We start from the raw sequence: 144179 nt of genomic DNA, 5'->3' as shown, positions 1-144179 counted from the left end.
ATGTATAAACTAAAATTTAAGCCTCCTGTTGAATGTGTGTGAGAGAGTAATCAGGCTATGAAGCCCTTTTAAGAAGAGTAGAAAAACACACTTTTGCAACTTAGGAATTAGGCAATTACACCTCCTGTCCCTGTTTATATGCAGTCTGCTGACCTTTTCCGTATTTGCCCCCAATGCTAAGAATAAACCACACTTTTTAGTAAAAATAAAAAGGTTTACTCACATTCAATGCAGGCAGCAAACATATCAAAAGAGTATGCAGGCAAAAATACTTATTAGTTACAAAATTAAACCAAATTAGTTTCCAAAATGGAGTCTGGGCTCTAAACAAAGCCCAACCAGGGGTGTTTGCCTACATCACTAGTTTGAAAGGAAAGGAGAGACCTATCTTCTGTGAGAATGCAGGGACTCTGTGAGCCTTAACTCCTTCATATGCTTATTTAGCAAATATAATTGTCATTTTGACTGCAGATTTCCCCACACATTAGCAGGTTCAAGTTGACAAGTGGACCACTGGCGATTTCCAATCTCCTTCGAAGAAAGGCAGGAAAACAACAATCAAACAATGAAAAGCACCAATGACCCATGGAAAAGCATGTCTGAACAAGTCATTCTCTACCGCGCAGGGATGTCTTCACAGTTTTTTTTAAAAAAACCTTTCTCAGCCCAAGGGCTACATCTGGGGGACCACATACCTGTGAAGAACAGGGACAGGGGCAAAACTGGGTCAAACAACAGACGCCAACTTGCCTTTGTACAGTAGACTAGTACGTTTCCAAATACGTTTCCGAGCACAATTCAAAGTGTTGGTGCTGACTTTTAAAGCCCTTAACAGCCTCGGTCCTGTATACCTGAAGGAGCATCTCTACCCCCATCGTTCACCCCGGACACTAAGCTCCAGCGCCGAGGGCCTTCTGGCGGTTTCCTCATTGCAAGAAGTGAGGTTACAGGGAAGCAGGCAGAGGGCCTTCTCAGTAGTGGCACCCACCCTGCGGAACACCCTCCCATCAGATGTCAAGGAAATAAACAACTACAGTGGTACCTCTGGTTACAGATGCTTCAGGATACAGACTCCGCTAACCCAGAAATAGTACCTCAGGTTAAGAACTTTGCTTCAGGATGAGAACAGAAATGGTGCGGTGGAGTCACAGCGGCGGCGGGAGGCCCCATTAGTTAAAGTGGTACCTCAGGTTAAGAACAGTTTCAAGTTAAAAATGGACCTCCAGAATGAATTAAGTTCTTAACCCGAGGTACCACTGTATCTGACTTTTAGGGAAGTTTTAAATGTTTGATGTTTTATTCTGTTTTTAATCTGTTGGAAGCTGGAAACCCAGCCAGATAGGTGGGGTAGAAATAAATTATTATTATTATTATTATTATTATTATTATTATTATTATTATTATTATGCACACCCCTTTCTATCCTCTATCCATGGCGTAGCATGAGGGGCTGGGGGGACCATGGCCCCAGGCACATATTTTTTAGGGGTACAACCAGGTCCCCTACGCCAGACTCTCTCATTGGAGCCTGGCTCTGATAGCACAAGGCAGCTCCAGAGACAGCTTCCACACACGATGGCCCGATGCCACCAGCTGCAGTTCCACCCCAGGTCAAGCCTGACCTGGGGCAGGGGTGGAGAGAGGGGAATCGGCAGCAACATTGCTGTCTACTCTCCTGGGCCATGGCGCATGAGGAACCTGCTGAGGCAGCTTTCTTGCGCCAGACTGCAACTCCACTCCTGGGTCAGTTTTGACCCAGGGGCACAGCGGGCTCCCTGCATGCCTCGCTGTGATGGCCTGGGAATCCGATTCAGAGGCTGAACTGGAGGAATCCCAGCCTGCACAGGAGTTCCTGCCTCCAGGGCCGGCTGAACTGGGGCAGGGCCTTGATTCTGAAGCACCTGCACCTGTGCGGGCTCCTCAGGAGCAGGCACCAGGTGAATCCACTCTGGCTCCAGAGGTGGTTGAGGACTCAGTGCCTACAGGTGAGTCTCCCCCTGGGCCCAGTAACCCTTCAGCCTCTCTTGAACTGCAGAGGCTCAGGGCAGAGAGGCAAAGGGAACTGGTTTCTCCCAGGAGGAGTGCTCGCCTTAAGGCCAGGAGAGGCGGGTCTCCTGGGGGCCGGGACCGCCCCTGGCCTCAGAGAAGATAAAGGCCAGTCAGCCCGGTCCCAGGTTGCGGGAGCAACGTCGTTGTTGAGTACCTGTCCCTGCCCAGACCCAGACCTGACCCTCCAGTGTTCCTGTCCCCGCCCGGCTTCCGGCTTCGGACCTCGCCCCGCTCCTTGTGAACTGTTTCCAGGCTAGTGACCCAGGACCGGACTTTGACTATGCCAACGGTACCCTTCCCCCCGGGACCAGCACACTCGCCACCCAAAAACACGTCCTGGGTGGCGGTAGCATACCCTCTGTCGCTGTCTCCATCCAGGCAAGCAAGAGTCATTATCGGGGAACAATTACATATTTAAGCCAGGTAAAAACACCTTTTAGAGGGTTGGTAGCAGCTGTGGCTCAGAGGGTGGTATTTGGCCTGCAGTTCCCCTCCTTCTGCTCTGAAGTTGCCATTTTGTTTTGGTTCAGTTTCTCCCGATTTTGCAGCAGAGCTTCTTCTATTTCGGTCTCCAGGGTACGAGGCTCTCGAGACACGTTCCTGGCCCATACTTCATTCTCTTCCAGAGCCCACTAGCCATGCCTACCAGCATTAGGAGTCACACAACCGAGCTCCTTGCTCATGAAGACAGATGCTGTAGCAGGCCTGCAGTACACCATCATATATTCATAAGAGAGGAAAGGAGTATATACCATGACCTTCCTTGAAATATTGGGTCTATTTACACGGGGGTTGTGTGGACCACATTACTTATGAGTCGCCAAGGGAAGGGGGGAGGGAAACAGAGCTATGGGTAGATAAAGTGATCAGTGCATCCTACTGTAAATAAGTCTGAAATTTCTCTGAAGGTCGACCCATTCTTGATTTATATCCTGGCATCTTATGAAATAATGTTGACCAGGTAAGTGCTTTTTCATCCTCCATTCCCCTTCCTTCCCTCTCCCCCCACACCACCCCCAACCTTTGTTCACATAAGAGATTTTTTAGTTGTTAAGTTACTTGGTTTTGAAAGCATTTTGAGGTGGGAGGCTGGATACGCATCTAGAGCTTCAGACAGTGTTGTATTTATGGAGTAAAAGGCTGAGGAGGATCAGATTCCAAATAATGTTCGGAACCTCTGTGGTCCTTTGGGAGAAGGTGATGTACGGCCTGATCTACAATCTATCTGAGTCAATATATTGGGATGAGGGAATACACTGTATACCTGCAAGTGCATCTCTACCCCCTATTGTCCAGTTCCAAGAGCCTTCTGTAGGTTCCCTCACGGTGAGAAGTGAAGTTACAGGAGATCAGGCAGAGGGTCTTCTCAGCACACCCTGTGGAACACCCTCCTGTCAGGTGTCAAAGAGATAAAGATTCAACTTTTGGAAGTCACGTGAAGGAGTCCTCTATCTTGAAGCTTTTAATGTTTGGTATTTCTTTATGCTTTAATATTTGTTGGAAGCTGCCCAGAGTGGCTGGGACAACCCAGTCAGATGGGTGGGGATCAAATAATAAAATCATCATCATCATCAATCATCATCGAATTGTGGAGTTGGAAAGGACCCTGATGCCCATCTAGTCCAACCCCCGCAATGCAGGAAAATGCAGCTGTGCCGTACATGGATCAAACCTGCAACCTTGGCATTATCACCACCATGCTCAAGTCTAACCAACTGGGGGTCAGACTGTGATTTACCCAAATGGACCAGACTCCGCTGCTTTAATTGCCCTGAGTAATAATTCATGGTGGGAAGCCACCTCGAAAACAAATTGTTCATTCTCTGTGCGCTCCCCAAACGTGATACCAACTCAGTGGGGGGGAAACAAGATTGGGAAAAATCTTGAGATTGCACTGGGGCGCCATGCAAATCTATCTCTTCCACTCTTCTGCACGCTCAGGTCTTATCACCTGCCTTGCCTGTTTATTTCTTCTTCTTCTTCTTCCTTTCTTAGCCACTGGCATTTCAAGTGTGTTAAAATGTGGTTATTATCACGCACAAACTCTTGTTCACATGGGCAATTAATTAAAAACCCAAATATTGTTACCTGAAATCCGAAGCAAATGCTGTTGGTTATTATCCACCTGCACCACAATAGCAGCAGGTGCAGCAGGCGACGGAAAGTCTTCTTTTCTGTGCGTCTGTGCCAGTGGCCCAGGAAGTGAAATCCCAGAGCCTTAAAGTCAGCTGGTTGAGATAAATTGAAGGGGACCTCATTGCTCCCAAACACTCTCCTGGAAATAATGGCATCTTGACATTTTATCAAGCACTCATGCAGTCATTCTCCATGGTATCAGACGGAGCTTGAAGGATAGAGCCGTAAAGAAAGGATTGTCAGTCATAAACATTCTTCAAAACCATGGAAGCCACAAATGAAAGTTTAAGTAATGGAGGACGCAATACCCTTGATATTTCAACAATTACCTGCAACAACTGCCTTCCTTCAAAGGCCAAGCTATTCCCTCTACCTCTCTCGCCCAAGACTATCACTGTTGCGGCAGGAGGGGAATAAACAATGCAATAATGTAAAATCTAACAAACAAAACACAACGGGAAAACAAAGGGTCGTTTTTTAAGCTTCAATTCCCATCACTGGATATTTGGGGAAATTTCACAGACCTACATAAAATAAAGCTTTGACCGTCAGCTTAGGCTCATGATACTAGCAGCCACGAAACTAGAGCAACCATCAATAGTTCGTTGTGAGGCTGAGCTGTGAAACCAGGGGAAGTATCTAGTTTCTCAGAGTACCGCGGTTAGAAATGTAGTGCTAGTTTTATAATTAGTTATATTGCATTCAGATATGGGGCATATTGCATTAGCTTTCCTGATTATACACTAGCATTTCTGCCCTGTTTTCTAATGTTCCTTTTGTACCGTGGTACCTGCTGTCCTATGGAACTGTGGTTTTCTTTGACTGATATGCTGACATTTGTGCTAAATTTCATTCGCACCAGTGGGTGTGGTGCGACACAACAACAGATGTCATTTGAGGACATTGCAATGGCCTCACACTTTCTGAACATTCATGTTTCTGTGATTCACCCATGAAAAGGACAGGAAATAACTGCATGGCAGTATACCAACCCCAAATTCACTACTGCTCTGCTCTCCCAGTTAAGGAGATTCCCCCCCCCCCCCCCGGAAGCAATTAACACAGAAATGAGCACTAGACTCCCACTTTATTCCACCAGATTTCTGGAAGTGGGTTTTACGTAACATGGAAGCTCAGATATTAACAGATATTAACAGTTAGGGACATGTCAGCAAAATGGAACAAACTGTCATGTAAATGTAGCCCAAGTGGTGTATTTCATCAGTGATGCCACAACTGGGGCTCAAGCCTATTTACCTCTCACTCTCTTGAAAATCTGCTGCCGGGCTCCTCTTCCTCCTATAAGAGGTGGCTATCAATTCCTTGTAAAATATTATGTGGCCTCCACACAGAAGAAAAAGAGGAGGAGGAGGAGGAGGAGGAGTTTGGATTTGATATCCCGCTTTATCACTAACTTAAGGAGTCTCAAAGCGGCTCATAATCTCCTTTCCCTTCCTCCCCCACAACAAACACTCTGTGAGGTGAGTGAGGCTGAGAGACTTCAAAGAAGTGTGACTAGCCCAAGGTCACCAGCAGCTGCATGTGGAGGAGCGGAGACGCGGACCCGGTTCACCAGATTACGAGTCCACCGCTCTTAACCACTACACCACACTGGCTCACTGAAACACTTGGTGCTTTAAAGCAAGGTCTGGTCCACCCATGAGGAAGGTGAGGCGACCGCTTCGGGTGGCAGGATCCACAGGAGCTGCGGATCCAGCCTCCAAGGAATGCAACAGTAGTGGCACACTGCTCAGAGGCTTGGATCTGCTACCTTCTCAGCTGCCCGACTAATGCCGCCTCTACAGTAGCTTCTTGGCAAATCGGAGACACTTGTGGTCTTCTCTCATCCCTAGAGAGGAAATGGAAAGTGCTGTCCTATGGGGTTTCCTGCACCTGCCCAGTGTGATTCAGAATGGGTCACGTGCCTCCCAACCACCACCACAGCCTTTGATTCCCACTTCAACCAGTGGGTAAGGTTGATTGGATTCTCCGTTTGTTTCCAATCAGTTTTGGGGTGCTGAAGTTTGAACTGTTACAGGGATCCCTTCGCAACCAGCAACAAGGTCTGGGTAACCACTGTTATTTTCCTCAGCTAGGTTGTTTAGAACATCTGTGCTACTGACTCTCAAACTCTTGGGATTATTGAAATATATACAGCAACGCAGGTGGCACTGTGGGTTAAACCACAGAGCCTAGGACTTGCCAATCAGAAGGTCGGTGGTTTGAATCAGTCCCTGCTCCTGCCAACTTAGCAGTTGGAAAGCACACCTGTGCAAGTAGATAAATAGGTATCACTCCGGCTGGAAGGTAAACGGCATTTCCGTGCGCTGCTCTGGTTCGCCAGAAGCGGCTTAGTCATGCTGGCCACATGACCCGGAAGCTGTACACCTGCTCCCTCGGCCAATTAAGCGAGATGAGCGCCGCAACCCCAGAGTCGGTCACGACTGGACCTAATGGTCAGGGGTCCCTTTACCTTTACCTATACAGCAACAAAATGGATCAATTTGAGTCGTGCAGTTTTGAGTCAACCCATTTTCTATTATTATTAAATAAAGCAGTGTGGGCTAAAGTGACTTCAGGGGCCCTGAAGCCAAAGCTTAATCATCTTCCATCCTGTTCCCAATGTAGATCTTCACCCACTTCTTCTTCCCTAGTCCAGCAGGCGGCGGGCACCATTTTGTGGGTCGCTTCAGGTGCCCAAATGACTTGGGCCAGCCCTGTTCAAAGCACACCTGGGAGTCTGCTTTGATGTCTGATATTGAGCAAGCTGCGTGGCACAACGCTGGGGGCCAGAAGCCTGTACTTTCTGTTTCTGCTAGAATAAAAGAAAACACCTTTAAGCTATTGAGTCAGTGGTATCCAGCTCTGCAGAAAAGTAATGGAATCAGTTCTCAAATGACACCTTACTGCTAAATAGGTATTGACACAATATGCCACACAGGGTGGGCCTGCAATGCAATTAAGCCTTATTGGGGACAGTGGCATTTGTTGTTTTTTATGAAATCAGTCTTACGGCGCAGCTGTACCATGCAGAATACTCCATCCTTGGCTTTACTGATAGTATTCCAGGGGGAGCAGAAAGACCTTCAACATAAAGAATTAACAACACCGCTCCTAGTCTCTGCAAAGCAGCTAATAGCTCATAATTGGAAAAGACTAGAACATCTTCATATTCCTGAATGGCGACAAAAGGTGTAGACCATAGCTGTTAGAGAGAAACTCACAAAAAAGAAATGAGATCACTAAGGGGACAAGAACTTGAAGCTGATTTTATGGGAATATACAGGACCTTCCTTCTATAAGCAAATACTATTTGATCTGACATCCTACATCAACACATGGACAGTTGTGGTGCAATGCATTCTATTATTATTATTATTTTATTTCTACACCACTTTATATTTTTAAAGAAAAATCTCAACTTGGTTTGCAACACATTAAAACATCAAACAAAACAGTCTGGATTGGGCTGAGGACCCTGAATAACATCTGAAACTCTTGCTGTCTCACTTTGCCACTTTCAGCCTAAGAAATGGAATGGGAGATGGGACATTAAGCATCACTGTCCTCTGGGGCCTCCCTCAAAACGTCAGCAGGGGTAGCAGGAACACTAGCTGCACTCTTATACAGGAAGGAAATTCTCCTAAGCATCCAGGTACTTGAGGTGAGAGGGCTGAGAATGTCCTCACTATTTTGCAAGAGGGATTCAGGATTTTGGTTTGTGTATTTCAAGGGGACTGAAGTGCTCTGTCACACTCATGCAACAAATCCATTTAGAAATACTTTTTTTGCACTTTTGAAAAGCAATGGGGAAACACACTGAAAAGTTTGGAATGACCATAGCCCCATCCGAGTCCTGTTGCTGAGCTAGCAGAGCCTTGTAGTCTTGCCTAATCTACATGGGAAGTCAAGACAGTCCAGAGGTTAAGGAATCTAGATGATCACACAACCAAGGCTCCAATCCAGAGGTCAGGGAATCCAGACAGAGAACAGGAAGCAGCAAGGTAGGGCCAGGAACTACAGGTGTTGATTTCAGCATCTGACTGCTGCTGAGATCTCTGTTTAAGAAGCCCAGAGCCAGCTGGTTCTCATCAGTGCTTGCTTGATCTCATCAGTGCCTTCTTCTCTGTGAAGGAGTCACTCTGTGGAGTCAGTCCCCCTTCTCCCCCTTCAGGCTGCTGTTCAGCAGGTGAAGCTGACTCCTGACCCATGACAAGGATGAAGAAATGAAGAGGAAAAGGTGGTGCTTGGGAGCTTGACAGGAAACCACAAAGTGTATTTCCCCCCGATTATCTGTTATTCTGAACCCTGCCCTCTACAGACTAGAGGCATGCAAGGTTGCATGTACCCAACATAACCTCCACATAAGCTTTGTGCATGCAAAGCAAGATGAATAGTCAGTAGACAGGTTGCCTGGAGGAGCTCAATGTGACTGGACTTGTTGAGCTAATCTTCTATGAAATGGCGCCATTTCTTGCAACCGACATAAGACGGCAATCCAAAACCACTGGTTCGAAATCTGCTGATATTGTTCTCTTAGCCTAGTCTCCTCCACAGGGGTGTTGTGAGGAAGTGGGAAGTGAGGAAGGCCTTGGAGGAAGAAAAGTTGAATCATGACAATGATGGTGATGATGGAGAAGCAGTTTTTAAAGAACTAGGTAAAGGTAAAGGGACCCTTGACCGTTCGGTCCAGTCACGGGCAACTCTGGGGTTGTGGCGCTCATCTTGCTTTATTGGCCGAGGGAGCCGGCGTACAGCTTCCAGGCCAAGTGGCCAGCATGACTAAGCCACTTCTGGTGAACCAGAGCAGTGCATGGAAACACCATTTACCTTACCACCAGACTGGTACCTATTTATCTACTTGCACTTTGACGTGCTTTCAAACTGCTAGGTTGGCAGGAGCAGGGACTGAGCAACGGGAGCTCACCCCGTCGCGGGGATTCAAACTGCTGACCTTCTGATCGGCAAGTCCTAGGCTCTGTGGTTTAACCCACAGCACCACCCACGTCCCATTTTAAAGAGCTACCCTGGAGTAAATAGGGATATTGCCTATACAGCTACTCATTTCTTTTTTTAAGGACCACAATAGCCTGCATTCTGAAAACGCTGATGTTGGAGAGCTGTCAGTGCCTTACTTTGGATTCATTTATGCATTCCATTTCCATGACAAAACAGGTGATTTTTGTGCAAATGTGGCACATCTTTAAAAGTGGAAGAGCACACTCACTGAGAGGTGAAAAGGTTCCTGTGCTGTGTTAGCAGAAGGGGAAGTTCCAAGGAACAATGATATTAAATCCCCCGTGCTCCCCCTTACCCCCTCTGCAATAAAACATTCATTCTGTTTTGTCTGACGCCTCGTCTTTCCCTAAACCATTGTCAGCAGGATCCATCAACATAATAGCATTTAAGTGGTGCAGTTCAGCCAGCTTGTAAAATAGGTCCTGTTAAGCACTCCTCCAGAACGCCATTAAGACCCAGAAATGCATACGTTGACCACAGAGGCTGTGTTGGTACATTTGCAGAAGTACAGATGACACGGCTGCGTCTTAGGTTTGGCAAGATCTCCAGCTGTCCAAACTCAGCCCCTCTCGGGGGACCCAAACCCTGCCCTCAACATCCGACACAGTTACAGCGGCCATGTGTCTTGCTCAAGGCTCACCCAATACATTTTGTTGCCTGCGGAAAAGGTAAAATGGTCAACCTTGTACAGAAGTTGATCAGATGGGCAGCTGAATCTGATTCCTACACTGACGATGGAACAACATCCATTGCTGCTCAGAATGGAATGTGGTCTTCAGGCTGAAAACATTTCCCCAGAATCATAGAATTGTAGAGTTGGAAGGGACACCAAGTGTTGTTTAGTCGAACCCCCTGCAATGCAGGAATCTCAGCATCCATGACAGATGGCCATCCAACCTCTGCTTAAAAACCTCCAATGAAGGAGAGTCCACAACCTCATGAGGGAGACTGTTCCACTGTCAAACAGCTCTTACTGCCAGAGAGTTTTTCCCATATGCTTAGTCCGAAGTCCAAGTTAGTTCTTGTAAGTTGAAGCCATTGGTTTGAGTCCTACTCTCTAGAACAGAGCAGGAGAAAACAACATTGCTCCATCTTCCATGGGATAGCCCTTGAGATATTTGAAGATAAGAGTTTGGATTTGATATCCCGCTTTATCACTACCCTAAAGAGTCTCAAAGAGGCCAGCAATCTCCTTTCCCTTCGTCCCCTGCAACAAACATTCTGTGAGGTGAGTGAGACTGAGAGACTTCAGAGAAGTGTGACTGGCCCAAGGTCACCCAGCAGCTGCATGTGAAGGAGCAGGGAAGTGAACCCAGTTCACCAGATTACAAGTCCACTGCTCTTAACCACTACACCACACTTTTTTCCAGGCTAAACATACCCAGCAATTTCAACCGTTCCTCATAAGGCTTGGTCTCCAGAACCTTGATCATCTCGGGACACAAGAAGAGTCTTCTGGATCAGGCCAATGGCCCACCTAGTCCAGCATCCTCTTCTCACAGTGGCCAGCTGGATGGCTTTGGGAAACGTGAAAGCACAAGAACACTCCCTTCACTTGTGGGTTCCAGCAAATAGCATTCAGAACGTTGCTGCCTCTGACTGTGGAGGCAGAGAATGGCTAGAAGCCATTGATAGCCTTCATCTCCATGAATTTGTCTAATCCTCTTTTAAAGCCATTCAAGTTGGTGCCCACTACTGCTTCCCAGAGGAGCAAATTCCATAGTTCAAGACAGCATCATAGTGAAATGCAATGCAGGATCCCTCCATCTAGGTTAATACATCTTCCACTCAGGTAGGGTTCCATCTCTCTCACTGAATGGTGCATATATTTGTTTTCTGTCCGTCTCAGCCAGGCAATTAATGTAAAAAAATGTACCCAACCCAGTTTGATTTGGAGATATTGGAAATAGCTTTCTTTCTTTTTTTAGGTGGAGGGGGCGAAAGGTTATGCTCCATTTTCACACAAGCACCCCCAAAAGAAATTCTCATTGTGCTGAGTCCGAAAGCTTTGGCTTTTGATCAGGAGTTATTGGATAGTGAGCTGCCATTCATCTGCGGCTGGAAAACTACGGGCCTGAACAAAAAGAGAATAGAATTGGCCAGCAACCCCCTGAGGGAGAGCTCTTTTTGCAAACCTTCTCCATCCTCTAAATCAAGACCCTGGATTGCAATTGCCATTTGTCAGGCATTTGTCAAGGTTGACAATCTCTGCAGAGCCAGGCTGGAAAAGCAGAGCCTCTTGTCGCTATGAGATGATTGACAGTGTGGGTGCAGCCAGCGCCAGTATTCACAGCAAGTGTGTGTTGGAGAGCCGGATCCCTCTTTTCACTCTCAATGGTAGCACCAGGCAGAACCATACTTTGCGTGGCGATTCCCGCCCCCCACCAGTTGGAATAAATAAAGACACAGGACACCAAGATTTTAGGTGAAAAATGGCCACAACTTTATTGGTTACAGGTAAGAGCAGTATTGGCTTTAGGCATTGGTCCTAACAGACTATCCGGTATGAGAACCGGAATGGGTTAACTCCAGCAGGGGGAGCCCCTGAGATGCACATCCCTAGGCACTCCCCGAGGGGTCACCGCTCGGGGGGGGGCGCTTTAGGCCCTAGCCTCCATAGGTTTTGGACGAGGCAACGCCCCCTGGAATCCTTTACCAGACTACCCTTAAATATTTGGGGGAGGTGATGGCGCTCCTCCCCCCGACTTATCTGCATAACAATGCCCCTACCAATGCCTAACTGCCAAAGCAAAGGCACTGTGACGATTTGCTTTTTAGGCGAAAAAACCAAATGGCTTTAAATCAATGCCAATTAGCCAAGTGGAAATATTCCTACCAGGCCCCTTGCGGTGACCAACCGAGGTCCATAGCAAAATCCGAGGGAAAACCTAGCGGGAGGGTGGGTGGAAACCACAGCTGGGGTGAAGAAGGAAAAGTGGCGATTCCAGGCCGTGCCAACCTTAAGTGGCCCAAGCCCCACCCCTGCAGCCAGCCGATTGGCTGGCCCTGGGGCTGACGCGGCCCAAGGATTCCCCAGGTCCCGCATGGCAGCAGCCAGCCCCGCGCTCATTTTGGTGGGCGTGAGCCCGCAAACCCTCCGCTGCTTATGTCAGGAGTGGCTTTGTGAAATGCACACAGGTCCTGTACTACAAATGCTCATTATATGTAAAACTACTTATCCAACATGACAAATTAGTACCCAAAACCTTCCTATACATACCACAGGTCTCCTGCTTTGGAGGATAGGACTCGAACCAGTAGCTTCAAGTTACAAGAAAGGAGATTCTGACTAAACATCAGGAACAACTTTCTGAGGCGACTATGGGGTGAGGCTCTCATCTCGCGTTCAGCTTTCAGGCTGAGGGAGCCGGCGTTTGTCTGCAGACAACTTTCCGGGTCATGTGGCCAGCATGACTAAAGCACTTCTGGTGCAATGGGACACCGTGACGGAAGCCAGAGTGCACGGAAATGCCATTTACCTTCCCACCACAGAGGTACCTATTTACCTACTTGCACTGGTATGCTCTCAAACTGTTAGGTTGGCAGGAGCTGGGACAGAGCAACAGGAGCTCACCCAGTCATGCAGATGTGAACTGCTGACCTTCTGAGCAGCAAGCCCAAGAGGCTCAGTGGTCTAGACCAGTGTTCCCCAACCTTGGGCCTCCAGCTGTTTTTGGACTACAACTCCCATCATCCCTCGCTAGCAAGACCAGTGGTCAAGGATGATGGTAATTGTATTCCAAAAACAGCTGGAGGCCCAAGGTTGGGGAACACTGGTCTAGACCACCCATTGTTCAACAGTGGAATGGGCTTTGTTAGGAGGTTGTGGACTTTCCTTCTTTGGAGGTTTTTAAGCAGAGGTTGGAAGGCCATCAGCTTTAGCTAAGATTCCTTAACCACCACCATCATCTTACTTATACCCCACCCACTTTGGGAAGCTTCCAGCAAAATATAAATACAGCAAAATATAAAAACATAATATAACATCAAACATTAAAAACTGCACAATACAGGACTGCCTTCAGATGTCTTCTAAAAGTTGTGTATCACCAGAGGGAATTCCAAGAAGGAATTGCAGAGGGTTGGACTAGATGATCCCAAGGGTCCCTTCCAGCTCTACAGTTCTATGATTCTCTATGCAAACAGCCAGACCTGTGCGTAGTACAAATAAACAATATTAAACAAGTTTTACTTTGTGTGTTTTGTTGGTCCATGGCAGCAGTTTCACCAAAAACTATGTGAGGAGTGGGTAGGAAGGGGAATGACTGGACAAAAAAGAGACATGTTTTTTTCTTCTTGTTTGTCTTTTGCAAGGTTTCAGAAGGTTTTCCTGGATTTCCCCATCATTGTGTTCAAAGTTCTGTGGTCGGGAATGAATTAGAACTTTCCCCATAGGACTCAATGGAAATCTTCAACTCTTTATGCAAATGCTTGCCTAACTTATAGTTTCCTGAGAATGCATAGTGTTTGGATAGCGAGACCCGTGTTTACACAACATTGAACAGTGAGCCTGGTGAGTCTGGTGAGGTGTAAGGCAGGAGGCCAGCAGTAGATGGCGCCAGAGCCAATGACAGGCAGAGCCTCCCTGTGTACTTCTATGAATGGAACACCGAAACACAGGAGAGGGAAAGTGATAGATACTGTCAACTCCTGCACTGCTTGTAACCAAAATTGGAAAGGTTCAGCCTGCCATCTTGATTCAAGATGGCGTCAAATGGTATCCAAACATAGATGAAAAGCTCTTCCTTGATCTCAGGAAATGTCAGGCCACATTGGGTGGTGACATTTTTGCCTGACTCTCTCTTCATCCCAAAGAAGAGCAAAGTAGCAACAATAAAGAATACGGTGAAATTAAAAGCACCTAAAAACAAACGAAGGAACCTCTCAAGGATTCTCAGTGTTGAGTGCTCCGGTGAGTAGTGATTTGTCCCACCCCTGTGCCCAAATGCACACTCCCTTTTAGCAACGAAAAAATAAATATTAATCAAGATTTGTGTGTTTGTTTACCTGGAAAATAATAAGCAGAGTGGCAAGGAATCGAGCTTTTGAAGTAAACAGGATAGCGCAGGGAGAAAAACATTGGCGGAGGCATAAAGCTAACTTAAAATAAAGCAATTGACCCTCAAGGCAAAATATTAAAATGCTGTTTTGGCAGCCAGAACGGATAGCCGAGTTGCTGAAAGAGTACCAGCTTTTTTTATATATAATAAAAATAATAATAATAAAGGTAGACAAATACCAGCCCTAATCCCAATTCTCCCACCGCGTTCTGCAAGCTGAGTGAAACTCGAGGGGGAAATTCTTATTACAGCAAATAGGTGTGAGTCTAGAGGAAAAAATTAAGTCAACCTGACAATTTACAAATTCCTTTTCAAGCATGAAAGGTGGGCGAAAACACTGGGTTATTTTTAAATCGGAGCTGCCGAGGTGTGTTTTGTAGCTGTTAATAGCACTGTCAGAGAATGAGGGACACAGCGAGAAGAGGTCTCATTATCAGACAGAGCTTCATCTCCATGGAGTGGAGACGAGGAGAGACAGGGCTTTTTGTCAAGCCACCAATATTGGAAGGGTGGGGGAAGGGAAGCTCATGTCCGGGAGAGGTTTCTCAAGTTATGGTGAGGCCATCTGATGCAAAGCAAAGATGGAAGCTCACCTCTGCTCTGGGGAATTTTGTCTTTTGTTATTTGCAGAACCTTTTTTTTGTTTTCCCCCAATCCTAACCTGACAATGGCCAGACACCCACTCTTGCTGGGGAAAACAAATATCCAGTGTGAGTGGAGAAGCAGATAATAATAATAATAATAATAATAATAATAATAATAATAATAATAATAATAATAATTTATTTATACCCTGCCCATCTGGCTGAGTCTCCCCAGACACACTGGGCGGCTCCCAATCAAATGTTAAACACAATACAGCATTAAATTTTAAAAACTTCCCTAAACAGGGCTGCCTTCAGATGTCTTTTAAAGATAGGATAACTGCTTATTTCCTTCACATCTGAAGGGAGTGTGTTCCACAGGGTGGGCGCCACTACCGAGAAGGCCCTCTGTCTGGTTCCCTGTAAGAGAAGGTGAAAGAAGTCAAGAGGAAAGGAATGTCTGCCAAGAACTGAAAATCTTCTTAGGCCAGGATGGAGATGCACATGGAAGATGGAGCAAGCTTATTTTCTGCTGCTCCAGAGGATAGGACCTGAATCAATTGATCCAAATGACTAGTGTAATAAACAAAATCTGCCCTTATTCCCTTATGGGGTACACAAGAGCCCTTGTAGAGTCTTATGTAGGTTCTCCATCGATAGGAGAAAATAACAGAGGCCAACCAGAGAATACTGAGAAGCAAAGCAGCTGGTAAGCTTGATCTTTATTCAACTATTGCAACAGGGTGCCCCCTCACAGACAGGAGAAAGGAGGAGGAACCCCTAACAAAAGCGTGCCTGCCCTTATATAGACATTTAAAATTGCCCACCCTCTAATCCAAGACCACCCCCAGAAGCATCATGCATACATCACAGAAGGGGTATAGCCCAAGATCACCCCCCAGATACATCATACCTACATCACAGAAAAGGCGGTCTACAACAGAAATCTGAGTGCATTGTTTATTTCCTGTCTGGCAGGTTACCTGTTTAATGGTCACTTGATTGGATTGCCTGGGGAGCCTGGCCAGCTCAGGAACTAAATACTTAGTTCCTGAGCTAGGTCACAGGCTCACACCCTATTCATATCTGAAATGTGCCCTTAACACAGGATTTGTGAGGGAAGAAACAATGGGGAGGTTTCCCACTTTGACCTTGCAGATAAATATTTGAGGTCAATTTGTTCAGGACTTTTTTTCTGTGGGGTTTCAGACATGTGGTTTATCTCTTTATGTATGTGTTTGCTTGGTACATTTATGAACATTTATTACATATCTAAGACCTTAAAATTCTTATAACACTAGAAAGGAGATTCTGATGCAACCTTAGGAAGAACTTTTCTCTTTTTTCTTAGAGGTTTTTAAACAGAAGTTGTGTTGCCATGTCTCTGGGATTATTTAGCAGTATTAGAAAGTGAATTATGAAAGCTAGAAGCTAAATGGCACCTTTAACCTCAGTTATGAGCACAACAAAAGAATGTCTAGGTATACTTTTTAATAAGAAGAATACAAAGCTGAAGATGAATGAACTGCAGCTAAAAAATTATGTTCATTTTCACATAGTCTAGTCATTTCCCTGCCCATTTCCCTAATATTCTTAAGAGGGTCTCTTCTCCAGTCTTCAGAGAGTAGCTGGAAGTGGGGAGGCTGAAAAAGGTCTTCCTTTCCTTCCACCCTGCAGTTTTGATCTGAAATCTTATGCGCAACAGCCCAGAAACTGCTCGCGCTAATGAAATTCCCTGTCGCAAAACGTGCCTAGAACAATGGGAGTTTCGAACACTGTTCTTTAGCTATGACTCCTGCATTGCAGATGGTTGGACTAGATGATTCTCAGAGTCCCATTCAACTCTCCAATTCCATGATGAACTAAGTAATTAAATAAGTAGCACACACGCACACACATTACCAACTAATTTTTCAAAACAGGCAAGGGAATCGGAAGCTATGTTTAAAAATTAGGCCCAGAGAAATCTGTTCAGGTCGCCTTTGAAGCATGATTCAAACACTTGGTCATTGGTGCCAAACTCCTGAGTATTTTGCCAGAGCAGAAGGCTCTTAGCTCCCCTAAGAGAGAAAGTTCAGTTTGTTTTAAACCAATCAAGCTGGTCTATTCCCGGCAGCTGCATCATCACCTCTCTGAAGCAGAGCGAGAACTTGAGGATTGAAATTGGCCCAGCTTTCCGAGTCGACACAGATCAGATAAACAACACATTCATTTATTTCTCCAAGGAGCCGGGAATGATAAACAAAAGGGTAACGTCTCCCCGCTTTAAGAACATAGCTGACACATCGTCTTACATTTGTGTAATGGTATTCAATTAACACGTTGCTGTTGTTGGTTGATTAAAAATTAACTGTGAACACTTATTTAACATTTACCCACTTGCAGATGCTCCCTTGACTTATGAGGATTGTCAGGAGTTTAAAAATATTGGGGGGAGCGCAGAGAAGGGGCCGCTTCTGCCTCCCCTCATCACTTTAATGAAGTGAGATGACTTTTTGTAGGGGATCTTGAAGCCATATTGCTGAAAATATCTCCCCCACATATAGAGAATTTGCCTATATATTATGTTCCTCATATGTCTACCTCTGCATCTGTGTCTCAGCTTTCTCCCTTGAACTGGTTTCCCATGATGGCCATGCTCTGCCTCAACATTAAATTGCAGCAATGCTTCTGAATGCCGCTGGCTGGAAAGCACAGAGGTGTGGGGCAGGGAGAGTACTGTTGCACTCATGTCTAGCTTGCAGGCCTCGTACAGCAGACCCTCCAAGTGTCCGTATTTTCCAGGGACAATCCCATACCATCCCAACATTTCTCTGATGCAAATAGGAGTGTCCTATTCAACAACAAGAAGAGTACTTCACCCATCTGACTGGGTTGCCCCAGCCACTCTGGGCAGCTTCAAACATATCTAAAACTGTCCCTGGAAAATATGGACACTTGGAGTCTCTGCAGTCCTGGATTTACAGAAGAAGAAGAGTTTGGATTTGATATCCCACTTTATCACTACCCGAAGGAGTCTCTAAGCGGCTGACATTCTCCTTTCCCTTCCTCCCCCACAACAAACACTCTGTAAGGTGAGTGAGGGACTTCAGAGAAGTGTGACTAGCCCAAGGTCACCCAGCAGCTGCATGTGGAGGAGCAGGGACATGAACCTAGTTCACCAGATTACGAGACTACCGCTCTTAACCACTACACCACACTGGCTCTCAGAAGCCCTCCAAGTTTCTAATTCGATCCCAGAATCTCCTGGTTTTCCTTAGGACGTCTCTATTTTCATTGGAACAATGTTGGGGGATTTGGAGTTATGCAGCCCCCGAGCCAAGGAGATAAATAACCTTTAGAAGACACCTGAAGGCAGCTCTGTATAGGGAAGTTTTTTAAATGTTTAATGGTTTAATATGTTTTTATATATGTTGGAAGCAGTTCAGAGTGTGGAGCAACCCAGTTAGGTTGGGATATATGAAGAAGAGGAGGAGGAGGAGGTGGTGGAGGAGGAGGTGGAGGAGGAGGAGGAAGAAGAAGAAGGAGGAGGAGGAGGAGGAGGAGGAGGAGGAGGGATCTATCCCTCTTTTCAGTGGAGAAATGTTGGAGGGCATCCTGTTGGTCACTGTGAGAAAAAGATGATGGACCTGAATGGGCTATTGGCTTGATCCGGCAGGCTTGGTTTATGTTCTTAAGTATATGTGCAATGATGTCAAACACACTCTCCCCCTGCTGTGGAAGACTTTGGGTGCTAAGAAACCCCACAGAAACAGAAGATCAGATCTCAAGAGGAAATAGTGGGTGAGAGACTTGATGTGTTTGTGTGTGCAATGAGGGAGGGGAGCCGAGCGCCTAGTTTTGCTTATGTTGTTAAAAGAACATCTGAACCGCAGTTCTGGAAGAGGTCTCCTCTTCTTTTGAAAGCCTGCTGTTTGATAGAGTGTCACCCGTCCCCTCCTTTCAGAAGAACCAGCTGGCAGCTAAGTGCTAAAGCCACTGACTCGCATGTGTTTTTCTGACATTTAACAAATGGGAACAGCTTGCAGATCTGCGTTAAGTCACTCTGTCTGGCAAATAATCATCGGCTATGCGGCGTCGATGTTCAGAACATTAGCGCAAACACAAAAAAGGAGGGGAGGGGGGAGGGGAGGAAGGGAACAAATAAATTGTGCCATTGGAAACCCTTTGCAGGAGGACATATCCGCATGGGTGGGGAGACTTTGGGGAAAGAAGGGAATGCATTCGTATATAAGGACATCAGAGGAGGCCTGGTGGATTGGGTCAAAGGCTCATTTAGTCCCAACTCTACTTCCAACTAGATGCTAGTGGGAAAGCTGCAAAAAGGACCTGAATTCAACAGCACTTTCCCCTCCTCTGGTTTCCGGCAACTGACATTCACACTTCTGGTATGCAGGCTGAGACCCTACCTGCCCACAGACTGTCTCACCAGGGTGGTGCATGCTCTAGTTATCTCTCGCTTGGACTACTGCAATGCCCTCTATGTGGGGCTACCTTTGAAGGTGACCCGGAAACTACAACTAATCCAGAATGCGGCAGCTAGACTGGTGACTGGGAGTGGCTGCCGAGACCATATAACACTGGTCTTGGAAGACCTACACTGGCTCCCAGTATGTTTCTGAGCACAATTCAAAGGTTTGGTGCTGACCTTTAAAGTATACTGAAGGAGTGTCTCCACCCCCATTGTTCTGCCCGGACACTGAGGTCCAGCGCCAAGGGCCTTCTGGTGGTTCACTCCCTGTGAAAAACCAAGTTACAGGGAACCAGGCAGAGGGCTTCTCAGTAGTGGCACCCGCCCTGTGGAACGCCCTCCCACCAGATGTCAAAGAGAAAAACAACTACCAGACTTTTAGAAGACATCTTCCCTGTTTAGGGAAACTTCTAATGTTTAATAGGTTATTGTATTTTGGTATTCTCTTGGAATTCACCCAGAGTGGCTGGAGAAACCCAGCCAAATGGGCAGGGTATAAATAATAAATTATTATTATTATTATTATTATTATTATTATTATTATTATTATTATTATTATTATTTAGATGGTACACAAAGCCATGATGGATAGCAACCAACAATGACCTTATCCTCCATGAATTTGTCTAAACCGCTTTTAAAGCTATCCAAATTGGGAGCCATGACTACCTTCCAAGGGAGTCCATTCCACTGTCAAACAGTTCCTACTGTTTCGTCTTGTAATCTTTTCTCACAGGGGAGCTTCTCCAGCCCTACAATCACTTTGGTGGCCACTTTTCCAGCTCTACAATACCCTCTTCATATTAGGAAGCCAGAACTCTATGCAATATCAAATGCAATCACTCCATAAATTTACTCAGCAGCAATAAGTTACTGCACTTCTGTCATTCTGGCTTTAGATCCATTTCAGTCCAGTTTCCGTCCTGGTTTTGGGACCGAGACGGCTCTGGTTGCCCTAACAGATGATCTCCATAGACAACTGGATTGAGGCGGGTCAGGACTGCTGATCCTTTTAGATTTGTCAGCGGCCTTTGACATGGTCGATCATGATCTTCTGGACCACCGCCTCGCAGACGTGGGGATACAGGGCATAGCCCGTAACTGGCTGTGCTCTTTTATCTCTGGTCGGGGACAGAGGGTGGCACTAGGGAGGGAAATGTTGTCACGCCATTCCTTGGTGTGTGGAGTGCCGCAGGGCGCAATTCTCTCCCCGATGCTTTTTAACATCTTTATGCACCCCCTTGCCCAGATTATCCGGAGCTTTGGGCTGGGCTGTCACCAATATGCTGATGACACTCAGCTCTATCTGCTGATGGATGGCCACACTGACTCGGCCCAGAACACATTGACCAGATGCTTGGAAGCTGTGGCTAGATGGTTTCATGGGAGCCGATTGAAACTAAATCCTTCAAAGACAGAGGTCCTATGGCTGGGTCGGGATGGCATGGGGATGAAAGAAGGCTGGGTCGGGATGGCATGGGACCAACTCCCTTCTCTTGCGGGGGCCCAATTAGTGCCATTGCCTTCCGTTAAGAGTTTGGGTGTAATCCTTGATGCCTCCCTTTCCATGGAGGCGCAAGTTACAGCAACAGCCAAGGCGACATTTTTCCACCTTCGCTGCATCAAGCAGTTGGTCCCTTACCTTTCCCGCCCCAACCTGGCCACAGTGATCCATGTGACGGTCATCTCCAGGCTTGAATACTGTAATTCGCTCTACGCGGGGCTGCCCTTGAAGCTGTCCCAGAAACTCCAGCGGGTGCAGAATGCTGCAGCGAGGCTCCTCACGGGGTCTCTGCCATGGGAGCATATTCACCCAGTGCTTTTCAAACTGCACTGGTTCCCGGTAGAGTACAGGGTCAGATTTAAGGTGCTGCTTTTGAACTTTAAAGCCCTTCACAGCCTAGGACCCTCGTACCTACGAGACCGCCTCTCCCGGTATGCCCCACGGAGAGCCTCAAGGTCCATAAATAGCAACACCCTATAGTCCCGGGCCCTAAGGAAGTTAGATTGGCTTCAACCAGAGCCAGGACCTTTTCAACTCTGGCTCCGGCCTGCTGGAACGCTCTGCCTCATGAGACCAGGGCCCTGCAGGATCTGATTTCTTTCCACAGGGCCAGTAAGACAGAGTTGTTCCGCCTGGCTTTGGCTTGGAGCCAATTTGATTCCTTCCCTCCCTCTTCTTTTTTTCTTTCCTTCTCCTTCTGCATTGAGGCTACATTTTATTTTAATGTTGCAATATTTTAATGTTGTATTTTAATTTTGTTTTTAAGTTGTAATCATTCAACTTGTTTTTATTATTGCTTGTAAGCCACTCTGAGCCCGGCCTTGGCTGGGGAGGGCGGGGTATAAATAAAAAATTATTATTATTATTATTATTATTATTATTATTATTCACATTCATACTGCCTCCAGCCTTGCTGGTCCATCACGTTTCCGACAGTGTCAAATTTTAGGGCTGTGGCCTGCTCATGAGGCAAGGTGAGGCAGTCACCTCAGGTGGCAGGTCCAGCTACCTTTGCCGTGCTCTTGGCAGCCCCTGCCACTCCACCTCCATTACAGCAGGCAGATACCACCACACCTGCCTCCTTCAAAGTCATGTGTGTTTGTTGAAGCATTTTTCGTTTTGCCTGAAGTGGCACAAATTCCTAAGACAGCCCTGGTAATTTGATACCTCTGGGAAGCTTGCAAGCAGAGCAAGAGAGGGTCACAGGATGGTAACCAGGCCATGTGGACCAGTCTTGCCAGCCTGGTGGCCCATCCTTAGGTGTATGTGTGAAGTCACCCTTCACCGGTGTCCAACTGTCATAACCTACGACCTGACCTGGGGAAAGAGTACCTAGAAATAGAGGATACAGAAGAGAATGAGGCTTTGGTTCCATCCTTGGGGGAAGAACTAGCAGGACATTCAACATGGACCTTCCTGGCTAGAGAAAAGAGCCCTCCCTCCATCCACTGATTCAGAAGAGGCGTCTCCCACAGGACCCTTCTTTTCACAAGATGTTAAGGTGGGATCCTTTCAACAGACCGGGGAGGAGCTAAGCTACAGATCCAGTTAACATACTGGATTCATATGGATCTTTGTACTTGCAAGGACAATAGCTTTTATTGCTGCCTCAGTAGGACTTTGGGAGCTCTCCGTGGTGCTGAAAGTGATCTGGGTACCCTTAGGTTCCCGACTTTGCTTCTTGCTCCATTTTCAGTGTCAAGGAACATTTAACTGTTGGTCTAGTAGGTTCATCTTGACCTAGGCAACAGGGCTGCACCCTATTAAAAAGATGCAATATTATGATTTCAGAACATCCTTCTATCAGAATGGCCCTTCTATCTTTGATTGCTTTGTGGCAGTGCAAAGTCTCAGATAGAGCTCTTTGAGAACTGAAGAGCCTTCTGGGTCAGACCAATGACCTCACTAGTCCAGCATCCTGTTCTCACAGTGGCCAACAACATGCCCATATTGGAAACTCACAAGCAGTACCCAAGCGCAAGAGCAATGTGATTTCTCAGTAACTGGTATTTGCAAGAACCACAGCTTCCAACTATGGAGGCAGACCATAGTCATTGTCTTTTAAAGACCTTCAAGTTGGTGGTCATCAGTTGGTGGCTTTTGCCACCCTGCAATCTTAGATCTTTCACATGCAATTTCACCACATGTGATTTTATTAAATTTGGACATTACAGATTCTGTAAGGTTTATGTTACCTAGTTTTTAATGTTTGCATATGTTTCTACACCCTCCTCTGTAAAACACTTTGAGGTGGTTACATGCAGTTAGGTAAATAGGAATAAATAAATAAATGAAATGAACTAAATGTTAATTTTGGGACTTTGTCCTTCTAAGGCTTGTGTCTGGCCAGAGCTATGGGGCCACCCATTGAATGCAATCTACTTTTATCTCCTCAGGCAGCAAAACGGTCCACCTCTGATTTTGGTAGCAGTAGACCTATCCTCATGTTCGCCATCCCAAAAATGGATTATTCTGCCACAAGGAGTTGCACTAATGTGTCTGCATTTCAAAGTGAGAGATCGGTAGTGTGGGGTGGGGGGGCTTTATCCCCAAGAGATGAGATTAAAACCAGAGACAGTTGATAAAGAATCTATTGTAGCCCCGCGTATTAGAAGGGAGAGTTATTGTATCTTCCGGATCCATCAAGGTGATAAAGTAACAGATCACGCCGGAGGAAAGGCTGGAAACTGAGCCCAGTTTTCCCATATGAGTAAACAGAGTCTTGTGGCTCTCAGAAGGCACTATAAATCCAAGCTAAGCATTTCAGGTCTATATCAGGGTGACAGAAAGCTTCGCGCCTTGTAATTCATCCTGAACGGATGCATCATCTTTTTGTTCCAATCTAATCAGGAACATTTTTGAAATGCCCATTTTTCTTTCGAAGTCAAAAAAAGGCAGGGAAGAGATTTAGTTAGGGTTGTTTTTCTTCCTTCCTGCCTTCTTCTTCTTCCCCCATTTGATGTGAAGTTTGAAAAACGTCTATCTATCTATCTATGAATGCCTTGCCTTCTTAGCAGAGGACCCTTCTGGTGGAGGAAGGTCCCAACTCTTGTGTTTTACCCCCATCTAGTGGTATCTATGTAATTTTGCATTCTAGGCTGGTGATATTATGCCGGTTAGTAAGACAGTACGAGCTGACAGTAAGAGCTGTTCGACAGTGGAATTTGCTGCCAAGGAGTGTGGTGGAGTCTCCTTCGTTGGAGGTCTTTAAGCAGAGGCTTGACAACAATATGTCAGGAGTGCTCTGATGGTGTTTCCTGCTTGGCAGGGGGTTGGACTCGATGGCCCTTGTGGTCTCTTCCAACTCTCTGATTCTATGGTGCCATTAAAAAAAAAAATGATTTCACCATTTCATTGTTACGACTTGTGGACTGATAGGGGAATCCTTAGTCAATTTATTGCAAAACTTTTTTTAATTAGCAGCCATAGCTAAGTGATAGAACACAGCAGAATATTTCAGTTGGTTAGAGGGTGGTGCTGAGAAGGACAGGGTTGCAGGTCCGATCCCCGCACGGGACAGCTGCATATTCCTGCATTTCAGGGGGTTGGACTTAAATCAGCCTTTCTCAACCTGTGGGACCCCAGGTGTTATTGAACTACAACTCCCATCACCCCTAGCTAGCAAGGCCAGAGCTCAGGGATGATGGGAGTTGTAGTCCAACAACATCTGGGGACCCACAGGTTGAGAACCGCTAGAAGGGTCCCTTCCAACTCTACAATTCTACAATTTTATATGAGCAACTGGGGAGATTTTGTAGACTTTTGGACACCATATTTGTATTGCATTGCTGCTGTATTGTTGTTTGGCGGCATCCACAAAGACATCTGTCCCCAGCCTGGTGCCCTAGAGATGTTTCAAACTACAACTCCTACCAGTCTAAAACATCTCAAGAATGCCCTCCCCTCTTTTAGTGAGTAGGCTGAACTCTCAAACTGGCCATCTGTCCTGCTTCTCCATCTGTATTTCTGTGAGGAAAACAACATCTTGTTTGTGTGTCCCGCTCCCCTCCCAATATTCTGATAAGGATGCTGTTGCTTAGTCATGTCTGACTCTTCGTGACCCCATGGACCAGAGCATGCCAGGCACTCCTGCCTTCCAGCGCCTCCCGCTGTTTGGTCAACTCATGCTGGTAACTTCAAGAACACTGTCCAAACATCTTGTCCTCTGTCATCCCCTTCTCCTTGTGCCCTCCATCTTTCCCAACATCAGGGTCTTTTTCAGGGAGTCTTCTCTTCTCATGAGGTGGCCAAAGTCTTGGAGCCTCAGCTTCAGGATCTGTCCTTCCAGTGAGTACTCAGGGCTGATTTCCTTCAGAATGGATCGGTTTGAACTTCTTGCAGTCCATGGGACTTTCAAGAGTCTCCTCCACCACCATAATTCAAAAGCATAGTTCAAAACATGGAGAAGGAACTGGCAAGCCACTCCAGTATCCCTGCCAAGAAAACTCCAATGGCATAGCCACTCTTTGCCACTTTGCAAAGAGTCTCCCCCAGTACCATAATTCATAAGCATCAATTCTTCGGTGATCATAGAATCATAGAGTTGGAAGAGACCACAAGGGCCATCGAGTCCAACCCCCTGCCAAGCAGGAAACACCATCAGAGCACTCCTCACATATGGCTGTCAAGCCTCTGCTTAAAGACCTCCAAAGAAGGAGACTCCACCACACTCCTTGGCAGCCTTCTTTATTGTCCAGCTCTCACTTCCATACATACTGGGAAAACCATAGCTTTAACTATATGGACCTTTGTTGTCAAGGTGACATCTCTGCTTTTTAAGATGCTGTCTAGGTTTATCATTGCCCTGATAAGGAAAGAGAGTGTTTTTTTCTGGGGGAACGCAGGGGTATGCATACCGCTAAACATTTTGTGAATCTTTTTACTTTTGTCCATTTACTGTATTTACTTTTCCCAATCCGAACTATAAAAAGGTGATTTTCTTGAGTCAAAATGAGAGTACCCCTAAACATTTTTTTTATATAAAAAGAGCACTGAGGATAGATATTTTCACTACATTATATATAAAAAAGGGGGACGGGGGAGAAGCAGCACGTGAACAAAGAGATAGCAAGCCTTGCCAGAAATGCCAAGACGTTAAACACGCAATTATATTTTTTAAAAATTTGAGATCTTAACTTTTCTATGCCACAGTGGCGCTTTGGAGCTTGCAAAGCACAGGAGTGTACTGTGAATATTTAACTTGCTAAATATTCAGTTTTCCCATGCACATAAAAACTAGCATTATGTATGTATATATATGTATATATATTATTATTTAATTATGTTTAAACATTTTACTTACATTATCTATTTTAAAACTACTACTACTAATAATTTTATCATTTATACCCCGCCACTCTGGGCGTCTTCCAATGCATATAAACACATTTACTGGGATGGAATGGGTGCGCGGCATAATTTAACACAATATAGTAAAAAGAACAGCAACGATAATACCCATTCTGCTTCATGTACTCCGACGAAAGCTAAGCCCCTCCCACCCAAGTCCCTCACCTTCAACTTTCCCCCTTTTGAGCAGCACGGAAAAGCTTCCCCCATAGGGCGCCGCCATCTTTGCCCCGCCCCGTTCCTCCCTTGGGCGCGGCCATTCTTATCATTCTCCTCGTCGTTTTCCGTACGCGGCGGCGCCATCTTTGTGCCGGGCTTTACTGCCCAGCCGCGAAGGGAGCAGGAAACTTCCGGGCAGGCTTCGCCGTGCCCTTTTGGAACGCCGGCGGAGGAAGCTCCTGCTCCAATCAGACGGCCGCTCCGAGGCTGGGCGGCTTCTGATTGGAGGAGCGCGGGGGCGGGTTGTAGGCGGGGCTTCCGAGGAGCCACCAGCTGCTTGGAAAGGAGCAGAAGGGCGAGCGAGGAGGGAGGGATCCCGGAGCAGCCGCCATGGGGGAGGCAGAGAAGTTCTATTATGTTTACAGCTGCGACCTGGACATCAATGTGCAGCTCAAGATGTGAGTGGAAGGGAGGAATGCATGGCATGCATGCATGCATCAATCAATCAATCAATCAATGCACATTGATCTGCATGCCTAGAGGCTTGCTTTTTTGGGGGTGGGCAAGATATATGGGGGCTGGTGGGGGGGGGTGAAGCCCCATAGGGCAGGCAGTGGCAGCATCGGCCCTCCAGACGTTTTGGGACTACAATTCCCATCATCCCTGACCACTGGTCCTGTTAGCTAGGGATCTTGGAAGTTGTAGTCCCTAAACATCTGGAGGGCCCATGTTGCCTCTGCCTGCCATAGGGGCAAGGGGTCATCATCTCAGTATCAGAGCCCCTGCTTTAGGGAAGCCTTTAATATCTGATGAATTATTGTGTTTTAATATTTTGCTGGAGGCCGCCCAGAGTGGCTGGGGAAACCCAGCCAGATGGGTGGGGTATAAATAATAGATTATTATTATTATTATTATGCAGAAAGCATCAGGTTCAATCCCCAGTGGCGCCTGCAGGAAGCGCTGGGAACGTCGCCTGCCCAGGAGAGGTGCTGCTGCCAGTCCGTGTGGGCAATGCTGAAGTGGACAGACCAATAATCCGACTCAGTACAATGCTCCTTTCTGATGTAGGGAAAGGGACTTTTGTTTGTTTGTTGTTGTTTTTTGGAAAGGGACGTTTTTGAAGTGAAGATTGCTAATGTTCTGCAATGCATTTTTTAATTTTTTTGCTAGTCTGTTTTATTATTGTCATTACATTCAGTTAATCGTTGCAATTAATTCGGTATTTGCTCAAAGACTCCAAAGGTAAAGGGACCCCTGACCGTTAGGTCCAGTTGCGGATGACTCCGGGGTTGCGGCCCTCATCTTGCTTTATTGGCCGAGGGAGCTGGCGTACAGCTTCCGGGTCATGTGGCCAGCATGACAAAGCCGCTCACCCAAGCAGGTGCTCACCCAAGATTTGACGATACATGGTCCCATCCATCGTCCCTTCAATATGATACAATACGTTGTTATTCTGTCTACAATAAACCTACCATTAAAATAATGGACTGGTCATTTCTTCATCAGAGGGCAAACGGGCAAATTTAGCAGGGGACCAAATACTCCCCCCCCCTCACTGTATTTACCTCTGGCTGTATGAAAATCTTGTTGCTGTGATCTTTTTCTTTGTGCATTGTTTCCTTAGAGGAAGCTTGGAGGGGAAAAGAGAGCAGAAGAGCTACAAAGCGGTTTTGGAAAATCCCATGCTGAGGTTTTCGGGCTTGTACCAGGAGACCTGTTCCGACTTGTATGTCACCTGCCAGGTCTTTGCAGAGGGCAAACCTCTTGCCCTTCCGGTTCGGACATCCTACAAAGCTTTTAGCACCAGGTGGAAGTAAGTGCCTTTCATCTTTCATTTTGGACAGCTGGCTGCCATACCTCTTTGTGAGACTTAACTGACCCTGGGGTAAGCAATGACTGTTAGCCATGATCTCCACTCTCATAATGAACATAAGGAAGCCTTGCTGGATCAGTCCAGTGGCCCATTTAGTCCAACTTCCTGTTCTCACAGTGGCCGACCGGATGCCTGTAAGAAACCCACAAGCAAGATTTGAGTGAAGGAGCCCTCTCCCCTCCTGTGGTTTCCAGCAACTGGTATCCAGAAGCATGAATATCCATGGTTAAGAGGTCCCAGGCCCTAGGGAAGTCAGATTATCCTCCACCAGGGCCAGGGCCTTCTCAGTGATGGCTCTGGCCTGGTGGAGTGCTCTGTCCCATGAGACTAGGGCCCTTCAAGATTTAACCTCTTTCCATCAGGTCTGTAAGACAGAGCTATTCCGCCTGGCCTTTAATTTGAATTCAGCCTGATCTTTTATTTCCCTTCTCTTCCCTCCCTCTCCCCTTTTATGAAGATCACCCACTCTGGGATCCCGCAGCTAATTCTCTCCTGGTCTCCTCGCTGGCCCAAATAGGACCAATTTAGCCAGCTAGCCCTGGTGATCATCTAATGTTTATTGGATGGATTCCCCCCCCCCCCAAATTAATTTTTGAATTCTGAATTTATTGTTATTTACATTTTATACTGTATTTTATGCTGTTTTTTCTTGCATCAATTAAGTGTTTTCAATTTGTTGTTAGCCACCCTGAGCCTGGTTTTTTGAACTGGGAAGGGCGGGGTATAATTATTATTATTATTATTATTATTATTATTATTATTATTATTATTGCCTCTGACCATGGAAACAGAAGCATAGCCATCGTTGCTAGTAGCCAGTGATGATAGCCCTCTCCTCTGAATTAGTCTAATCCTCTTTTAAAGTCATTCAAGTTGGTGGCCCTCTGACAGTAAGAGCTGTTTGACAGTAGAACAGACCCCTCCCCCCCGTTCAGTCAGCCTTTATTGGCATAATTTAGCCAATAAGATCATAGACGAGAAAGAGAAAAGTCTTCCATGAAACATTAGTAATCCAGACATATTAAACACATAAAACTTACAAAAGACTCAGTAGCTACCATTAAGTAAAACTAAGTAGCTTTAGATTTGACTTTAAAAAAATCTCAGCTAAATATCCTGAAACAATCTCAGTAGTTTCAGGAGTATCATCCCTCAGCAGATACTGGATTACAGATTCTTTGCAAGAAGGTACATTGAGCTTCAAGGGAGTTGCCAGTAGGTCTCTCTCTGAAGAATGTCAAAGACAGTGCATTCCAAAAAATAAATTAAAAAAGAAGATACATTTTATCTGGTGCATTCATGCCACAAGAGCAAAGTCTACTCTCGAAGGGTATTTTTGGGAGCCTAAAAAAATCTATGACCTGAAAAAGCGCTTTTGAATCAACCTAGGGGGCTATTATGGGAGAAACAACACTATGGGGTTATAGCACTGGTTGCTTTTTTTGATTTAAAAACAAACAACAACAACAGACCACCTTGAACAGGGCTGGATTTAGGTTTGATGAGGCCTTAAGCTACTGAAGATAATGGAGCCCTTTATATGTCCAGCTGTCCTTTGTCAACAGCTGGACAACAAGTCGTCACTGTTGCTATATGGTATATGGTAATTTGTGGACCTTATAGGTATGTAAAGCCATTTGCACATGTTGCCATGCGACCAGTCCATGCAAAGTGTAGGCACCCTATATACAGAAATGAGCAAACCAGTGATATTTTATGGAGCAGTCTAGCAGGCGGGGCCCATGACTTACATCATAGGAGCCTACACAACACAAAACACTGTTGCTGTATGTAGGTTTTATTTTATTTTATTTTTATCTTATATTTTGGAAATGTACATCCAGGGTTTTTTCTCCTTTAATTTTTTTTTTTTGGGGGGGGGTCAAGAGAGTAGAGCCCTAAGCTATAGCTTATTTAGCTTATACATAAATCCGGCACTGATGAAAGGTGGTTGGCTTTCCCACATTGGAGGTCTCTAAACCGAGTTTGGATGGCTTTAATCTGCCATCGGTGCTTTAGCTGTGATTCCTGCATTTTAGGGGGTTGGACTAGATGGCACTTGAGGGCCCTTCCAGATCCATAATTGTATGGTTTTGTAAGTCCAAACTAATACCCACAATCTCTCCTCAGCTGGAACGAGTGGTTAAAACTGCCGGTCAAGTATCCAGACTTGCCACGCAATGCCCAAGTGGCCTTGACAATTTGGGATGTCTACGGACCTGGCAAAGCCATCCCTGTCGGGGGAACGACTGTCTCTCTCTTCGGAAAGTATGGGTATGTGGCTCTGCATTCACGTGTTCTGTGCCTTGCAGATTTAAACACTGAAACACATCAAACATTAAAAACTTCCCTAAACAGGGCTGCCTTCAGGTGTCTTCTAAAAGTCAGATACAGTCGTACCTTGGATCTCAAATGCCTTGGCTCCTGAACAAATTGACTCCTGAACAATCGAAACCCTGAAGTGAATGTTTTGGTATTCAAACAATTTTCAGAAGCCGAATGTCCGACGCGGCTTCTGATAAGCTGCAGGAGCTTCCTGCAGCCAATCAGAAGCCGTGCTTTGGTTTTTGAAAGTTTTGGAAGTCTAATGGAAGTTCAACTTCCAAGGTACGACTGTAGTTGTTTATTTCCTTGACATCTGATGGTGGGGTGTTCCACAGGGCGGGTGCCACTACCAAGAAGGCTCTCTGCCTGGTTCCCTGTAACCTCTCTTCTCGTAGTGAGGGAACCACCAGAAGGCCCTCGGCGCTGGGCCTAGGTGCTGAACGATGAGTGTGGAGACGCTCCTTCAGGTATTCTGGTCCAAGGCTGTTTAGGGCTTTAAAGGTCAGCACCAACACTTTGAATTGTGGGAGCCAATGTAGGTCTTTCAGGGCTGGTGTTATATGGTCTCGGTGGCCACTCCCAGTCACCAGTCTAGCTGCCGCATTCTCTATGAAGCTCACTGGGTGACCTTGGGCCAGTCAAATACAAATACTATTCGATAATATTTGTTGTCATTGTCCCATACAGAACAATGAAATTGAAAAATCTACATAAGACATTCAAAAACCAACAAGCCTGCTATCCCAACCTGGTTAGCCCCCGAAAAACTCTGATACCCCATTTTAAATACAATATACTCCCATAGAGACTCCTTACACTGTGCTTTAAACCAAAATTGCATCTGGATAGAAACTGTTTCTCAGGCGGCTAGTCCTAGACTTTATAACCCTGTACCTTCTTCTAGGTTACCTTTATTGGCATTATGAGTTAAAACATTTCAAAACACTAGGATAAATTTAAAAGGGACAGGAGTGAGGCTGTCGAAGATCACAATATATTCAATTGTTCTGTTTCACCCTGTCTATTCCCTAGAGGGATGATTCATTAAGAACCCTTCCGGGTAAGATGGAGGTTAGAAAGGAAGCCGCTGGGGCAGTAATGTCCTTGTCCCTATCCGCTAGGAGGAACCTCATTTGGTTTTCTCTCGGAGCCGTGGGTCGCAGGTCCGACATCTTGCTCAGCATCTGTTTGCGGAGTCTGCTGTGCAAAGGGCAGTCCAAAAAGAATATGGTCCAGTGAATCTGATACTCCCTGATTGCAGGCACACACACGGGCTTGATAAGGAATTTGCAAGTATCTACCTGTGGTCACTGCGGAGGGCATTTAGTCCTGCGAGCATAAAAGCTATTCATTGGGAAGGTAGTAGTAGTAGTGATAATAATAATAATAATAATAATAATAATAATAATAATAATAATAATAATATTTATACCCTGCCCTCCCCAGCCAGAGCCGGGCTCAGGGCAACTAACACCAATAAAATCACAGTAAAAACATAATGGGGGGGATAGAGAGGGGGGGGAAACAATTTAAAATACAGGTTAAAATGCAATTTAAAACGCAGCCAAAGGCCAGGCAGAACAGCTCTGTCTTGCAGGCCCTGCAGAAAGATGTCAAGTCCCACAGGGCCCTAGTCTCTTGTGACAGAGCGTTCCACCACGTTGGGGCCAGTGCTGAAAAGGCCCTGGCCCTAGTTGTGACCAATCTAACCACCTTGTGACTTGGGACCTCCAAAATGTTGTCATTTGTGGACCTTAAGGTCCTCCGTGGGGCATAGGTCTTTTAGGTAATTGGCACAATCCGTAAGAAGGAGTTGAGCCAGTCACTGCCTCTCAGCCTAGCCTACTTCACATGGTTGTTGTGGGCTTTGAATTAGGAGTGCAGACAACCGTGCTTCAGCTCCTTGTATGAAAGGTTGAATGTAAATATGATGAATGGTGAGGAAATAACGCATGTGATGAGCTACTGCTGCCTTACCAATCCTTCGGTGATCTTTCTGCATGTGGGTGTTCTGTCTGTGCTCGTGTGGTAAGGTAAAGGGACCCCTGACCATTAGGTCCAGTCGTGACCGACTCTGGGGTTGTGGTGCTCATCTCGCTCTATAGGCCGAGGGAGCCGGCGTACAGCTTCCGGGTCATGTGGCCAGCATGACTAAGCCGCTTCTGGCGAACCAGAGCAGTGCACGAAAGCGCCGTTTACCTTCCCGCTTGAGTGGTACCTATTTATCTACTTGCACTTTGATGTGCTTCCGAACTGCTAGGTTGGCAGGAGCAGGGACCGAGCAATGGGAGCTCATCCAGTCGCGGGGATTCGAACCACCGACCTGATTAGCAAGTCCTAGGCTCTGTGGTTGAACCCACAGCACCACCCACGTCCCTTTGCTCACTGTCTGTGCTTGTGTGGGCGTTGTCCTAAATCTCCACTTTTCTCACAGGATGTTCCGCCAGGGAATGCACGATCTGAAGGTCTGGCCCAACGTGGAGGCAGACGGTTCGGAGCCCACCAAGACCCCTGGGAGGACCAGTAGCACGCTTTCGGAGGATCAAATGAGTCGACTTGCAAAGGTGAGGGGAAGTTCTTGGCTTTTGCTTTTGTGGCGCTAATCCTCAGTGTCCTGCCATGCTGCAGTGCACTCCCTCCGTGTGTGAAAGTACAATTTTAGTGTGATGCACCCTGTATGCCCGATTGGGGGAAGGACAGTACAGACAAAAATAGTCCTTGTTTCTAATGGGATATCTAAGAAAAACAAATTCATGCCCTTAATAAGCAAGATGATAGGATTCTTTTGTCGTTGATTGGTGTCTTAATACTTTCATCTTTCAATTACCAGCAATTGTCTCAAACTTTCCTTGAGAGTCTTCTTTGTCATTCCGGTTAAATACGTACTGTGATTATCATTAAGTCCCATTATAATGTGATACAGTGCTACATCTTTCCTATCATGTTTCAGTTTCTGTATTTATTTTACGCTCCCCTTCTTTCCTTTAAAAACAGTTTCTTTTTCAATTTTAATAAAAGTAGGTGAGGTTAGGGGAGCCTAGCTTCCATGGGAAGTGTTTAATGCCTCCCTCCCTCATTTAATGTTACACGAGAGAGATCTGGGGTTAGCAACCACCCAGACCATATGTTGTTTTGTAGCTCTGGCTGGAGAGTGTGTGTGTTTGTTGGTCAGGAAGCTCTGAGCTGTAGTAACACTAGTCATTCACTTTCCACCCTAGATAAGAAGCTTTGGACTGAAGTAACTCTCATTTTTCACCTTCCATCCCGAATCAGAAGTTATGAGCTCCCTTGTCTCTTACACTCTACCCTGGACAGGAAACTCTGAGCTGTAGTAACTCTCAAGCCACTAGATAAGAAACTTTGAGCTGTAGGAACTCTCCTTATTCCCCTTCCAGTCTGTACAGGAAGTTCTGAGCTGTAGCAATTCCCTTGTCTCTTACGTTTTACCCTGGACAGGAAGCTCTGAGCTGTAGTAACTCTCTAGCCACTCACTTTCTACCCTAGATAAGAAAGTTTGAGCTGTGGGAATTCTCCTTATTCCCCTTCCAGTCTGGAAAGGAAGTTCTGAGCTGTAGTAACACCTTCCACTCTGCACGTTGGGTCTGAGGTCTTAGATCTGGTGCAATGTTTTCCCCTTGCACTCTGGGAGGTGTCGATTCCTGCTTTTGTGACAGTTTGATATCGTTCACTTTTGGCATCAAGTTCAATAGACCTTGTTAAATCTTTCTTTCCCCCTTCTTTTTTCCTTTTTACAAAATATGGATGTCAGATTTCATGGTTTCAAGGCAACTCTCCATGGCTTTGTGCAAATTGAAGTGAATATCTGGAACGGGGCTATAAATATGTCAGTTTGATCTTTTGGAGATTTACCATGGCAATAAACTAACTTGCATTAAAGTTGCACATACCTCTTATAAAGCTAGTTTACCTTGGGATTCTAATACCAAAAAAAAAGCATTATAATCCACACATTTCCAGTCGGTAGGTCACTGCGACATTGCCGAGGTTGAACTCAAGAGGGAAATGTTTGCAGCATCAGCCAGCCAATCCCTGTTACCACTCTGTGCTGGCAGATAGTATTGGAGGAACTGTAAGATCTAGTAAAAGTATTTTAAGCTGGTTAGGGTGTCTAGCAAAAGTCGATTTTTAAAAAGTAAGTGGCTAGTCCCTTTGTCTTCTTGCAGAGGTGGACTTCAAAGCATTTGGGCAATCTCTTGTAGAGGATTGGGGCGAATCAGGGCTCTTACAAACTGATTTGACTTGTGGAGATCCTTCGCTCTCCTTTCCATGCCAGCATAAATCACGCAACACAAATGCAAAGTTGTGTGATTCTTAATCCAGATTTTGGCAAACTACGACTCCCATTATCCTGGCCATCGGTCCTCTGGAGGGCCTCGGATTCCCCATTCCTGTCAGGTGAGGGGTGCCTTTGGAGCACCAAACTGAGTACCACTGCACTTTATGTCTGCCTTGGGTGACATTCTTAGCAGGGTATAAGATTTATAGTTTCAGCAGCTGGTGCATTCCTGCGGAGGAAGGTCCATTCCCTAAAGCAGAGTAGAAGTTTTTTTTGCTTTGAAAGCGAACCATTTTGCAATGAAAGGCCATCTGGGCAGCTAGAGAGAACGATGTTGTCAAAAGGAGACGTATGTGACCTTCGGTGTTGACATTCAGACTTTTTAAAAGAATAAGCAACTGGACCAGAACTGGTGACAAGGACTTTGCTTCCTGGAGGACGTTTTCTCTGTCCCGCCCAGTAGATGACTCCTAGTCACAGAAGCAAGTGAGATTTTGGGATTCTCCTTAAGATGTCACCACAGTCCCATTTTATGAGAATGTGCAGTCTCTGTGCAGCTGTGTCAGTTGGTTTATGAACAGGAGAGGGAGACAGCTGTCTAGTTACTCTTACATGGTACCAAACTCAGACAGGGTTTGTTTCTGAACTGAGCTAGATGGGCAAGTGGTCTGACATAGGCCACAACCACAACGCCATCCATTTATGATCCTCATCATCATCATCTGATGCAATTTTTTAATTACATTTTCTGTTTTATAATTTAAAGTACTCATTTTTACATCCTTAAAATATCAGTGACTTCCCTTCTTCTCTTTCCATGGTTCATTTTGCATATCATAAATCCCTGCATATTTTGCAGAAACTATGCCATTCAGCATTCCATTATTGCATCTATCATAACTTACCGTATTTTTTGCTCTATAAGACTCACTTTTTCCCTCCTAAAAGGTAAGGGGAAATGTGTGTGCGTCTTATGGAGTGAATGCAGGCTGTGCAGCTATCCCAGAAGCCAGAACAGCAAGAGGGATTGCTGTTTTCACTGCGCAGCGATCCCTCTTGCTGTTCTGGCTTCTGAGATTCAGAATATATTTTTTCTTGTTTTCCTCCTCCAAAAACTAGGTGCGTCTTGTGGTCTGGTGCATCTTATAGAGCGAAAAATTTACACTGCTGGATTTATCTTAATGCTGCCAGCATTTTCAGCTGTTCACAGTTATTTCCCATACATTCAATAAACGTTTTCCAATCTTCTCTAAGCATATGTTCTTCTTGTTCTGTATTCTAAGTCTGCAAGCTGCGCATATTCTGTCAACTTAAGTTGGGACCTCTTTGGTTGGGACCTCATCATCATCTATTTTCTATGATTCTATGATTCTATTCAGTGTTAGAAACTCAGATATATAAGCTAGGCACGAAATGGCTCCTTAGACCAAGGTTGCAGTCGCCAAAATGGAATGTTTAGTTGCCACTTAGGGGCAAGACAGACAGCTCTAAAGACTTATTCTTCAAATGATGGACAGACTGTGGTTGATTCTCAGTTAAACATCTGGCTAGTTCAGATGACTTTGAGCAAGGTTAAGAATTCTGAGACCTTTGATAAGAAAAGTCACCCCCTCCCCTATTTTAGTGTATTTTAAAAGGGGGTTTTAGAGTTTTTAGGGTTTTTTTTAGTGTTTTATGTAGTTTTGCAGTAGTTTTTATGTAGTTTTGTGGTAGTTTAGTTTTATGTAGTTTTTCAATTTCATTGTTTCGCATAGGACAATGACAATAAAGATATTGTTATCGTTATTGTTATCATTATCGTTATTGGCCTGTCCCTACCTCTTTTTCTTAATGGTGACATGGACCATTCATAACATAGGGATATTCTTCACAGCTGTGAGCAGGGCAGTGGGTTGGAGTAAGTGAAGACGAGCAAAAACAGTTGACTAGGACATCGTTCACTGCTCCTGCTCAGGCTGCAGAGGAAAAGCATTTTGGTTCCTCAAGGTTCTGCAATATTAAAACACTATGATACCATATTGAACAGATGTGGCTTTCTCCAAAGAATTCTGGGGGCTGTAGTTTGGGTGGTGAGACATGTTTGGACACTCATCTCTGTTCCCCGCACAGATAAACAGTTTCCAGAGCAGTTTAGCAATCAGAGTTCCTGGAGAAGAAATATTGATTGTTAAACCACTCTGGGAATTGCAGCTGTGGGACAGGAATGGGGGTTTTCTAATAACTCTCAGCACCCTTAACAAACTACACTTCCCATAATTCTTTGGGGAAGCCATGACTTTATACCACATTTTTCCATGTATAAGACACCCCCGTGTATAAGACACTTCCTATTTTGGGGGTCTCCAAATTAAGAAAATAGGGGGAGGATATAACCGTGTATAAGACAACCCCCAATTTTAAACATTATTTTTTAATAAAAAAACACCCTAGTCTTATACACGAGAAAATACAGTAATTTTTTTAATGGATGTTTGTGAATGTACAACAGCATCCAATTTTCTCACACTTTCGACTCCCTTCATATCTGGTTGAGCTCTGTTAATTCTGCATTAAGACGGAATTCCCTTTTGCCAATTAGGCTGTGATGCAAAATTTCTGAGAAAGCAGAATATTAGATTCCGGTTAATGGTCTAGAGATGGCTGCCCCTTCACGGCTCACAACTAATGAATGGGTCTCTTCAATGTAGGCCTCTGGCAAGGAACATTTGGAGGAAGTAAGTAGCAACACCAAGAAGCCACGGTTTGCTGGCGCCTGTCTTTGGAGAAAAAAAATGCATGTTGCAACTTCCGGGTGACTAACGTCTTAATCACTGGAAAGCTTTCTCTGTTCTGCATATATTATCCTACAAAGCACTGCTCTGAAGCTGCCTTAGTGCGTATTAACCCTTCTGTGCTTCTAAATGAACTTTATGAATTGCTATTACGGGTCAGACAGGCCTGAATTTAACCACAGGGCATTTCGTTTTCCTTCCGAAATGTATTTATTTGCCAATTTATATACGGTTGAGTCATAAGGAACCTAATGTAAATGATAAGAACAGTGTGAATTGCTGTGGAAAGTGTTGAGGCTGTTTTTCATAAAAACATACGGCTGTGTGCAGGGGAGAGCTTGCATCCTTCAAAAGAACCTGAAATGTATGAAATAATAATAATAATAATAATAATAATAATAATAATAATGGTAATTTATTATTTATACCCCGCCCTCTGGCTGAGTTTCCCCAGCCACTCTGGGCAGCTCCCAATCAAGTGTTAAAAATAATACAGCATTAAACATTAAAAACTTCCCTAAACAGGGCTGCCTTCAAATGTCTTTTAAAAATAAGATAGCTGCTTATTTCCTTGACATCTGGTGGGAGGGCTTTCCGCAGCGCGGGCACCACTACTGAGAAGTCCCTTTGTCTGGTTCCCTGTAACCTCACTTCTTGCAATGAGGGAACCGCCAGAAGGCCCTCGGCACTGGCTCTTGATGGGGGTGGAGACGCACCTTCAGGTATACAGGACCAAGGCCGTTTAGGGCTTTAAAGGTCAGCACCAACACTTTGAATTGTGCTTGGAAACGTACTGGGAGCCAATACAGATCTCTCAGGACCGGTGTTATATGGTCTTAGCCGCCACTCCCAGTTACCAGTCTAGCTGCCTCATTCTGGATTAATTGCAGTTTCCAGGTTACCTTCAAAGGTAGCCCCACGTAGAGCGCATTGCAGTAGTCCAAGCGGGAGATAACCAGAGCATGCACCACTCTGGAGAGACAGTCTGCGGGCAGGTAGGGTCTTAGGTGGGCAGGTGGGTGGAGCTGGTAGACAGCCGCCCTGGACACAGCATTAACCTGCGCCTCCATGGACAGCTGTGAGTCCAAAATGATTCCCAGGCTGTGCACCTAGTCCTTCAGGGGCCCAGTTACCTCATTCAGGACCAGGGAGTCCCCCACACCCGTCCAACCCCTGTCTCCCCAAAACAGTACTTTTGTCTTATCAGGATTCAGCCGCCATCCATCCTCCAACCGCCTCCAGGCACTCACACAGGACATTCACCACCTTCACTGGTTTTTATCCACGGGCAAGCAGTTCCATAGATTGGTATTTCCACATGAAAATGCCATGCTCTTCATTGTCACAGAACTGACACGATGTGGTGTTGTTTAAAGCAGTGTGCTGTGGCACCCTGGGGTGCCTTGAATGATGGTCATGGGTGCCACGGGCAATACTGGCCTCTCTCCCTCTTTCCTTCCCTCCCTCCTCTAATGCCTTCTTATGTCTCTGCCTCCCAAAGGCTTGCACAGCTGTTTGTTGCAGCAGCCCTGGCTACAAACTCCTCAGGCGAATGGTGGCTCTGAGGCTGGCCAGGGGGTGCTTCCCACGCCCCTGTGGGGCAGTTTGAGGAGGCACCTATCTTTGGGGCGGGGGGCAGCTGAGACCAGGGGCGCAGCTGCCCAGAGGACTCCCAAGTAGAGGGGAGAGGAGACTGAGGGAATACTCCACAAGGAAGGGTGTTGGAAAAAGGGTGAGAGACTGCTAGCTCTGCAGGGAAGGGGGGGCATAACTGGGCTCCTGAGCCCCACAGGGGTGCCACAAAAAGAATATAGTTGGTCAAGGGAGCCATGGACCCGAAAAGGTTGAAAACCTCTGGTATAAAGCATAGTGCATTGGACAGTGATTCCAATTTTCTATGTACAGTCATACCTCGAGTTGAATGTCCTTTGGGTTGTGCACGTTCGAGTTGTGCTCCGTGGCAACCCAGAAGTAACGGAGCGTGTTACTTCCGGGTTTCACCGCTCGCGCATGCGCAGACGCTCAAAATGACGTCGTGCGCATGCGTGGAAGCAGCGAAACGCGACCCGTGCAGATGTGCCGTCGCATCTTGTGTTCCGTTCGGGATGCGAATGGGGCTCCGGAACAGATCCCGTTCGCATCCCGAGGTACCACTGTATAGTGGTACCTTGGGTTACAGATACTTCAGGTTACAGAAGTTTCAGGTTACAGACTGCGCTAACCCAGAAATAGTACCTCGGGTTAAGAACTTTGCTTCAGGATGAGAACAGAAATCGTGCGGCAGCAGCGAGAGGCCCCATTAGCTGAAGTGGTGTTTCAGGTTAAGAATAGTTTCAGGTTAAGAACGGACCTCCAGAACGAATTAAATTCTTAACCAGAGGTACCACTGTATATACGAAAAGATTAAGATATATTGTATGGGTAATTGTGGTCAGAAAGGTTTAACACTACAGAGGGATGCCGTTGGTCTGTAATTGCCCTAATTTCTGTAGGGTCTCTTAGATTACTTATGCATCTTCTCCTTTAACTTAGATGGCTAGGGGATGTTAAGTAAAATGCAGCACTCCCAACATCCTAACTACGGTGTCGACGTGAAATAGCGATTGGAGTCATTCAGATCCCGTCCGCCTTTGATGTCCAATACCGCACCTTCCCGAATTCCGTTTAGCTGAGGTCTGATTGGCCTGAATCTAATTTTCACGACATGGGAAATGGGAGCGGTGCCTGAAACCACGGAGAACGGTCAACCCAATGCGTCAACTCAATGCGTGTGGCACAGGTGGCAGCAGTGCAGTTTTGGTCTACGCTTTGGTGGGTCAGTTGTGACCTCCCCACCCCCCCCCCAAAAAAAACATAGGAGAGTTAAACGAAGTTGTCCCCTTGTCATTGTTCACCTGCCATTGGGCTTGTTGCCTTTTTAATAATACGGACTAAAAACTCACACCAGAAGTGGCATGCATGGTTTCTTGACCTGTATGGATTTATGTTTGCTTCGAGCCTCCTATCCCCAAGTGTGTCTTGTTTCGAGCGATATTATGCTAATGTGTTTCGGCTGTGTGTCCGGGACTGCAAAATCCAGTGGTTGTCAAGCATAATACGTGGTCGCTGGGTCCGAGTTCACCAGGGGGTGGGAGTGGGGCATGTGTGTTTCTGTCTCGCACGTTTTGTTGAAATCCTCTGTAGACCGCCTTTGGGTCCGAAGCTACCAAGGGAGGGTCCTCTTGTGAGCCGCAGGCACAGTGGGGGTTTCTTGAGGCTGTTTTGCCCAATTCTCTGAGGCCTTTGGAAGTGTGTATTACTCTTGATTGAGCAAGTGCACTCTCTGGCCTAGCTGATTCTTGCAGATGAGCTGCATTGTGCAAATTGAACCATCTCATTATATGCCGTTTCCCCCTAATTCGGTAAATTTTGAGTATTGTTCTACGTTAACGAAGCTCTTGAAAACGTAAATGATAAATATTAAAGGTCCAGCCACTGTGCTTAGCTATGAGGACGGTTGAGGTGAAGGTTATTTTGCAGCACAGAATTTACTTCCACAAATTATAGATCTGCAAATCTTCATACAGGGTCGATCTCAAGCTTTTGTTTTAGACTTGGTGTCTGGGTTATTGGGTGTTTTTTGTTTTGCAGAAGGAAAACCTTCACTCTTTAATATTTTTTATTACATTTTCTGTTTTACAATTTCAAATAAACATTTTGCAAACTTTAAAATACCCAATGACTTCCGTTCTTCTCTTTCCATGGGTCATTTTACATATCTTACATCCCTGCATAACCGTTCAAATCAATTTCCCACTTTTGCATCCATCAAAAATTATTTACTCGGTTGAATTTATCTTAATGCTGCCAGCGTTTTCAGCTGCATACAGTTATTTTCCATGTATTCAATAAATGTTTTCCAATCTTCTGCAAAAGGAAAATCTTTAGGTAGGTTGCAATCCAAACCCTCTTTGTGGACTGAGCAGATGTATAAGTTAAATAAGCTATAGCTGAGGGCCCCACTCTCTTGGGGGGCCCCCCAAAAAATGTAAGGAGAAAAAAACCCTGGATGTACATTTCCAAAATATAAGATAAAAAATAAGATATATTCTACGTACAGCAACAACGTTTTGTGTTGTGTAGGCTCCTATGATGTAAGTAATGGGCCCTGCCTGCTAGCCTGCTCCCTAAAATATCACTGGTTAGATACTTTTTAGGTCCATAAATTACCATATAGCATATATTAAACTCAAAAAAACAGCAATAATTTGTTGTTGACAAAAGACAGCTGGACATATAAAGGGCCCCTTTACCTTCAGTAGCTTAGGATCCCATCAAACCTAAATCCGGTCCTGCACGCATCTTGCAACCACCAGGTATTGCACCGACACAACACATCATTCACCTTTGAAGCTAACTTAGCTGCCTTTAAAATGTCAATAAGGGCAGTAAGTGTGTCAAAGCCCACTCTTTGTGAGAGTTAAAGGAAGCCTCAGATTCAGAGATTGTAGACACAGTGTGGGTTTACTTCTCTGAATCTTGCAAAAGGATATTGTATCCAGCTGCTGGAGAAGACCCATGGATGTGGCTCAACTGAGATGGTTGCGGCTCACATTCCCTGCCATTTTAATTTATGTCCAGAGACTGGTTCACTGCAAGTAATATTGGGCTTTATCCAACATAGTGCTCAGGTGAATGTTCCATCAGCACAAAGATTTATCCATGCACAACACAATGTTTTCCTCCATTCCCCCCCCCCATGCACCCCCAAAATCTGTGCTGGGAGTTCCTGCAGATCTGGAGAAGGCATGGAGCATGCACAGGGGCAGGAGGGAGAAAAATCCTCTTGCACTCGTGCTAATCTATGCAATGATTTAATTGAAGACTATCCATGTGACTCCTGACATCACCAATGTTGGCTGCGTCCACACATTGGAAATTCCATTTCCTCCAGCTGCTGATTTCAGCGTTGTATTTGAGGTTTCACACCGCACAGGAGCTACTCCTTGGAATACGTTCCACAAGTTTAGCACTCATTTCTGTTTGCAAATTTGCAAGCAGGTTGTTTCCTGGAAGTGCTCAACTTTTCTTTTGCGTTCTGCCATATTTGCAGGAGTTGGCTTGTGAGTTGTGTGAAAGCTCAACTGAGATGCGGAAATCGACAGAGAAATGTCAAGAGTAGTGGAACGAACTGCCATCTCAACGCAGCCTTGGTTCTCTGTAATGAACAATTTGGGAATGCTTCCCAATTTGGGATGCGGGTGGCATTGTGGGTTAAATGACAGAGCCTAGGGCTTGCCGATCAGAAGGTCAGCGGTTTGAATCCCCGCGACTGGGTGAGCTCCCATTCCTCAGTCCCTGCTCCTGCCAACATAGCAGTTCGAAAGCCCGTCAAAGTGCAAATAGATAAATAGGTACCACTCCAGCAGAAATGTAAACGGTGTTTCCATGCGCTGCTCTGGTTCGCCAGAAGCGGCTTAGTCATGCTGGCCACATGACCCAGAAGCTGTACGCCGGCTCCCTCGGCCAATAAAGCGAGATGAGCGTCGCAACCTCAGAGTTGGCCACGACTGGAACTAATGGTCAGGGGTCCCTTTACCTTTACCTTTACCCCCACCTCCAGTCTCGTGGATTCCAGAAAGTGGTCTCCCATCCAAGTTCTAACCAGGCCTGACCCTGCTTAGCTTCTGAGATCCGACGAGATCAGGCGTGTTCAGGGTAGTATGGCCGTAGACTAGTATGGCCGTAGAAAGAGGGTCGAGCATGCAAAGTTGCAATGCTAAGCACACTTTCTGTGCGGTAATTAATTCTTGGGGAAGCATGCTTGGAATTCCACTGAGCACCTCTCCCATCAAAACCCTTGGGACTGAACACTGTTTTTTAAGGTGGATTGTGACCTTTCTGAATAGGTTAACTATCTCCCCCCCACACCCAGTTCCTTTGATTAACATGAATTTTGGGAACACGCTGGCTGTTATAAAGGCAGCTGAACTGTTTTGCCGAGGCTTGAAATACATGTCATGTATATTTAGTTTAAAGCAGTTTTCGGTTGTCTTCAAAACAACCAGTTCCTGCGTTGCAGGGAGTTGGACTGGATGACCTTTGGAAATCCCTTCCAACTCTACGATTCTGTGATCAGAATTCAGAATGACGCCCCTCTCTTTCTCTTTCCACCCATGGCAGCTCACCAAATCTCACCGACAAGGCCACATGGTCAAAGTCGACTGGCTGGACAGACTGACCTTTCGGGAGATCGAGATGATCAATGAGGTAGGTCATAGGGGGCACTGAGTTTCTAATGAGCTTTTGAGCCTTGCTGATGCAAAAACCTCAGTGCACCAGGATGTCTGTAATTCAGGGGGCGCACCCAGTCTCCACCCACACTCCATGCAAATGTTTAGGGTGTTTCTCTTCCTTAATTTATAGCTTGTATCTAATAAAGTTTGACACAACCTTTCGTGTGGCAGTGCCTGGCAAGGTGCTTAGCTCAGCCCAGCTTCTTGCAACCTCGCAACATGGGGGAGTTAGAGCAATAAAATAACGAGATAAAACAATATTAAAACAACAGGACGCAGCGCTAGAGGAAGCCCTAAAAAAAGTTAAAAAGTAAAACGGAAGAGAGGGATAAAAACAAGGGCTGGGGGTTGATTATAGAGCCAAAAACTGCAACTCTGATGATTAGGGTGTTAAATTAAAGACTTGCTCCTCTGGGCTCTGAGTTTTCTCAGTTCAAAGGCTGGAAATGGATCAGTTTCTGTGCACAAATATAAGATGGGGGACACCTGGCTTACCAGCAGTACATGTGAAAAGGACCTAGGGGTCTTGGTGGACCACAAGCTTAACATGAGTCAACTATGTGATGCAGCAGCAAAAAAAGCTAATGCGATTCTAGGCTGCATCAATAGAAGTCTAGTGTCCAGATCAAGGGATGTGATAGTACCACTCTATTCTGTCCAGTTCTGAGTGCCATAATTTAAGAAGGATATTGACAAACTGGAACGTGTGCAGAGGAGGTCAACCAAGATGATGAAGGTTCTGGAAACCGAGCTTGATGAGGAAAGGTTGAAGGAGCTGGGTATGTTTAGCCTGGAAAAGAGGAGACTGAGACCCTAGTCTCTTGTGACAGAGCGTTCCACCAGATCAGAGCCACAGCCGAAAAAGCCCTGGCCCGGGACCTCCAGGATGTTTTTGTTTGAAGACCAGGAGAGGCTGTCCCATAGGTATGAGGGTCCTAGGCTGTATAGGGTTTTAAAGGTTAAAACCACACCTTAGTGCAGTAGTCTCCAGTCTTTTCTGACCAGGGGCCCATCTTTAATCCACACATGAATTTAGAGACCCACCTCTTCCCCTTTCTTACCATATATTTGCATTGTAGTGCTTCTCCTGCAACCCACCTTCGATCCGGCTGTGACCTGATGGTGGGTTCCCAATACCCAACGGATAAGTGCAGTGTTTCTCAGACTTGTCGTCCACCAGCTCCTGGAGACCCGACTCCCATCACCTGTAGCCAGCAGGACCAGTGGTCAGGGATGATGGGCATTGCAGTCCAGCAATAACTGGAGAACAAAGTTCGTAAAACATGGGATTAGTGGGATTAGTGGGTCTACAGAGAAGCAGAGACCCCAAACCTCCATGCTTTATAACATCTACAGCCTGCTATCATGGTGCTTCTCTCCCTTGTAGCAACTTTGGAAGTTTCAGTCGGTTTAGCTGTCCCAGTTTTGGGTTACCACAAACCAAGGTTCTGCATCAGCATGGAGAACTGATCTATAAGTTGCCCGCGCAGGAGATAATTCATTCTTTCCCCCTTCCACAAGCAACGGGTGTTTCTTTCTCAGCGCAGTTTATTCTGGCATTAAATCTCTTTCTCCCCTTTCTCTCTTTGCTTTCAGAGTGAGAAGCGCAGTTCCAACTTTATGTATCTGATGATTGAATTCCGCTGCGCAAAATGCGATGACAAAGAATACGGGATAGTTTATTACGAGAAGGTACGCATCTTTCACGAGCTTTTACGTTTTTGTTTATTTTTGTATCTCAAGCACCAGGCAAACAAATTTGCATGTTTCCCCTCATGGTGGCTGGCGGTGGAATACTTATTCCCTCGCCCCCCCAGGACAGTCTAGCAGACACAGCTGCCAGCTGACACTTATGTGAGCATGCAAATCAAAGCTGTCTTGTGATTGTGTGTTCCAGTCATTCATGTAATGCACTTCAGGTTTATCGAATTTTGATAAGTGCAAGTAATTTTAAGAATCTTCAGATTCACCGGCCCAGCTTTCCTCCTGCCCTCAACCCCCTTCCCTCCCCCACAAAAAAATCCCTTCTAATAAACACCCCCGCCATCACAACTTTAAAACTTGTGTAGATAAGTCTTGCAGGACTCTTTTATTTCAAATGATTAGAGGGTTGGAGAGGATTTTTACAAAAATGCATGGGCTATGTTCAAGGTCCATGTTACATGGTTGTGCTCTTATACATTTTTTAAAGTAATTAATTATTTCATTAATCAATTGATGTACGCTTATTTGGGTCTCTATTCAAGGTTTGACTTTGCTCATTTGCAAACCCAGAGTGGCAGGGCATGGGGCATAACTATAACCACAGGTGCAAAATTGTAAGGCATGTTCATCATCATAATATGAAATTTAAAGAGTGGGGAAAACAACTTAAAGCATTGTAATATAACATTATAATGCCTTTGGAAAAAAACATAGCTTAGAAATGGCATTTGTTTCTGTGTGTGGTTGCACTGATAGTTTTTTTTTCCTAGTAGATATATCAACAAGCAATTAAATCAAGTGCTTGCTGTTTCCCACCCTAACTGAAGATCTGGCCTCTTCCTAACTTCCTCCAGCCCTTAACAAAATCTAGTATCCTAGTATTTTGGTAGGATTGTTGATTGTTGCCCAGTCCGTAACTGCTTTCCAGAATCCTGTTGTTTTCAGCTGGGTAGGAGTGTGTGAAGAAGGGTTGGATACGAAATAAATAAGCAGTAAGCAAGCAGACAAGAAGAAAAATGATTGTATAAACCTTATATTGATCAGGAACTGGACTAAAGGGATGCAGTTTTCATTTATGCTATTTTCACTACTTGTGTAGGCAAAGCTGCATAAGATGCAGACGATGGATGCCCTTAAACTATCTGGGGGTGCAGAATGTATTTGAGACCCTGCTCTTCTTAATATTTCTTCATTCTGGTCCCTTTTACACACTCCAGGATTTGTGTTCCAAAACAGTCCGGTAATTTTATAATACTCACATTGGCTAAAGAGCCATTGCTGTTTTCTTCTTTGAGTAATTTATAGCATGTGATGTAATTTATAGCATGCGATGTTTCCTTTAATCTCATCATCCAAAGGTCTCAGGTATGGTTGGCATTCGTCTCTCTCAGGAGACAACAGAAGTATGCGCTGTGGTCTAAACCACTGAGCCTCTTGGGCTTGCTGATCAGAAGGTTGGCAGTTCGAATCCCCATGACGGGGTGAGCTCCCATTGCTCTGTCCCAGCTCCTGCCAACCTAGAAGTTTGAAAGCACACCAGTGCAAGTAGATAAATAGGTACCGCTGCGGCGGGAAGGTAAACAGCATTCCGGTGCTCTGGATTCCGTCACGGTGTCCAGTTTAGTCCTGCTGGCCACATGACCTGGAAAGCTATCTGTGAACAAATGCCAGCTCCCTCAGCCTGAAAGGGAGATGAGTGCTGCAACCCCATAGTCACCTTTGACTGGACTTAACCATCCAGGGGTCCTTTACCTTTTTTAATTTTATATATGTACTTCTATTGGTCTCATGTAACAATCACAAAAATTCCATACAAAGTTCCAGGCAGGCGGCACAAGATGACAGAGGGTTGTAGTTTACATCTGTTTTTGGTTTATTGTGACTCCTGAACTGCTTTCTGAAGCTGATGGTTTTGTGGTCCTAAAGGTAAAGGTACAGGGACCCCTGACCGTTAGGTCCAGTTGCGGACGACTGGGGTTGCGGCGCTCATCTCGCTTTACTGACCAAGGGAACCAGCGTACAACTTCCAGGTCATGTGGCCAGCATGACTAAGCCGCTTCTGGCAAACCAGAGCAGCGCACGGAAACACCGTTTACCTTCCCACTGGAGTGGTACCTATTTATCTATTTGCACTTTGACGTGCTTTCGAACTGCTAGGTTGGCAGAAGCAGGGACCGAGCAACGGGAGCTCACCCCGTTGCGGGGATTCGAACCGTCGACCTTATGATTGGCAAGCCCCCGGCTCTGTGGTTTAACCCACAGCGCCACTTGCGTCCCCCTGTTTTTGGTTTATTGTGACTCCTGAACTGCTTGCTGAAGCTGATGGTTTTGTGGTCCTAGCAGGGCCCAAATGAACACATGAGTTTGAATCTCCTGTCAAGCAGTGAAGCAAATCGGGCAGGCCTCGGATGACCCAGTCTCTCTCGCTCTCTCAGACTAGCCTATCTTACAGGGCTGATGCAACTGGGAATGGACTGGGATCACCTTCTGTATGGCGCTCCCCTATGGACCTCGTTCGGAGGAAGGCCAGAATGCAGACTGTATGCTCTGCTATAGTCCTGCTCTCTGTGTCATGAAAGTGGAGAGGGAACGTGTGGTTTCTGTTCTGATGGCATTCTCATGAATGTGCAACAAGATGTGCCTGAGCTGGGGATTTGTTCTTCAAAACAGAAGGGAAGGGAGATATCTTGAAATAGCCTTGACTTTGGGTGTGTACTGATGAACCTGCTAGATTATTCGAAAACAAATCCTAGCCATTCCGTATTTCAAAATGTGTTTCCATTCCATTGCTTTGTTGTGTTGTCTCTTTCCCCACAAGGTCAGATTTCCATGTTCCCCCTCACTTCCACCTATGCTGTGGCTTTCTTTAAGGTACTGTGGCTCAAGAGCTGAGTTTCCAAATCTTGTCTCTGGAACACATTAAGTCCCTTTGACAAGCCTTGTTGATCTTTATCAGCTGAGAGATTTAATGTTCCTTTCTCTGAATGGCTTTGTCACCTAGGACGGCGATGAGTCATCGCCCATTTTAACGAGCTCTGAGATCGTCAAGGTTCCGGATCCACAGATGTCTATGGTGAGTCCTTTTCTGCACAACGTAGTCCGTGGAACGGCAAGGGTATGCTGAAATGGGGACTGTGTATTCATGCACCTTAATGTACAAATGAGGATGCCTCAGTTTCCCATAAGTAATCATAATCTTCTTATTTATATGGCACCCATCTGACTGGATTGCTCCAGCCACTCTGGACGGCTCCCAACAAAATATTAAAAACACAGTAGAACATAAACCATTAAAAAACTTCCCTGTACAGGGGGGTGTCTTCAGATAGCTTCTAAAGGTGGCTTTTAAGTCATGCAAACACTCAGATATAATGCAGAAGTTAATAATAGGAGAACGTTGAGGAAGCGGAATGAACTGTTGTGTGTATCCAAGGTTATTTCCCTGCTCTCTCAACTAACTTTTGTTTACTGAAGGAAAACCTAGTGGAGAGGAAACACCACAAGCTTGCTCGGAGTTTAAGAAGCGGACCTTCTGACCACGATCTCAAGCCCAACGCTGCTACCCGAGATCAGCTCAACGTATGTTGCTGTTCTCCCACACCTTTGAACGGATGTTGGGTTTTGTTGACCGGCAGCTCCTGAAATGCAAACTCAAGACATTGTGTGTGCTAACTGTACCCTGATTTTCAGCTTCACCCTCTCAAACTGACCAGATTGAGGCACCGCACACTGATTTATGGCTAGCGCTGACCACAGTTTGCAAACCTAAAGCTTGGTTAAGACTTCCAAACAGTGCAGGCAAGCTGTAGTTTAGAGCACCTTATCTGTTTGCATTTCCCAGCCTCTCAGCACTCCTGCAGGAGGTTAGCCTCCAGAGGGCATAGCAATGGTTTGTTTGTTCTGACTTCAAAGTTAGCCCAAACTATGGTTTGCAATCATTGCATCAAACCACGTTGTTCTTCAGCCACATTTTGCTGGCTGATTGCAAATCCAGCACCAGCTTTTCTCTGCTGTCTCAGTAGCCTGGATATCGGAGATGTTGGAGCTGTGACTTCAGTTTATTTGGATGTAGAATACAATTGATCTGAAGTATCAGCTTCAAGAGGCCACCTGGGATAAGCCCCTGATGATAGGACTAAGGAGCAGCCTGAAAGCAGTTGTGGGTTGGCAAGAATGCTCAAGATAGTCTTCCGCCTCTTGTCCAGATCAAGTGTTTGTAAGAAGTGGGGCTAATTGGTGCAAAGAGAACCGATAGCAGAAGCAAGTAGCTGCCAATGCAGATTTTGTTCGGCTGAAGAACAGAAGGTTCCAGGTTCTTATACCGTGTTACCTTCGTTAATCTGTTCCGAAGTCCGTTCCAAAACCAAAGCGTTCCAAAACCAAGGCGTGCTTTCCCATAGAAAGTAATGCAAAATGGATTAATCCATTCCAGACTTTTAAAAACAACCCCTAAAACAACAATTTAGCATGAATTTTACTATCTAACGAGACCATGGATCCAAAAAATGAAAGCAATAAATAGTGTACTGCCATCATACAATCAATCAATTCATAGCTGAACTGGGTTCCACACAGTCACAAAAACAAAACAAAAAGAGCCACAAGAATGCAAAATAAATAGCAAAAACAGACAGACCTCAGCGTAACACTCAAAATGGAAATGTGGCACTCAAATCAGAAGCATGACACTCAAAAGGGAGCATGTTCAGCTTCGGAAAAAAGTTTGCAAACCAGAACACTTCCTCCCAGGTTTGCGGTGTTTGGGTTCCAAGTTGTTTGAGTACCAAGGTGTTTGAGAACCAAGGTACCGCTGTAAACTGAAAGTGCAGTTCTCAACTTTTCTTTTTTTGTCTGGCTTATATGGGCAAGTTAAGAATACATCGTTCCACAATAGTAAAATCTGGTTTCTGATTTTAACCTTTCATTTTTTTTATTGTATGGGTTTTGTACTGCATTGATATTTTATTTAGGAATTTATATAAATAAATACAAATGAGGCAGAAGATGAGGAGGCACTTCTGACCTCCTCCATGTTATTAATAGGTATCATTTTAGAGGTTTGGTGTTTGTGTGCTTAAGATGTGATGCACAACACCCCACCCCTTTGGTCCAAATAAAAGAAACCCACAAGTGCCTCTTTATTTAGATCATCGTGAGCTATCCTCCGACGAAGCAGCTGACTTATGAAGAGCAGGACCTCGTCTGGAAATTCCGATATTATCTCACTCATCAGGAAAAGGTGAGTGCCCAAATTAAATTTATATTCTTATAATTACAGTCATAACTCGTGTTGCGTTGGGTTCATGTGTCTTTTCAGCTTGCAAACGCATGTGCAGAAGCTCTGTATCATGCCGCATGGGAACACAGAAGCGGTACTCTAGTTATGGACTTTTCAGGGTGTGAACGGCACCCCGGAATGGATTGAGTCTAGAGGTACCACTGTGTGTTTTAATGCTGCAGGCATCAAAAAATAGAAACATGTGTCTGGGTGTGAGTGGGTGTTTTTAAAAATCCTTCCTTCCTTCCTCTGGATGTGTGCAGTTTGAAATATTTTTAAATATTCTGTTGTTCTGCGCATTCTGCTATCCTGCAACCATGTGAAAGGCTGAATATCCTACCACGGCCCCTGTAGTCTGTAGGCTTTCCACCTCGGGATTGAAGCTGGGTAGCACTTCCATTATTATTTTTTTATAATAATTTTTATTGGTTTTTTAACAAAAAGACAAACAAAACACAAAACAAAAACATATAAAAACATTTAAAACATGACTTCCCCATACCTCCCTTTCACTGCATCCTTGTTTTACAACTCTTTAGCAACCCTTCAGTCAATTTCTCTAGTAGTTTTCTTTAAATTTCCTTAATGTTAATGTTTACAGCTGTAATTCTCTATTTCTTACCCCTAGACATCTTGTCAGTCCTCAATTTTACAACAATTTTTAAGATATATTTTAAATTTCTTCCAGTCCTCTTCCACTGTCTCTTTCCCCTGGTCACGGATTCTGCCGGTCATCTCTGCCAGTCCCATAAAGTCAATCACATTTGTCTGCCATTCTTCCAGAGTAGGTAGTTCTTGCATCTTCCAATACTTTGCCAACAGGATCCTTGCTGCTGTGGTCGCATACATAAAAAAAGTCCTATCCTTCCTTGGCACCAACTGGCCAACCATGCCCAAGAGAAAAGCCTCCGGTTTCTTTATAAATGTCCACTTAAGGACTTTTTAAATTTCATTATAGATCATTTCCCAAAAGGCTTTGATCTTTGGGCAGGTCCACCAAAGATGATAGAAGGTACCTTCAGACTCATTACATTTCCAACATTTATTATTGGGCAAATGGTAGATTTTTGCAAGCTTGACTGGGGTCATGTACCACCTATAGATCATTTTCAGCTGGGTAGCGCTTCCAGAGACCACCTTCTGCACAGGAACAGGTCAAAGTGCTGTGGACTCACAGCTTAGAGTTGTGAGCACCGGATTCACTCCAACAAGAAGACAGTCGTCGCACAGCAGAGTCTAGCAGAGTCTAGCAGAGCATAAACGACTTGGAGAGCAGCTCTGTAGAATACAGTGGTGCCTTGCAAGACGAAATTAATTCGTTCCGCAAGTCTTTTCGTCTTGCGAGTTTTTCGTCTTGCGAAGCACGGTTTCCCATAGGAATGCATTAAAAATCAATTAATGCGTTCCTATGGAAACCGCCTTCAGACCAGGTCCGGGGACAGTCTGTCCCCCGACCTCTTCTGAAGGCCGGCGGGGGGCGAAAGTCTTTGCTTCCTCCCCGCCTGCCTTCCCGGGAGAGCGGAGAAACGCACCGCTGCCTTCCCGCTCTCCTGGGAAGGCAGGCAGGGGGGATCAAAGACTTTTGCCCCCCGCCGGACCTCTTCTGAAGGCTGGCGGGGGGCAAAAGTCTTTGCTCCCCCCGCCTGCCTTCAAAAGCCCTCTGAGACAGCGGAGAAACGCAGCGCGTCCCGGGAAGGCAGGCGGGGGGGAGCAAAGACTTTTGCCCCCCCACCGGCCTTCAGAAGAGGTCCAGGACCTCTTCTGAAGGCGGGCGGGGGGCAAAAGTCTTTGCTCCCCCCCGCCAGCCTTCAGAAGCCATCCGGGATAGCGGGAAGCGCTTCCCAGCTATCCCGGACTGCTTTTAAAATGCTGGCGGTGGGGAGCAAAGCCTTTCGGCCCCCGCCGGCCTTCCTGGACCTCTTCTGAAGGCCAGAGGGGGGGGGGAAAGGCTTTGCTCCCCACCGCTAGCATTTAAAAGAGGTCCCCAGAGATTTCCCTATGGGCTTTCTTCTTGCGAAGCAAGCCCATAGGGAAATTCGTTTTGCGAAGCGCCTCCAAAACGGAAAACCCTTTCGTCTAGCGGGTTTTTCGTCTTGTGAGGCGTTCGTCTTGCGGGGCACCTCTGTATCTTCTTTATTCTATCTACAACTATGATACACAACTATATACAGAGCTAAATGAGGTCTAAACGAAAGATGCTGAACTACACCGAGTGTCTGCAGCTGCTCTTAGCAGCAACCTTATCTATACACACAATCTCTCTCTAACACTCAGTCTCTCTCCGACACTTTGATGTGAGGCTGGAGCAGAATAAGTAGAGAGCAGAAACCGCCCCTCCTCTCTGAAGAATCAGCAGAGAACATCAGCAGATTCTTGGATATGGGAGGGGTGAAATCTCCTCAAAGCATAGTGAGGAAAAAGAACGGCAGCAAGACAAGAAAAGAAACAAAACGACAACGACTCTTAGACCGTTGCATGAGATTGCAGCTAAGCCAATAAAAAAGCCTTTGATCCTGCTGTGATTTGGATCCTGTTCATGGGCCTTTATGGTTGCCATTGCTGTGTTGCTTCTGTTGTTTTAAAGGCAGGGATGAAGTTGCAAATGGCCATGCCTAGTTCAGTAGGAGGCCCTGTGTGATTGCAGCTTTTGTCTTCCAGGCATTGACAAAGTTCTTGAAGTGCGTCAACTGGTACCTCCCGCAGGAAGCGAAGCAGGCGCTGGAGCTCCTGGGGAAGTGGAAGCCGATGGATGTGGAGGACTCCCTGGAGCTCTTGTCCTCGCACTTCACCAACACCACAGTCCGGCGTTACGCCGTCGCTAGGTTGCAGCAGGCAGACGACGAGGTGTGGGAATGCCCCGCTGTCACTTGTCCTGCGTTCCGGTTAAATTCAACCAGACATGTGTGACTGACTTTTTCCATAGATTGGCATGTAGAATCGAAGTTGAAATTGAAATTGAAATACTTTTTGAAATTGAAATACTTTATTGTCACTTGTACAACTTGTATACAGTGAGATTACACAAGCACCCCCCACTCAGCTCTTAGTCTTAATTCCCCTCGTTTACTGACACACACACACCAAACCTGAAAGTCAGTTGCCCTGTTGATATATTTTCATTCAGCAGCCTAACAGCCCATGGATAGAAGCTGTTCTTTAACCTGTTGGTGTGACTAATCATGCTTCTATATCTTCTGCCTGAGGGCAGGAGATCAAGAAAGTGCTAGCCAGGGTGTGAATCATCTCTGAGAATTTCCCTCACTCTCTGGATTCACGGGACAGCCCATAATATCTTGTGTTGTATTCACCACCCTCTGTAGGCACTTCCTATCAGTTGATGTCAAACTAGCGTACCACACCTGAATCATAGAATTGTAGAGTTGGAGACGACCACATGGATCATTTTGTTTGTTTCTTTGTACCTTGCCCATCTGACTCCAGGCAGCTTACCAACAGTTATAAGGACATAATAAAACACCAGACATTAAAAACTTCCCTATGCAGCGCTGCCTTCAGATGTCTGCTGAAAGTTGTGCAGTTATTTATCTCCTTGACATCTGATGGGCGGGGGTGGAATCCCCTACAAGGCAGGTATCTTTCACCCAACGTGGGGCTCAAACACACAACCCTGAGAGTCAGAGTCTCATGCTCTACCAACTGAGCTATCCCAGTACAGTCGTACCTTGGTTTTCAAACAGCTTAGTTCTCTAACGCTTTGGCTCCCAGACACCGCAAACCCAGAAGTGAGTGTTCTGGTTTGCAGGCTATTTTTGGAAGCCAAATGGCCGACTGGGCTTCCACAGCTTCCGATTGGCTGCAGGAGCTTCCTGTAGCCAATCAGAAGCCATGCTTTGGTTTCTGAACATTTTGGAAGTCAAATGGACTTCCAGAATGGATTCTGTTTGACTTCTAAGGTACGACTATGTGTTTTCTCCCTTCCCCCTCTCCTTCCTTCCCACCCTCTTGCTTCCCTTTTTCATCTCTGGCACTGCATCCATTCCCTTTCATCCACCCCTTTCCTAATTTTCAGTATTTATGGAATTTAATTCCAGGGAAGTCAGGTGAGCTACATTGCTGCCCTCTGTGGAATGAGCTCTAAAGACATACTTCAGAGTGGTGTTCAGACATTAAAATGTGAGCTGTTGGGTTAGGACAGTTGGGCCATGTGTCCAACGATTGGGCCGTGTGCCCAATGCTGGTTTTAAAATGCCCTAACCCTATGTCTGAGTGCAATGGGGTTTGATCGTTTTGATGTTGCACTCCATTGATTGTAGTTGGTGTAGTTGCCTAATGGAAGGGTGGCTTAAAAGGTTCCCTTCATATGATGCAAATTCATATGATGTAATTCACACCAGCTCCCATCAGCATGGATAGCGGTCAGGAATGATGGGAGTTGTAGTCCAACAGCATTTGGGGCCCTGCTGGATCACACCAACGTCCCATCTAGACCAGCATGCTGTTCTCACAGTGGCCAACCGAAGGCGCCATTGGGAAACCCAACTGCACAAGCACTTTTTACCTAAACTCACTGAGAAAGAAGCAAGTAAATAAGCAAGATAGGTTAGCTTCCAAAAATCCTGGGATCCCGGCAGCTTAACAGACCGCTGTTGTCCTCTTCCTTATTCAGGATCTCCTGATGTATCTGCTCCAGCTGGTCCAGGCCTTGAAGTACGAAAACTTCGACGACATCAAGAATGGGTTGGAACCTACGAAGAAAGACAGTCAGGGATCCATGACGGAAAGCATGGCGGCGTCTGGGGCCAATCCTGCAGAAATAGACAGGTAGGCGAGAGACTACTGGAGGTCCATAGGGGAGTAGGGAGTCTTGCCTACTCAACTTTCTAGACTGCATAGTTTTGCATTCTGTCTTCCTGGGGAGAGCAGGTGTGACTGAGAAGGAGCATGTTCAGCCTGAGAAGATTCCCAGGAGCCTGATAGAGGGGGCTGGGGATCCTCATGTGGCCCCTTGGGACCTGAGGTTCTCCCCAAAAAAATAATAAAAAGAAAAATATATACTAGACTGCATGGACTCAAGGGTCTGCCTTGGGTTAAGACAGCCTCCCATGAGAAAGAGGCCTTAAAATTCCATTTATTTCCATTCTCCTGTCAGCTCTCAGATCATCACAAGCCCCTTGCCTCTCATCTCCTCCCCACCTTCTGCAGCAAAATCAAAGGAGCCTGCTGACAGCGAAAACCTTGAGGTGAGTAAAATACTGACAGGAACCCTTAAGTTTTAAGAGAATGGGCTCTGTTGGAGCTGGGGAGGTTCCAGTTTTCAATTCTGAGCTCAACCACGATTTCTCAGAGCAGCCTCTTGTGAGATATGTTGGCCTCAACCCCACCTGAATTATACTGTGACCTACTTTGGAGGAGTCTTGGGTTTCAGAGGGCAATCTCCAACAAAGTAGTTCTACTAGTTGCAAGGATTTCCATTTCTGTGACGGAAGTTCCCTGCCCTCTCCTCTCCCCATGTACCCCAAATCTGCCCCCAAAGGTTGGGGAAAGCCATAGAAGAGATTTAGAGGGCAGGTGCGGAGAGGGAGGGAAAATTCTGTTGACCTATGCAATAAAGAAAACATGCATAAAAAACCAGAATCTTGAGAGCCAGTGTGGTGTAGTGGTTAAGAGCGGTAGTCTCATAATCTGGGGAACCGGGTTCGCGTCTCCGCTCCTCCACATGCAGCTGCTGGGTGACCTTGGGCCAGTCACACTTCTTTGAAGTCTCTCAGCCCCACTCACCTCACAGAGTGTTTGTTGTGGGGGAGGAAGGGAAAGGAGAATGTTAGCCGCTTGGAGACTCCTGAAGAGGAGCGAAAGGCGGGATATCAAATCCAAACTCCTCCTCCTCCTCCTCCTCCTCTTCTTCTTCTTCTTCTTCTTCTTCTTCTTAAATAACGAGGGAAACCTAAGTTGAGCAACCTGCACTCTGAATATTAGACATCGCAAACCTGTCCGAACCAGACAGCAGATATTTAATCCTATCCTTATTGTTGAGCTACCACTGCTAACTTTCTCTCTAAATATTTTTCCTAGGTGTTTCATACAGTTTGCAGTATAGCGTATAAGGCAATAGGTATCCCTTATCCAGGGAGTTTGAGCACAACATTGCTTTCTTTAGTGCCAAACTGTGACCGGTGTTATGTTTGAACCTCACCTGTGTGTTTGTGTGTGTGTGTGACTTTTTCCCCTCCAGCTTTCTCTACCTAGGAGAAAGCAGAGTGGTACATATCCATCACATAAATATCCCAAAGAGCTGTTTGTGTGTTTCAAGAACGTAAAGGTCCTTCTCCGTTTCACAACCTTTAAGCGACGTTTCCCTGTACTTTCAGCAAGACCTTTGCACGTTCTTGATCTCGCGAGCCTGCAAGAATTCCACGCTGGCAAACTACTTGTATTGGTAAGTCCAGAAAAGGGGATTGATGCCTCATGCACCAGAAACAGTTGCTGCTGTAGCTTCCTGGCAAGTGGGACGCAGTGCGTTACCAGCAAGACGATGGAGAGCAAAATCTTGTCCGTTTTCACCCCTGCTTAGTATTCCTCGCCCTTATCCCGCACCCAGCCCAGACATTGACCAAACCTAGACCCCTCGACCTCAGGAAAGCTGAGTGTTTGCATCATGTTTCTTATACCATAGTTTGCCACTTCTGAATTCCCTAAACACAGACCTTTAGGGGGGGTCAGAAAGGTGCTATAGACCTGCTGTTTCTCCCTCAGACTTGGTCTGGGTGCTCAGTCTGCCCCCAGGAAAGATTTCTGACCACTTTTCTTTAAAAAAAAATGTGTTTTATTGATTTTCAGTTACAAATGAATTAGAGTGGGGCGGGGGGATAATACCAGTAATGTTGATGATTTTAAAAATTACTTGTACCCCACCCATCTGACTGGGTTGCACCAGTAAATATAAAAAATAATAATAAAACACCAACAAGTCAGAGTACAGGGCCGTCACAACAAAGGGAAAATATAACAGGAACAATCCCATTTGTGGTCCATTGAATGCACAGTAGTCAAATGAAGGTGTCATTCCACAATGTACCTCATGCTGTATTTTTTTATTTTTTTAAAGCGTTGGTTCTTGCGTGGAAATATCAGTCTATAAACAGGGGCTTTCCATCCCCCATATTCATGGCTCCCTACCCCAAACACTTTCTGCTTCCTTTATCGGTGACAGAATTGGCCAGTTTATTATTATACTCCCCCCCCCCCAAATACACACTTTCCTCTATCCAGACTCCTCCATTTCTCAGTGCCAAAATCTGAATGTCAACAGCTACAGTTCTGGCAGGCTTAGCTATAAATCCTCGCGTCTGCTGATCAATGGTGTGTTTTGCCCGACCAGCCTCAGCAGGAGTTGGAAATAATCAAAGGGGTGTTTGGATGTACTAACCCTTGATGAAAACCTGGAGTTTGATTTGTAATCTGTGGCTGGGATACAGGGAAGGGCGAAAGGAGCTAGAGATACAAAAAGCCTTATTTTGAAAGGCTCTGGAGAAGAGAGGAGCTCAGTCTGGAGAGTGAGGATACACGGAGGCCCCATCTAAAACATGATCTTCTTTGGCAATCACTCTTAGCCGAGTAAGATTGTCTTCCATAAACGCGGTTTTAAAAGTGAGTCCGTAAGTGACTGTCAAGGCCAATTCTGGATCCACACGTCCTTCCACAGTGAAGACATAGGCTAGGTTTCTGGGTGGGAGTTGATCATGGTGAGGGTTTGCCAAGTGTCCCTTCCTCTTAGCTCATTTCTCCCTTTCGTCCTGTGTTTGAGTGTCTTCAAAGCCCATGACACCTTTCATGAAGGCTGGAGCGCATGCAGGCCAGTGTTCCCCAGTTGTCGGTGCTTATACTACATTTTTTTAGATTTGCCTTGAGACTGTCTTTGTACCTCCATCTCTCACTCTCTCTCTCTCTCTCTCTCTCTCCATCTCTCTCCATCTCATAGAATCATAGAATCATAGAATTCTTATACTACATTTTTTTAGATTTGCCTTGAGACAGTCTTTGTACCTCCATCTCTCACTCTCTCTCTTTTGACCACCAGCATTACGCTTACCATTTTTTAAGTTCACACCACTTTAAACAGCCATGGTTTCCCCCAGAGAATCCTGGGAAGTGTAGTTTGTTAAGGGGGTTGAGAGCTGCTAGCAGACCCCTGTTCCCCTCACAAACCACAAGTCCCAGAGTTCCCTGTGAGGAGGGACGATTTCTGAACCACTCTGAGAATTGTAGCTCTGCAAAGGAAACAACTCTCAGCACTGTTAACAACCTACAGTTCCCATGGTTCCTTGGGGGAAAGGCATGGCTGTTTAAAGTGCTATGGTACTGCTTTAAATCACAGAATCTTAGAGTTGGAAGGGACCCAAGGGTCATCTAGTCTGACCCCCTACAATGCAGGAATCTCAGCTAAAGCATCCATGACAGATGGCCATCCAACCTCTGCTTAAAAACCGCCAAGGAAGGAGAGTCCACCACCGCTTGTGGGAGACCGTTCCACTATCAAACAGCTCTTATCGTCAGAAAGCTTTTTCAAATATTTAGCTGGAATCTTCCCTCTTGTAACTTGACTCCATTGGTTCTAGTCCTACCCTTCAGAGCAGGAGAAAACAAGCTTGCTCCCTCTTCCCCTTGAGGGACAGCCCTTGAGATATAGGATACCTAGGTGGCTATCATATAGGATACTGATGGGGCACAGAGAAGGCAGAATCCTGCCACTATTTCACGGAAGGGCCTTGTTCTCTAGACAGTATTAACTTTGCTCCAAGCCTCACTTTTATGAGCATGCAGAGCTGGAAAATTGTTAATTCCCCACAGTGCTAGAGCCCGTTTCTGCTCTCTGTGCATGCTTATGTGTCACAGAGGCACCTGTGACATCCATATTTTTTAGAAAGAAGCAATCCTGTATAGATTGTGAGGTGAATGTCTTTTATTGGCTTCAGTTTCCCTCACCAGAGCTTCAATTCTTAGGGTGGTTTGACATTCAAGCCCTCTTCCCAGGAAAGAAACTGGAAGAGGCAGCTCTGTGAAGGGAACAGGGGTATCTTTTTTCCTTTCCTTTCCTTTTTTTTTAAATAAAAATATTTTAATTGAATTTTACATTTTTATCTTCATCACAGTAATATATCACATGCAAAGAAAAAAACCAAATTCCACCCCCTCAACTCAAAGTTGACTTCCCTCAACTTTGCATATTGACTTGTCCTGCCTGTTTTGTTATGCCTTAACATTGTATTTTCTGAATTAAATATTATTATGTTCTTATCATTCTGACACCATGTTTGTAGTTTCTGTTTTTGTTTTGTAAATTGTGTTTACTCTAATCCTGCTAGCGATTCCATTTCTTTACAACGTTTCTGTAGATACAACATAAATGGTTCCCAGCCTTTTAAAAAGTCTCTATTGTCCTTGTCTCTTCAGTTAGCTTTGCCATTTCAGCATATTCCATCAGTTTTTCTTGCCATTCTTCTTTCGTTGGTATCTCGTCATTTTTCCATTTGGGGGCTAGCAATATCCTAGCCGCCATTGTGGCATACATGAAAAGTTTATTCTCTTTTGGCAAGTCTATGTCAAAGTCTATGCCTGTAATGCCTAGTAAAATAAGAAAGCTTCTGGTCTTTTAACAAAGGTTATCTTAAACATTCTTTTCATTTCACTATAAATCATTTCCCAATAATTTTTAATTATTTTACTGTTCCACCACATATGAAAAAAGTGCCCTCTTTTTCTTTACACTTCCAAAACTTATTGGAGCCTGTTCTGGGAACAGGGGCTTCTAAACCACTCTCCGCACCCTTTGCAACAGTGCCCAGGATTCTTCGTGACAAGCCACAACTGCTTCAGATATACCGTGTAGATGGGCCCACAGATATCTATAACTCGGGCATTAAAAGCCCAGGGCAAAAAGGTGTTCCTTTTAGTCTAAGCTCTGACTCGTTCTCATCTTCCATGCAAGGTACGTGATTGTGGAGTGTGAAGACCAGGACACCCAGCAAAGAGACCCCAGAACTCACGAGATGTACTTGAATGTCATGAGGAGGTTCAGCCAAGCTCTGCTAAAGGTGAAATTGACTGTTTTGTGCCGTGTGGAGGCTGGCGGGTATTGGAGCATAATTATAAAGGTTGTATGCGCACCTCATAATAAAACAGGCAACTCCAAAGGCCAGGGGGATGGATTAACGTCCGTATGAGTCAACATTACAACATTTGGGCCTTTTTTCATGTAGAGAAAGGGTGGGTAAGTGAGGACACGATCAGTGCTGGATTTACGTATGAGCTAAACAAGTTATAGCTTAGGGCCCCACTCTCTTAGGGCCCCCCAAAAAATTAAAGGAAAAAACCCTGGATGTATATTTCCAAAATATAAGATAAAAAATAAATAAAATAAAACCTACCTACAGCAACAGTGTTTTGTAGGCTAGGCTGATTTGTCCAATTAGAAATTCTGTGAATGGCGCTCTTAAAAGTACAGTGGTACCTTGGTTCTCAAACTTCCGTTCCGGAAGTCGTTCCTAAACCAAAGCGTTCCAAAACCGAGGTGCGCTTTCCCATAGAAAGTAATGCAAAACGGATTAATCCATTCCAGACTTTTAAAAATAACCCCCAAAACAGCAATTTAACATTCTTTACTCTCTAACGTGACCATTGAGCCATGAAATGAAAGTAATAAACAGCGTACTGCCGTCACGCAATCAATCAATCAGTAGCTGAACTGGGTTCCACACTGTCACAAAAACAAAAGAAAAAAGAGCCGCAAAAAAGCAAAATAAATAGCAAAAGCAGACAGACCTCAGCGTAACACTCAAAACCGAAGTGTGGCACTCAAATCGGAAGCGTGACAGTCACAAACCGGAACATTTACTTGCAGGTTTGCAGTGTTTGGGTTCCAAGTTGTTTGAGTACCAAGGCATTTGAGAACCAAGGTACCACTGTAAACTGAAAGTGCAGTTCTCATTTTGTATTTTTTGTGTTCTGAACCACCCTATGGTCTTTGGTTGAAAGGTGATACCATCATCATAACATCCTTATCATCATCCCTGAAAAGAGCCTTGGGCTTGTTTGTGACTCATGTCACATAAGTCCTCACCTCCAGAATGATTGTTGTTGGCGCAGTTGTACAAAAAACAAAAACAAAATAGCCCTGAAAGGTCATGGAACCAACTACCTGCTACAGAGAACTTTGATTGCATTTCATGGAGGGCTGGGGAGGGGGTGGGATTGCCCGGGAGAAACTTCCTTTTTTTTTTTTTTTTTTTGAGCAAACGTCGGTGTTTATTGTCCGCTCGCTCCGAGAGCTCCACTCAAGGCAAAATAATTACAGCAGAGAGAACTAATTCTTTTCTCCTTCTCCTTCTTTTTTCTGCCTTCTAATTTAACGCAGGGTGATAAGTCTGTCAGAGTGATGCGGTCTTTGCTGGCGGCCCAGCAGACGTTTGTAGATCGGCTCGTTCATCTCATGAAAGCAGTGCAGCGTGAAAGTGGCAATCGTAAAAAAAAGGTAAAATGGCAGAATTGTATAGGGATACATACAGATATACATGCGGATAGATAGATGATAGATAGATAGGTAGATAGATGGATAGGTAGATAGATAGATAGATAGATAGATAGATAGATAGATAGATAGATATAGATAGATAGATAGATAGATGATAGATAGATAGATAGATAGATAGATAGATAGATTAGATAGATAGATGATAGATAGAAGATGATAGATAGATAGATAGATAGATAGATAGATAGATAGATGATAGATAGATAGATGATAGATAGATGATAGATGATAGATGATAGATGATAGATAGATGATAGATAGAAGATGATAGATAGATAGATGATAGATAGATATATAGATAGATGATAGATAGATGATAGATAGAAGATGATAGATAGATAGATAGATAGATAGATAGATAGATAGATGATAGATAGATAGATAGATGATAGATAGATGATAGATAGATAGATAGAGAGATAGAGAGATAGATAGATGATAGATAGATGATAGATAGATAGATGATAGATAGATATATAGATAGATGATAGATAGATAGATGAGATAGATGAGATAGATAGATAGATAGATATAGATAGGTAGATAGATACACACACATATATATATTGCTCCGTCCCAGCTCCTGCAAACCCAGCAGTTCAAAAGCACGCCAAAAAAGTGCAAGTAGATAAATAGGTACCGCTCTGGCGGGAAGGTAAACAGCGTTTCCATGCACTGCTCTGGTTTCGCCAGAAGCGGCTTAGTCATGCTGGCCACATGACCTGGAAAAACTGTCTGTGGACAAACGTTGGCTCCCTCGGCCTGTAAAGCGAGATGAGCGTCGCAACCCCAGAGTCGTCTGCAACTGGACTTAACTGTCAGGGGTCCTTTACCTTTTTTTTTACTTATATACATATATATCTATATTCCCTCACCACCGCCAAAAAAAATCATTTTGTCCATACTTGTATTTCTCATTGAAAATATGTTCCTCTTTTAATGAGAGTTCCTTGTGACAGAATGTGTAGTTTGGAACTCGGAGCCATAGGCTACATTTACACGGCTGTTTATTCTGTTTCCGTTGCTGTTAATTTCCACATTTTATTTGTGCTGCCACATGACTGCACCAAATACCCAGGGTGGGGAACTTTGCACCTTCCCCAGCCTTGGAACAACCAATCTGAATTCTGATTTTTAGCATAGACTGCCTTCTCCGCCAGTAAACAATAAGAACGACAGAAATGCTAACAAAAAAATATTTATTGGAAATAATAGTCATTGCCCACATGAATTTGTAGCGATAAGGACTAGAAACCTGCTTAATCTTTCTTCTCCAAGAAGCTACAATTTTGCACCCAGTGCTGAATTTTTGGGTGTGTGTGTTTGTGTGCATGTATGTGTCAATTTCCAGCTGCTTTGCGGAGAACGTTTAATGAAAGGCCACGCCAATCAATCGACAGCTGCATGAATTATGACAGCTAGGGAGTGGAAGGGACAAGGAGAACATAAAATAATAGATCAGTGGTATAGAGAAGTGTGGTATATAGCTATTAATGATAAATTAACATGTGCCATTAAGGTAAGACAGGGAATATGCAGGAGAAATAGTTCTGAGGAGATATTGAGGGTGTTTGTAGAATTTGTACTGTTAAAACAGAAAGGGGTCAAACCATCGCAAGAGGTGTTCAAATTTGGATAGTTACAATGGAATGGTCTCAGTAATGGGGTGCATATGTTTATTCTTATTTATGTATGATGATTACTTTGTTAAATAAACAACAACAACAATAACATGCAATGGACAAACCATTAGCAGGCACATTTGAACCTACTTTCATTGATTTCTCTCTCTTTCTATCTTTGTGAGTTTGCCCACAAGCTACATTTGATGAACAAGCTACATTGCAGTTGGCTCCCTTCCTCCATTCATGAGTTAGACTACATGCTGCAGCTCCTGTCAGGAGCTTGTCCTACACTCGAGTAGGCCCCTGGCAGAGACACCTCCCCGACTGGCATGTTCCCTCCCTCCTGGTCGATCATTCGGGAGCTTCTAAAGCTTTCTTCAGCCCGAACATCACAGCAACCAATGCCAACAGACATCAGCACACTTAGGGATCCGCAGAGTCTTCACAGCTTGCGTAACAGACCTCAGCAACTCAGCATTTTGGCTAATCTCCTTTTTTTACATATAAACACACACGGAGCACTGCAACGTGGCTCCCTCTCTCTCTAGCATCAGACAGCAAAGAGAAAAAGAACAAAGGACAAGAGTCCCACTTCACGGACCACAGTGACACAAACATCCTGTCTCTGTCACTTCCCACTTTGTGGAGTCAAAACATACACCGTCATGCGATAGGCAAAAATCCCATGACTGCAATCACAGAGCAGGAATTCTAACAGCTCCTAGTGAATGTTTACAGTTTTGGAGTGGTTGGCATTAGCACGTGGTTCAGTAAGTCATGTTGTTCCTTCCTTCCCCCTGCTCTGCTTTTAGAATGAGAGGTTGCAGGCACTCCTGGCAGACAACGAGAAGATGACCCTATCAGATTTTGAGCCCATCCCCCTGCCCCTGGAACCTCAGGTGAAAATCCGAGGGATAATCCCGGAGAAAGCGACGCTGTTCAAGGTAAATCACCTACCATCTTGTCTGTTGTCCATGTTCCGTGAGTGGGATTCAAGCATGTCAACCAGGATTTGGTTGTTGTTGTTTTTTTAGCATCCTCTGGTAAAGCTTGCTAGCCTATGCTTGCACACTAGAATCGACTCCCTCGAAAGATGGTGCATTCTCTTTCATGGGAGGTTTTTTAAACACAGGTGGGATAGCCACCTGCCAGGGATCCTTTAGCGTCCTGCATTATAAGGGGTTGAGCTGAACAAACCTCTAAGATCTACAATTCTATGATTCTGTGAGTTTATACACTTAGAGAGTATCTTTCTTTTTTGCAAGAAGGGCTGGGGTTAGGCTCATTTAAGAAGATTCAAGAAGGCACATTTAGGAAGATTGTAGAAGTGGGGCTCGGAGGGGGGAGCTGGCATATTTGAGGCCTGTTGGGGTGTGGGATGTGTCCTTTTCTTAAAATGAACCAAGCTATTTCTCACCTCACTTCTGAGCCAATTCCATAGCAAGTGGTGGGAAACTCAACCCAAGCACCATTATTCCTTGAATTGAATTGAATGAATCTTTATTTGTGTCAGCCATCAGCCCTAGCAATAAAACAGCAATACGATATACAAAGAACAGAAATAAAAAAGTCAATGATATAAAATACATTTTAGGGTTTTGAATCAATAATCAAATAGTGGAGCTTATTCTGATTGCCCCAATTAAAACCTTGCAACCTTTGCTGTCACCTGCTCATCTTGATCTGCCAAGAGAAAGGACACTATGGCAGTGGTTGGGTGACCCGGAATGGACAATAAAAGAGGGGTGATAATCTCATTCCTCAAGTCTTTATAAATAGTGCAGGCCAAAAGGGCTTGCACCACTGATTCGGTACTTCCATCTCCACAGTAACATACATGTTTTTCGTGTTCAATCTGTTGGAATCGTCCCTCAAGTACAGCTGAGGGCAATACATTCAATTTTACAAGGGTAAAAGCACATCTATATTTTAGAATTGCTAGGTAATGCAGCTAGGGTGCCAGAGAGTTGAAATGGGAAGGTGGAAAATAGTCATACCACGGGCAAAATTTCCTTATTGTGGCCAAGTTGTTCTGACGCTCAGTATCATTTAGGCGCTGACGAATTAGACTGTTTGCTTTTCCATTATTCCTTTCATTGAAATATATATTGCAAGAACCACCCTACTCTTTTGTCCATACTGCTTTGAACAGTTTTTAAGTTGTCGTAACCTGCGACGAGACCTCATGATGAAAGGTGGTTAAGAAATCTTAATATCTATTTATTATTGTTGTTGTTCCTAATTCTTCGTTGGCTTCTTCCCCATCACTGTTACATATTTATCAGTGGGTCTCCACTTCATGGCCTGGTTTTTACTACTTACTGGGGCCGGCGATCCCCCTTGCCTGGTGGGGAGGTGATTGTATCCCTATCTCTCATACATGAACATATAAGGCAAATGGAGGCCCCATTGTTCAAGTCCTCTTGGGCCTCATTCATACCATCCATGTAAAACACTATCATACCATTTAAAATAGCCATGGCTTCCCACAAAGAATTATGGGATCCGTAGTTGTTAGGAGACCCCAGTTCCCCTCACAAAGCTACAATTCCCAGAGCGGTCTGACATTCAGTTTCTCTTCACTGTAGCTCTGTCAAGGGAATAGGGATTGCCTATAACTCCTTGCGCCATTAACAAACCGCAGCTCCCATAATTCATTGTGTGGCGAGTTCCCGACTCCCCCCTTGGAAATAAAGACACAGGACACAAGAATTAGAGTTAATGGGTCAAATTAGGCCACAACTTTATTGATTACAGAATTGAGCGGTATTGGCTTAGGCATTGGTCCTAACAATTAACCGGCTTCAGCCCATTGGCTGGAAGACCAGTGAGGGTTAACCACCAGTAGGGGGGGTCCTGCTGAGGCACGTCAGCTAGGAGCTCCCCCCGGAATTACCGCTCGACGGCGTGCCACGGACCCACACCTCCATAGGCTTAGGACAAGGCCACATCCCCCAGAATCCTTTACCGGACTACCCTTTGCTTTGGGGGAAGGTGATGGCACTTCCTTCTCTCCCATCATCTTCATAACAAAGATCCATACCCCTACCAATGCCTAACCACCAATACCGGGGAGTTGTGATGTTTTGCTACAAGGTAGGCAAAAACCAAGTGGCTGGTGCCAATCTGCCAAATGGAAAAATTCCTACCAGGCCCCTTGTTGGTGGCCAGCTGAAGCCCATTGCATCGTCATAGGCCTATCCTAACGGGTGGGAGGGAAGGGAAAAAACCCTGGCTGGCTGCGACACGGGAAAGAGGGAGAGCCTCGGCCGCGCCAGACCTAAATTTGTGAGGCCACGCCCCCCGGGCCAGCCCATTGGCTGGCCCAGGCATGACGCGTTCGAGGATTCCCTGGCATCGCGGGGGTTGGAGGCAGCCCCCATGAGTGTGGGGAGGGGCGTGAAGCCCGCAACCCCACCTCCTCTCTAGCTCGGAAGTGGCTTTGTGGGAAGCCATGACTGTTCAAAATAGTACCCTGGTGCTTTAAATGTATAGTTCAAAGGTGTATGGCCTTAGTCAGGGCTGGGGGAAGACAGCAGAAATGAGGCCCATGTGTTTTTGGGCCTCTGTGCGGTGCCCTTACCTCACCCTTGATATGTGGGCAGGCAGGCCTATATCTTTTTTTTGTTTGAGACTCAGTGAGAGAGAATGAGGACGCTGGATAATGTAAAAAAAAAAAAAAAAAAGATAACTATATTTATTTTGCAGAGGCTAATTGGTTTCATTCCCATCCTTTTCACGAGGGACAAATTGGCAGCCAAACAAATCAGGTCTTTTCAGAAAGGGCATTTTAAACAGAGTTGCCATTTTCACTAAGTTAATTAGGAAGGGCAGCTAATTGTTTTAAATCTATCCTTCCCCTTACCATTTTTTTAGGTTTCAGTTCAGTGCCACTTGTTTTATTTCACCCTTTCAAGTACCGTTGAGATGATAGGGGGTATATTGGATGCACATAAAAGCTGATGGACTTCTGAGTTTGTTTGTTTTCTCCTGTGCAAATATTATTTATTTTCCTCACGTTTGTACCCCACCTTTCCTGGATCCCAAGGCGGCGCCCATAAATACATGCATACATATATACAATTTTTTATTTGTATGTTGCCTTTCCACAGTGCCCAAGGCAACTTACAACGTGAAAAAAACCACATAACTGCAACATCACAAAAGTAGTCCTATACGGTACATTAAAACATTAAGAAATGCAAAACCAGACTGAACAATTTCCATGTAAATCACAATGTCTAAAATAAAGATAGAAAAAAACCAACAGCAACAGACACTGACCAGATCCAGATCTGCTTAGCTTCATCAAGCAGGTGGTCTTGTATGCCTTCAGGCCAAAGCATTCTCAGTCATTGTCTTAACTGGAGTGGATCCTTTGCTTTATGGCAGCGTTAGGGAACCTGGTGCCCTTCTAATATTGCTGAACTATAACTCCCAGCACCTTGGACTATTGGCCATGCTGCCTGGGAGTGATGGGAGATGTAGTTCAGGAGCATCTTCAGGGCATCTCAGGTGGATGTCTGGATTGGGGCTGAGTCAGTACAGCCTTCCACCGCTTAAGTGAAAATGGATTTAGAATGTTTCTCACTAGGCTGAGGAGTGGTTGAAGCTAGTATGGATTGTGACCTGCACACCTGATTGTGCAATGCATAAGTCCTGCATCTTCTCCATCCTTTTTTATCATTAGCTTATATGTATCTTCTCCCTCTCTCTCTTAAAAAAATAATTAATAAAACAGAGAACACAGTACAAAGCAATTCATAGTGTAACAACAGCAGTTCCAAAGCAGCTCAGGGGGAAAAAGCCAGCCACAATGTGTTGATTAAAACCTGAGAAAATAAAATAGTTTTTTTTTTCCCCAAAATAAAAATTGAAAGTTCAAAAAGCACATAATTATATGTGCAGTCAAATGGTGAGGCATAAATAGAAGAGAGAAAATGAAAAGGAGAAACAGAACCTGTGTAGAAGGGGAAATGAAGGGAGAGGGGAACCCAAAACTGTATATTTTACAAGGCTGTTATTGTACTTCACCTGATCTTAACCTATTACAGTATTTGTAAGAATGGATTCCAAATATCATTGAATTTGTCCATGGCAAGTCTGTGTTTATATGCAAGTTGTTCATATGTCTTCAATCAAATCGTAGAAGGGAGCCTAATTTTATTTTTCCAATTCATCGGTATCAGTCTTTTTGCTGTGGTAAACACACGGAGAGTCCACTCGTATTGTCCTTTTGTAAGGTTCCATGTGCTGGGCATATAATTCAAGAGGATGTTTTGCTCTGTGAATGTATGGCTGTTCCGTAGAGAAAATAAAACAAATTTTTAACGACCTGCCTATATTATATGAAGCAGGTGCCAGGCAAATGTCATTTTACATGGTCTTAAAACGTCGGCAGTCCATATACTGTACTAAAATTAAAATGGTACCTTATTGATCTATTCTTCACATTTTAACCATATATTTATATTTCTCTATTGAATATGTTATAAACCAGAGAGGGAAGTTGGGGGAAGTCGCCAAGGGGGGGGGGGTGTCAATTGAAAATGTTAAAATGTAATTGGAATATTTGATTATGCTAAAACTTGTTGTAAAATCTTAATAAAAAAAATAATTTGGAGAAAAAAATGGCAGTCCCTATAGGTTTTCCAAGGACAGATTTGTGAGGCTTGTGGGAGAGAAGAATGTGTAGCTTTCCCTTAATACATTTCATGCAAATGACATTTCCATGATCACTGCCCCTCTGGCCATAGGAACACAGGAACCCGTTTTATACAGAATCCATTTAGTTCAGTATTTTCTGCACTGACTGTGAGATACTTTCCAGGGTTTCGGATGGGGAATATCCCCAACACTACCTGGAGATACCAGGGATTGAACCTAGGACCTTCTGCATGCAGAGCAAAAGCTCTCCCTCTGAGCTAGAGAGGATGGGATATCGGCTGAAGAAACCTCAGCTCCGTATCTCTTTCCCTCTCCAACCATGCCATCCTTTTAGAGTCACAGTTTAATTTGCCGCGTTTTCCGTTTCTTTAACCAGAGCGCCCTAATGCCAGCCCAGTTGTTTTTCAAGACTGAAGACGGCGACAAGTATCCTGTTATATTTAAACATGGGGATGATTTGCGTCAGGATCAACTGATACTTCAGATCATTTCGCTCATGGACAAGGTGACAATGGCTAAGCAGAAGGGGGTGTGGAGATTGTGAATAGGTCTTTGTAAACACGGCAGCCAGAATTTCATTCTTTAAACAACTTTCTAAAAAATGATCTGAGTGCTCTTATTTTTCTATTTTTTCTCTTTTCTTCTCCCTTCCTTCCTTCCTTCCTTCCTTCCTTCCTTCCTTTATTTATTTCTCTCTGCCCCCTGCTCCCCACTTTTGTGCTTTTATTGTATCTAGATAAAAGTCTTGGTTTGGTTTTTTTAAAAAAAGGAAAAGTTTTGTATTTTTCTCTATAAACCTTAATAAAATTTATTTTTAAGTGATCTAAGTGTCTTACGGCGATATTAGGAGGGATGTAAAGGGAAACGCAGGATAGCTGAGTTGGTAAAAGCATGGGACTCTTAATCTCAGGGCTGTGGGTTGAAGCCAAACGTTGAACAGAAAAGATTCCAGCAATTCAGGAACTCTATAGTTTTATATGATTCACACGCGTGGATAAAGGTTAGAAATGTGAAGGTTGAAGGGAGCCCATCCATACAGGAAGGTCAGAGCAGCTGAGTCTTTAAATCAGGAATGGGGAAGCTGTGACGTTTGAGGTATTTTTACACCTAGAAGCCTTGCTGTCACAGAACAAAGGTGTAGCTAGTCACTGACCCTGTTTTCAGAACAGCCAGAGAGATGGGAAGATCACAAGCAGGATAGGACCACAATATCATTTTCCCCACTTGCCATTCTCAGCACCTGGTATATGGAGGCAAACTTCCATCATGGCTTACAGTCCTCCATAGATTTGTCCAAACCCTTTTTCAAGACATCCACGGTGGCAGGAGATTTCTGTGAACTCTGGTTCTGCTGGTTTCTTTCCTTACCTGTCCCCTGAGCCATTCTGCAAGCCATTTGATTTGACTTTTCAAATATAGATTTATAACAAATCCAAATACATTTTCATCTACAGAGATTTCTCTGAATCTCGAGACCTCCCCTCCATGGGTCCTAATGTCAGTGTTTTCAACTGCATCTTATATCAAATCTATATTTTATATCTATCCATATTATCCATAGAGTTTGTTACATTACAAGTGAGATTAAAATCATGCTAATGTTTTCATCTGCTTACAGTGGTCTTCTCAATAAATTATAATTTATTTATATAAATATATAAATTATAACTATATAATTTATTCTTTCTTGAAGTTTTTGTCTTCTTGGTTCCTGAGTTTTCTGGTCAGTTTTGCCATTTTGGCGTAGTCCCAGCAGCTTAGTTTGCCATTCTTCTCTGGTAGGGACTTTGTCTTCTTTCCATTTCTGGGCTAGTAAGATCCGTTCTAGTAAGATCTGTTGTTGCATACATAAAAAGTCTTTTCTTTGGGATGTCGGTACCTACAATTCCTAATAAAAAGGCTTCTGGTTTGTTTGTTTTACAAAAGTTATTTTAAACATTTTTTTTCAGTTCATTATCTATCATCTCCCAGAAAGCTTTTATTACCTTACACTGCCACCACATATGATAGAAGGTACCTGTATTCTGTTTTCCAATGCAGCAATAATTTCTTAGCTCTCTCTCTCTCCCCTGCCTTATGCTTGTCTCTTCTGTTTTTCTTGTAGCTCTTACGCAAGGAGAATCTGGATTTGAAGCTGACCCCTTACAAGGTCTTGGCCACTAGTACAAAACATGGTAAGCCTACCTCCCAAAACACACTCATCATAGCAGGAGCTGTGAGTATTTAGAGAACTCTCGGTGCTAAATGTTAATTTTTTTGGGGGGGGGTTATGAACCTTTCAACTGCTTTGGTGCCCTTAAAAGTGGGATACAGCAAAGGTATAAATTTGATAAAATGGAAACTCTAAAGAACAGTTCTCCGGCCTGATTAAGACTTAGTTAATTCCACCCCACTGCTTTTAAAAGCCCATAGGAATTTGAGATTGGCTTCTTAGCACCTACACCTGAGATTTTCTGACCCTGAGTCTCTTTCTCTCTATCACCCTCCCTGCTATTTTCCAGGTTTCATGCAGTTCATTCAGTCAGTCCCTGTGGCCGAGGTTCTTGCAACCGAAGAAAGTATACAGGTTTGTGTTTTGACTTGGGTTGCCTGTACTGGATTCAGCATCTGCTCGTTCTGGCATTTCACCCACTTCCCTTGCGAAGAAATGACCCAAATAAATGCTTTTGCTTGGTTCTAAAGTTTCTCCCTCCTGCCAACCTAGCAGTTCGAAAGCACGTCAAAGTGCAAGTAGATAAATAGGTACCACTCCGGTGGGAAGGTAAACGGTGTTTCCGTGCGCTGCTCTGGTTCGCCAGAAGCGGCTTAGTCATGCTGGCCACATGACCCAGAAGCTGTACGCCGGCTCCCTTGGCCAATAAAGCGAGATGAGCACCGCAACCCCAGAGTCGGCCACAAATAGACCTAATGGTCAGGGGCCCCTTTACCTTTAATGTTTCTCCATGTGTACTCCTTAAGGCCGGTTTCCTTTTTAGGGTGAGATGGTCGCCACCCTAGATGGGTAGGTCTGTGCATTGTTTAGCACAGTAAAAAGTTGCAGAGGGGGCAGGTTGGGCTTATCAACCTGGGAAGGAAACCTCTGACCCTAAACCTCTTCTCCCTTTCATGTCTTCTCCCTTTCATGTCCAAGCAAGCAGCATAAGCAATAGCTATACACAAAACAGAAGTTCCCAGCAAGCTGTGCTGGAGTGTAAACAGGCATGTGACACACAACAGCCATGCCTGTTCTTCTTAAGGTGGAACGGAATATTCTAACAATTTTCAGGAGAAGAAAGGGCTAAGGAGTAAACCCTACAAAAATCCGAAGTGGAGTTCATAAAAGATGGTTGGAGACCAACTTAGGCGTCTCCTTCTGGAAACTCCTGCAGCCAAGCTGGTGCCAAAAGTCTTGCTCTCTTTTCCTTTGGACCACATCAGCAAGAACAAAAGAAGATTACGCCAATGGCCCACGGAGTATCCAGCATCCTATTCTCACAGTGGCCAACCAGATGCTTGTGGGACATTGCAAGCAGGATTTGAGCACAACAGCACTCGCTCTTCCTGTGGTTTCCATCAACTGGGGTTCAGAAGCAGTGCTGCCTCTGACTATGGAGGCAGACCATAACTTTGTTTTGATCGTTTAGTCGTGTCCGACTCTTCATGACCCCATGGACCAGAGCACGCCAGGCACTCTTGTCTTCCACTGCCTCCCGCAGTTTGGTCAAACTCATGCTGGTAGCTTCGAGAACACTATCCAACCATCTCGTCCTCTGTTGTCCCCTTCTCCTTGTGCCCTCCATCTTTCCCAACATCAGGGTCTTTTTCAGGGAGTCTTCTCTTCTCATGAGGTGGCCAAAGTATTGGAGCCTCAGCTTCAGGATCTGTCCTTCCAGTGAGCACTCAGGGCTGATTTCCTTCAGAATGGAGAGGTTGGATCTTCTTGCAGTCCATGGGACTCTCAAGAGTCTCCTCCAGCACCATAATTCAAAAGCATCAATTCTTCGGCAATCAGCCTTCTTTGTGGTCCAGCTCTCACTTCCATACATCACTACTGGGAAAACCATAGCTTTAACTATACAGACCTTTGTCAGCAAGGTGATGTCTTCTTTTTAAGATGCTGTCTAGGTTTGTCATCGCTTTAACTATCATGGCTAATAGCCAATGATAACCACATCTACCTGGAACAGGAATGCTAAGCTTACTCAGGAGCTTTCAGTGCAGGACTTTGTCAAAACCTTTCTGAAAGTTGCGTGTAGGAATGAAAATCATGGGAGACGAGTAGTAGGTGTCACGAGAGGCGTCTGCCGGGGGAAGCCCCGGGAACTCTCTTTTATTGATTATTACAAACATTGCCACAGGTGTGCTTGTGGCTGATTGGTTGATACAAACACAAAGAAACTTAATGCTGATTGGTTAACATACATACAAGGCGGGAATTACATGTAAGAGATGGGAATTACATGTGAACATTAATCACCGATAGATTAAAGGCTGGGAAACGGGCCTGGAACTTAGACAGGCATGAAACCTCCTAATTAAATTATAACTAAAGATTGATATAGAATGACTGAAACAATTACTAATGATTGATCATAACATGAAAGAATATAACAATCGAGTTCCGTAGATGTGGTCAGCTATGCATTGAGAACAGGTCATCATGAATTTAAGATGAACTGAGCAAGGAGGGAATGTCTTGGTGTTTGGAACAGGTTCGTACAGTGTGTGCAGAAGCAGAGAAAAGATTATAAGCAAGACTTCCCAGAATGCCAGAGAAAAGAAGCAATACTTCCCATAGCAAGACTTCCCATAAGGCCACAGTTATGTGCAGGAACAGAATTTCCCTTCAGTTGCGTGTTTTAAAAATCTGTTTGTTGTGGTGGCTAATATGCTGAAGACCAGCAACATGTTAGCGTTGGGGCAAAGGGGATTTTGCTCCTCTGACCTCCTACTTTTTAAAGCTGAATTTTCTTCTCCAGGGGGCCTTGTTCATATTTCTAGGCCAATTCGCTCTTGGGATTCTAGTTGTAGCCCCCTCCCTCCCTCTAAACAAAGTACATTAATGCCCACTTTGCAATTCGTTTCCTCTATCTTCATTGCTTTGAATTGCTAATGCTATTTAAATTTTGCTACCCAGGCACAAAAGGAATATATCTACTTTTGAAGCATTTAGCACTCTCCGTAATTATGCAATAACTCTGCATTTGAAATTCAACAGGATGGGATTATTTTAAAGAACGAGAGGCCCTTGAGTGTGTGTGTGTGTGTGAGTGTGTGTGTAATGCAAAGTGATTTTAAATCTTTCCATTGCGGAGGTTAAGAAAATTCCATCAGATATCAACTGAGCGCTGCGATGTTACCACTAAGGGGGAAAAAATGTAATTTGCTTGATTGTTCTTTGCTTAATGTTATCTGCCGTTTTTAAAAGAAATATAGGCTATTTCTGCAATGAGCCTTGGACTCCTTTTAAATATCAAGATTGATACTTGGGGGTGAGGAGAGGGAGGCTGTGTTCACCAGTAACACACAGTAATGGATTTTATCCAAGGCCACCAACTACTTACGAGCTCAGCTAACCCCAAGAGACTCTTTCAGAGCTTTACGTGGGAGAAGAAATAAACATTAGAGTGATGTTCTTTTTCAGAACTTCTTCCGAAAACATGCACCAAGCGAAACGGGACCCCACGGAATAAGCGCAGAGGTTATGGACACTTACGTCAAAAGCTGTGGTAAGTGATGGCAGGAGATTAGGAGGGCACAGATTGCATTAAAGCAGGGCAACGGCTGCGGACCAGTGGCTGAGTGTCTGTCTTGAAAGCAATCCCTGGGCTGGGAGAGACTCCTGCCTGTAACTCTGGAGAGCTGCTGTTAGTCAGTGTAGGGAACACTGAGTTAGATGGAGCACGTTCAAACTTGGTGCAAGGTAAAATCTGTTATGGTCAAATGGGCTCAGGATTTCGGTTGTAACATCCCAATGGAGGACTGGGAAAATTTATGGAAAATCAACATGAAGTTCGCCGCAGGTTACATTGAGGGAAAATTTTATGAAGATGCAAATACCGTTGGTATTTGATACAACTAAAATTATCTAAAATGTATAAGAACATTCCAAGTAAATGTTGGAGATGTGCAGAAGGGGAAGGCTCAATGTTACACATGTGGTGGACATGCAAGAAAATTAAGGTATTTTGGGATGTAATATAAAATGAACTTAAAAGAATGTTTAGGGTGTGTGTGTGTGTGTGTGTGTGTGTGTATAAAAGCCAGAGGCTTTCCTCTTGGGCATTCTAGGCCCTGACATACCAAAAAATCATAGCTGTCAACTTTTCCCTTTTCTTGCGAGGAATCCTATTTGGAATAAGGGGATTTCCCTTAAAAATAGGGAAACGTTGACAGTGATGCAAAAAATGTGAGGGAAATATTCTTGTATGCCACGGTGGCTGCAAGAATATTGATAGTTTCAAAGTGGAAGGGTGAGAAATTACCAACAAAGCTGGATTGGCAGAATAAATTGTTGGAATATGCTGAGTTGGCAAAATTAACAGAAAAACTGAGAGACCGCACTGAACAAACTTTTATTAGGAATTGTGGCATGTTTAAAAAGTATCTCAAGGATTATTGTAATAGCATGAAGTCTGTGGCAGCTCTTGAATAACTTCTGTGATATATTGGATGAGTATTAGAAAACATAATATTTATGAAATCTAACAAAATAAAGCTCAAATAAATAGTGCAATAGGAAGAACAATGTTTAGAAGTGTGAGGGGTTGAAGGGAAGTCATTGGAATATTAAGAAGAACATGATACAATGTAACTAACACTTTTCTTTTTTCTAATTTTTCTATTTTTTTCTAATTTTGTTATATGTTACTTTTTTTCTAATTTCAATAAAGCATTTTAAAAAGCAAAAACAAACAAACAAACTGGGTGCAAGGCAGCTTCCTGTATTCCTAGCAAAGTCAGAGAACTAACTAAAAATCAGTGGTGTTATTTATTAGCAAGGGCAAAGAACAATCCCTCTCTCCATACGAACCTACCCAAACCCCGAGATCAGCATCTGAGGCCCTTCTTCATGTGCCTCCTCCTTAAGAGGTCCGGAGGGTGGCAACATAAAAACAGGGCCTTTTCTGCAGTGGCTCCCAATCTGTGGAATGCTCTCCCCAGGGAGGCCTCCCCTGGCACCTTCACTATTCAACTTTAAGGGCCGGACGAAAATGTTCCTCTTTGAACAGGCCTTTGGCAGATGAACATCCAATGTTCTTTTAAATGTGTGGTGTTGAAGGGGTTATCGGTTTGTTTTTGTTCTTGCTTTTAAAGCATATTTTGTATTATTTTTTTTTAGCTTGTATTTTTATGCTGTGAACCTCCCTGAGCTCTATCGGCAAAGGGTGATATACAGATTTCATTGAATGAAACAAATTGATTATGTTGTGCATTTTGTCTAATATCCCGTGGTTTGCGTTCTCGTTTTGCATTTTTTTATGTTGTGCCCTATGATCTTCGGAACACAAATATTATAAATAGATAAACAAATAAATGAATAAGTCCTTCAGTGGCCAAACTGATACCTATGGGAAGGCCAGAAGCAGGACATGGATGCAACAGCCCTCTCCACATTTTTCTCCCCAGCAAATGTTATCCAGAGGCATATTTCTTATGATGCTACAGGTAGTCAGTATCCATCATGGCTAGAAACCTTTGATATTCTTATCCTCCCCAGAAGTTTATCCTCCCCTGAAGTTTGTTTTAAAAACCCTTAAAAAACCACCCAGTGTGGTAGCCATCACTGCATCTTCCGGAAGCGAATTCTGTGACATAACTGCAGAGAAGACCCTTCCTTTGGTCTATCCCTAAACCTACAGGGCCATATGTGCCTAATTTGTGGGGTAACCTCATGTATACACAACTATTCCTGAAGCCTTTGGTCCTTCCTGTGCCAGAAATCTTGGTCAGCTTTCAGAGTCTCGCTCCCTAATATTCCCAGTGATCCTGTCTCAGTGTAGGTTTGTGATTTCTGAGAGAGAGAAAGAGCAAGAGGGGGGGGGGGGAGAGAGAGAAATTGTCAATTGCTAGTTGACAATTATTTGCTTTTTTAAATTTCCAGCTGGATATTGTGTAATTACATACATCCTTGGTGTTGGAGACAGGCATTTGGACAATCTGTTGCTAACCAAAACAGGTAACTACTTATTCTACTACTACTTATTATTATTGTTATTGTCATTTGTTGTTGTTCTTTGTTGTTGTTATTTGTTGTTGTTGTTGTTGTTGTTGTTATTGCTTTTGTGAGACTTGTATCTTGGTGCAAAATCATTTTCTGCTTTCCGCTTAAAGGAAGGTGGTGCAAGACTCCATAAGTTCCTTCCCCAGCATAATTGCAATAATTTTCAGTGTCATTACATCTGCCATGACAAGAACAGCTAAGAGTGGTGTACAGATCAAATTAACTTGGCCTGTAGACTTAACAATCTAATCATCTATAAAACTGAATTATATTTTACCTGTTGCATATTTGGCTCAGGGAAAAAGGAAATTTGAGAACTATTTCCATAGTGCTTTTCCGTAACTAGAATGCTTTTGAAACATTCTTGACTTGTGAAATGTTGAAGGAGTCAGATCTGCTTTTTTCTTTCAAAAAAATAATAATATTAATTTTATAACACAACTAAACAAACAAGTTCTTGTCTTATCCTTGTTTTATCTAAACATTGTTAGGAGAGCTACCCCAAGCCCCCCCTATCTGATTTTCATTTTACCTCATCTTTAGCAGTTTACATATATAATAATTTTTAACAATATTTTTTATCACACTTACTTTTACCATAAAAATCTTCACATTTTATCACTTACAAATAATACTGTTTTAAAATACACTATCTTCTACTTCTAACCCTGCAGCCTATATCCACTTCCAAAACTATTCTAAGAATTAAATATTAGCATATTTTTTTTCAAATATTCTTTAAACTTCTTCCAATCTTCTTCCACCATCTCTTCTCTCTGGTCTCCCAGTCAGTTTGGCAAGTTCCATATAGTCCATCATCTTCATCTGCCATTCTTCAATAGTTGGTAAACCTTGTTTATTCCAGTTCTTTGCTAGTAATATTCTCACAGCTGTTGTGGCATACAGAAAAAAGTAACATCCTTTTTGGGGATTTCACCCCCCAGATCTACTTTTTTTTTTAAAAAAGGTGCCGTATTTTTCGCTCCATAAGACACACTTTTTTCCTCTTAAAAACTAAGGGGAAATGTCTGTGCGTCTTATGGAGCGAATGTGTGGTCCCTGGGGCTGGGGGGGGGGGACCCGGGCTTCCCCCGCCAGCCCCGCAAGCTCTGGGAGCAGAGACAAGGCTGCACGCAACCTTGCCTCTGCTCCCTGGCCTGTTCTGGGAGCTGGGGTCAGGGGAAGGTCGGACTCCCCCAGCCCCACAAGCTCCAGGAGCAGAGGGAAGGCTGTGCACAACCTTGCCGCCACTCCCGGACCTGGGGCTCAGCCTTCCCCTGCCCCAGCCCCGCGGCTAAAAATAAAGCCAAGACAGCAAACCCGGGCTTCCTTTGACAGCCCCAGAAGCCTGTCCTCTGCTCTTTGGGGCTGGGGGGGGGGGGTGGAAATAAGATTTCCCACCCTAAAAACTAGGTGCTCCTTATGGACCGGTGCGCCCTATGGAGTGAAAAATACGGTAAGTGGGGTACAGAACAATGCACATTCACACTATGAAGAACTCATAAGCCACCTGCTGTCAGCAGCGAGGAGTGTCATAACTAGACACTGGAAAGACCTGTCAAGAATAAACACAGACCACTGGTACCAAACTGTATGAGAAACAGCCCTACTAAAAAAGCTAACCAACAAATTTGAAACTAACACGGAGACAAACAAAGGAGGGTATCTTTACTCCCGGCATGGCTCCCCTCTCCAACCTCTCAAACCGCCAGCGGAAACAAACAGCTCAATAAAGAACCTATCTGCACAACGCTGACACAAAAACTCTGCATGTGCACTAAGCAAAAGAATGGAGAAATCACAACCCCACCTTCTTTCTCTTCCACTCTCCCTCCCATCCTCACAGTGTCTCACACTGAATGTCACTGACCTATAGAAAGGACTCTATGAATTGAAAACAGAGGTGTATATGTGCCTTTGTGAACTATGAAAATCATTTTAATAAAAATGCGAGAGCGAGAGAGGCAGAGAGAGGCAGGGTGGGAGGAAGTAACCAGAGAAAGGAAATGCAGAATTTACCTTGCTGATGCCCTCACACCTTGCCATATGCTGGAGCTGAGTTTTAAGGGTTGAAGCATACCATGAAAGCAGAAACAAGCAGTCTTCTGTTCCTCATGCTCTTGTCACCTCTGTTACCCACCCACCAACACACACCCTAAAATTATGCACCGTGTAGAGAAAGGTTTTGTATCCCATTCTCTTAACTCCAGGGACACGGGTGGCGCTGTGGGTTAAACCACAGAGCCTAGGACTTGCTGATCAGGTCAGTGGTTTGGATCCCTGCAACGGGGTGAGCTCCCGTTGCTCGGTCCCTGTTCCTGCCAACCTAGCAGTTTGAAAGCACGTCAAAGTGCAAGTAGATAAATAGGTACCACTCTGGCGGGAAGGTAAACGCTTGCGCTGCTCTGGTTCGCCAGAGGCGGCTTAGTCATGCTGGCCCCCTGACCCGGAAGCTGTATGCCGGCTCCCTCAGCCTGAAAGTGAAATGAGCGCCGCAACCCCAGAGTCGGCCACGACTGGACCTAATGGTCAGGGGTCCCTTTACCTTTACCTCTTAACTCTGGAACACATGAACGTCCAGTGAAGCTGAATGTTGGGAGATTCAGGGCAGGTGGCAGAAGGTACTTCTTCACACAGTGTGTAGTTTAAACTATGGAACTCACTTCCTCAGGAGGCAGTGATGGTTTTAAAAGAGGATTGGACCTGATTCATGGAGGAGGAGGAGACGGCTTTGGGTGGCTACTAGCCATGATGGCAACAATGCTTCTGAATACCAGTTGCTGGAAACCACAAGTTCACTTGTGCTCAGATCCTGCTTGCAGGTTTCCCTGTTGGTCATGGTAAAACCAGGATAGTGGACTAGATGGGACTGATCCAGCAGACTCTTCATATATTCTTAAGTTCACTGTATAAAACCTTTCAGGTTCAGAACTGGCCATGCAAAGAAATACTGTTGATATATTGGAATATTTAGAATTTAAAAGCGACAAACAGGTAGCATTAATGTTAATTGATGCAGAAAAAGCATTTGACGACATCTCCTGGTGCTTCATGAAAAAGCAAAGCCCTTTGACACTGTTACAGCACAGAAGGAGGAAGATTTCAGAAAAGGTGGGAAGTATAGTTCCCTTCCCACTCTTGAGATCTCGTCTGTAAGACTCCTGTTCCCTTAAAAAAAGAACTCTTAAGAGCCGAAGATATGCTACAATAAGGCCCCACCTGCACCTCATATCAAGAGCAGTATCAAACCACTTTACACAAATATGGTTTCCCTCAAATCCTGGGAACTGTAGTTTAAGGGTGCTGAGAGTTGTTAGGAAGCCCCTGTTGCCCTCCTGCAACCCCTGGGAAGAGGGGTTGATTGTTAAACCTCAGGACTTTTAAAGTGGTAAAATACTGCATTAAATGTACTGTATAGTACAGGTATCTGTACAATACTATGCTGTGTAGACAGCATCTTAAAAAGTAGGGACATCACCTTGCCAACAAAGGTCCGTATAGTAAAAGCTATGGTTTTCCCAGTAGTGATGTATGGAAGTGAGTGCTGGACCATAAAGAAGGCTGATTGCCGAAGAATTGATGCTTTTGAATTATGGTGCTGGAGGAGACTCTTGAGAGGCCCATGGACTGCAAGAAGATCAAACCTCTCCATTCTGAAGGAAATCAGCCCTGAGTGCTCACTGGAAGGACAGATCCAGAAGCTGAGGCTCCAATACTTTGGCCACCTCATGAGAAGAGAAGACTCCCTGGAAATGACCCTGATGTTGGGAAAGATAGAGGGCACAAGGAGAAGGGGACGACAGAGGACGAGATGGTTGGACAGTGTTCTCGAAGCTACCAGCATGAGTTTGACCAAACTGCGGGAGGCAGTGGAAGACAGGAGTGCCTGGCGTGCTCTGCTCCATGGGGTCATGAAGACTCGGACACGACTAAACGACTAAACAACAACAACATAGTACAGGTGGGATCTTGCTGTGTGTGTAATATCAATTCACGTACATAGAAAGTGGAAAAGCTGGTCATAACCATTGTCAAATGCTTACAAGGACAACACTGGCAAGCCCACTTAAACTGCTAAGATGAAAAAGAGGAAGTAAAAAAACCAAACCTCACAAAATAAATGAAGTAAAGCTGGCATCATTTCCAAAACTCCTAATTTGTTCCTTATAAAATAATGTAGCTAATTGGTATCTGGCGGACCCTTTTATATATACAAGCTATCACAAAAGCAATTTCAAGATCTGTTAATTATATGCCTTTGTGGTGGGTTTTTTATTATTATTTTGTAAAGGCCTTCGACAGATTTAGTAGCTATTATACACTCAACTGCATTCCAAATACAGTGTGTATTTAAAAACATTTATTAGTACTAGTTAATTAGATTGATATTGGCCATAATCACATTCGTACTCAACAAAGAGATTCTTTCCTTTCCGCCGGATCTTCAATTATGGTATTAATCAGACCTTAATGCAGCTAAATTCTCTGTCCTAGAAATGGAGCGCTTCCTTCAGAATCCCAACATTTAAAAGTCCGCTGCTAAAGTTGTGGCCCAAACTACTGCATAAGAAGAACCTTCTGGGTCAAACCAATGACTCATCTATTCAGTCAGTCAGTTTTATTGCACATAGGCAAAGATTGCTGCAGTGTACACAGAATCATTCAACAATTAAAAGTTAAAACATTTATATTATCAAGACATTACCTACTCTAAACAGAGCTATAAAAGTACCTTAATATACAAGTTAAGACATTAAACAATAAAATTTATAAGCTAAAATTACCACATGGCCACTGATATATTACAAAATAATGTTAATTAGTACAATGTGCAATTATATTCAGAGTTTGGTGATAAAGATAGAATATAGCTTGATGTAGATAGGGTCAGATAAATTCATCTCCTTGACAGTTGGTGGCTACCTTGGCTATATAATTTGCTCTAATTTTCCTAGCGGCAGTTGCAAAGAGTGCTACACGCCAGGTCACATACTTATCTGTGAGGAGATATAAAATCATGTCAGAGGGGTTCTGGCCAGGGGACCTTGTCATTATGGGTGCTAAAAATCTTTCTCTTGCTTCATTATATAAGGGGAAGCACAAGATATAATGCATAAGGTCTTCTACTTCAGGACATCCCCTAATGCAAACACGTTCTTTTGTTGGTCTGCCTCTGTGTCTCCCATCTCTATAGGCAGAGTTTCTTGTATTTAATCGTAACTCTGTTAAAGCTTTCTGATGTACAAAAGTCAATTCATTAAAATAAGTTGTGTGTTCGTAAGCCTCTCTAAGTTTAAAATATAATGGGGCCCATGTACACAGAGTTTAGATCATTTTTAGTTGCCACTGCCCTTATGGTTCATTTAAAGATATTTTTCTGGGAATATAAGGGAAGTTCTTTGATCTCGATCGCTGAGAGGTCATATTTGCCCATCAGTTGGGCAGCGTGATGTACCCAGTTTTTAAGGAAAACCTTCAAGTGTAGGAGAATCTCCTCTCCTGTGGTCTCCAGCAGCTGGCATTTGGAATCATTTCTGCCTCCACGCATGGAGGCAGAGCGTAGCCATTGTGGCCAAACACTGTTTGTGTGCCAAAGCAGATCCCACCCCAAGGGTGCACAGATAAGCATTCTCAATGGCTGAAGCTTTCTCCCCCAAAAAATCTGAATCCTGAGGTCTTGCTGCTCTTCTGCTTTTAAATTTAAAGACAGTAGCTGGTGTGTGTGTGTGTGTGAATTTATATCCCTGTGGGACAAGAGAACATTGGGCATTTCACCTGACTTTCAAATTAGTGATGGCCAGCTCCCCTCCCAACCTGCAGGAGAAATAATAATAATAATAATAATAATAATAATAATAATAATAATAATAATATTTTTTTATTTATACCCCGCCTTTCCCAGTTCAGAAAACTGGGCTCAAAGCGGCTAACAACAAATTTAAAACACTTAATTGATGCAACAAAAAAACAGCAGAAAATACAGTATAAAACGTGAATAACAATAAATTCAGAATTCAAAAATCATTTTAGGGGGAAAATCCATCCAATAAACATTAGTTGATCACCAGGGCTAGCTGGGTAAATTAGTCCTATTTGGGCCAGCGAGGAGACCAGGGGAGAATTAGCTGTGGGATCCCAGAGCAGGTAATCTTCATAAAAAGGGGAGGGAAGGAAGGAGAATAAAAGATCAGTATAAGTTCAAATTGAAAGCCAGGTGGAATAGCTCTGCCTTACAGGTACTGCAGAAGAAAGTTAAATCCTGCAGGGCCCTGGTCTCGTGGGACAGAGCATTCCACCAGGTCGGAGCCATCACTGAGAAGACCCTGGCCCTGGTGGAGGATAATCTGACTTCCTTAGGGCCTGGGACCTCTAAACTATGGTTATTCATGGACCTTAAGGTCCTCTGCGGGGCACACCAGGAGAGGCGGTCCCGTAAATACGAGGGCCCTAAGCACAGAAATAACTTCTGTGGGACTCTGCCTTAGCTCAGGGGCAGAAGATATGCACAGTTGATTTCTGGTTTAGCCCCTGGCATATGGAGAAGAGTCATAGCTCAGTCTGCATGGCAGACCCAGGTTCTTGACCATTGGACTCACTATTGGTCCGCTCAATCTGCCAGAGTCTGTGTCTTTGCATGCAGGGGAAGTCCATAACTCACCAAGGATTTAAGTCCCATTGGCTACCCTCCCCTGGTTTAACTGGCCAGTCGAAGCATGGCAACAGCTTCTAGGAACCACAGGCGAAAGATGTGAGCTACTCCCTGCCACAGTACATGGTACTAGATCAGTGTTTCTTAGACTAGGATCTCCAGCTGTTGTTGGACTACAACTCCAATCATCCCTAGCTAGCAAGAGCAGGGGTTCAGGGATGAAGGGAGTTGTAGTCCAACAACCGCTGGAGGCCCAACTTTGAGAAACACTGTATCGGACTGATACAAAGAAGTTTCCCATGTTCCTACGATGATCACTGTATATTTGCATAGCAAATTACTACACACACATCCATATACATCCCATCCTGTTTCGTGTTTTGCTTTTTGCACTGGGAAGCCCCAAAGAGTACAGTAGGGGGCAGTGCATGAACATGATAAATCTGAAGAAAATTCTCTTTTTTTACTGATTACTGAGGAGCAGTTGTGTTGGCCTGTAGCAGTAAACAGAAAGTCAGGGAGCGCAGAGGCTCTGTAAAGCCTCTGGGGTTTTTTTACAGCACTGGCATATAGATTTTGTCAGGCAAATCTTTTTTTGTGGCATAGAACGAAACATTGTGCTGCAGCCATAACATTCATGATATCAGGCTGTGGTCCAGTGCAATCCCATTGAACACTGTGGGACTTACCTCTGAGTAAATGTGCGTATTGGATTTGCGATGTTGGTTACCGTATTTTTTGCTCCATAAGACACACCTAGTTTTTAGAGGGGGAATGCAAGAAAAAAAATATTCTTTGAAGGGAGTGCTGAGCAGAGCCTGTATGTGTGCGGCCCTTGCATGCTTTTCCCTGACATACTGCCCTTCTCCCTCCTCTGGGGAAAAGCTAGGCGCGGCTCTTTAAAGAGTGTGTGGCTCTTGCGGGCTTTTCTATGAGGTGGGGGAAGAGACTGAGGGGATGTCCTCTGTCCCTTGCCTCACCCCCAGCAAAAGCCAACAAGAGCCCTTTAAAGATTTGTAACTGGCTGACTGACCGAACCCAAAGGGTGCTCATCAATGGTTCTTCTTCATCCTGGAGAAGAGTGACTAGTGGGCTGCCACAGGGTTCTGTCTTGGGCCCGGTCTTATTCAACATCTTTATCAACAACTTGGATGATGGACTCAAGGGCATCCTGATCAAATTTGCAGATGACACCAAACTGGGAGGGGTGGCTAACACCCCAGAGGACAGGATCACACTTCAAAATGACCTTAACAGATTAGAGAACTGGGCCAAAACAAACAAGATGAATTTTAACAGGGAGAAATGTAAAGTATTGCACTTGGGCAAAAAAAAAAAAAAAAAATGAGAGGCACAAATACAAGATGGGTGACACCTGGCTTGAGAGCAGTACATGTGAAAAGGATCTAGGAGTCTTGGTTGACCACAAACTTGACATGAGCCAACAGTGTGATGCGGCAGCTAAAAAAGCCAATACAATTCTGGGCTGCATCAATAGGAGTATAGCATCTAGATCAAGGGAAGTAATAGTGCCACTGTATTCTGCTCTGGTCAGACCTCACCTGGAGTACTGTGTCCAGTTCTGGGCACCACAGTTCAAGAAGGACACTGACAAACTGGAACGTGTCCAGAGGAGGGCAACCAAAATGGTCAAAGGCCTGGAAACGATGCCCTATGAGGAACGGCTAAGGGAGCTGGGCATGTTTAGCCTGGAGAAGAGGAGGTTAAGGGGTGATATGATAGCCATGTTCAAATATATAAAAGGATGTCACATAGAGGAGGGAGAAAGGTTGTTTTCTGCTGCTCCAGAGAAGCGGACACGGAGCAATGGATCCAAACTACAAGAAAGAAGATTTCACCAAAGCATTAGGAAGAACTTCCTGACAGTAAGAGCTGTTCGACAGTGGAATTTGCTGCCAAGGAGTGTGGTGGAGTCTCCTTCTTTGGAGGTCTTTAAGCAGAGGCTTGACAACCATATGTCAAGAGTGCTCTGATGGTGTTTCCTGCTTGGCAGGGGGTTGGACTCAATGGCCCTTGTGGTCTCTTCCAACTCTATGATTCTATGAAGAGCATGAGGAGCGTGTGTGCGGCTCTTGGGGGCTTTTCCCACCTACCTCCTGCTTTCATTCGCTCCATAAGATGCACACACATTTCCCACTTTTAGGAGGGGAAAAAAGTGTGTCTTATGGAGCAAAAAATATGGTAACTAAAAGTCAACTCACAGTCCTATAACTGCTCCCCAAGCAGTTTAGGCTGTAGAGCCGCTCAGAGATTATTCCAAGCCTTGACTTCTCAACAAAGAAAAAAATCATTGGTGATTTTTGTTTTTTAGATATTTACTGTCTTGTATTTTCCTGTTCATTCAAGGAATTCAGGGTAGTTTGTATCACAGCAACTCTGAGGAGTGGATTAGCCTGAGAGCTCATGGCTGCCCCAAGGTCACCCAGTGAGATTCAGAGCTGAGTGGTTAATTGAACTCTAGGGTCTGCCCAGTCCAAGTTCAGCATTCTTTTCACTGCAACAATCTAGAGATGCATTTTCTTCTCTCCCTGGTGCAACGATTTCTCTAAATGTTTAAGCTGGGGAGTCCATAGCTTAAATTAGCTTCCCGTGGAAGTCCAATCTTTGGTTACCCTGCAAGAGATCTAGCCTCAGACCCTGCAGCCAACCCGGTTACATTAGGTGGGTGTATTAGGAGTCATAATGCAAAACACTTGCAGGTCACCAAAGATGACCAAGGCTGGCTTAGATCTTGATTCATCCATGTATTCACTAGGTAAATCAGTTTCTTGTCTGTGGGCCTCAGTCCTTCTGTCTGCAATATGGGGAGAACGTTCACCTACTTTGCAGGGTTGTTGAAAGGGGTGCTGAGACGATGCACGTGAAATGCTTTGCACATCTTAAAAGGGAGAAGATGCATATTATGTAGAAATAGGATGCCTGATATTACTATTTGCAGAACCACTTTCACAACTGAACTGATGTAGACATGAACCTCTGTGTGTGTTACATGTCTGTTCTCCTGAAAATGCTACAAAGCAGGGACCTCTTATATGTTAGATCTCTGCATTTATTTATTTATCAATAAGCCAGGTTTGTTGTTTTTTTTAATTACATCCTCAAGGTGGGGATCAGTACCACAGAAGTATGTATATATGTGGCTCAGAGAGCTAGCATGGCATAGGAGTTTAAGGCAAAAGAATTGATATAAAGTATACTGTCCATGCACAATGCCCAAATTTCAATCCCTGGCACCGACAATGGCAATAGGATTTCCTGTAGTGGATAAGAGAGTATTAGATATACCGTATTTTTTGCACCATAACACTCACTTTTTTCCTCCTAGAAAGTAAGGGGAAATGTCTGTGCGTGTTATGGAGGGAATGCCTATGGGTGGCATGCCTACAGATTTTCATGCTCTAAAAACTACATGCGTGTTATGGTCTGGTGCGTGTTATAGAGCGAAAAATACGGTAATAACCTCACATCTTGCAGTAAGGGAACCGCCAGAAAGCCCTCAGAGCTGGACCTCAGTGTCTGGCTGAACAATGGGGGTGGAGACACTCCTTCAGGTATACTGGGCCGAGGCTGTTTAGGGCTTTAAGGTTCAGCACCAACACTTTGAATTGTGTTTGGAAACTTACTGGGAGCCAATGTAGGTCTTTCAAGACCAGTGTTATGTGGTCTTGGTGGCTGCTCCCAGTCACCAGTCTAGCTGCTGCATTATGGATTAATTATAGTTTCTGGGCCACCATCAAAGTTAGCCCCATGTAGAGCACATTGCAGTAGTCCAAGTGGGAGAAAACCAGAGCATGCACCACTCTGGTGAGACAGTCCGCGGGCAGGTAGGGTCTCAGCCTGCACACCAGACAAATTCATAGACATGATGACTGTGCTCTGGCTCCACAGACAGAGGCAGAAATGCTTCTGAATACCAGGGAAGCTACAGGATGGGAGAGTGCTTCTGTGCTTGGATACTGCTTGCACGTTTCCCACAGGCAACTGGTTGACCACCAGGCGAACAAGATGCTAGACTTGGAGGACAATTGAAGAAGAGTTTGGATTTGATATCCCGCTTTATCACTCCCCTTAAGGAGTCTCAAAGTGGCTAACATTCTCCTTTCCCTTCCTCCCCCACAACAAACACTCTGTGAGGTGAGTGGGGCTGAGAGACTTCAGAGAAGTGTGACTGGCCCAAGGTCACCCAGCAGCTGCATGTGGAGGAGCGGGGAATCAAATCCAGTTCACCAGATTATGAGACTACCACTCTTAACCACACTGGCTCCCTGATCCAGCAGGCTCCTCTTAGATTCTTACAATGGTATTTTGTTTGTTAAGAAATTTGACAGCTGTAGCTCAATGGCAGAGCATCAGCCTTGGTTGCAGAAGGTCTTGGGTTCAACTCCTAGCAACCGCAGAGTCTCAACCGGTCAGTGTTGACGTTCCTGAGCTTTTCTGTATGAGCAAAAAATGCTGCCATGAGTCTTTGGATTAAATTCACTCAACCAAGATCATTACAGTGGTACCTCGGGTTACAGATGCTTCAGCTTAAAGATGCTTCAGTTTACAGACTCCTCTAACCCAGAAATAGTACCTTGGGTTAAGAACTTTGCTTCAGGATGAGAACAGAAATTGTGCTCCGGCAGCATGGCAGCAGCAGGAGGCCCCACTGTATCTCAATTTCCGCTCACAAGACTCCAACTGTATTGTTGTTGCTTTACTTCTAAACCAAATTTTCCATTGCAAAAAAAGAAGAGGAAGCCTTGAGGTCCCATTGCTTGCCATTAAATTCACTCAACCAAGATTATTACAGTACAGTGGTATCTCTGGTTAATAACTTAATTCGTTCTGGAGGTCCGTTCTTAACCTGAAACTGTTCTTAACCTGAGGTACCACTTTAGCTAATGGCGTCCCCCGCTGCCGCGCGATTTCAGTTCTCATCCTGAAGCAAAGTTCTTAACCCGAGGTACTATTTCTGGGTTAGCGGAGTCTATAACCTGAAGCATCTGTAACCTGAGGTACCACTGTATTTTTCATTGCAAAAAAAAAAAAAAAAAGACAAAGCCTTGCGGTCCCATTGCTTGCCCCCTCTCCCTCTTTATTTTAAGCTGTTTTTCAGGCGTTGTCATGACTGTTGACTCTGACAAATTTGAAATAAGAAACGCTCGTTCTTTGGGAGGAAACAGTTGATTAAACTGACAGAGACAAATAGCTTGGCGGCATTTCTGGTGGCCCTCTTAACCCCTTTCCCTGCAAATATTCATCCGGGGAGACGGCTGAGAGTGAGAGGGGTCAGCAAGGCTCTCATCTTGGGGTCTATGAATGGCGGTGGGAGCCCCGCGATATGAAATGCTGATTATTTGCAGTCCTTAACTCAGTACGGATGTGTCGTGCTGTTGTGCTGCTCCTGAATATTTCGAAACAGAAGACCAATACTCCTGGACTGTGTGTGTGGACAGACATGCAGGATGACTTGCGGCGATTAGACTCATGTTTATACCATTTGCTACCCATAGTTCTTGGAAGCAGTTTACATAAAATGTGAATACATGCGCATGCAACAGACACAACTGCCACAAAGCAATGAAATGCAAATGTCTGGATCTACTGTACAGTTGTACCTTGGAAGTCGAATGGAATATGTTCCGGAAGTCCGTTCGACTTCCAAAATGTTCGAAAACTGAAGCACAGCTTCTGTTGGCTGCAGGAAGCTCCTGCAGCCTATCGGAAGCCACGGAAGCCCTGTCGGACATTCGGCTTCCAAAAATAGTTCGCAAACTGGGACATTCACTTCCAGGTTTGTGGTGTTTGGGAGCCAAAACATTTGGAAACTAAGCTGTATGACTTCTAAGGTACCACTGTACAAGAAAAAGGTGGAGTACAAGAAAAAAGCCATATTTCCCGGGGCCTGCAGATCAGGGGGTACAATTCCAATCTACCACTTAGCTTCTTCCCTCTTTCCTTATGGCAGATAGGAGCCTATTGTAGGGTAGCATCTTCTTTTCTACAGCTCCTTAAAATATATTAGTTTAGGAATGCCTATCCTGTCATGGTTGCTTTACTTGAAATTCCTGCATTGCAAGGCGTTGGACTAGATGATCCTTGATGTATCTTCCAGCTCTACGATTCTATGATTCTATCAAGACGCCCAGAAGTTGCACTTGTTTCATTTATTTTTAGCCAACGTTAGTTCTAATCATCATTCAAATAGTTTCAAATACCTGTTTATTGTCGATGATTTTTAACATTTCTTCCTATATACATAAAAGGGTAAGGCTGTCGTCACGCTGCAGTTGAGGAACAGCAGGCAGTCAAGCAAACTGTGTGGGTGGCAGGCAGCCCAGACAAGCTGGTTTAATTGGGGGAGGGGGGAGCACTGTGAAACATCTCCTCCCCTCTGTTAAACATGCCTGCAGTGAGGTTTAACAGTGGGGGGGGGGTGCTTCACAGAGTGGTTTGGAAACTGTTGTGTGATACTCTCCCCCTTCTTTTAAAAGGGTTTTGGGATTGAGCAGGGAGGAGAAAGGCTTGGGGCAAGCAGTGTTTTGGGGGGTAGGGTTTACACTGCTTAGAAATTTCCTTGCAGTCAAATGGTATATAAATTCTGTTAAATAAATAAAAACAAGACAAAAGCATTTGTGCAACATAAGGAACAGTGCTGATATTGTAACCTAAGGTACAGGATTGGGCATGGTGCAAATCTTTATTTTTATTTATGGAACAGAAGGTATAACGTTCTTCTAGTTCTATTCTGTTTGATGAGGGCCTAACAAGCATTTAATGCAATTGCAAGGTACACAAATGGTGTGAGAGAAAGACAGACAGAGTGAGAAATATTAATATTTCTTTTTCCAGTTCCTTAATTTTTGCACTCCTCCACCAATGCTTCTTGTCGATCTGACGGCTTTTGAAGTGTGCTACACAGATCTACTGAACTAGCTACATATGCAAATGAGGCTAAGATTAATTAACACCTCTTATTCCCTATGTATAGAACTGGATGAGAAATGTAATTGCAGCCACAAGACTTATTCTGCTGTCTTCTTTTTTTAATACATGTATCTCTAGACTCATCATTATGACAGTCTTGAAATAAATGAGTAGAGAGAAGAATCCCTCTAAATGTTCTTAATTAAATAACTAGTGTAACTCTGCAACATAGATCAAAGCCTGCTGATTTTCAAATATTTTTTTCAGATGTATGTGTTATTTTAAGTGGGTAATATGTTTTCCTGCTCTTGAGTGGAGGTAACCCAGGAAAATTTGAGATTAGTGTGGCTTAAACATATCTGTCTGTGTGTGGGATTGTGCCTTTTTAAAAATCACATCCATCCTTAAATGGGCCCTATAAAGTAGATAATAGAGATCCACCCCATTTTCCTGCAATAACAAAGGCTGTGTGGAATGTAACAATGCAAGTAATCAGCACCTATTGAACCATGTCTGTTACATCATTGATGTTTGAGCAGCACGGACTCTAGCCCTCCTAGTTGAGGTTTCCCCCATTGCTGAGATCTTTCAACAGATTCTGCATGGATTATGGAACCTTATCAGATTTTGATAATTTTGTTTTGCCTACTTCTCCTTTAAATCATTTTATTGGTATTTTCTTCTGAATGTTTAATTTTATTTAAGCTGCTTAAATGGCATTTTTAAGCAGTATATAAACCTTGCTTTTAAAAGTGCTTGTGCATTGCATAGTTACTACGGAACTTGGTGGCCACCAAGTTGGATGACTTTAGAACAGGATCAGACAAATTGACAATGGATAAGGCTAGCTACTAGCCAGGATAACTGCTCTGCCTCAACAGTTGAAAGCTATAATGCTTCTGAATACCACTTGCTAGAAACTGCTGGAGGGGAGAGTGCTCTTGTGTAATAGCTTAACAGTATACAAACAGTGTGGCTACAGCAGCCAAGCTACAGGGGCACCACTTTGGTCAAGGATAGAAACTTGACCTCTCACCAGGAATGATGAGTTCTCCTTCATCTGTAAATTCATCACCATCCATCCAAGGCTTTTATTTCCAATCAGGGCATCGTACTAAGTCTCCTTCATCCGAAGAGACTTTCTGGATCCACCCAAGGGGATGTCTGGTCCAGCATGCTGCTTCCAGCTGTGGTTGTCTATGTGGTTCGATGGCAACAGCCCTCTCCTGCTGTTTCTCCCCAACAATGAACTTGGATATCGCAGTTCGTTATCAAGGCCAATGCCCTTAACAGACCCTGTCCTCAACCTCAGGCTGGTTGCTTGGAGCAAGCAACAATTGCCTCCCAGCCAAGCAGGCATGGACCTTCCAGTTGAGAATTCAGACACAACAGTTTTTCTTACACACACACACACACACACACACACACACACACACTCTCAGTGTGTGTTTTCCCTGCAGACACAATGCTGAAGGGAAAAAGCTAGGAAGAAAAATCACAGAGCAGCCCAGAAGAGCAGAGGCAAAAGAAAACCTCTGGCATGTACAGTAGGGCCACTGGGAGAGCAATCCATACCTAGAATTAATATTTGCAAGATTTTTCCGTCCACTGCATACTGTCTTCTTTCTCAACCCTACCCTTTACGTAGGAGCCTGATGTAAGCATCTTTACTTAGAACTAAGGCTCAGTGAGACCCCTATTTATTTCAAAGTAAATATGCTCATTAAGAGGAATGTTATATACTACTACTACTACTACTACTAATAATAATAATAATATATTATTTATACCCCTCCCATCTGCCTGGGCTTCCCCAGCCACTCTGGGTGGCATCCCACAAAATATTAAAATACAGTAATGCATCAAACATTAAAACCTTCCCTAAGCAGGGTTGCCTTCAGATGTCTTCTAAAAGTCTGGTAGTTGTTGTTCTCTTTGACATCTGGTGGGAGGGCGTTCCACAGGGCGGGTGCCACTACTGAGAAGGCCCTCTGCCTGGTTCCCTATAACTTGGCTTCTCGCAGTGAGGGATCCTCCAGAAGGCCCTCGGCGCTGGACCTCAGTGTATGGGTAGAACAATGGGGGTGGAGATGCTCCTTCAGATATACTGGACCAGGGCATGTTGATGGCTGCCAGTCATAATGGCTATGATCTGCCTCCATGGTTGAAAGCAGCAGTGCTTCTGAACACTGGTTATTGCAAACCACAGGAAGGGATGGCGCTCTTGTGTTCACGTTCTGTTTGTGGGCCATTGTGAGAACTGGACTCTGGACTAGATGGGCAATCAACCTGATCCAACAGACTATTCCTACCGTAGCCCACAATCTAAAGCAGGCATCCCCAACCTGTGACCCTCCAGATGTTTTGGCCTTTTCTGAAACCTGTAAGCACAAAATAAGTCAACAGCCCTTCAGCCAGCTCCTCCAGGAAGGTGGAGCCCACCACAATACAGGCCTTGGCAGCCTACTTAAGGCTTCAGTTGGCTCTAGCTCCCTGCAGAGACAGCATCTCCCTTAGTAGTTGCCTTAGCAAGTTCCTTTAGAGCTATCCAAGGTCCTGAATATGTTCCTCCTTTGCTTCACCAGTCTAAGAGATTTCTCCTCTGAAGCAACAAATCATATGCTCTCTGGAACCCGCAAGCAGGGCATGGAGAAGGTGGACCTGCCTCCATTAGTTCTCTCAAAGTACTTTGTAGTCTAGGGCAGGCACGTCCAACAGGTATATCATGATTTACCAGTAGATCATTGAACATCTGTGGTAGATCACTGGTAGATCATTGGCTCCCCCTCAAAGAAGCTCAACAATTTTGACCTGAACCAACAGTCTTTTGGGAGTTGGCCACCCAACCAGGGATATCCTGCCCATTGGGTAACTTGGTTCATCTTGGCAATCTTGCCCCAGTAGCTGTTGGCAGAACTTTATTCCCTCTGTTTTGCCTAATTCAGTGGTTACAAAATAATAATAATAATAATAAACCTTGGGCTGCCACCCCTTTGGTTCCATAAACTCGTCCCCAGTGCCCACCATAGGTGCCATCTCATGCCAAAGATTGTGGGTGCCCACAACCAAGGGTTTCAACTTGGTTGAGGGGCTCAGCCCCCACAAATATATTGTGGATGCCAAAGCACCCATGGCTCTCTGGATTTGCGCCAGTGGTGCCCAATGTGTGTGTGTGTGCGCGCGTATGTGTGCGTGTTTGTTCTTCATGCCACTGGAAATGTTTACCGCTCCTCCGTTTTCATTTGTTTTGGGGTGTTGCATTTAACTGGCGTGGCCTTTCCTCTTTTGAAAGTCAGCTGGTTTATTATCATTTGAAAAGGAGTATGCCTCATAAGGGGGAGTGGGAAGATTGAAGGGCATAGTGTGCTCTCCACCCCCCCCCCATGAAAAATGCAAAATAATCACAACTTCAGGTAGAATAATGAGCTCTCATTGCTTTGAGCCAAGGTGGAATGCTCTCATAAATGATTCATAGTCAACCAACTGACAATATAAATGAAGAAATCCTCAGTTTTCATTCTGTAGCCCCCACCCCCACCCCAGCAGCAGCATCTTATTTCATTATATTTTTGTTGCTTTTGTCTGTGTTTTGTGTGCTCTGTCTGTTGTAGGGCTGGCCACTCTATCCATTTATCAATGCACAAATAAATACATACATAAATATACATACATAGACATACATATACATACATGCGCACACTTACACAAAACACAGAGAAACGCACACATATCATAGAATCATAGAATTGCAAGGGAGTAACAGGGTCATCTAGTCTTTCCCCCCGCAATGCAGGAATATTTTGTCCCAAACCACCAGAATGCCTACATTACGCAAATCCAATTGACAAAACATGTAAACGTAATAAGCGTATAGTAACAATCGCAAAGTTATTTACTAGAGACTACTTAAGGGAAGCGGGTGTTGCTTGCTGATCAGAAGGTTGGCGGTTCGAATCCCCGCGACGGGGTGAGCTCCCGTTGCTCGATCCCAGCTCCTGCCAACCTAGCAGTTCGAAAGCACATCCAATGCAAGTAGATAAATAGGTACCGCTCCTGTGGGAAGGTAAACGGCGTTTCCGTGCGCTGCTCTGGTTTGCCAGAAGCGGCTTAGTCATGTTGGCCACATGACCCGGAAGCTGTTTGCCGGCCACATGACCCGGAAGCTGTTTGCGAGATGAGCGCCGCAACCCCAGAGTTGGGGGTTAATATTAATTTTTATAGTAAATAAAGATGCCATAATAATTAATGATGATGCACCTTCTCTCCAAATGCAGGCAAACTTTTCCACATCGATTTTGGCTATATCCTGGGCCGCGACCCAAAACCACTTCCCCCACCCATGAAACTGAACAAAGAGATGGTGGAAGGCATGGGGGGGACGCAGAGCGAGCAATACCAGGAGTTCCGCAAGCAGTGCTACACAGCTTTCCTTCACCTGCGCAGGTAACTTTTTAAGCTTTTCTGCTGCTGGGCTGGCCAGCTGGCTGTTCCTTCGCATTTGAGCAGAGAGGCTGCCTGGCTGGCACAATCACAAACGCAGTCTTTTCATTTTCACCATCACACTTTTCTTCTGCTCCTGCTCCTGCTTTATTTCTTGATCTTTTTTTTATTTTTAAAAGAACATGAAACAAACTCATTCCTCTATTCCAGGCATGTCCAACTCTCTAGAGACTACGGTCTACTCCCAGTATAATAAAACTGGCAGTGATCTACCCATGATCATGCCAAGATCATGCTAATGATCTACCCGTTGTCATTGCCAAAAGATGTTGAGCTTTTTTGGGAGAGCATTGGCAAGAGGAGTTTTGTTTTGACCTTCTTTTGGGGAACATTTATGGTGACGGCAGCATAAATGGGCGCAGAGCAGGGGCGCAGAGCAATTATTCAGGAGCACAGCGATCGACCTGAAGCACCCCAGGGATCGACCTGTATATCACGGTCAACCAGTTGGATATGTCTGCTCGATTCCATAAAAAAAACAAAGCGGCGGACCACAAATATACAGCAAAAAAAAATGTGAAAAGCAAAAATCTTGGTTATAATTCTAACATCCTAATTTCGAATTTTCCTTTTACACTGTATTACCTGTTGTGTTATGCAGATGTGGCCTTTGGGTCGATATTGGGTCCTGCTAAATTTTAAATCACAGGGGAAAATGGAGACGGGCCCAAATTTCATCCCATGAAATTACTACGGCGCAAAACTCCCATGATTTTTATTTTTAAATTAACAGGGTTGCAGGTGGGTTTTATTTTCTTTTATTTTTGGAAAGAATTATCATTGAAATCATTGCAAGCAGTCCTCTAAACTTACACTAAACTTCCACAAGTGGCTTTTCTGTCATATTAAAGGTCACGTAAAACAAGGAATTAAGCAGGTAAGGAAGTGTCGGGAAGATAGACCAAAGTGATATCTGAATGCAGCCTTTTAGTGGCGATCCTTGGGAGAGGACGTTACGGGATAATGTGAAAGGATGTCTGGGGAAGTAGTGCTCCGTCTTCTTGAAAAGTAGAGATGGGAGGGAAAAAGAAATGCCTTTGATAAGCTGTCATTGATAATGCATTAGAAGCAATTCAGCCGAATGAGAAAACAAAGTTATTAATCGGAGAGCTCGGTTACTCCCATCTCTCCCAAGAATCATTGCAACAGGATTAACCTGTGCAGGTGACATTCAGAGCATCAGTTACATATATCCTAATAGGAAACTTGGTAGAAAAAATGCTTCTGTGTGTTTGAGAAAGAGAGACTAAGTACATCTTCGACAGGTCTGGAATTTTCTTTTATCTTTCATCCCTGCAGCATTGAGGTTGACCCTGTCAACACTTGCCAGATTTCATTTCCAGTGTTTTTAAAAACATACACCCCATCCCAAGCATTTTTAGGGAAGCTTTTAATGCGTGGGGTAGAAATAATAAATTGTTGTTGTTGAGTCGTTTAGTCGTGTCCGACTCTTTTTGACCCCATGGACCAGAGCACGCCAAGCCCTCCTGTCTCCCGCTGCCTCCTACAGCTTGGTCAAACTCATGTTGGTAGCTTCAAGAACACTGCCCAACCATCTTGTCCTCTGTCGTCCTCTTCTCCTTGTGCCCTCCATCTTTCCCAACATGAGGGTCTTCTCCAGGGAGTCTTCTCTTCTCATGAGGTGGCCAAAGTATTGGAGCCTCAGCTTCAGGATCTGTCCTTCCAGTGAGCACTCAGGGCTGATTTCCTTCAGAATGGATAGGTTTGATCTTCTTGCAGTCCATGGGACTCTCAAGAGTCTCCTCCAGCACTGTAATTCAAAAGCATCAATTCTTCTATTATTACTACTACTACTACTGAGAAATGCAATTTGACACCTTCATGGTAAGGAGTTGCATTGGATAACCCTCAGGGTGCCTTCCAACTATGGTTCTATCAATCTTAACTCTGCATAAAGGAGCTTTGTGTGTGTGTTCCTGTGTACCCATAAGTGTCAGGAAGGGAGCTAGATGGGCTCCACTGGTAGGTGAACTCACAGGGAAGAGCAACAGGTCTCAGGAAAGACGTGAGCAAAGAGAGAACAGGTGTGAAGAGCTTTAAAGGTGAAGACGACAAACTGGAAATAGATGCCGACAGTGACTGAGAGCTACCGTTTAGTCTTCAGGGAAGAGGTGATGGTGGCGATAGCGTCCGGAGAGAAAGATGACTTGAGCAGAATTGTTGTGCGCCGACTAAAGAGGAGTGATGTGCCACAAGGTTGGGCCCACGGAGAGGACATTATAGATACGAGATGATCAGAGCAAGGTTAAAGGGGCATTACTTACGAATTGGCCCCAGGTGCTGAGGAATTTCCTTCTCTCTTAATTTATGGATAGATGGATGTCCGGAGTTGTGCAAAGAAGCGCTAATAGACAATAAGATTAAAAGGTGAAGAGCGTTGAGGATTTGGCGGTTACAACTTGATTGCCTTCCTAAACGCTCCTAATAATGTGCAATAATAAAACCTTTGCCGGCGCAGCCTTTTGTCTCCAGAAAGCCTGAACGGGAATGAATTTAAATGGCTTGACACCTCGATTGGATCTTTTTTTATGATGTATGTGGAACAAAATGCACAAAAGTGAGGAATATTAAAGATAATAGTTGGAGAGAAAGACACTTGGAATTTGTGCCCAAGGAATTCGTTTCAGGGTGGGGTGAGATACGGAAGAAGCTTGCTCAAGAAGGTAGCGGGAGACTGGGTGGAATAAACCCACAATCTTTTTCCGTTAAATATATATAAAGCATCTAGGAAGAATCAGGGAGATATCTGTTCTGAAAACCAGACTGCAGTCTGGGGAGTCTCTCAAGTAACTCTGAATGGCTGTATAAATATATTAAAAAGATGCTGAAAGCTGGTGGGGGAAGAGAGAACACAATTCAAATGAAAACACCCTGAGATAGAAAAGAAAGGGAATAATTTGTTAAAAGAATTATTTTCCTGCCTTTTTTTCTGTCTTCATCTTCTGTCTTCAAGGGAGATTCCCTCCACCCCCTTGCTCCTGTCACAGGGAAATGTCATTGTTCAACGGTGATGCTTTCTGTTCTTCGCTAGCTAATTAATTGCGTTTCAGTTCAGCATTGGTAGTGTTTAGCAAAGGCTGGCGAAAAGTCTCAATTTTTTAAGGCTTTGGGTCTTCTGTGGCACAGGAAGAAGGAAGATAAATGCAGCTTAACTGCAGTTGATCTATTGAGGACCTCATTGCCTTACCTTAATGACCCGTTGTGCAAGGAGACACTTGAAAAGCACAAGAACATGAGAGCAACCTTGGCAGATCAGACCCTGAGTTCATCTAAACCAGCTTCCTCTTCCTGGTGCCCTTCATGTAGTTTTGTACTACAATTCCCATCATCCCTCGCCATCAATCCCAGACAGCTCTTCAACCCCAGCTATGGACAATGATGATGGAAGCTGTAGTTCTGAACAGGTGAGCCTGTGCTCAGATTGAAAGACCTACATTGGCTCCCAGTGCATTTCCGAGCACAATTCAAAGTGTTGGTGCTAAAGCCCTAAACAGCCTCGGCCCAGTATACCTGAAGAAGCATCTCCACCCCTATCGTTCTACCCGGACACTGATGTCCAGTGCCGAGGGCCTTCTGGTGGTTCCCTCACTGCGAGAAGCCAAGTTACAGGGAACCAGGCAGAGGGCCTTCTTGGTAGTGGCACCCGCCCTGTGGAGCGCCCTCCCACCAGATGTCAACGAGAACAACAACTACCAGACTTTTAGACGACATCTGAAGGCAGCTCTGTTTAGGGAAGCTCTTAATGTTTGGCAGGTTATTGTATTTTAATATTGTGTTGGAAGCTGCCAAGAGTGGCTGGGGAAACCCAGCCAGATGGGCGGGGTATAAATAAATTATTATTATTATTATTATTATTATTATTATTATTATTATTATTATTAAAAACAGCAAAACAAAACATTTTCCCTTATTTGGATTTCTCCTCTCCTGTTAAATAGGTCAGTTCAAATAATCACTCACAGTGGAAGCTCTTTCAAATCTTGGTACTAACTATTATTAATTTAATTTTTAAATTAAATTTATATATAAAAAAGCCCACACACTGTATTTTACTTTTAAGAAAGTAAAATGTTAAGTGCATTCCCTTGAAACGCCAGCAGCTGTTTCAAGCATACAGACTTCAGTTGTAAAGCTCAAGGCAACTGTCAGGCTGTTCTTTTTTAATGGTTACAAATGGCTTTTGGATCTCCAAAGTTATAGGTGTAAAACGGTTGGTTCACATAATTCACAGAACTTTGGTCGGGTGCTAACGTTGGACAGGAGACACGCTCTGAGGTCCACACAGTGGAAGTGCCAGAAATATTTCCGTCCAGCCCCTGAAACGCCCTTTTAAAGAAAAGTTATTAAACCATCCTCAAAGGCTCAGTCAGAGGTATAAAGGTAAAGGACACCTGGATGGTTATGTCCAGTCAAAGGTGACTATGGGGTTGTGGCACTCATCTCGCTTTCAGGCCGAGGGAGCCAGTGTTTGTCCACAGACAGCTTTCCGGGTCATGTGGCCAGCAGGACTAAACCGCTTCTGGCGCAACAGAACACCTTGATGGAAACCAGAGCACACGGAAAACGGTGTTTACCTTCCCACCACAGTGGTACCTATTTATCTACTTGCACTGGCGTGCTTTCAAACTGCTAGGTTGGCAGGAGCTGGGACAGAGCAACGGGAGCTCACTCCGTCGCGCAGATCCAAACTTCCGACCTTCTGATCAGCAAGCCCAAGAGGCTCAGTGGTTTAGACCACAGCGCCACCCATGGACAAGGTAATGTGGATTTCACACTGCCAAAAACCGGTGGTGTAATGCAAGCATTGGGAACTGCATCTGACAAGAAGAAGAAGAAAGTTCCCCACCCATCTTGCGAAGGTAACATAGTCTCTCATCCTCCCTAGGAAATTTAATTAGCCAATGCTTCAGCTAATGCCAACAAAAAGCTAAGGTTGCTCGTTTTCTACTTGCTGTAGGTTCTTTTTTGAGTGTGATTAATTTGACCTTCGGATGTCTCATTTTGTCCACATTACGCATCCAACTGTATCTAAAATTTTGGCTGGCAGGCTGCCAATTAAGAATCCACTTCATGCATCAAGTCCCTATAAGCCTGTGCCACAATACTCTCTGTTTGTGGCTAAATTGGCTTCCCCTCTGGGTTATTATTTTCTTACCATGTCTGCCCTCTTCTTCTCCACAGGTATTCCAACCTCATTTTGAACCTCTTCTCCCTCATGGTCGATGCCAACATCCCGGACATAGCTCTTGAGCCAGACAAGACTGTAAAGAAGGTAAGAATTGAATATAAAGTGTGTGTGCTACGAGATGTGCTCTGCCCACAGAGAGGGACCTGGCTCCCAAACTCATTTCATTTATTCTTCCCTCCATTTCTCAGCCACCTGCCATTGTGTGTCAAAGCACACATGCACTGTTCCCATGAAACAGTGGTTGTTGTATTTGTTGATTGAATTTATATTCCGCCCTATACCCGCAGGTCTCAGGGAGGTTCTCGAGATAAAATCAGAATGTTGTTGTTGTTTAGTCGTTTAGTCGTGTCCACATCTTCGTGACCCCCTGGACCAGAGCACGCCAGGCACTCTTGTCTTCCACTGCCTCCCACAGTTTGGTCAAATTCATGCTGGTAGCTTCAAGAACACTGTCCAACCATCTCATCCTCTGTCGTCCCCTTCTTCTTGTGCCCTCCATCTTTCCCAACATCAGGGTCTTTCCCAGGGAGTCTTCTCTTCTCATGAGGTGACCAAAGTATTGGAGCCTCAGCTTCAGGATCTGTCCTTCCAGTGAGCACTCAGGGCTGATTTCCTTCAGAATGGATAGGTTTGATCTTCTTGCAGTCCATGGGGCTCTCAAGAGTCTCCTCCAACACCATAATTCAAAAGCATCAATTCTTCAGCGATCAGCCTTCTTTATAGTCCAGCTCTCACTTCCATACATCTCTCACTTCCATACATCATTCCATAAAATCAGAATATAAAACCACAAAACGCATAATCAAAATAAAGACAGCAACCCAACAACACATTTAAAAAGGGCTTAGGGTGCCAATCAAGTTTTCCTCGCTTCTGCTGGTTCAGAAGCAGGGAACACACTGGCCAGGCTTCTCTGTCTGAGCTTTGAAACTCTTCCCAAGCTGAGGCCCTTGCCAGCCCTGCTCCACATGCCTCCTCATGTTGGAATATCACCTCAAGCCATTGAGTTGCCTCTTGTTTGCCTGCTTGGAGAGATGTGAAGGGGTTCTGTCGAAACCTCTGGCTTTTATGTGACTGCAGTGTCGCCCGCAGTACGAAGGTAAGAGACACGTCCATTGCCCACCCTCTATTTTGCCTCTTGCTCTGCCAATCGTTGCTGTTCCACCCCAGGAAAATCACCCAGAAGGAAATGCAGCTCTCAGGCTGAACGATGCTGTTCCTGACACCCTTGGATTAGTTGGTTGTGAGGGTATCTGACTGTGTTCAAATGTTTTGAGAATGCTCTTAGTGTTTTTGAAAGTGTTTAGGGTTGCCATATTTCAAACAGTAAACCCTAGTTTTAATTTGTTTTTATGTCTTTTAAAGATGTTTCAGATTATTTTAATTGCATTGCGTTTTTTAAAATGGTATTGTTGTCTGCTGCCCTGGGTTGCTTTGAGAGGAAGAGCTGGGTAGAAATTTCATTGTTGTTGATGATGATTGTGATAATCCCTTGTGCGGCCGTGTGCTTGAACTCTGGCACACAGAGGACTCTAGCAGTATGAACTGGCCCAGGGACCCTTGCAAAGTGAGAAATGTAATGTTGGAAGTGATCCTAGACATTATCCAAAGGAAGTCTATAAAAGAAGTGGGAGGGCAGCTTGCCAAACAAGAGCAATCTCATCTCTGTCTTCTGATGATTCAGAAACCCATCTTATTCCAGCCTGGTCTCTTTTTAATTTGATGGAGGAGGGGGAATAGCCACTTCTGAAACCGTTCTGATTTCTCTGGTGGGGGGTTTTACGTTTCCTAACCCTCGTCACTGCACTGAGATGCAGTCGTCAAGGATATATAATTGGTAGAAACCTGGCCATCAAAGAACGAAATTGGCAGTTGTTCTGGATTTCAGGGGTCTTGCTTATTTTCTTTTCTTTTTTGTTTTTTCCTCATCTGCAGACTTCAAGTTCTGACTTACCACTTAGTTTAATCCCATTCATCTCTGTCAGGAGTTCAGTGTTGCTTGACGTGATGGTGTTTGTGTTTGGCCTGGACTCTGTCTTGCGAGCAATCTGACACTCTTCCTCTATCAAATGGAGAGTCTCCTCCTTTGTGTTTTCGTGCCAATTAAGGCAGAACATAACCGGCTTGTTATTAATATGTGGGCAACAGCTTTCATGTTTGATTTGGGCAATGGTGTACACGTTTTCGTGTTGGCTGGAGAGAGCCATCCACCCCAATTTCTTTTTCTCCATTCAGACTACATTTCAATGTGCCACTTGCTGAGAAGTGTTTCTTTCTGAGGTCTTTCGAATGCTTCTTCTTCTGAGTTTTGCCGATCTTGTAAAAGACTCATCTTATTATATTATATCTATGCTTCTGCGTTTGGAATCTTATTTATTTTGTCAGTCCTTCACATCACAGCCCTTTTTGTTCCCTTTGTTTTAATGGAGGTGTCTCCTTTCCATTTTTCAAAGTCTACTTTAATGGAAAGTCTAATAGAATAAATCCCAAAGCGCTTTCTTCAGGGGTGGGGGTGGGGAGAATGGAATCAGTTTGTGTGATACCTTGTGATGCCTTTGAAGTTTTGTAATCAATTTCTCCCTGGAACAGTGAGTCGCTCTTGATCTTGTGTGACAATATGTTGTCTTAATGTCATAAGACTGAAGATCAGGAAAGGTTATTGATGTTATGATGTTCTTATTTAATTTCAATAGCTCTCCAGGCTGCACTTTCTTTTACAAAGTTTGATCATATGTGCTTTAATTATTTTATTTTATTTTATTATTTACACTCCATCCATCTGGCTGGGCTTCCCCGGCCAGCCTGGGGGGTTTACAGCACATTAAAATTGTAAAACATTAGACATTAAAAATTTCCCAATATATGGCTGCCTTCTAAAAGTCAGATACGGTGGTATCTCGGGTTACAGAGGCTTCAAGTTACAGACCCCTAACCCAGAAATAGTACCTCGGGTTAAGAACTTTGCTTCAGGATGAGAACAGAAATCACACGGCAGCGGGAGGCCCCATTAGCTAAAGTGGTACCTCAGGTTAAGAACAGTTTCAGGTTAAGAACGGACCTCCAGAATGAATTAAGTTCGTAACCTGAGCTAACACTGTAAAGGTAAAGGGACCCCTGACAGTTAAGTCCAGTCGCAGACGACTCTGGGGCTGTGGTGCTCATCTCACTTTACAGGCCGAGGGAGCCGGCGTTTGTCCGCAGACAGTTTTTCTGGGTCATGTGGCCAGCATGACAAAGCCGCTTCTGGAAAAACCAGAGCAGTGCATGGAAACGGCGTTTACCTTCCCACCACAGCAGTACCTATTTATCTACTTGCACTTTTTGGCATGCTTTTGAACTGCTAGGTTGGCAGGAGCTGGGACCAAGCAATAGGAGCTCACCCCATCACGGGGATTCAAACTGGCGACCTTCTGATCAGCAAGCCCAAGAGGCTCAGTGGTTTAGACCACAGCGCCACCCGCGTCCCTACTCTTTTCGGTATATTGAGCCCCCAAACATGGCCAATGCCCACCAATAGCAAAAAGCTGGTACTGAAATCACCATTGAAACCGCTGGAGTCCCCAAGCGATGCTAAAGCTCCTTAACTTCCAAGCCCTGAAGGTGATGCTGGTATCTCAATACACAGTGATCTCAAGGAGGACTTCCATTTCTCCCCAGTTCAATAGCTCTTACTTTGTATGGGCTGCTCAGTCTGAAGTGAGAATGATGTCTTATAAAATCATCAGGTATTCTGGGAGAAATTTGAAACCAAAACCGAATTTATATTATTTTTTCCGCTCCCTGTGGCAAAGCTTTTCTTTCTGCAACCCTATCAGGAAAAATCTATATTTATCTAATGCTACAGTTGCATTGATTTTCAGCAATATCATCTCTCTCTCTCTTTTTCTTTCTCTTTTGTTCTTTGTTACAGAAGAGAATTTTCCATTCTTGGCACATCATTCCTATGAAGCAATGTGTTTGGGCTAGATCTAAATTGGGATCTCTTTGCTAATAAAGAGCCAGATTTTTCCAGTATCTGTTTGATAGTATTTTATCACCCCTTGCCATATAACTGATTGGGGAACTTTTTTTTCCAGTCTGAGGGCCACATTCCCTTCAGGGCAGTATTCCGGGGGCCAGATTCCAGTTGTGGGTGGCGCCGGAGGCAAAAGTGAGTGGAGCAAATAAATGCGAATTTTGCCTTTGTTTCTTCACCTATCCGTCTCTGTCCTCCATCCAGGCAAACTCATTGTTTGTTGTTGTTGTTTAGTCATTTAGTCATGTCCAACTCTTCGTGACCCCATGGACCAGATCATGCCAGGCACCCCTGTCCTCCACCACCTCCCACAGTTTGGTCAAACTCATGCTGGTAGCCTCAAAAACACTGTCCAACCATCTCGTCCTCTGTTGTCCCCTTCTCCTTGTGCCCTCCATCTTTCCCAACATCAGGATCTTTTCCAGGGAGTCTTCTCATGAGGTGGCCAAAGTATTGGAGCCTCAGCTTCACGATCTGTCCTTCCAGTGAGCACTCCGGGCTGATTTCCTTCAGCATGGATAGGTTTGATCTTCTTGCAGTCCATGGGACTCTCAAGAGTCTCCTCCAGCACCAGAATTCAAAAGCATCAATTCCTCATTGTTATAAGAGACTATTCTGGTGTGTTGTGTTACAGGAAAAATCCGAGGGCTCCCTTGGACAAAACAAAGACACTAACCAGGATAACTTGGAGCAAAACAGCAGCCTGTAGGCTTGGTCTTTATTGAACTGTTGCAACAGGGTATTCCCCTCACTTGCAGGAGAGAGGAAAGACCCAGAAGAATAGTGTGCAAGGTCTTATAAAAACTTTTGAAATTCCCCTCCTCTAGGTCTAGCCCACCACCAGAAACATCATGCATACATTACAGAAAGGAGGGGTTGAGGGAGGCATACATTACAGAAAGGAGGAGTTGAGGGAGGAGTTGGTGGTAACCCGAGTGTCTTGTCACCTGGCTGGTTCCTCCCTTCCCCCCTCCCCCTGAGTCACTTCAGGAGACAAAGGGGAGTTTGCAGTTTCCTGCCCCCAGAGGGAAGATCTGATCATTGTCCTTTGTTTCAGTCCATGCTGAATCCACTCCCATATGCAAGTTCTTTGTGATCTTGATTGTCTTCTGTCTGGGATCATCAGGGTTGGCATGGGCAGGGCTCCTGTGGATGTGCTGAGACAGTGAAGGGATTATGGCTGACCAGGACTAAGCCACCCCCCTTTGTTAGTTCTTGTCATATGGAGTAAAATAAAAAATGGAACAGTGCAAATCCGATGTATGGTTGATTTTCTATGAATTTATAACAGAAATGTGGCGTATGTAGTGTGTGAGTGTGTATGTGTGTGAAGTTTATACAAACAGAATGATTGGGGTGGGGGGGGGGTTCCTGCTACAGTTGTAAACAAGGCCATGTTTCAGCTCTCGTGAGTGGAGACGAGAGCGGAGACAGTTGCCTTAAACTTCTCCTGGCTGAAGTGGGCAGCTTTGCTCAAACTCATTTAAACAAGATAACGCCACGTACATTGTGTTGAGGAGAATTTAAACAGATGTTTTCGGTGTCTTGATTGATTTTCGTCTTGTCCCCCGTCCCCCTCCTCAAAGCTTTAAACAAGAAATCCATATATATTTCGAGAAACTCAAACAAGATAAGGATCCATTTTGCCTTGACCTGTAAAATTAAATTACCTGTCGGTGCCTGAATGAAGTCAATAGCCCATTTTCAGCCATAATATCATTTTCATGGAAGGCTTAGGGGCGAAGACTTGTAAAGTACGCTGTGTTTGCCTGACTACAAGACAAACGCTGCTATTTGCTTTATGCAGATGGGTGTTCTAAGTCAATTTTCTCATCTCCTGGTGCAAGTGCTCCCTAAAGCACCAGGATGACAGAAAAGGGAAACAAAGAGTGGCTGAAATTCATTATTTTAAACAATAAGATAAAATAAAATCCTGCGACTCCAGGTGCTTGGAGGACTCTTCAGAAACTTCAGCTGCAGGTTTGAGCAGGGCCCGTTTTTCAGGTGATATATTTCTGATGTTGCACAACTTTCACTGATGTAGATTCATAATGCCTTTATCCAAATATATGGTGTGGCTGCATTTGAAATACTATGTATAGTTCTCACCTCAAGCATATATACAGTGGTACCTCTGATTGCGAACAGGATCTGTTCCGGCGCCCCGTTCGCAACATGAGCAGAACGCAACCCACGTCTGCGCATGCGTGTGATGTCATTTTGAGCATCTGCGCATGTGTGAGCGGCAAAACCTGGAAGTAACCCGTTCCATTACTTCCGGGTTGCCGCAGGACGTATCCTGAAAGAACGTAACCTGAACCAAACGTAACAAGAGGTATGACTGTATATGATTTCTATTTTTCCCCAGTTATATTTTATTAAGCTTGAGCATGTTTAACATCTACAGTCATAACACAATTTCATCTTTCCTCTTATTTTTGTCGGCTTTCCTCCCCATTTTCCACAGAGTTGTTTTTTCTCCCCTCCTGCTGCTGTTCTATCAAATCATAGCCACAAATATCATAATCTAATTACTTCCGTTGCTCATAGCTCAAATCCTGCTCACGAGTTCATCATGCTATAATGTTTCTTTAAATAGTCCGAAAAGGTGTTTGCATAATTTCTAGACTGCCCTTCGTTCGAGAATCACAAGGCAGTTTACAATATAAAAACTCAAACATACATAACATTCTTCTTCTTCTTCTTTGGCAATCCCTCGTAGCCGAGTAAGATTGTCTTCCATAAACAGGGTTTTAACAGTAAGTGACTGTGGAGGCCAATTCTAGATCCACATGTCCTTCCACAGTGGGACATAGGTTTCCAGGCAGGAGTTGATCATGGAGAAAGTTTGCCAAGCATTCCTTCCTCCTGCCACTTTTCTCCCCTGCCTCCTGAGTTTGAGTGTCTTCAAAGCCCATGACACCTTTGTTCTTTGGCTGTTCTCCATTTGTAGCACTCGCTACATACCTCCAGAACGAATTAAGTTCTTAACCAGAGGTACCACTGTATTTAAAGAAATATTATAGTACAATGAATTTGCAAGCAAGATTTGAACTATGAGCAACATAAGGAATTAGAGATTACTGTATTATTGTTGTGATATAAGAGAGAGAAGATAGGATGCAGCAAGAGGGAGTAATAAATAAATAAAAAACACCACAAAAATGGGGTGGGAAGTCGACAAAGCAAAGCAAAAGATATTATTATGTACAGTGGTGCCCCGCAAGACGAACGCCTCGCAAGACGGAAAACCCACTAGACGAAAGGGTTTTCCGTTTTGGAGGCGCTTCGCAAAACGAATTTCCCTATGGGGTTGCTTCACAAGACGAAAAAATCTCGCGAGTCCCCACAGGTTTCCCCCCGCTTTTTTCGCCCTTTTCCTAAGCCGCTAAGCCGCTTAACAGCTGATCCGCTGATAAGCCGCTTAACAGCTGATTGCTAAAAGCCGCTAGACCGCTAATAGCGCTAATCTGCTAAGCTGTCAATGGGCTTGCTTCGCAAGACGAAAAAACCGCTAGACGAAGGGAATCGCAGAATGGATTCTTTTCGTCTTGCACCACTGTACTGGAATGTATATGTGATGTTTTTTTGAAAATTTAATAAAATATAAATGAAATAAAATTATTCACGTCATGGAGAAAGTGGATTGAGAGAAAAGTTTTTTCTCCCTGTCTACAATTCGTGAACATGAAGTGAAGCTGGAATTTGGAGGGCAGATAAGAGAAAGTGCTTAGTCATGCAATGCATAGTTAAACTACAGAACTCCTTGCCACAGGAGACAGTGATGGCCAGCAACTTGGATGTCTTTAAAAGCGGATTGGACTAATTCATGTAGGAGAGGGCTATCAGTGGCTACTGACCGGTATGTCAGAGGCAATATGTCTCTGAATACCAGCTGCTGGAGGTTCGCAGGTGGGCAGACTGCTGCCCCATAAACAACAGCCCCTTTCATCGTTTTGACTCCAGCCCCTGTCATTCAGAGGTGCAAAGTCTCCAGACATGGGGGTCCCATCTTGCTATCGCGCTGGCAGAGCTGAGCAGATCCCTTTAAATTATAAGGACAGGGTCATAAACATCAACATTAATAAAAGAAAACAGTAGATTTCTATTGCAATTATTTGGAAAGGGATAATATCAAGATGATTAGAAGATGGCAATTTGGAGAAGGGGGGACCTGAGTATGTCGTGTGTAAGAACAGCTTACTGTATGTGCTTTGATTATTTTTAATGAAGAATACAGTTGCTATAGTGATCCAACGCAGAGAAATATTTTGGTAGACAAAACCCTACATCACTCTTAAGTATCAGTGGGTATAAATTAGCCTATTTATGGAGACAAAGGCAGGAGAATGACAGAAGTGTGTCGGAGAGAATTGCTTTTGTACTGAAGCCGTTCGAAATCATCTTACCCTTAAGCTTTAAACACCAACAGAGTAAAAGATCGTGAATAAATTAGAGCTCTCCGTTTCCTGCGATGGTTACAGCACAGAGGAAGCCTTTATCAATGGAGAGGTGTGTAAAAAGGGCAAGGCCTCCATTTGATTATTACTATAAAGTAAAAAAAGTAAAGGTAAAGGTACCCCTGCCCGTACGGGCCAGTCTTGACAGTCTCTGGGGTTGTGCGCCCATCTCACTTAAGAGGCCAGGGGCCAGCGATGTCCGGAGACACTTCCGGGTCACGTGGCCAGCGTGACATCGGTGCTCTGGCGAGCCAGAGCCGCACACGGAAACGCCGTTTACCTTCCCGCTGGTAAGCGGTCCCTATTTATCTACTTGCACCCGGAGGTGCTTTCGAACTGCTAGGTTGGCAGGCGCTGGGACCGAGCAGCGGGAGCGCACCCCGCCGCAGGGATTCGAACCGCCGACCTTTCGATCGGCAAGTCCTAGGCGCTGAGGCTTTAACCCACAGCGCCACCTGTGTCCATTATAAAGTAGTTGTGTTTAAATTGAACCATGATTTTAAAAGATTTTGTCATGTTGCCCTTAACAACAACCTTGTGAGGCAGGCAGCACACTTTTGCTTGCATTTTAGTGGTGCGTGCTTTGAGACCCATGGGCTGGATCGAGAAAATACCTGCCCTCAGATCCATTTCCACGTATTGTGAAATTGCTTTGGGATGTTTTACGGGCGGCCAAAGAAAGGGGGGTTGGAGAGTGTCCATGCCATGTGTGGCATGGCTTATGAGCAGAAAAGGATAAGTGAAGCCGGGCTTTCCTCAGCAAATGCTAAGCTGCTGAGATGCTCTTCCATTTAGTAAAGGTAAAGGGACCCCTGACCATTAGGTCCAGTCACGGACAACTCTGGGGTTGCGGTGCTCATCTCGCTTTACTGGCCAAGGGAACCGGCGTACAGCTTCCGGGTCATGTGGCCAGCATGACTAAGCTGCTTCTGGCGAACCAGAGCAGCGCATGGAAACGCTGTTTACCTTCCTGCCGGAGTGGTACCTATTTATCTACTTGCACTTTGACGTGCTTTCAAACTGCTAGGTTGGCAGGAGCAGGGACCGAGCAACGGAAGCTCACCCCGTCGCGGGGATTCGAACCGCTGACCTTCTGATCGGCAAGTCCTAGGCTCTGTGGTTTAACCCACAGTGCCACCCACGTCTCTTAACCACCAACTAATTCCTCAAAATTGGTACGTGCAAAAAACTGACATGCAGTGGATGGTTTTTGATGTTCCCCATTTAACATTGCATGCAGAAGTTCCTGGATTCAGCCCCCAGCATCTTCAGGTAGGACTGGGAAAATTTCCCCTACCTGAAACCTTGGGGAGGCAGTCAGTCCAGACAGTCTAAGCTTTGATGGACTACTGGTTAGACTCAGCATTTTTCCTAAACATGCTCATGGAAAAGAATGTGTTGTTTCTACTTTTTTTTTTTGCAAAAGAAGTTTTCCAGCACTTCTCCTTTTTTACCAAAAACTTAAAAGAAATTCAGCCAACGCTGCCTTGGGTGAGGAAGTCGATGCAGCGATTTGCAAATATCCTCTTTGTTTCTGCTTTAAGTGTCTCCCTCCCCAGCTTCCAAGATGGATAATGGTTTGGATGATAATAACTACTGAATATTTTTGTTCGTTGGAGACCAAAGTGCTTGGGGGCACTTGGCAGTATTGTTCTCTAGGTAACGCTTGGATGCAAGTTTCCTATTGTTCAATCTAAAGGAGACAAAACAAAACTAGTTTCCTACCCCCTCCCCAAGCCTTTGAGCCAAGCGACCTCAGAGTTCAGCATGTGTCTTTCTTAGCAAACATGACCTTTAAATGAGAGAGCATCTGGGACCAATGCTTTCTTCGCCAGACAAAAGAAACGCAGGCGGGTTTCAGAAACATAATGCTTCTGACTGCCTGTGCTCTCTCTGGTGAAACATCCCTGGACTTACAGCAGGGGCCGCCTGCTTCATTGTGTGTGTGTTTTTAAAAAAATAAAAATAAAAATCAGAGTTCAGGAGCGGGGATGGATGATAAAGGCCATCTATTTTCTTCAAGCCCACCAATGCCTGTAAAAAAAAAAAAGAATAGAGAAGTAGCCCTGTTTTAACTGCTGATAGCATCCGTTTCCTTGACGGAAAGTGACAGCAGGAAGGTTCAAGCGCTCCCAATGGAGCCGCAAGTTTCTGCTCGTAGGATATGACGGTGCTCAGCGTTTGCTAAACATTTTGCACAGACAAATCCCCTGTGCAAAAATAAAATTAAAAAATGACTCCTATCTCTCCACTGCTTCCCTTTTCGTTTTTTAGAGAGACCTGAGCAGGAGAGGTGGTGGGAAATTAACAGAATAAAGGAAAGAGCTAGTCGAAGTTTCTCTACTTGACATTTACTTCCATCTCTGAGGTGGCGCAGGAGGAATGAGCCTTTACCTTACGGCTTCCTCTGCACTTCGTCCCAGTGTTGCACTTGTAGGACAAAGCAAGGAGGAGGATGGAGACAAAACTAGAATTAATTTGGCTCTACCTTCCATTGGCTCCTGATTGGGAGAGGTTGTGTCTCTCTGTGTTTCAGCCTACATCCAAGGCCAGCCCACACATGAGGCAAGGTGACTTGGCTGCCTCAGGTGGCAGGATCCACAGGGGCATCAGATCCAGCCTCCAAGGAGTGCACCATCTCCTTGGCATTGACAGCTGTGGCAAGCTCATTGGGGGCCGGATCTGCCAACTACAGTGGCCTCTTGGCAAAGGGTGTGGGAATGTTGCAGATACTAGGAGAGGATATATTGATTTAATAGTATCCTTCCTAACTCACACTTGTGAGTCAGCAGCAGAGTGCATTCTCTAATATATAGCAGGAAACTAGTTGGTAGATTCGATTGAATCTCTTTACTTAAGCAATCCAATCTGGCTTTGTAAGTCCCATTTTATCCCTCCTAAAGGGAGTAAAGACACAAGAGGCTTCTTTTAAAAGTAATATGAGGTTTACTCACATTCAGTTCACAGTTGCATCCCTGAAGGCAGGCTTTTGCTTAGAGTTACAGAAGAGGGTTTGAGTTCATCCCATATGGGAACTCATTCCACATGCAGTCCAAGAGAAGTAAATGGAAGAAGAAGAACGATGGCTGTGTGATCAGCCCCTTTTATAGGGTCTCCCAGAGTCACACCCACCTACCTGGTCACACACAGGGGAAGGAAGCTCCAGACCAGGTTTGACAGGAAGTCTCCTCTTGGCTAGAGTAACACCCCCTGCGTGTCCACTCAGGGCAAACAGGAAGTATTGTATTTGACTGCTTACGTTACATCCCACAAAGAAGAAGAAGAGTTTGGATTTGATATCCCGCTTTATCACTACCCTGAGGAGTCTCAAAGCAGCTAACAATCTCCTTTCCCTTCCTCCCCCATAACAAACACTCTGTGAGGTGAGTGGGGCTGAGAGACTTCAGAGAAGCGTGACTAGCCCAAGGTCACCCAGCAGCTGCATGTGGAGGAGCAGGGAAGCGAACCCAGTTCACCAGATTATGAGTCCACCGCTCTTAACCACTATACCACACTGGCTCTCAGAGGAGAGAGGAGGTGTTGCTGGTCTCCTCCTAGCCTTGCTTCCGATGTAGATCCGCACTCACCCCATTTTTCCTCTGGCCTCACTCACCAATGACTTGTGCATCCCCCCAGCTCAGAATGGAACATGACCCCTGTACCATCAAAGGCTGCCACCCCTCTCTCCAAAAGAAAGGCACTGTGTGATAGTAACATAGGAATCTGCCTTTTACCATGGCACACCATTGATCTTGGGAGAAAAGCAATGACAAACCTAGGCAGCATCTTAAAAAGTACAGACATCACCTTGCCAACAAAGGTCCGTATAGTAAAAGCTATGGTTTTCCCAGTAGTGATGTATGGAAATGAAAGCTGGACCATAAAGAAGAAGTGATGCTTTTGAATTATGGTGCTGGAGGAGACTCTTGAGAGTCCCATGGACTGCAAGAAGATCAAACGTATCCATTCTGAAGGAAATCAGCCCTGAGTGCTCACTGGAAGGACAGATCCTGAAGCTGAGGCTCCAAGACTTTGGCCACCTCATGAGAAGAGAAGACTCCCTGGAAAAGACCCTCATGTTGGGAAAGATGGAGGGCACAAGGAGAAGGGGACGACAGAGGATGAGATGGTGGGACAGTGTTCTTGAAGCTACCAGCATGAGTTTGACCAAACTGCGGGAGGCAGTGGAAGACAGGAGTGCCTGGCGTGCTCTGGTCCCTGGGGTCACGAAGAGTCAGACACAACTAAATGACTAAACAACAACAACAACCATTGATCTACCCAGCTCAGTATTGTCTACATTGACTGACAGCAGCTCTCCAGGTTTTCAGGCCAGGCCAGCTTCCGAGCCCTACCTGGAGCTGCCAGGGGTTGAACTAGAAATGTTCTGCATGCAGACCAGATGTTCTTCCACCGAGCTAAGGCCCTTCCCCAGTGACTTTGAGCCCTGGTGGAAGCAAGCCTGGACTTCCTTCCGACATGATGGAGTGTTGGGGTCCGCTGCCTTTGCAATGAGCAAAGTGATGAGATGTCTATTAAGCTGTTCATTCATCATAGCGTGAATCAGCAGTGTCTGGTAGCCTGCAGAGCCAGCAGAGCGCTGTAGCAACAGATAACTTTCAGAATGGTTGACTTGCAATTAGTCTTGTGAATGAAATATCAAGGGGGGTGTGGGAAAACAGAAGCTTGCCAGACAAGCTTTGGGACTTGGTGTGGACTCTCTTTCTTTCTTTCTTTCTTTCTTTCTTTCTTTCTTTCTTTCTTTCTACCTAACTCTTGAGTTTGCAACATGTAGTCATTAAACATTGATACCAAATTGCCCAGAGTAGCTGACTCAGGCATTGTTAGCATCTGCCTCAGGAAAGCAGGGTCTGGGCTTACACAGTCTTGCTTGTTAATCCTTCATTCCTTTGGGGCAGGTTATTGCCTTATGGGCAGCCTAATGCCTGAAGCCAGAATAGAAGAGATCCTTGCCCCGTCTTGGTTGAATGACCCTTGGAAATTCATGTTGCTTTTGCTGGTAGCTTCTTTGGAGTAAATTCTGCCATGTCTAATCTCTTGCATGTGTTATTATTGTTTCTCCTACTGTTGTTCGGTGGTTAAAAGGAAGGGGGTTATATCTCAGTAGTAGAACATGTGTTTTGCAAGCAAAGAGCTCCCAGCGACAGAGCTCAGGATCTCCAGCTGAAAAGAATGAGGTAGGGAGTGGTGGCAAAGGCCCCTGCCTGGAACCTGCAAAGCAAAATAGACCATGGGTGGGAAACCTGGGGGCTGGATCAGGCTACGAGGCCATTTGGGCCAAGCCTGGGGTCATTAAGGGATCAAGTAAGGATGCAACTGGGCCAAAGGAGTTTTGCCGCAATCAGCTGATCACCCAAACAGGCAAAAACAAGTCTCCTGGTGTCATTTTTTTAAATAATTAGTGGGTTTTTAAAGGATTTTCTTGTGCTATAAACACGGGGGAGTACATCTTTCATCTCCACTTTCAATTTATAGAGTCTTTTTTCACAGTTCGTTTACATGTAGTGAGAGATGCTTTCATCATGGTCATCTTGCGATTTGGGGAAAAGAGAAGGGAGGGAGAGATGGAGGTTGTTCTTTCGTTCTGTTGCATAATGTTAGTGTAGGGGTTTGTGTCAGCATCACTGCAAGAGGTTAGGCCACAGTGGTGGCCAAACTTGGCCTTCCAGATGTTTTGGGACTACAATTCCCATCATCCCTGATCACTGGTTCTGTTAGCTAGGGATGATGGGAGTTGTGGTCTCAAAACATCTGAAGGGCCGAGTTTGGCCACCACTGGGTTAGGGGGTCCAGTGCTTGGCTGGTTGATTTCAGCTGGTTGCAGTGTGGCTTGCTTGTATGTAACTAGACACCGGAAGGACCTGTCGGGAGTGAACATAGACCATTGGTACCCAAATGTCCCCCAATGTCATTGTGGTGCCAGGTGATTGACAGACAAGTGGCCCGCCCACAAGTCAACTTCAGCTCCTGGGTGAGATAGAGATCAGCCCACCAGCCAGATCCACCTCCCCGTTCCTGGAGTAGACAATTCTCAGAGCAGGCATTCCAGGTGGACCAATGACTAGGCTCTGCACAAGACTGGAGCTTATATCCATAGGTGAAGCCAGCTTTCTCCCATCGGAGCCAGATATCATGCAAAAGGGGAAGAAGAAGAAGAAGAAGAAGAAGAAGAAGAGGAGGAGGAGGAGGAGGAGGAGGAGGAGGAGGAGGAGTTCGGATTTGATATCCCGCCTTTCTCTCCCTTTAAGGAGTCTCAAAGCGGCTAACATTCTCCTTTCCCTTCCTCCCCCACAACAAACACTCTGTGAGGTGAGTGGGGCTGAGAGACTTCAGAGAAGTGTGACTGGCCCAAGGTCACCCAGCAGCTGCATGTGGAGGAGCGGAGACGCGAACCCAGTTCCCCAGATTACGAGACTACCACTCTTAACCACTACACCACACTGGGAGAGGTTTGCATCAAGATATGTATCTAGCCTTGAGATGACTGGCTGGAGCTCCGTTGCCCAAAAGCATATGGGGCGTGATCAACTGAAGATCATGGAATCACAGAATTGTAGAGTCTGTCCAACCACCTGCAGTGCAGGAATCACATTTAACGAATCCCTGACAGATGGCCATCCAACCTCTGCTTTAAAAAGCTCCTACGAAGGAGAGCCCACCGCAGAAAGTTCTTCCTAACATTTAAGAAGATGACATCTACAATAATACAGTGGTACCTTGGTTGTCTAAAGTAATCCATTCTGGAAGTAATCCATTCTGAAACATTTGACAACCGAGGCTCAAAGGGTGGTCTGCAAAGTCAGTGGAGAAAATTGGGGGGGGGGGGACACAGAGGAAGCCGTTCGACTTCCGAGACGCATTTGAAAACGGAAGCATTTACTTCCGTGTTTTCATCATTCGAAAACAGAAATGTTCAGGTTCCAAAATGCTTGAAAACCGAGGTACCACTGTACTATGGTTCTTATATTTATAACATGCCCTGGGCTGCGGCTGTGCAGCGTTGAAGAAGATCAAACCTTGCACACAGGCTTAGAGTTTGAAGGATCGTTATTGCTCATGAACGAAAACTTTACATATCTAGGAAACAGGTGGAGTAGTTACAGTGCCCCTTACCTTCTCATTGTGGAGCAAACCTCTGGCCACTTTTCCTCGCCTAAACCCATTCTGTTTACATTCCCGGTATTTTAACGGTAGGCAGAAGGAGTTTTGATCTCAACAATTCCATTGTAATTCTTCCAAGAGGTGGGGAAGAAGGAGGAGGAGGAGGAGGAGGCAGAGTTTTTGGTCAAAAGGTTTGTTTTGTGCTAGGAGTAGCGGAAAGGAGGAAGGGGCTTTATCTCTGATCTCCCGAGTTACTGAAGAGAATCTGCAGTTTATTCTGACACTGATGGAATGCATCCTGGGGAGCTTTGATGCGTATCAGTTAAAGAACTACCTTCATGGTTACTGTACTTTCTAAGTCCACATAAAGCCCTGGGGGGCGGGGGGGATAACACTTTTAAAAACGCAGTACATCTCCTCCTGTCAATGTGTTACAAGTACCAAGTATGGCTTTTGTAGTTTTAGGCTGGAGGCGAATGAGGCAGGGGACCCTGCAGCCCTTCAGATGTCCTGGGGCTACCACTCTGACCACTGGACATGCTAGCTGCAGGGGCTGATGGGAGCTGGAGTCCATCTGCAAGGCCAGATTCTCCAGTGCTGGTCCATTCCACATGCCAAACAATATCATAGTATTGTAAGCCAAAAATGGCTTATTTTCTGAGTTTACGCCAATAAAACTCAGAGATGAGAGGAGTTAGGAGTCCATTGTTGTTTATTGCAAAGCAATAGGTTACAGTCGAATCTTTTCGCAAAACTGCAACCCCACCCAAGGGTCCGGGCAGGGTTGTTTATAACTTTTCAAACAAAGGATTTCAATTTTCACCAATCATGTACATCATTACCTCATTTCATGTTTAATACACATGTGCAATAAGCATTGCTAACTAAACTTTGATTCTCGCCGTGATCTCTTACATTGGTTTAGTATGCATGTTGGGAACCTGTGTTACGTGTGGCCATTTGCACCATGTATCTACTTATGTTCTAGCTTATGAGCTGTATCTTCGTGATTTACATATTAGCTCTTCCTTCTGTCCCAGTGGGCGACGGCAGCTTGCCAAATCATCAGTTTCATAATGCAACAGGTTGCCATAACTTCTCTATTAGAAGCATATTCAATGATTTATAAAAGGGACGTGGGTGGCGTTGTGGGTTAAAGCACAGAGCCTAGGACTTGCTGATCAGAAGCTCAGCAGTTTGAATCCCCACGACGGGGTGAGCGCCCGTTGCTTGGTCCCTGCTCCTGCCAACCTAGCAGTTCAAAAGCACGTCTAACTGCAAGTAGATAAATAGGTACCGCTCCAGCGGGAAGGTAAACTGCATTTCTGTGCACTGCTCTGGTTCGCCAGAAGCGGCTTAGTCATGCTGGCCACATGACCTGGAAGCTGTACGCCGGCTCCTTCGGCCAATAAAGCGAGATGAGCACTGCAACCCCAGAGACGGTCACGACTGGACCTAATGGTCAGGGGTCCCTTTACCTTCACCTTTTTACCATAACTTCTCTATTAGAAGCATATTCAAGGATTTATAGGGGTTTACATTATCACATTCATTATGGCCCTTTGGGCCACCATCGCAATAGGGCACACACCTCTCCATCCGCCTATTGCACCAATAATAACATGTGAAAAGGAGCAATTTCCCAGGAGATATGTTCAGTGGTGGGTAGGATTGCCGAACTATTCTGGCAAAAGGTGAAATTGCCAATGTTAACTTATTCCTCCTATGTCCAAAATGGAACTAAATCCAGCGAACTTTGGGATTCAATAGGATTTCCTGAGAGCTGCAAGGAGGCTGCCTCCCTTTTGTTTTGAGAGCTGATCGTGTTAGGCTGATCACGCTTAAGCGCGAAGTGTGCCTTTGCTTTGAATGCAGAGGAAATTGGTGTCCGAAAATAAAACATCTGGGCAAAGTTTGTATTAGGTGCAGGAGGGCTTGTGAATTAACACCCGACTGCACCAGCTGAAGGATAGCATAATGAAAATGCTTCTATGTTTTTTCTACAATGGTATTTGGCCCAATGGAAGATGTGTTAACATTTATTCTTGGACCAATATTGGAACAATTACTTACGTTCTGGTGCTGGCTTGTTTGTTTGTTTGTTTTTACCCTTCCCGCCTCCCCACTTTAGTCTCAGGACTTACAAATGGTCTAAAATCCATATTTAATTAGATGCTGGAGGAAAGATAATTGCAAGGGCCTCTGTAGAAGCAATGCGAAAATTATATCTCAATTTCTTCCCCATCTTCTGCATCTAAGATACAGTTTGCTTGCGAGGCATTAATAATTTTAAAGGCTGCACAAACAAAGGCTGATTTTAATAGAAATTCAGAAAGTTGCAGGCAACTTCCCACGTGCAAAGCAAAGAGCTTGGGTAGGGGGATTGACCACTTGCAACATAACTGGTGTGTGTGTGTGTGTTGTTTTTTAATTATTTGGCTAAACTGATTTTGCAAACGCTCAAAGATTCGAAACAAAATTAGTTTCACTTCCTGTACCACTGAGCAGAGTTTTTCTGAGATCTTGCCTGTCTTGTGGATCACTTCACAAGTGGGACTCGTGTGTTCATTAATCTTGGTCGTACAATGACCCCGAGAAATAATTTGTTGCCTTGGCAAGACTTCTTCCTCTCTGGGCTTCACAGACGTCCTCCTCTCCTCCTCTTTTTAATTGCACATTCGCCAAAAGGAAGAGAGAATGCAGCGTTAGTGTGAAGAATTGTCTTATTTTAAAAATAGTAATAAAATAACTTTTCTACCATGTTTCTTGAAAGTGAGCAAGGCGATAGAGAGAGATAAAAAGTTCTGATAGGGCAAGGGCAATTTTAAAACAAAGCAGTGAATCAAAGGTGTTCAAAGCAGCTGCAGTAAAGTGGTCCTCTGACTGTGGAATGCTCTCCCCAGAGAAACATACCTGGCCCCAGCCCTGTCAGCTTCCCTTCATCAGGATAATACATTCCTCTTGGCCCTAAATTGTACCCTGGTATGATATATGACCTGCTTTTGCTGTCATTTAGTGGATAGAAATGGGATACCCCCCCTTTTTGTTCTTCTTGTATTGAACACCTATCTATATCTTCATCTACATCTATATCTATCTGTCTGTCTGTCTATCTAATTATATCATTATTTATTTATTTCTAGGTACCTGATTTCAAATAGCTGACAAGGGATTGGAATTTGTTTCTAAAATTATGTAACCCCCTTGGGGATTTTTGTAGAAAGGCATGAACCAATGCAATAATAACTTTAGTGGGTTGCATCCTACATAGCGCTAAGTAGTGAATGTTAAGTTAGTATTATTATTACTATTATTATTATTATTATTCCCATCTGACTGGGTTGCCCCGGCCACTATGAGCAGCTTCCAAAAACTAAAACACAGTAAGACATCAAACATTAAAAGCTTCCCTATACAGGGCTGCCTTCAGATGTCTTTTAAAAGTTGTGTAGTTCTTCATCTCATTGACATCTGGTGGGAGGACGTTCCACAAGCGAGGTGCCACTACCAAAAAGGCCATCTGTCTGGCTCCCTGTAATCTGACTTCTCACCATGAGGAAACCAGCAGAAGGCCTTCGGAGCTGCATCTCAGGGTCTGGGCTGAACGATGGGGGTGGAGACGCTCCTTCAGTTATCCAGGCCAAGGCCGTTTAAGGCTTTAAAGGTCAACACCAACACACCTAATTGTGCTGTTTGCACAGTGGAACATTCGCTACTGGTGCACCCCCTAAATGTGCTCTAGGGCTTACCACAACCTGCTCAGACTTCAGAAGGATGCTGAGCTTCTTTATACTTCTTCTAACCTTGGTCTTCATCCAGCTGGGCTGCATCAATAGGAGTATAGCATCTAGATCAAGGGAAGTAATAGTGCCACTGTATTCTGCTCTGGTCAGACCTCACCTGGAGTACTGTGTCCAGTTCTGGGCACCACAGTTCAAGAAGGACACTGACAAACTGGAACATGTCCAGAGGAGGGCAACCAAAATGGTCAAAGGCCTGGAAATGATGCCTTATGAGGAACGGCTAAGGGAGCTGGGCATGTTTAGCCTGGAGAAGAGGAGGTTAAGGGGTGATATGATAGCCATGTTCAAATATATAAAAGGATGTCACATAGAGGAGGGAGAAAGGTTGTTTTCTGCTGCTCCAGGGAAGCGGACACAGAGCAATGGATCCAAACTACAAGAAAGAAGATTCCACCTAAACATTAGGAAGAACTTCCTGACAGTAAGAGCTGTTCGACAGTGGAATTTGCTGCCAAGGAGTGTGGTGGAGTCTCCTTCTTTGAAGGTCTTTAAGCAGAGGCTTGACAACCATATATCAGGAGTGCTCTGATGGTGTTTCCTGCTTGGCAGGGGGTTGGACTCGATGGCCCTTGTGGTCTCTTCCAACTCTATGATTCTATTCTATGATACTTAATTCTTGATCAGTGGCCCTCTTTGGGTTACAGTCCTTGTTGGCACTCGCTCAACTTGGTTCGCTATTAGCAGGAGTAATATAAAGCACTCTGGAGAGAAGTCTTATATTTGGACAGGGGAACAGACAAGACCTTTATAAATCGAGATCATTTTCTGCCCAACCAAGGCTCTCCGGGGAAAGGCTTGCAATTTTATAATTTATGTTCTGAATCTAAGTTAAAGCAAGTGGTGAGGATACCTTATCTTTGTCCCGCGGTGGTAAAACTTGGCTAGTAAAATACGGCCATCCTGAGCTCTGAGAGGGTTGAATTGAAATGGCCACTGATGTCACGTACGATAAGTGGAGCCATAAGTCAACATTTACGCATATGTGGCGTGGCTTATGCACAGAACAGGATGAGCGAAGCTAGGTTTTCCTCAGCAGATGGCTAAGCTGCAGAGATGCTCTTCCATTTACCTCTGTGCAAATGGAGGATTATGCAAATGTGTGCTTGGGGTTCTTGCCTTAAGGGGCGCAACGAGGGAAACTCTTATACGGTGGGTGTGCAACATTGATATTGGCCAGGCATCTCCTTCGGAACTGGAAAATCAATAAGAGTGCCATTTTTATACAGAGTGGAAGCTTCATGATTTCCCTGTGGCTTTCAGAGGGAATCCCAGAATCGTTGGTTATTATTTATTTGTTTCTTGTGTATCTGATTTTAAATGGTTGACAAGTGCTTGGAATTTTTATCATGTCCTGTAAGTCACTTGGGCTTTTTTTGTGAAAAGCCATGAGCTAACGTAATAATAATAATTTTAATGTGTTGCATCCTATATGAATGTTCCATCAGCTCAAAGATTCCTGCCTGATGCACCCCCATATCTGCTTTTTAGGGGTTCCCACAACCCTATGGAGCAGATCTGGGGAGGGTATGAGAGTGTGTTGAGGGAGGAGAGGGGGCTCTCATTTCGCACATTCAGCTGTACGGTAGGAGTACAATCTTTCACACAAACACTTGTGCGCTCGCACCATTGTTCACATGTAACATTGAGCACCCATACAGTCTGTTTAGAGCGTAACCCCAGTATTTTAGCTGTGCAAATCAATAACTGTGCACTCGTCCACACAAATCACTTGTACATTTCAAGACAGCTTCTTCACTGTGTTTGGCGAAATGTGTGAATAACAAAAATGTAAAGGGACCCCTTACCATTAGGTCCAGTCGTGGCCGACTCTGGGGTTGCGGCGCTCATCTCGCTTTATTGGCTGAGGGAGCCGGCGTACAGCTTCCGGGTCATGTGGCCAGCATGACTAAGCCGCTTCTGGCGAACCAGAGCAGCGCACGGAAACGCCGTTTACCTTCCCACTAGAGTAGTACCTATTTATCTACTTGCACTTTGACGTGCTTTCGAACTGCTAGGTTGGCAGGAGCAGGGACCGAGCAATGGGAGCTCACCTCGTTGCGGGGATTCGAACCACCAACTTCTGTTCGGCAAGTCCAAGGCTGTGTGGTTTAACCCACAGCGCCACCCACGTCCCAATGTGTGAATAAGCCTACCCAGAATGCAGGTATATAGAGAGAGCCTGGCACAGAGCTTCCATTGCCGTTTCCTGAAGCCATATGGCTGAGCTCTGCCCTGTCTCCTTCCTTCAACAGACTCCTGACCTGGATTGTGTAGGTCAAACCTGTTGGGGGCCGGCGGACAATTAGCCTGACTCTCAGCAGGAGGTTGGATTAGATGCACTTTCTCACTTTCCCACCAGCTCCGAGATTCCTTGAAAAAAATGGAAGACATCTTCCATGTGCTTTATAAGATTCTGGGTGGCCAGCTGGTGGTGCTGATGATAATAATAATAATTTATTATTTATACCCCGCTCATCTGGCTGCGTTTCCCCAGCCACTCTGGGCGGCTTCCAACTGAATATTAAAAACAATACAGCATCAGACATTAAAAATCTCCCTAAACAGGGCCGCCTTCAGTTGTCTTTTAAAAGTAAAATAGTTGTTTATTGCCTTGACATCTGATGGGAGGGCGTTCCACAGGGAAGGAGCCACTACTGAGAAGGCCCTCTGCCTGGTTCCCTGTAACTTCACTTCTCGCAGCAAGGGAACCACCAGAACGCCCTCGCTACTGGACCTCAGTGTCCGGGCTGGATGATGGGGGTGGAGATGCTCCTTCAGGTATACTGGGTCGAGGCCGTTTAGGGCTTTAAAGGTCAGCACCAACACTTTGAATTGTGCTCAGAAATGTACTGGGAGCCAATGAAGATCTTTCAGGACTAGTGTTACTTTACTGATCACTTTTCTGGCCCTCTGATGCAAAAACCTTCAAAAGTGCTTGATGGTCACGGCATTGCCTGAAAGGGTGAATCAGGAAGACTTGGAAGTTCCTGCATCTCCCCCCTCCTTTCCCTTTTTTTTTTAGTTTTAGGACTCCAGGCGTTTGGCTTGCGCACCATGTAAGCCCAGCATTGACACTTTCATAGCAGTCTTTTTAAGCCTCCCAGCTGTTAGCGGAAAGAAACTGAATGAGTATAGTAACTAATTCACAGATGAAAAATGTAATCCCCGCTAATCTAATTCTTGCCCACCATACAGAGATGGCTTTGGTGGAACTGCTGTTGTCATCTCTTATGTGCTGTTTCCATGCTGCTTCCCTGAACAGCCGTAGGGTTTTTCTAAAAGGCACTTTCTTATTTTAAAAAAAGCTCCAGTGTGTGCATTTTCACCCTGACCAACCTCAACAAACATCTCTTCTTCCCCATCCCAGCTGAAAATGGCATTTGCTTGGCTTAGGAAGCTAGGAAAATCACCTTCTACTGAGTCAGTCCCTTGGTCCAACTCACTCAGTATTGTCAACAGTATTGGCAGCAGCTCTCCCAAGATATGAGAACAGGAGTCTTTTCCAGCCCTGCCTAGAGATGCCCAGATGTGGAACCTTCTGCATGAAAGCAGATGTTTGACCACTGGACCCCATCCCCTGTAGAGTAAGTCCTGTCCCTTGTACCCACGTTGCATGAGGGGAGGAGTGAAGCCTCTACCACAACTTCCCCAGCAAGACCCAAAACTGTACAGCTATTAAGTGTAGATGCAAAACCAGGCATAGGCAAACTCGGCCATCCAGATGTTTTGAGACTACAATCCTCATCATCCCTGACCACACTGGGCCTGTTAGCTAGGGATGATGGGAGTTGTAGTCCCAAAACATCTGGAGGGCTGAGTTTGCCTATGCCTGTGCCCATACACCTGGCGTGCTGTCTGTCAAGATTGTATTTCTGCCACTAATTCCATTTTTTGAATTGCTTTCAGTAAAATACCTTGATGTGTTTTGACAATAAAAGCATCTGCAATAAAAACACTTGCACAATTTCGTATTTAAAGACAATTAAAATCATTTTTAAAAATCATATGTAAAAAAACCCACTTTCATATGTAAAATCAGTTTCAGCTCCAATGCAGATGAAGATCTCCACTCAAAAGGCTTGTTGAAAAGGGAAGGTCTTCAGTTGGTGCTGAAAAGACAGTAGACGTGGCAGATAAGGTTGTCGGGAAGAAGTTGCAAAGGTTCAGTAACACTAAGGCTCAGAAGTATTGTGTGGAATGGACCTTCTGATAAGATGGATTATTCAGCAGAGCACAGCAACTGGTTGGGTATGTAAGGAATGAAACCATAGTGTAGGTATCTTGGTCTCAAGCTATTTAGGGTGGTGCTGTGGGTTAAACCACAGAGCCTAGGGCTTGCCAATCAGAAGGTCGGTGGTTCGAATCCACGCGGCGGGGTAAGCTCCCATTGCTCGGTCCCTGCTCCTGCCCACCTAGCTGTTCAAAAGCACGTCAAAGTGCAAGTAGATAAATAGGTACCTTTCCGGTGGGAAGGTAAACAGCGTTTCTGTGCGCTGCTCTGGTTCGCCAGAAGCAGCTTAGTCATGCTGGCCACATGACCCGGAAGCTGTACACCGGCTCCCTCGGCCAATAAAGCGAGATGAGCGCCACAACCCCAGAGTCGTCCGCGACTGGACCTAATGGTCAGGGGTCCCTTTACCTTTACACTAATACTAGGACCCTGGATTTAGCTAGTTAGCTAACTGGCAGCCAGTTCTTTCATGGATTCAAATTACGAGAAAGGAGATTCCGGCTAAGTGTTAGGAAGAACTTCCCGGCAGTAAGAGCCGTTAGATGATGGAATGGACTAACTTGGAAAGTGGTGAACACTCCTTCCTTGAAGGTTTTCAAATAGAGGGTGGATGGCCTTCTCTCAGGGATTCTTGAACTGTGATTTCTGCATTGCAGGAGGGTTGGACTAGATGATCCTTGGAGTCCCTTCCAGTTCTAAGATTCTATGCTTCTGTGATTCTTTCAGCTGTGATATAACACGGCAATAGTCTGCTCCAGCAAACAGTTGAGCCACTGTATTTTGCATTGCTTGCATCTTCCTGGGCAACTTTGGGGTGTGTGCATCCTTGTGCATATTTCACATTCTTTGGAAAAAACAACAACAAATATTTTTAAAGGTTTCTTGGTTTACAAAAGTATGTGCAGTGTCTCTTTGTTCAAGTTAAATTTTCTTCTTTTTTCAAAATATTTTTATTAAGCAATTTCAAAATAACAAATTATCAAACTATATAATCACATACATTATTTTTTCCCATTTTTTCCCACCTTTCCATCCCTCCCTCTCCCCCCCACCAGGGATTCCCCTCAGCTCCTCTCTCTGATTTCTCTGCAGATATTATTTTCTGCATGTTACAAAATTCTACATACCCTTGCCTTGTCTATCTCTCATGTTATCAACCAATAAATTTGTGTATGTTCATTCAAAACCTGCCAAGTTACATTTTCTACAGATCAGTTTCATTTGTTAAGACATTAGTGTTGAGACATTAGAAGTCTGGGGTGACTTCTAATACTTGCTTAGTTATTTTGCACATTTCTTGTATGATTGTTGTCCAAAATAGTTGGATTTGGGGGCATTCCCACCACATGTGGAAGTATGTGCCTGTGGAGGTACATCCTCTCCAGCATTTTCGTGAGTTTCCTGGGTGTGTTGGCTCTAGTTTCCTTGGTATTAGGTACCATCTGTAAGTGAGTTTCAGAGCGAGTTCTTTCCTCTTTGCTGATATGCATTTAAAGGGAGGTTTAGACCACATTCTGGTCCACTGCGTGGGGTTAATCTCATAGCCTATGTTGCCCTCCCATTGTTTTTTGATTATGTCTAGGGCAGTTCTTCTCAACCTGTCGGTCCCCAGATGTTGTTGGACTACAACTCCCATCATCCCTGAGGTTTGGCCTTGCTAGCTAGGGGTGATGGGAGTTGTAATTCAACAACATCTGGGGACCCACAGGTTGAGAAAGGCTGGTCTAGGGGAGGTTGTGGGATTTTGGAGTAGGATTTTGTACTTTGAAAACCTCCTCCTAACAACCAAGGGAAATGGCAAAGGGATGGTATCCGCAATGTACAAAATCACATTCCTTTTTTAAAATTCTCCTGCTCTCTTCTTTCCTTCCCAGGTGCAAGATAAGTTCCGCCTGGATCTCTCTGACGAGGAGGCTGTGCACTATATGCAGAGCCTGATAGATGAAAGTGTCCATGCTCTCTTTGCTGCGATGGTGGAGCAGATCCACAAGTTTGCCCAGGTAGGAACATTAGAAGAGCCGCAAAGTTTTTCTTTTTTAGGTAGTAGCTGCCAGTAGGCCACTCCTCGCAGAATTTATTTCATTCCTTTTGTTAAAAAAAAAAAAAAAGCTGGCCAGATACCTTACCTCATCACCCGTTCTAACAGTGACTTCCGTAAGTCAATCATATGGTGTATACAGGTAAAATTAGAATATCGTGGAAAAGTTCATTTATTTCAGTAATTCAACTTAAAAGGTGAAACTAATATATGAGATAGACTCATGACATTGGACCAACACCAGTTGATGACATGGCTCCCCAAATCAACACAGACTGTGGAAACTTCACACTGGTCTTCAAGCATCTGGCATTGTGTGCCTCCACATTCTTCCTCCAGACTCTGGGTCCTTGGTATCCAAATGAGATGCAAAAGCTGCTCTCATCAGAAAAGAGATTTGGGGAACCATGTCATCAGCTGGTGTTGGTCCACTGCACTTCATTAAGTCCAGGGTCAACGCAGCCGTCTACCAGGAGATTTTGGAGCACTTCATGCTTCCTTCCGCAGACGAGCTTTATGGGGATGCTGACTTCATTTTCCAGCAGGACTTTGGCACCTGGCCACACTGCCAAAAGTACCAAAACCTGGTTCAATGGCCATGGGATTACTGTGCTTGATTGAACAGCAAACTCACCTGACCTGAACCCCATAGAGAATCTATGGGGCATTGCCAAGAGACAGATGAGAGACATGAGACCGAACAATGCAGAAGAGCTGAAGGCTGCTATTGAAGCTTCCTGGTCTTCCATAACACCTCAGCAGTGCCACAGGCTGATAGCATCCATGCCATTGAGGTAGTAATTGATGCAAAAGGGGCCCAAACCAAGTCCTGAGTACATGTGCATGCTTCTACTTCTCAGAGGTCCAGTATTGCTCTATTTGCATTGAGGCAGTAATTGATGCAAAAGGGGCCCAAACCAAGAACTGTGTACATATGCATGCTTCTACTTCTCAGAGGTCCAATGTTGTTCTATTTGCAGGCCTTGTTTTGCTGATTTCATTTAAAATTCTAATTTTCTGAGATTGTTAATTTGGGGTTTTCATCAGCTATATGCCATGATCTTCACAATTATAAGAAATAAAGGTTTGACATATCTCGCTTTGCATGCCATGAGTCTATCTCATATATTATTTTCACCTTTTAAGTTGAATTACTGAAATAAATGAACTTTTCCACGATATTCTAATTTTCCGAGTTTCACCTGTAAATTTGAAAATGCGGTTCCCTGTCTGCCCTGAATAATCTTAGTTCTTTAGCACCTGAGACACTCAAGCTGATTTGGTTGAGACCGCCAAATCGCACGCACACGCACAAACATGACACTCTCACTCATCTAAACACAACCATCTAAAAAGCAAAACAGTAGCTTGGGAAGCAGATCACTTCAGAGGATAGCTCAGTTGGTTAGAGCATGGTGCTGATAACGCCAAGGTTGCAGGTTCAGTCCCTGTATGAAGTAGGTGCATATTCCTAAATTGCAGAGGGTTGGACTACCTTATTTTTCACTCTATAAGACACACTTTTCCCCTCCTAAATAGTAAGGGGAAATATGTGTGCGTCTTATGGAGCGAATGCAGGCGGGAGGCTCTGCTCAGCGCTCCCTTTAAAGAGCCCCGTGGAGTATGTGTGCTCTTTAAAGGGAGCACGGCTCTTGCGGGAGCCTTCCTCCCGCTGCCTGGAAGAGATTTTACGCGGCTATCCCATAAACCAGGACAGCAATAAGGCTTCTGGCTTAGCCCCACACAGCCTCTTCCGGGCAGGGGGAGCCTTCATCCCACTGCCCTGAAGAGGCTTTGCGTGGCTATCCCAGAAGCCAGAACAGCAAGAGGCTATCCCAGAAGCCAGATCTCTCTTGCTGTTCTGGCTTCTGGGATTCAGAATATTTTTTTCTTGTTTTCCTCCTCCAAAAACTAGGTGTGTCTTATGATCTGGTGCGTCTTATAGAGCGAAAAATATGGTGCATGGTCCTTGGGGTTCCCTTCCAACTCTATGATTCTATATTTAAGAGGCCCTGTGGTCTCCACAGCCCCCTTGCCAAGCTACAGAAATCCAGTCTGCCTGCATTCACAGTGGCAACAGAACTCTTTGTGAAGGTCTCCTGGCTTAGCAAGACCTTGGAACAATTGTTTCTTTGGCACCCGAGTCAGATTTTGCATTGTAACTCACTGCACATCCCAGCAGGTCTGTGGCAGAGGATCCAGGCGTGCTGTTTTCATCGCGTCTGATTTCTTCCTGCCCAGGAGAAACATGTGGCATAGCCAGAATAGAACACTCTGTCTCTGTCAACTGGCTATACAGATGAGAATGTCAAGTCACAAGAAAGCAGAGCCACCCAGGGGAGGCAGAGGGCATAGCAAACAAGATGAGGAGGAATCAGCAGGGCTGGAAGGAATCTCTGATCTGGAGCACAAATAGAGGAGGGCATGTGGTACCCAGCTTTCAGGACCCTGGACAGGTCACTAGGAGCTGATTGCATGTTCTGAAGGCACCTTGCCCCCAAATGCATTTTTTTATACCTTTTGATCCTGCATACCCATCTCAGGTTCCATATGACATGTGTCCCTCAGCTGCGTAATGGGGAGCCTTAAAGACGCACCCCCATGTGTTGAGCAAGGAACTGGAAACCCTGAAGTCCCTGGTTCCTCTGGGGATTCTAGCTCAGAAGTGCTGCATCTAGGATTCCTAGCCCAGGGCTGTCATGTTCAGGCTCACTTTCTGAGCTGGAATTTGGTGCCTCCAGAGCTCGGGCTGGGTCACCCAACCTGGCTCGCCTTACAAATTTGAGTGTTTCCTGCTCCTCAAGTTCCAGATGGAGGCCCCCTAAGAGGAGAAAGAACATGCCTTTCCTTCAGGGTCCCTTGAGATGGTCTCTTGTGGCACACTACAGCTTAGGAAGCTTTCATCTGAATGTGCAGTCATGGTCACTTAGCCTTCTATATCTCAGTCCATGGCAGGAAGCTTGGACCAGAACGACAACACCTAAAAAGCCCTGCTGAATCAGACCAACAGCTCCTCTATACCAGCATCTCATTTCCAGCTATGCCCAGCGAGAGACTTCCAGGCAGACCTTAAGTACAGCATGAGAGCTTTTTCCTGTTGTTTGTCCTCAAACAACTTGTATCCCAGATACTGTGATGTAAACACACAATTGCAGTAACTGGATATGCACATTATTGATAAGAAGTGCTGCCCTGTTTCCCCCCTTTTAAAAATGATATTGGCACACCCAAGACCATGGATTAGATCCTAATGGTCAAAAGAAAAAGGCTACCCACAGTCTCCCCCATTTGCCCTCCCCAATGGTTGGTGGGTGGAAGGTAGCAGATTATTTTGTGATGGGTTCTCATTTCTCAAGAGTTCTTGTGCCAGCAACGCATTAATGTTCTTTCCGGGTTGGGCTAATAAATCAAGAGGTTACAGATTTGATCTCGGTCATCCATTTTTGCTTCTTCATGTTTTATTTTTCCAGTCGGGCTCATTCATTCATTACATTTCCCTCCTTCCTTTTGCCAGGAGTTTTACAACCGCAAAACCATTCTGTTACTGTGCAGTTGAAAGTTTTATCAGGCTGTGCTTTGCTAGTACATGACATCTTCAACTTCCTTCTGTTGTGGTGGTTGCTGCTGCTGCTGTTTTGTTGGTGGTGCTTTTAAAGCATCAGATCTCCAGCATCACTTGCATCTAAACTGTTGCTCCTGGAATCATCACTTGTCAGTGGAGGCTCATGTGGCCTAAGTGGCTAGGAGAGCTTTCTTCCACCCCATGGTGGTTCACCACTTAGAGACCCTTTTGGAGAGAAATGGCTTGTCCTCTGTACTCCATGCTCTGGTAACTTCCAAATTGGTTTATTGTAATGTGCTGTAGGTGAGGCTGAGCTTGAAGATGACTTGATGTTGGGAGAGTTTGTAGTCCAAGACATACAAAGGGCAACAGGATGATGAAGGCAATGACAACTAGTCAACTGTGTTCATCTTTCGAGGAAGGAGGATGTAGCAGAAGTTTGCTGTACCAGTCCACAGGCTTCAGTTGTTTATTCTTGGGACTGGATATGCTTCCCATGGTTTTCTCCAGGACTTATATTAATTAGGGGCAAAAATAATTGCTGCTTTAAATCCTGTGCAAATTGGCGTGTGACGCTGTTGAAATACAATGGGCTTCTATAGCCGCTGACATTATTAAAGCCTCTTATCTCAACCGGCGAAACCAGCAGCCCCAGCTATTATTCCAGATCACCACATTTTACGAGGCTCTTTATTTTTTATTTTTTATTTTATTTTCCAGAAGTAAATATATATTATTACTGATGGGTATCAAGTTTAATTAACTGGAAAGCATCAAGTTCCACGTGGCCTCAGTGCCACAGTATGACCAACCATTGACGGTTTCTCATTGGAAGCCTGTCTGCAAGATAATGCAGCCTTTTTAAAAAGTGGGGAGATGCACTCCAGCTGCAACAAAGTTTGAAAGTTTGTGATTGACACTCTGGCCTGCATGTTGTGCTGGGGATAATAATAACACCCACAACACAACTGGCTGTGTTTAACCATATGAATTCTTTATACATCATATAAACATACCTCTTTTCACATTATCAAATTAAGTAGATGCAATTAAAGACCAACATTTTGAACAGGAAATACAAATAGATCAGTTCTTATATATGTAATGTCCAAATAGAAGCTTTTTCTTGTTCCATGTATGTCTTTACGAACACAAGTGTCAGATGTGACAACTTTAAGAAGCGGTGCTTGCAGGAAATGATTTTTTTCTTTGTAATGTTCCACATATGCCTTTGCAAAGTATAGCTGTTGTATGCAGGCATCAGACGAAAGATACGAAAGAACTTAACATATGCCTTTGCAAAATATAGTTGTTGTTTGCAGGTATCAGACAGAAGTTGAGCTGGGAAGCATGTGCTTTGAATGGTTAAAACTGAGGGTGGAGAGTTGGGGGAATTGCCATGTGTCCAACTTAGAATGTGAAATCCCTTTATTGCAGATTTGTAGAAAAGAGGGCCAAACAGACGGGTGTAAATCAGCATCTACACAACTCCTGATTGATGAGGAGTAGCTCAATCAGTAGAGCAGGAAGCTCTTAATCTCGAGGTCGTGGGTTCAAGCCCCACTTTGGGCAAAGTATTCCTGCACTGCAGGGAGCTGGACTCGAATTCAGCGGCTCTCAACCTGTGGGTCCCCAGATGTTGTTGGACTACAACTCCCATCATCCCTGAGCTCTGGCCTTGCTAGCTAGGGGTGATGGGAGTTGTAGTTCAACAACATCTGGGGGACCCACAGGTTGAGAAAGGCTGGACTCCTCCTAACAGCAAAGGGACATCGCAAAGGGGTGGTATCTGCAATGTACAACTGCATCTCGGCCAGTAAAGCGAGATGAGCGCTGCACCTGCAGAGTCGTTCGTGACTGGACTTAACTATCAGGGGTCCTTTACCTTTACCTTTATGGATGTCTTAATGTGGTTGCTTCATTGTGTATTTTAATTGTAGGTAGCTGTATTTTTTAACTGGTTTGTTTCGGTTATTTTGCTGGGTGTTTCTCCTTGAAATGAAAGGCGGCATAGAAATCATTTCAATGATAGCAACAGCATCAGGGAGAGCCAAAAGTTTCCAACAAATGCAATGGAGGAAACTATTGAAGGATCAGAGGTTTCTTTTTCATGCTTGGAACACATGTGCCGAAGAGGCAAGCTACTTCCCAGCTTTCAATGTAAAACTGAATTGCTTTTGTGAGTGATCCCTTGAGAGTGGGGGGAAATATTCAGCTCAGCCCTAGTTTTTCTTTACTTTTTGCATAGCAAACTTAAACCTGGCTCACAGCACGAGTGCATGCCTCTGAATACCATTTGGGAATCTCTGCATAAAGAGGTGCTGTGCGCTAGTGTTATTGGGTGACTTCGTGCAGGTCCTGTGCTGTCGCTCCCAATAAAAAAAGTGGGAAACCTGATGTTAATCATGTTAAATTCTAGTCTCCGTCTACCCCTCTCTTCATTTTAGTATCGCTGCTGGTTCTTTTCACAGAGAAGAGGTGTCTAAATCTGATTTTGCCATTCCCAAATGAATGGAGCCCAAAATTGATTTGCCGTCTTTGATAGATATTTATAAATTACATGTTCGGATTCAGTTACATCCCAGGATTATTGGGTTAAGCAGCATTGCAAATGAGGGATGTGTCTGAATGGTTCGTTCGACCTAGTTTTACCCATTAGGATTGTAAGACAACCCAAATGAAAAGCCCTGCCAAGTGATTTGTGTGCTTTGCTGGGAGTTCACCAGTTGGCCTGAGTTGCTGTCCCTCAGCCTCAACTCCTCATAGTAAGAATCATAGAATCATAGAGTTGGAAGAGACCACAAGGGCCATCGAGTCCAACCCCCTGCCAAGCAGGAGCCCTGGTGGATCAGACCAAAGGCTACACCATCATCCTGTTCTCACAGTGGCCAAGCATATGCTCCAATGGCAAACCATCAAGCCACAAGAACACTCTCCAGTTCCCAGCAACTGTTCCTCAGAGACATTCTTGTTGGTGCAGGGAGGCAGATGACGCTGTGGTCTAAACCACTGAGCCTCTTGGGTTTACCGATCAGTAGGTCGGCAGTTCGAATCCCCGTGACGGAGTGAGCTCCTGTTACTCTGTCCCAGCTCCTGCCAACCTAGCAGTTCAAAAGCACACAAGTGCAAGTAGATAAAAAGGTATCACTGTGGCAGGAAGGTAAATGGCGTTTTCATGCACTCTGGCTTCCGTCACAGTGTCCGTTGCACCAGAAGTGGTTTAGTCATGTTGGCCACATGACCCGGAAAGCTGTCTGTGGACGAACGCCGGCTCCCTTGGCCTGAAAGTGAGATGAGCGCCGCAACCCCATGGTCACCTTTGACTGAACTTAACCATCTAGGAGTCCTTTACCTCTCTTTTTTTGCCTTACTGGTTGGTGATGTGGAGTTAATAACACAGCTCTACTTCCATAGGTTTATTGCAACATCCACTTTGAGATAAATCATACAAAGCATTTTGGACTCTTCAATCTGCTACATCAGTTCTAAGTGACATATGATTTGGTGTACTATGACTTGCACGCCAAGACCAGAATATGAAAGATCTACAAAATAACTGAGGACTCAAAGGACAGGGTAACCAAGCAGAAAGGGATAAGTCCTCCAAATCACGATGACACAAAAACTAGCCTATTATTGAAAGTGTTGGACATTTGCCTTCTCATTCGCCATACAATGTTTATTTTTCACATCCAGTGAATCTTTTGGTGCGGCAGCACCTCTGGAACTCCCTGCTCATTGACACTAGGCAGGAGTCTTTGCTGTGTTGCTTTCACCAGCTGCTAAAACCATTTTGCTTGTTTGTTTGACATATAATTTCATTGTGCATTACTTATTTAAAGCTGTAGGTTTTAACTGTGTTTTGGTACTTAGATTATGCCTGCTTGCTTTTAAAGTCTGTTGATATTGTTGGTATTTTCTTATCAATATTTTATATTATTTAAAATAAATTGCTTTTAGGGGTGTGGGTGTTAGTACTAACCAATATATAAACCTTGTTAAATTATTTTTTTAAGCCCATTAGATTTTTAATGATGACTTCTCTTGGAAATTACACACCTGTGCAGAAACAACCAATGCTGGGTTGCCATCCACCTTTCTGAAGTCTTTCTGAACCAGCCCAATAAACTTTTTTCCCCAGTGCAGTCAGTCTTGGGGAAGGCAACAAGTAAAGCTACCTACAACATCCAAGCCAAATTGATGCCTTACTTTATGTTTGATTTCTTTCTCTCTTTCCTTCTCTTATTTAGTACTGGAGAAAATGAGCCCCATCAGCCTCTGGAGGAAACCACATGGCTGTGTGCTAAGCTGTTCAAGATGGCACTCAGCAGAGTGTACGGAACATTTTAGCAGCTCAGATAGTTTGCCTCGTCTGGGTTTCCATTAAGACAAGTTCAAGAATGTGTTTTGGTGCCTAGACATTTCCGCCACGAAGTATGGAAAAGAGAGCAGCCTCCCTCCAAATGCAAATACTATGAAAAGAAGAATGCGTTATGGCCTTCTAAGTGTTTCTCTACACCTGATGTTGGATTCAGAAACTGAAGCTTACTGCTGTACTTAACTTGGCTGGTGTCTATAGGAGCACGTGTTACAAAATGTCCATTTTAATGAATGGAAAGAAAAGTATTGTCAAAGCTGTTTGTGGACTTGGGAACTGAAGTTTGGGGTTCACTGATAGGACTTGTCCAAATTGTCATTGGGAATAAGCAGCTGTGTGGTTCTTTCTTTTGGCGACAGCTGTCTTCCAAAGTGTCAGCAAGAGCCCACCCACAATGGAAAAAAAAAAGCTAAATATCACTGGTGGTCTTAAAAAGCCCTTAAAGATAGAGAGATTCAATGCTTTCATTCTCTCAATAAAGAATAATGTACATTGACTAAATATTCCAAGACTAATAAATTTCTTTTGATGCAAAGTTCTCTTATTTTAAGACTCCTCCTTTGTCTTTCTCAGCTCTCGGGTGGAAATTCTTAAATTTCCTGATGATCTCTATTCCAGATGGAAAAATATTTACACCACCATATCTTACAGATGAATGTTGCCACATTGTAAAAAAATCCCTGTAACTTTTCCATGCTCATTTGTCAGTATACATGTGCCCTCTGCTGCCAAACAAATGATAGAAAATGTTGATTTATTTCTTATTTCCAGCAGAGTGTATTATGCGGTCAATAGGTTGTATCCAATGAAGTTCTGTCCAGACTAGGCCCACTGCAATTATGTTACTGTCCATTTATTTCAATGGGCCTACTCTGAATACAGCTGAGCCAGTCTTACTGTAAGTCAACCTTACAGTGAACATTTTACTTCTCTACTATGTTAGGGACACGGGTGGTGCTGTGGGTTAAACCACATAGCGTAGGACTTGCCAATCAGAAGGTCGGCAGTTTGAATCCCCACGACGGGGTGAGCTCCCGTTGTTGGGTTCCAGCTCCTGCCAACCTAGCAGTTTGAAAGCACATCAAAAGTGCAAGTAGATAAATAGGTACAGCTTCGGCGGGAAGGTAAACGGTGTTTCCGTGTACTGCTCTGGTTTCGCTTAGTCATCCTGGCCACATGACCCGGAAGCTGTACGCCGGCTCCCTTGGCCAATAAAGCGAGATGAGCGCCGCAACCCCAGAGTCGGTCACGACTGGACCTAATGGTCAGGGGTCCCTTTACCTTTACCTTACTATGTTACAGATGAGCTTTTTCTCAGTAGCAGGGCATTTGATTTGCATGCCAAAGCTGCCAGGTTCAACCCTTGGCATCGGCAGTTAGGACTGGGAGAGAGAACTCTGCCTGAAATTCTGGAGAGATGCTGCCACTCAGTGCTGACAGTACTGAACTAGATGGACCCACAGACAGACTTGATACAATGAGGCAGAGAAACCCAGCATCATAATCTTACTAAACAATGGGATTAAATGAACTGGACAATATGGGGTAGGAAACCTACTGTGAGGCTTCAGTTTGCAGGACACCGTATATATTTTTTTTTATTTTTAAAAAATGTTCTATACCAACCCAAAATATTTTGGGGTGGGTTTTAGGGTTTTTTAATGTAATAGTTCTATCATCAACTCCCCCCTGCCCCTCTTATCCAAGTGTCACCTTTGTGCCATCTTTATTTTCTCCAGTGCTGGAAACATGTTGCCTTTGGGTGGAAGTGGAAACTGTAAAATCAGATTGTTCTCCTGGGCTATATATAGCAATATTGCTGCTTTCAGCAGCCGCCGCCACTGCAGAGGCTTCTGAAGAGATTTTAATTGCAAGAGAGGCTTTCTCCCCCAACTATAAAAACCCAGACAGAAATACTGAAGGGTTTTCTGAGAACAAGGCGATCTTGCTAACCAAAATAGCCAGCTTATCACACTTAGAGACACCAATGGATATTCATTTCAGTTGGTTCAAGGGGTTTGAAGAATGCCAGGAAGGAATCCAATTGAGTTTCAGCACCTCGGATAGCAGCATGGCTAGAAACCAAAGTCCTGTTTCAGGACATTGGACAGCAGCCATTTCTTCAACACCTATGGACAAAATACATGAGATGCAATCATTGGGATAAATTTTTGGCCACTGTTTTATTCCAGGCTTATCAGAAACATTTCAATGACTTAAACCACCTACTCCTACTTGAAGGTGGATAAATTTGCTGCCAAGACAACTAGGAAGCCTGTCCTGCGTGGGTCTGTGCATTGCATTTATAGCATGTTCTCGCTTGCCCACAAACCTTTAAGGCAACCTTCCTCAACCTGGTCTTTTCCAGATATTTTTGACTACAACTCCCATCAGCGTCAGCCAGCACTGCTGTAGGAAATGGCACCTTCCTATGCTAAGCTTCTTGGTTTGCTATGATTGACCTTTTCTCCAGTGCAGTGGTCCCTTTTGTGTGGGCTGGAACACATGGTAGCCTCTACTGCTGGGCTGTTCACTGCCGCTCATTATTCATAAGTATTATTGCCTCCAACCATGGAAGCAGAGCATTACCATCATGGCTAGGAGCCATTGATAGTCTTTGTTCTCCATGAATTTGTCCAAAACCACCCAAGTTGTTGGCCGTCACTGCCTCCTGTGGAAGCAAGCGCCACAGTTTAACTGTGCACTTCATAAATAAATACTTTCTTTTATCTCTCCAGAATAGTCCAGCATTCAGCTCCATGGGTTCTTGTTGTGATGGCCTGGGAATCTGATTCAGAGGCTGAACCTGAGGAATCCCAGCCTGCACAGGAGTCCCCGCCTCCAGGGCCGGCTGAGCCGGGGCTGGGGCATGAGCCTAAGGGGTCCTCACCTGTGCTGGATCCTCAGGAGCAGACACCAGCTGAGTCTGCTCTGGCTCCTGAGGTGATGAAGGACCCATTGCCTGCAGGTGCTCCACTCTCAGCCCTGTCAGGGGAAGAGGAGGTTGCCTCTGGGTCCGGTAACCCTCCAGCCTCTCCTGAGCTACAGAGGCTCAGGGCAGAGAGGCGGAGGGAACTAAGTTCCCGCAGGAGGAGTGCTCGCTTCCAGGCCAGGAGAGGTGAGTCACCTGTGAACCGGGGCCGCCCTATGCCTCAGAGGAGATAAAGGCCAGCCCGCCGAGTCCCAGGTTGCGGGAGCAACATCGTTGGTAACCTGTTCCTTCCAGACGCTGTCCTTCTCTTCCAGAGTTCCTGACCACACCCGGCTCCCTGCCTTGGACCCCGCTTCACCCTTGACGGACAGCCTCCATACCCTCGACCTAGGCCTGGACTCAGTAACCCCTGCACGGTAACCCCCACCCCCACCCACGGGACCAGCACACTTGTGTTAGGAGAGGAGGACAAAAGCTCTTCTCTCTTCACTATCTCTGTTCCATGCATAAATAGATACATTTCTTTTTTCATGTCACCTCCTGCAAGAAAAAGGTTGTAGCTCAGGGGAGTGAAACAGTCAAGGCATCCCCAGATGTTCAGTGGAGTTTGGACCCTGAAACATCATGTTTCAGACCCCACCATTTTTGATAGCTTCCTTCATTAATATATATTATCTCTCTCCCCACAATAAAATGGTGATGCTGCTAAAGAAACCTACCTATGCTCATCGGCTCCCCATCTCTTTGAAACCTCGCTATCTGAGCAGAATGTCTGGGAGTCATTTCAAGGCAGTACCCAGGTGCACAAAGCAAGCTGATGGAGGCAATAGAGCAAAAGGTCAGGTCAGTGCAGAAGGGATCTTGTTTTCAAGGTGTGTGTGTGGGGGGGGTAACCAGGTGTTCAATGTGACCAAATTAGCTAGAGGAACTAATGCAATACGATGCTTTCGTGAGGAAGGTGGAATGGCAGGTAGATAATTGAACAGTCAAATTTATTTTATTTTATTTTATTTATTTTATTTTATTTTATTATTTTATTTTATTTTATTTTATATTAGACTGGACAGTGGTGCAGGTGATTTCTTACTTTTAGTGCTGAAACTCAACCAGCAGTTACAGTTATTCTGTGTTTTTCAGAGATCCATTGGTGTTGCATTGGGTCCTCGTTGCTCCTGTGAGTGACTCAGCTTGCCCAAGAATCATGCTTCTGGCTGAGGTTATTGGCTCAACTGCTGTGATGTCAAGGAGAGCTTTGCAAATTCTATCTGTTGTAAGGCAATGGGGAAAACTTTGATGACATGGCAAATTGTATTACACAGTCAAACCTTTCACATATCTAGCTCAATGGTATCTGGACTGACTGATCTTCCAAACACTGGAGATTGTTTTTCCAAATTGGCAGAAGTGGTGTGTTTCATTTTATATCTAGTAACTTTTGTGACTTAAAGTCACAAATGCGTATCTCAAAAAAAAATATGTTTTCCATCTTCCACTATTTGATAGTGTTCCCTGTTTCTGTCTCTCATATGCATACACCCATATTATACCCAATAAGGTGTTTTTTCTTCTGAAAAAAGGAAAGCAAGTACACTAATATTAGATATTTGATTAACAGTATATTAAAAAAGGTAAAGGGACCCCTGACCATTATGTCTACTCGTGGCCGACTCTGGGGTTGTGGCGCTCATCTCGCTCTATAGGCTGAGGGAGCCGACGTACAGCTTCCAGGTCATGTGGCCAGCATGACTAAGCCGCTTCTGGCGAACCAGAGCAGCACACGGAAACACCATTTACCTTCCCGCTGGAGCAGTACCTATTTATCTAGGTACTGGAGCAGGGACCGAGCAATGGGAGCTCACCCCGTCGCGAGGATTCAAACCGCCGACCTTCTGATCTGCAAGTCCTAGGCTCTGTGGTTTAGACCACAGCGCCACCCGCTGTATAACAGTATATTAATATTAGCAATTACAGAATGTCCATTTTGTACACATTAAAAAAATGTGATCGTGCACATGCTCGTTGCCATGAACCCAGAAGTGGCAAGAAAAGGGGGCATGATGGGGCGTAATGGGGGCGAGACAGGCTTATCCATGTTCCACCATTGTGTGCAATAACCCAGAATGCTACCCCTGTGTAAATTGGGAGTTGCCTATATCTATATCTATATCATCTATATCTATATCTATATCTATATCTATATCTATATCTATACACATACACACAGAGAGAGAGAGTCATACCTTGGGTTACAGATGCTTCTGGTTGTGTTTTTTCAGGTTATGGACCGCCAAAACCCAGAAGTACCAGAACGGTTACTTTGGGGTTTCGGCAGTCATGCATGCGCAGAAGTGCTAAATCATGCTTTGCACATGAGCAGAAGCACTGAATTGCATCCCGTGCGTGCTCAGATGCACAGATGCGGGTTGCAAATGCTGCGGGTTGCAAACGTGCATCCCGCATGGATCACGTTCGCAACCCGAGCGTCCACTGTATATCCAAACCATGCATAGAGCTTCTGCAGGCAATTACTGGCTAATCTCTTCGTCAAGAATTGTCCCTCTGGTTGGGGTTCTGCTCTCTGAAACAAGAATTTGGTAAGCCAAATCTGACCCCCAGGCTACTTGAGATTCTACTCAGTCCACGTCTCCTCCTTAGCCACACTTCTTCCCAGACCACACCCTTCGCCAGCTCCTTGAGTGCATTTGCCTGACTGGGCGATATGTTCTTGAACTCTGATAATGCCCCTTGCTTCCCTGCAAGGAGACTATAAAGAGGAGTGGGTGCCCTACCATACCAGAGGTTAAAAAAATGCATGCCTTGTGCTGCCCAATTTTGCCACTGAACCTACATCATTAAATAAGGTGCTCACTGGATCACATTTTTGGCAGCAAAGTTCCTTCTTTTATCTTGCAAGTATACACCACCTACCATTTGAGTCACAGATTTCTCCCTAACGGCAGGAGGAGAACAACACATTTTCACAGTCTCCCCTGCGTGGGGCATTTTGCCTGGAAATGGTGCTTAAGAGCATCTTGACTTGACAGTCTTTCTACACAACCCATTGGAGGAGTCTAAAGTTATTCTCTGCTTGAAAGGCAAATGCTCAGTATAACTGACTGTGCACTTTCTCAAATTCTGCCAAGCCCACACTGGAGGGGGAAAGTATTTATTTCTAGCCATTGTCTTATTTATAGTATTAATTATTTCAGGGAGTTGAAGGAAAGCACAGTAAATAATATATGTAATTTGTAACTGTCAGAAATAACAGGGGGAAAGGCAGAAGGCTTTATTTAAAAACGAAACAAAGAAAGAATAGCTTTCATTTACAGAAAATAGTTGGGTCTCCTCTTTGAAGCTGGAATCAAATACTTTATCGGAGCTGTCACCATTATAGATGGGGTCTGTATATAAAGATTTGCATAGCTTTTATCAAAGTGATGCACTTAGCTGATCTAATTTTTCATTTAAAAATGGGGTGAGTAATAATTCAGAAGTATATGAAAAATGTGTCGCCTTTAGACAATCTCAAGGAGGGCCTCAATCTTGTGATTTGCATTGGGTGTTATTGAGATTTCATTGGAAGTTTTCGACCAGATTTTCTAAAAGGGAATCTAATTTGCGTCTGCTTACCAGACATAGAGTTGCCAACTGATCAGGAATGAAGCAAAGCCCACCTTGCTCTTCTGCCTTTTCCAGCAGCTTGATCTTCAGACATCAGCACAAGAAAATGGCTATTCATGGCATGGTGAGGAATATGATTACAGATGTCTGAGCAACTGGCTGCTACGGAAAGAAACAACCGCAGGAGCTGAATTAAAAGTTAGGAACCGTAACTTGTCTCAGTTTTTCTCATGTGAGACTCCTACTAAGGACTAGTGTAGATTACTCAACTCAAGCCTGGAAATGAATGTCAGGGGGGCTGTTATTCACTCCCTCCACTTTTAATTTTGTTTTTAAAATGAATCTTTTGCAGAGATTTAGACTTAAATATAGATTTAGACTTAAACATAACTCTATTGATCTCCAGTGCATTAAGACATTGAAGTATGAATAAATACAAGCAGGTATTAATTAATAATAAATAGAGAGTTTCTGAAAAACTCATGTGTGCTTAGACAAAGCAATTAGGTATCTTATAAATTGCATTTGCACTGTGCTAACCTTCCTGCTACCTCGATCCTCTCCTTCTCCCAGGAAACAACTGGGACCCATCTTCCAGAAAACCAGTGTGGCAGCTCCACCCCACCCAATGAAGTACTTCTGGAAGCAAACCTCTCTTCTGGTGGATCCTCATGGATCTCTCCCCTTGCCCCACTTTGGTGTAACCTGTGCTTCCCACTTCCCAAAATAGCAAGAAGTCCCCAGAACAATATTTGTTTGAGTTTATTTGCTTCTTTCTTCTGCCATTCTTTCCACAAGCCACACGGCAGACAGAAGCAGATTTAGGGCAGCACGACCAGTTCCTCCTCACAAGGCATCAAGCCGAGGGGGGAAGGAGACATGAGGATTCTAACAGGGTTCTAGAGTCCTCCTTCTCAAAGCCTATTTACTTTTTGCCTACCTTTGGGAAGGAGATGGGAGGGCTCTAGGACTCTACCAGAGCCTTGCACCTCCTTCCCAAAACCCAGCACCTTGTGAGGTCTTGTGGGGGAATCACATTTTTGTGTTGCACAGGGCGCCCTATTACCAAAGTCTACCCCAGGGCAGTTTCCTAACTCAAATTATATATATATATATATATATATATATATACCATAAAATAACACAATCCCTAAAAATAAAAGCACAGTAACTATCAATGGATCACTCATAGCAGCAGCAATTAATATTATCAGGTCTCTCATTCAAACACACATTGAAAAAAATGTCTTAGCCATTCACTTGAAACTATAAAGTGATGTTGCCAGAGACATTGCAGTAGGGAGAGAGTTCCATCTGCAAGGAGACCACCTCTGGAGAGGCCCTTCTTCAGACACAGACACACCACATACCATACTTCAAACTCCATTGTGAGGGCTCCATCTTAGACCATAGTCGAGTCAGTATGGGGGAAGTGATGGCTTCAAGGAGAGAGAGGCTTGGATTCAGATTTTGTGTTCAGGTGACATTTGTGGATGCAGTTGGTCTAACGAGGACTCTTTCAGAATAACCTGGGAAAGGGAATGAAGATTCCCAGTTCTTGGAAGTCAATTTCTGTGGAGGTTTGGCAGGCCCCAATCCAGAGACAGTGATAGGGCAGAACGATCCTCCAGACAGTGGCAACTTGGAGAGTTATGGGGCAGGGTGGCAGCAAGATCAGGGCCACGAATGTGCACCTACAAGAACTTTGGCAGCCACTAAGGGGACATCATTTGCTGATCTTTGGTTTGGTTCCTCTGGAAGAGAGAATTTTGAGATGTTTGCAATGATGTATTTATTAGCAGAGCATAAGAGGAGGCAAACAAGGGAGCAGTTCTAACACCCCACACCAGATCTCCGCAGGGATACTCCTTTGGACTGATTGTCAATGCTTTGTCCCGATCTGAAATCCTAGCCCTGTCTATTTGTTCAGCTTCATTTGAAAGGAAAGCAGCAGGTATCTGGGTGTTTTAGGGGGTCAAAGGTGTATGCTCTGTGAGGAAAGGAACGGTTAAGCATCCTTCATTCTTCATCTCAAAGCGTCTCTCCTGCCCATTGTTCCCTCCTGGCCTCAATTTGCACAGGAGAAGCAGTGGATGGCCAGTTGTTTAAGGAGGCTGATGTGGACCAGGTTGTTCTGCCCGGTATTTGTCAGTTCAATTAGAAAGTTCCTGGCCTGATCCAGGAAGAAAGTAAGTTTTGTAATTGAAAATTAATTCATACTGGAAAGTGCAGTCAATAGACAATTACCAAGATACAGTACCATGTTTATTGCTTGGCGGAATTCGGCTGACGATTTATAAGGGCTGAAGGCAATTATCTTCACGTTCAAAGAATGGACAGGAGAGATGGAACTTAATTACTGCACAACCTTTTCTCTACAACTTCTTTATTGTGTGTAAATAAGCATCAAATGAGCACCCATAAAAATAAAAAACCCACTTTGCATTGCCCAAAATTGGCATTAGCATCAAAATTATTAAGAGGAGACAAACTGATAGGGCGTGATTCTCGACCCACCTGGATTAATCTCAGCACTAATGCTTACAGACCCAGAAGCAATTGGACAGTTTGTATGTATGACTTCGACAAACCGTTGCTTCATTTGCAATGTTGCAATGGTCTCACAAATTGCCTGATGCAATTGACAGGCTGGGTTACTCATTGGGAGTCTCCAGACTGCAAGGAGATCTCTCCTAGCTATAGCAGCAGGTAAACGGCGTTTCCGTGCGCTGCTCTGGTTCGCCAGAAACGGCTTAGTCATGCTGGCCACAAGACCTGGAAGCTCTATGTCGGCTCCCTCAGCCAGTAAAGTGAGATGCGCACCACAACCCC

At 44.6% G+C, this 144179-nt stretch overlaps 1 protein-coding gene across 2 annotated transcripts; it reads left to right on the top strand.

Annotated features, from left to right (window-relative positions):
- The first annotated feature begins 26631 nt into the window (after positions 1 to 26631).
- PIK3C3 (phosphatidylinositol 3-kinase catalytic subunit type 3) lies at positions 26632 to 135329 on the top strand. Of its 2 annotated transcripts, XM_083702661.1 has the most exons (26): positions 26632 to 26789; positions 27956 to 28144; positions 30335 to 30478; positions 32964 to 33093; positions 37514 to 37540; positions 43760 to 43846; positions 45469 to 45564; positions 48578 to 48649; positions 49051 to 49155; positions 50723 to 50815; positions 53513 to 53698; positions 55482 to 55636; positions 55965 to 56055; positions 57184 to 57251; positions 60801 to 60906; positions 62226 to 62342; positions 64840 to 64971; positions 70071 to 70199; positions 71799 to 71868; positions 72196 to 72260; positions 75318 to 75402; positions 77778 to 77852; positions 95751 to 95919; positions 101179 to 101269; positions 126691 to 126816; positions 134667 to 135329. In XM_083702661.1, exons 1-26 carry the CDS (start codon positions 26722 to 26724, stop codon positions 134679 to 134681), a joined length of 2691 nt encoding a protein of 896 aa, XP_083558787.1. In that variant the 5' UTR covers positions 26632 to 26721; the 3' UTR covers positions 134682 to 135329. The 2 variants fall into 2 exon arrangements, with proteins under 2 accessions (XP_083558787.1, XP_083558788.1); XM_083702662.1 differs by lacking the exon at positions 37514 to 37540 and having other exon boundaries at positions 26646 to 26789.
- The last annotated feature ends 8850 nt before the right edge of the window (positions 135330 to 144179 follow it).

The sequence above is a fragment of the Podarcis gaigeae genome (genome assembly GCF_964106915.1).
Source record: "Podarcis gaigeae genome assembly, chromosome: 11".
In the NCBI taxonomy this organism is placed as follows: Eukaryota; Metazoa; Chordata; class Lepidosauria; order Squamata; family Lacertidae; genus Podarcis; species Podarcis gaigeae.
The sequence above is the reverse complement of the archived record's forward strand: the minus strand, read 5'-3'. Positions and strand labels throughout refer to the sequence as shown.

Coding starts and splice junctions, on each gene's coding strand:
- PIK3C3 (XM_083702661.1), top strand. CDS start 26,722: ATGGGGGAGGCAGAGAAGTTCTATTATGTTTACAGCTGCGACCTGGAC. Junction 55,637..55,964: donor AATCCTGCAGAAATAGACAG/GTAGGCGAGAGA, acceptor TTCTCCTGTCAG/CTCTCAGATCATCACAAGCC. Junction 95,920..101,178: donor GCTTTCCTTCACCTGCGCAG/GTAACTTTTTAA, acceptor TCTTCTCCACAG/GTATTCCAACCTCATTTTGA.